Source organism: Manacus candei, unplaced genomic scaffold (genome assembly GCF_025592945.1).
Source record: "Manacus candei isolate 608988 ecotype Guabito, Panama unplaced genomic scaffold, ASM2559294v1 h1tg000095l, whole genome shotgun sequence".
NCBI lineage: Eukaryota > Metazoa > Chordata > Aves > Passeriformes > Pipridae > Manacus > Manacus candei.
Window position 1 is genome coordinate 4,495,782 of NW_026138143.1, and position 110,224 is coordinate 4,606,005.

The 110,224-nt window shown below is 38.7% G+C and overlaps 1 protein-coding gene across 1 annotated transcript; it reads right to left on the reverse strand.

Moving 5' to 3' along the window:
• Positions 1 to 9,664: 9,664 nt before the first annotated feature.
• SEPTIN7 (septin 7) lies at positions 9,665 to 72,865 on the reverse strand (the record flags this gene model as incomplete). The annotated part of the gene is made up of 14 exons (XM_051768537.1): positions 9,665 to 10,690; positions 11,240 to 11,379; positions 12,886 to 13,021; positions 15,777 to 15,797; positions 19,926 to 20,051; positions 20,865 to 20,916; positions 22,941 to 23,037; positions 24,222 to 24,314; positions 26,043 to 26,160; positions 29,163 to 29,297; positions 29,911 to 30,011; positions 36,012 to 36,118; positions 70,088 to 70,190; positions 72,839 to 72,865. Coding segments are annotated over 14 exons (1,296 nt in total), but the record flags the coding sequence as incomplete, so codon positions are not given.
• Between the last annotated feature and the right edge of the window lie 37,359 nt (positions 72,866 to 110,224).

Consider the following 110,224-nt stretch of genomic DNA (forward strand, 5'->3'; position numbering starts at 1 on the left):
AGAACCAAGGCATGTGCCCAAGAGCCGGCGTTCATCCCGGGCTGGAGCACAGCTGACACCGCAGGCAGGACTGCTGGCTGTGCATTCAGGTGCTGCTGCACCACACAGCCACAACAAGTGTCCAGGGACAAGGTGCCTGAAGCTGGGGTGATTACTCCTGTCTCCTGGATGCTGGGAGATGAAGCAGGAATGGCAGGCGCCAGACCCTTGATCCTGAATTAGGTCAGGGGAGTTGTAACATCTGGCCGCGTAGCTGCCTTTCTGTGGGAATTAGGCACAGGCGCCACTCAGACACTGTGATGTAAATATCCCAATATGCAGCTTGTGGATGCTGGGGGGGTCTGAACATCTGTGCTCTCCCTGCAGCCAAGGGTCTTGGGGGCTGCTCCAGTGGCCCACAGAGGACGCTCATCCCATAGTCCTATCTCAGCAACGGCCCCAGGCTCCCCAGAGGGCATTGTCCTCCCCAGGGCCAGCTGCTGGGTCGGTCATCTGTGAGCCATTGCAGCACCATGGGAGGAATTGCAGGAGCAAACATGAGCAAACATTCCCAGAGAACAGAGAAACCGCCAGTAAGGAGGCATTATGCAAAAAGGCTGAGTGAGAGCTACCCAGGAGCTCAGGAAACCCTGCTTAGTCATGGGACAAGGCCAAGGCCAAGGGGGACACCAGCTGCTGAGGGACATTCCTATTTACCATGCAAAACCAGGGCCAGCTTTTTATGTCCTGTATATAAAGACACAGTGTCTCTACAAAAACTCACATAAATACAGACATATACAACATTGCTCCTGTTTAGCATCTTAAGCAGTGTCAACATTCCTCATTTCTCAGTCACAAGATACCCAGTTTTGCTCTCAGGAGTCAGTCCTTCCCCCTTGCAGCACTTGACATTTGTCCTCACTGAACTGCATACAGTTCTTCTGAGTGTTTTTTGGAAGCCAGGTGTGATAATTGTCTTTTTGCATTTTCTGGAACCTCCAGAACAATCCAAAGGTGACAGACAGAGGTTTTGCAAAGATGGTGGCCAGCTCTCTCCATGCCCTCAGGTTACACTGTCTCCTGTAAGTCCAGACTCAATCCATCTCTTCCAGACTCTCACCAAATGGGACCACCACATCCACACTGGACTATGGATTACAAATTCTGGTGCAGGGAGAGCACATAGAAGAGGAATTGATATCATCAAGTAGGAAGGAGCAGTGTTAAGTTCTCGAGTTTAATGTTAATGAAAATTAAATTTCTAAGTAAATGGAAACATTTGCTTGCATGCTTTCTCCATGCAGCCACACTTCTCATGTGGCTGGGGATTGTCACTGTAGATGGAAAGGCAGGAAGACATGCAAACCTGGAATTTGGGAAGAACTATGATTAGAGCAGATTTTAAAAGGAAAAATTTGAGGCAAATGGAAAAGAGCAATATGAATCACATGCCAGAAATACAAACACAAGAGCAGAAGATGAAACAGAAAGTGGAAGCTTGCCTATTTCCAATGCACACAGCGATCCTCACTACTTACAATCGCTTTGTGACTTCATAAACTGGCCTCCTCATACATATCAAATGAAACTCCCTGGGCTTTCAGGCATCTACTGTTGACCATCTGTCTTTATGCACAGAAATATTTTAGTATCTCTTAAATCAGTGTCACATGTGTCTCTTCCACAATTTCCAGGAACTTCTGGGCTGCATTTACTGTCTGCACAGTTACAGAGTTACAGGCCTTCTGTTGTACTGTGATCTTGTGATCAGACTTAATTTTCTGGCTGCTTCTTTCTCCATAATAAACTCACTTAATTTGCTAGTTCTTCTGCCTTTAAAACAATATCTGACCTTACCTCTGGCCCTCAGGACTATCCTTCAATAAGAAGAGCTGGAGAGTAGAGACTGAGTATGCTTCAGAAAAACACAGATGTAAGGTGAAGGCGGCACACAGAAGAAATTACTGGTGTTCTCTTAGAAACCATACCATTAAACCACTCTGTATGGGCTCTGGGCCCTTTGCCTGTATCCTCCTATGCCAGGAGTATCATAATTTTAGGTCTCTTCAAGCAGCTCCCATTTAAAAATTAGCTATAGTCTTCCCCCCTTAGAGTTGAATCCCAAATGCCCTTCCCCATCCCACCAGTCCAAGATGGAGCAATGTGGTGGATGAAGCGCACAGAAACAAACAGTGAGGTGGGTCAGTGGGTCTACAGAAGGTTTTTCAGAAGCCGAGGTTCAAAGATGCCTGAGTTATCAGCTGTGGACCAGTTACGAGTTTGTGGTTCCAAGGACTGCAATAAAGCCAGAGAGAGCCTGGTGGAGCCAGTGTGTCTCAGGCCTAACCACTGGGATATCAATGGGGTGCCAGGATATTTCAAGTTAGAGCTTGAATTCATATTTAAAAGTGTTTTGCTTGCAGCTCACTAAGGCCCTCACAAGACTTCAGGAGGATGCTGAGATTTAGCAGCAGGAGCCAGAAAGAACAGCAGCAACAGTAACACCCTTTAAACAGGAGAAGTGATGCATCATTAAAGACAGCATGAATAAGCAGGAGAGATGCTTTAAAATGTCATTCAGGATGGATACCCAGCTTGTGATCTGATGCATCCAGAATGCATGGGACTACAGCTCTGCTACACCCCATCTCAGCATCAGGACACCTCTCCCTGCAGGCCAGAGCCAGTCTCAGACAGGACAGCTGAGTAGTCCCTGTGCCCAGCATCTGGAGAAAGAAGGTAGAGAGCTGGAGCACACAAGGAACAGCCATGAACAGGAGCTCAGGAGGGCCGAACTCTGCTTGCCCAGCACAGCAGTTCCTGAGTGGCTTTGCCTCATTATCCTCTTGCTCACTGGAGCAACAAAACCCTCAGTACAAGGAGCTGCTGCAGGCACAGTGAGGAGAGATGAGGTGAATGGTAGGAAGGAACAATGGGGGGGTGGAGGAGAAGGGTAGGATGGGTGGGGAGGAGGCTGCCCTGTGGGGTCTTTTTCCATAGACACATCAGCCATGGTAGGAACAGGAGAAGAAAAGGCCAGGACTGGAGGATCTGGGTATGGACATGGAGAAGGCAAGCAGGAGACTGGAGAAACAAGGGCAGGATAGTAAGGAGCAAAGTCCTGGGGGTCACCTAGCTGCCCTGTAGGGAAATTCTGGGAATGGGAAGACATTTTTCTCAACTGCCCATTAAAACACACACCTGTGCACATCCTTATGTTTAGGGAAAGCTTTTTTTCCTGCATCTTTCCCAAACCTACTAAAGCCACTGTATAGGGAAAGTGTTTGTAAGTATATGTGGAGGCATTCCTGCGTGCCCTTGCACACCACTGATTGACTTGAAGTTATGCTCAGTGAAAGTCATTTGACCAATCGGGTTAAAAAACCCCTTCTCTAAACAGGAACTGAAGTCAAGATGCTTCCCCAGTACGCTTCTGCAGACTTTCCTTTCGAGGTACTGCCAAGGTGCTCTTGAGAAAGGCAGAGGCTGCAAACAGTCTGAGGTTTTTCCTGCTCAAGAGAAAGAAAAGTAAACTCTTCATGAAACCCTAAGTTGAATTTCATCAGGCAGAGGATGTTGCCACCTGCTGCTTAAATAGGGGCAGACATCAGTTCCTCGTGGGTTGTGTCATTCCTGGGATTTGAACCTTTGTGCCCATTAAGTATGGTTTGGGGGAGTACTGCATGTTCCAGGGACTAATAGTTGACTTTTTTTTGTGCTTATAACTCAGGTGTCAGCAACTCCTCTTCCACTGTACTGCTGGCAAACACAATAGACCATTAAACACTCTCTTCTCTGCAGTTTCTTCACTGTAATCAGGTTTGCAAATCAGGTGGGCACCTACAGCAAGCAAATGTCACCCAAAAAGCCTTCAGAGTGGCCTGTGTGTGTACTCAGCTGCCACTTCTTCCCTGGTGCTTCTTACTATGAGGTGCAAACCTTCAGGAATAGACAAAACTTGGGTACCCAAAAGCAAATCCACGACAGAAGGGACTTTCAAAATTATTTCTAAAGACCTGCAAAGCATGCACAGCCTAAACACCCTAGGAACAGGTGTGGAACTGCTGCCCTTATTTGCAATTCAAAGAATTAGGTTGTAGTACTGAGGATTGGAGTATACACTCTTTGTGCAGGATTAAACAAAAAGGATCACATTTTTGTGAGACAGGAGCTTGGTAAACAGTGAGAAATGACGTAAAATGAGCCTGGGCTGCTCTGCAGTCAGACCTGATGAAACAGCAGCATTGGATTGCTATTCCCCCTGGTGAAATGCCTCTGGGGAAAGATCTACTAATTACAACCATCTGGAAGACGCAGCAGCTGTGATGCAGTCAGGATACTGGGGACAGGGCTGTGCAGCCAGACCAGGGGCTGTGGCTGGGAAGGTACAGCACATGGGCTCTATGCCACATCCAGCTGTGGGGACAGGGGAGAAACCCCACCAGGCTCTGGCACACAGGAGTGGAGACGTAAAGCCTTGGGAATAACGGCGACTTGGTCTGAACTTACTTTCTGTAAGGTTTCCAGACATAATGAAATTACTCTGCTCCTTTCTTATTTTCTTGGTTAGTTTTCTGGGAGTTCAATCCATTCCATGTGGACTCCACACCTGCTGAAATAGCAGCAGAGAGGGAAGGGAGCTCACATCATGCCAGGTGGCAGGACACTCAGTCACTGAAGCTGGCCAAATAATTTTCATTGATTTTGCCAAGACCCTTCCTCCTGCCTGCATCTCCTGCAAGAAAATAAAATTTTGCTTCTGCAGGGAGACAGGAATTAGTGTTTCCAGAGGGAAAAGTGAAGAAAACTACAATTTAGGTGACTTTCCAAAGTACTCAGAGGCCTTTAAAAGCCTGAATGCTGTCAGCACAATTCTCAGGCTTGGCACATATAAAGTAAAGCCTTTCTCTTAGCAAGGAACCATAGAACGGTTTGGGTTGGAAGGAACTTGAAAGATCCTCTAATTCCAATTCCTCTGCCATGGGCAGGGACACCTTTTACTAGACCAGGTTGCTCCGAGCTCTATCCAGCCTTGAACATTTCCAGAGATGGGGCACCCATCACTTCCCTGGGCAACCTGTTCCAGTGCCTCATCACCCTCACAGTAAAGAATTTCTTCCTAATATCCAATCTAAACCTGCTATCTGTCAGTTTAAAACCATTATTCCCCCTTGTCCTATCACTCCACACCCTTGTAAAAACTCCCTCTCCAGCTCTCTTGTAAGGCCCCTTTCAGTACCAGAAGACTGCTTTAAGGTCTCTATGGAGTCTTCTCTGGGCTGAACATCCCCAGTGATCTCAGCCTGTCTTCACAGGAGGTGCTCCAGCCCTCTGATCATCTGTATGGCCTCCTCTGGACTTGCTCCAACAGGTCTGTGTCCTTCCTATGTTGGGGGACCCAGAGCTGGATGCAGCACTCCAGGTGGGGTCTCACCAGAGTGGAGGGGCAGCATCCCCTCTCTTACCCTGCTGGACACCCTGTTTTTGATGCAGCCCAGGACATGACTGCCTTTCTGGGCTGCCAGTGCACTTTGCTGGCTCATGTCAAGCTTCTCATCCACCCACACACCCAAGTCCTTCTCCTTAGGGCTGCTCCTCCGCCCAGCCTGTATTTGTGCTTGGGATTGCCCCAACCCACATGCAGCACCTTGGATGAGTCAGCTCTGGGGAGAAGTGACTCAGCAGCTCCAGAAGGAGAGAAACAAGTTATTCGGAAGATTACCAAATGAGGAGGTCTTGAGAGCAGAAAAGGAAGTCCTCTTGCCTCTCAGTAATCTTGATAAACTACAAAAATCTGGTCATTGTGACAAGACTGCTTTTTCCATTTCCTTTCATTGTGAAGATTATTGCTAGCAGACCAAGGGCTGGGGGCATCAGAGAAGACAGAGGAATTATATTCCCTTAGTAAAGTGAAAGCACAAGTTTTATCTTGACCTATGTGGTCTAGCTGTCCCAGGGCAAGCTGAAATATGATCACCTTCATTAAAAAATTGCACTGCCTGCACAAAGCGTCTTGACTGCCTCAGAGACCTCTCCAGATGACAGTGCAGAGGTGACATATTACAGAAAGAGAGCCAGAGATGCCTTCCCAGTCATGAGGGGAATGGATCAAGATTTTGACTTGTTTTTCTATGCCAGTCAGCAGTTTATTCTCATGTTATTGCTCAAAGATCTGTTCCCATGGTCACCCACTTTTAATAGTGCAGAAAAAAACCAGGTTGCAGCAGGCAGGGATTATTTGCAGCTGCAGCCTCTGGAGCAGCATTACCTAGCATCCCAGCCCACTTGCAGGTCCCCAAGTGCTACTGCTGGGTCCCCACTCATAGTCTCAGATGCCTTTCTGCATCCCCTCCTGCTCATGCAAGGATGCCTCAGGCAGCTGTGGATACCTGCTGAACAGATCCAACTCTCCAGTCTCACTGCTGTATATCCTGGTGACCATATGAAGGAAAGGCCTCCTGTTCACTGTGCTTCCTCACTGCTGCCCATAGCCAAAGACAGCCAACAACCTCAAGAGGATGAGAACAGCATGTTTTTCAGCATCAGCAGGTGTTTAGATCCAGATGTGGAGGAGGAATCCCATTTGCACCCCCTGAAGAAGATCTCTGCCACTTTTACCAGGATGTTGTGCACATTTCTAACAATGAACATTTGTGACTAGTTAGAAGCAAGAGAAGCTGCCAAGAGCAACAGCTGAGTAGTTCCTGGGAGAATTAACCACGTGGCAACAGGAAGGTGGGGTGGGCAAACCCACAGCATAGAGCAAAGCTCCAGAAGTGCGCTCCATTCCTGAAGGTGCTGCTACAGGCAGCCCATTTCCAGGAAGAGCAGCACAGCAGATCATGGAGTCAGGGGCAGGCTATCCTGATGGCTGGCCACCAAATCCCCCAGCCACCTAGTAGAAGAAGATACTCAACAGAATGTGGAATGAGGTGGGCATGGGTTGTGGGAAAGGGAGTAATTGCCTTTGCTGAGCCTTAAACTGCATAAACGAAGATGTTGGCAGTGGAGAAATGTAAACTGCATTAAGAGAGGCTTGTAAATATTATGGGTTGGAAACTGTATGCAAAAGCAATCTCAGCAGCTAGTCCACAGGGAAAAGTATATATCCTTACCTTGGGCACTAACACATCCTACCTTCACTACCCAAATAAGCCTGACAAATGCTACACAAATAGGAAGATGAACCTTAATATACTGGTTTGCTCCACAAGTTCAACTACACTTTCTGCTTATTTACAAATCATGAACCAGTGATCCAGCCCAATTCTTGACTTCCATATATTGATTTATTTATATTGAAACCTTTAAAAGCATTATTTTAAGCCAATTATATTTAAATCAGATTGAAGGGTTTCCTGAATCAATGAAGACAAACCCAATGCTCAAACAATTAAGAATTTCTTTTATCCTTACTCTGTAAATAATGAAAAGGAAACGTTCATTTGCCTCATTCCCTGGGGCGCAAATTGAGGAATGGCTTTGGTTTCGGCAGCCTGGCCATGAGTACTCTGGTGATACAATGTCACTTGAACCAAAGAGGTCCAACATGTGGCTTTTCAAGGAGTCAGGGCATCAGCAGGTCGCTGTCTACCAAGTGGGAAAATTGCAGTGAAAGCCAAAAGAACTACATCACTCCTTCAAAACTTTGTATTTCTTGCTGGAAGCAGCAATATCCAGAGACTAAGGATGCTGAACCTCTGTTGTGGTTAGCCAGATAAGCTACTCGATACAGGAATGTATTTTACGTCAGAAGAAAGTCCCAAGTTTGCAGTCTTTACTCATTTTTTCATATATAAAAATATATTTTTCATACCTATTTCTATATAAAAGTACATCTACAACCCCATATAAATGTATGGGTAGCACAGTTGCACACTCAACAGGGATGTTTGCAGTGCCATGCTTGGCAGGACCAAGATTATTTTCTCTCCCTCCCTATGTCTTTCACAGAACACACTCTAAGTTGAATGGAGATCTTCATTTCCAGCCTCAGGACTGCCTAGAGACAGGACTATGTAGCAACTACTACTGCAGCAGATGCACAGAACTGCTCCATGAGACTAAGACCTCTTGTTCTGTGCCTCAGCAGAGCAGGTGAGGTTTTATGGTTTATTCAGTGAAAGAAAAAAAATCCAAACAACTTGGGCTGTATCACAGTACTTCTGTAGCTTATAAACTTTGTACTGGCTACACAGCTACTGTATTGCAAGCTGCACAGGTTCATACATCATTCTTAATTTTATTTTTTTAAATAAAAAAACCCTGGTGCAGTCCAAACTTACCATAAGAAGCCAAAGCACTTAAGAAACAAGTTAAGAGGTGACAGAAGTCTTCCCCAAAAGGGTACTGCTTCATTTCAGAAGAGAACTCTGAACACACGCTCTAAATTTTCATTCAAATACAAATGCAATACAATAAACTACCTATGTTGCCCAGAGAACTTGGGGATGCCCCAACCCTGGAAGTGTTCGAGGCCAGGTTGGATGGGCACTTGAGCAGCCTGCGCCAGTGGAAGATGTCCCTGTCTATGATGGGGGGGCTGAAACTAGATGATCTTTAAGAACCCTTCCAACCCACACCATTCCATGATTCTATGATGAATACAAAAGATCTAACAAGAGCTTACATAAGTTTCTGATCATCCTGAATGTGTGTGCATGCGAGGCTGGAGAATAGCAGTGGGGAGAATGAAGACAAGTATAGCGAAAACAAGTTTCCTGATAAATCTCTATTTCAGAGAACATGGGAATGCTAAAGCACTAGCATACCCACACAGTTCACCCTGAGTTTTGATGAGTCCAAACAGCAATTCAGAATCTCCAGCTTCTGTCCTAGACAGTAACTCTTGTCTGGGTATTACATTACTCAATTTACTGAATTAAACTGAAACCTAAGGGGCAGATGCAGGCAGTGTACATCCTCTGTGATGTAATAAAGATCAGATTTTGCAGTTCTGTTTACTTGAAAGGGAAAGTGATCTCCACCTACTGATAATCAGTAAGTGATAATCTCTGGCAAGAGATAGGCAGTACATATGAAATGAGTTATAAGGAGGCCTTTAAGCAGACGACTGAAAATGCCTTTGTTTCTTTGGGAAGCTAGATGAATAAATCACATTTCTGTAAGCATAACTCAGGTAAAATAAAAATGAGCAGAAACAAACTGACAGCAGGGATAACACAAGGGACATCTGAAAAAAATTAGACATTCTTCATTATTCCATAGGCAGAGACATAAGAAATCCCCGTCAACTTTTTAACAACTTACAGGGTGTATTTTAACTATCAACTTCCTAGCTATTGCATTTATCAGAATTGATACAGTTAACCCGAAGAGGCTGCAAATGTGTTGTTACACACCCACCTCACCAGATCCTCATAAATGCTTGCAGAAGCCGTAAAAGACAGTGTGAAAAGCAGGACTGCCAGAAGGGGAGCCGGTGGGACACAGCGCGGGGTTTGCCGACGCTTGGTGCCCTCTCCTGGGCATGACAGATACACGTGTTCTGCCAAGTCAGAGCATGGCCACGGAAACGGGGTTTTCTACACATTTAAGTAATTCCTCAGACGAATCAAAGACACGGGTCAGCCAAGTCCAGACAGAAGAGAGAAAGTTCAAACGTTTCCCAGGGAAGTATTCAGCTGTTCAAGTCCGTTAAAATTTCTGACGCAGCAGCATGTTACATCACAACATTGTTTATTATGTAACTTTTTACAATACAAACAAAAATACAGAAATGCAGTATATGAATACAGCTAAATGCAAAATGGTGATTTTTTTTCTCGAGGCCATTTTCCCATTTCTAGTAAAATAAAGAAAGACTGCACACAGGTAGAAACAGGTTGGTAGTTAACTCCACAATTTTGCCTAGAAATGACCTATAAATGCGTTTTCCTGCTACTTACCATAAAATGTAAAAAGGGAGTTAAAGGAAAGTTTTACTCACTGGTTCCTACCATATGAAAGAAGCTATATTCTATTTAGGAGGGCCAATATATGGAAAAATATCTAAATTAAATGTTATTACAAAAAATGAAGCAGTAATGAGATCCTTCTGGCTAAAGAAGTTACTAAATGAGAATAGCATATATTTAAAGAATCCAAAACATAAAAGGGTTGTTATAAAAAGCTTAGGTGCACTGTAAGCTTACAACTTCTGTTTTTCCATGTGTCCTTTTAAACAATGGAAGTGTCAAAAATAGGGTCAACTGTGTTAGACTAAATTACATTATTGTATATGCTGCACTGAATGGAATTCATGTATAATAATAATAATAGAGAAGCATTGTTTGCATCATATTATGGCAATTTATCCTCACTAAAAACCGTCTAGAGTCCTGCATTTTTTAATATCCTGTAAACCGTTAAACCACCAGAACATGATTGTACAACAGTAAAATGTTTTCTTTTGCATTAAAATGACACCTGTTGAAAAAAAAAAAAGTTAAAAAAGGTACTTAGAGCTGTTATTTTTCCAAGTACACAACACCCTAGACAATTCAAGGCATCTCATTCTCCATCAAAATTAACAAAAATTTGTCATGCTGTTAAATCCATTACTATGGATACAACTGGTGCAAAATTGGTCAAACGGATCCAACAAACACTGATGTCCAGGCTGGCATATTGGCAACTAATACATAACTGGTGGTCAAAATGATGCATTTAAAATATCTTCCCTTTCTTCTTATTCTTTTCCAAGGTTCTAAAATGACATTTAAAAAAAAAAAAGTTTATTAAATAATGCATGCATGTTCTGATTTTTTTAAAATTACTAATAGTCAACTTTTAAAACATGCATTTTATAAAGCTTAATTGGTTGCAACACAACGTGTGAACCTTGTTATGTACACAGTCCTTGCACTGTGTGAGTCAAGCAATGCAGTGATCACCAGATTTTCCCTCCCAAGGACTAGAGGAATTAAACATTTTAATTCTCAAAACTTTAATTCTGCATCCCTGAGAAGTCTGATGCAATGTAGCTTTCAAATATAGACTTTTTTTTTTTTACATAGATATAGTTGTGTGTGGATAACGTTTTTGCAGATTAAAATCTGCTTTAGAAGCTAAAAGTCTTCCCAATACTGCTGATATATGCTCCTTTGTAGCTAAAGCAGCTCATGATTTTTCTTGGCTTTTAAGTGACACTTCCGCAGTGGTCAATGGCCATGGACCATTATTATCTCAGAAACTGCCTTTTAGCAGAAAGCTACAGAACTTTTACTTTCAACTGCAGGACAAGACTCCAATTTACCTGGAAGAATTCTGTTGTTCCAAAATACGTTGTTGAGCTTCCCAGTTTGCTTTCTCGTCCTCAAACTGGCGACGCTTTTCCTCTAATTCTTTGTGTTGTGCCTCCAAATTCTTTTTCATTTGTTCATGGCGTCGCTGCAGCTATAGGAAGCAATGAACAGAGTCATTAGGTGCAGCAAACACTGCGACTTTTGGAGCTGCAATAACAAAGATCAGCAACTATATTTATAAATGCAAGAAAATGCAGTATATTTTTTCTTCAGAGAAAGTGACTCAGACTAAAAACTCTAAGGTCATAGGTACTGCCAATAACAGAAATCAAAAGAGTGTTAATCCCGTAGCTTCATTTTATAGTTAACAGAAAATACCCCAAAACATATTTCCTTTTCTACATTTTTTTTTACATGCTTTATACTCAGCAGTGTCTATTGCCTAATTTTCTACATTTAGATAAATACAACAGAAGTTTATGAAGCCATGAATAGTGAAGGAAAAAAAAAGGAATGAATTGCATGGACATTTAAAAATTGGTATCACAGGATACACTCAGTCAAAAAGTCATGAGATAGTACATGAAAACCAGAAATATTTTTGTTTGTTTTTCATATAACAAGGACAGTGTGGAGGCCAGAAGTATAAATAGGTTCAGAAAGATTTGAGACAGAAATTGAGGAAGGATAAATCCAGTTACTACAAAAACCATGACCCAGATAAAATATCTAGCTTTAAAATCCTTAAATTGCTGACTGGTGTATCTTAGCATTTATATCCTTATCTATTTAGTTCTCAAAAAAAAAAGGAGAAAAAAAAATTAGATTGATTTTTTTTCCCCTCTGATCCAGTATGCCTTGGCTCCTTACAGTACCTAGGCTGCCAAGCATTTCAACTACTCTTCCAAGTTTCCTCACTTTTCCTCAAATGTAGAGTCAAACTTTCTTTAGGAACTTCAGCAGTTCTGAACTTCTCTATTAGGATTCTTGTGAGAAGCTGCTTTCTCAAAAATTAGGAAATTAGTTTTACTTAAACTTCTACTTATAATAGTCCCTTGAAAAGATCTTTCAGGGTCCCTTGAAATCTGTAAAAAAAGCTTCACTGTGAGGACTTCACCTGAAGATGACAGAAATTAAATATCCATTAAATTTGTTCAAATGATAACCAGAACAGTAATAAAAACATAGCCCTGACTCTTCCTTAGCCTAGTAATTCTCATTTAAATAATGCCTTATAAATATCATATCCAATTCCTGAAATGCTTTTGCAATATGCACAGCAAGTGATCATTACTACATTAGCTTATGTAAGCCCTAAAAGTCTCAAGACTTTTTAAAATCACATGGAATAAAATAGTCCCAAAATATTTCAAAGAAAAGGGAGGAGAAGAAGAAGGTAAGAAAGTTAAAGAGTATTTTAACATACTATGACTGTGAAAATAAAAATAGAATGCATGTGAACATTAAAATTATATTTTAAGTTCAGGTTTACACCATTTCAGCAAAGATAACAAGCTGAGAAAGAAAAATTGTGTTGTTTGTCTTTACCCATAAAATCCAACTATGGAATGAATTATGTTGGAAAGTCTTGGTAAAACGTGCTATCTCTACACTTGTACAGCCTCACGCATATTGGGGTTTAAGACATTTTGATTACCTCAGCTTCAGAGTCCTTCAGTTTCTGAACTTTTTCTTTGACTTTCATCTCAAACACCTGCTCCATTTCCATTTCCATTTTTTTCATTTTGGCTACATGCTCCCTCCTTTCCTCCTCCATCTGTGCCAATGGGCTCCTGCCATAAATCCAGAAGAAGGAGTTAGTGAATAAGAACTTTTTTCCCTGTCTGTTACATTAGGGTATCTGGAAAAAGCAAGATAAAAATGCTGAAGCATTAACATAAATACGTCGGTGTAGGCACTGCTAGTTTAAATTCAATTTGCATTATTAACTGTTTAATTAAGCTTTACACAAAAAGACATCTCATACAGTATCCTTTCCTCCACCACATTTGATTCACATTACATCTAAGTTAATAGAAACTCTTGACTTTCTATCTGTAGAACCACCTGGTGATGGGAATAGAGGAAATCAATATTACAACAAGAACAACAAAAATTAGCATCTTCCAAGTGATCTTCAGGCGTCTTGTTCTTTCCCATTCAAATATATACAAAAATTAATGGACATAATAAAAAATTTAAGAGGACTGCAGACTAAAGTCCCATTTTCTCTCTAAATCTTCACTGTTCCAAGTGAGCCCAAGAGTAAGTTAACACTACAATTATGTTGAATACTGTGGTCATGGTTTTGAAGAGGTATCAGCTTCATGAAAAAGGTTTGGGCAACTGAACATCAGTATTTTACCCAAGTGTTAGTTGGAAGATTTTCCTTTAAAAAGCTACTAATAAACTTTATGCATAAAAATAATGTACATTATTTTTAATTTTTCCATACACTTTATGGTAACTACTTTCTGGATTCTACTGAATTTTGAAAGCTGTATAAGCCTGCTATCCATGTTATGGTGATATGGGTTTTAAATAGCAAGTTTCACATTAAGTACTGAATAAAACAGGATGATTATGATCTAGTGACGATTGCTACATAGAGTCTTGTAAGACTATGCTGTTCAACAAAGAGCAATCAAAACAAATCACTGGCCTCTTGTTTCAGTTTTGAGTATGTACAGCTTAAAATGGCAAAGTTTTAACTACTGTGTTGGTAAAAATGAAGAACTGAATATATTTAGAACTGTTACAATCAAACAGCAGACGATATCTACTGTAATGTATGCAAAAGTCAGTCAGACCAGCAAATTGTAAATGTAGGTGGCAAGCCTAAGCCCTATTAAAAATAAGATTTTTGTTTTCATTTCTTAAAAAAACCCAACAAACCAACAAAATAAACAAAAAAATCCCTGTTCTGATTCAAATCGTGGAGAAAAGGCATTTTAAAGGGAGAAAAGTTTTGACTAATTTCCAGTGAGGACTGAAACATAATTAGCAATATCTTTTTTGATTCAGAATTTGCGACTCATTCTTAAAGGAATGGAAGTTTCATATCAAGCATAGTCAAGATTTAGTTTGACTATTATTGGCTCATTTCATCCTTTCTGCTCACCCATTTTCACCAACTAGCCATACAGTGAAAGTAAGCAATGCCATATCAAGTCGAGCCCATACAATTTCTTTCTCAAACATCAGTATTTTAAAGTTAAAAATTGGTGGGGGTGAGGAGGACGAAAATGGCATTTCCATTAAAAAAATAAAATTAAACAGAATCTGAACTAATATTTGCGAAGCCTGGACTTATGAGTTAGATGCTGTACAATATACAGCACTGAATTAGTCTGATCCTCAGACTAATTTTTACTTTAGTCCTTCAAAAGGCCAGTGCTAGCAATCTTTTCCAGGAAAAAATTAATGGTTATACACAGGTGAAGTAGAATAATACAGAAAAATAATAAGGAAGTGAAGGAAGAGGTAAATAGCAGTACTTGTGGAAGCTAAGCAGCCGTCAAAACAAGACTATTTTCCTCTTGTTATCTTTTAGAAGTGTAAAGTTCTCAAATGTATCTGCTCTTCAAAAATTAATCTAGGAAGTAGACTGAATACTGAGGAATCATTGGTGCAGTCTGGACTTGAAAGGGGAGCAGAACTGTCCTTTGATTTACAACTTAATGTAATGGGGATGTCACACAAGTTGTATTTGAGAAGGCAGTAAAAAAAAAAATCAGTCTGCATAGAAAATTTGATGAACTAACAAGCAAGCATTTACAGCTGAGAGCTTTACAACACAGTCACAACTGTTTTTATTAGGTCCAATGTATGTGACATGGGTAGAAGCATATCACCCTGTATTTCAGGAAAAAAATTATACAAGGGACTTAAACAAAACAAACCAACACACAAACAAACAAAAACACCAAAAAAAAAAGAGCTGAAGCAAAAAAACCCAAACAAACCACTAAACAAAGATGTAAAACATTGAATTGATTTAGGACGATGTGTGCTAAAACAGCCCTCTAAGTTATTCTTCAAAAGATAAAAATTATTCTAGATATGCCCCAAGTGGAACCTCTGCAAGCCAGTAATAAGACAAAATCACAGTCAGAAAAGATTTAAGTTACTAAATTCCCAATTCAATAAAAAGTTGTAAATTTACAGATAAAGAAGAAAATTCCACTAATTCTATATAAAAATGATGGAACTATGGATAGAAACTGGTGGAATTACACAATTTATGCACTTCTACTGATTTTTGAAATTTGACCAAATTTGTCTTGAGTCTTAGCCAGAAAGTTTCTAAAGAGGATGGGTTTTTACAGAGATATTTGCCACTGAAAGTATTTATAAATTCCTAAAGTTTACAATAGCAGAGCTTTAGAAAAAAAAAAAACAAACCAACTGCTAGGGGAAAAAAAACAATGCCAAGAGCGGGATAACAGGAAACTGTTTTAAATTTGAAACATTAAACAGTTAAATCCTTTTTGTGTTTGTAGAATTTTTGTCTTTACGTTGTTTGGAAAAATTTAAATGACCACTTACATGCCTTCAACTGTGTCAAATCTAAAAAACAAAAAATACAGAGGCTTAGCTTAGCATGCTTAAATAAAACCACAAAAACAAAAAGCAATAATTAAAAAAGTAAATTCATTAATAATAGATTCCTAAAGCTAATTATGTGCTCCCCAGAAAGCAAATTTTTCATACTAAAAGGAAAGACTGTTAGTTAAAGCTTGCTACATTTATTTAAAGTTCAGTCAGTTAACCACTACACCATGTCAATATTAACACAGGTTTGATGTGCAGATGCTTTCAGAATTAGTTTCCTTAGAATATTTATGTTTTTAGAGTGATTTTAAATATTGTAGTGACATGAACAACCACTTGCTCTACACAAGTTTTCGGAAACCAATGCCATCTCGAGGCTTATCTCTTCATTTAGAATTTGTCAGCTAGCAGAGGCCACTGTATGAAGCCCCCGGGAATGTTCTGGTGCAGCAGGAAGAGCACTTGGATCGCACGGCCAGCAGAGGTCTCAGCGGCGGCTCGGGCCGGCTCGGCTGCAGAGTCACCTCCCCGGGGCACAGGGATGCTTCCCCAGCGTGCCTCGGCTCAGCGCAGCACTGATGCCACGGGAGGGGAAAAAAGGGCTGAAAAAACAAGCTCTGATATTAAGTCTCACCATCCTGTGAGATGGGCTTATAACATCGGAACCATTTCACTAAAAATACAGGTAAAAGGAGCTAGAAGCAGTCTGGGCTTAGCAGTCAGAAGGACCTGAGCATTGTGTATTTGTTACCCTGCATTGAACAGATGAGTAGATGGATAAGGCACATCTTTATGATGTACAAAATAAGACTTGACTTTTAAACCCACTGAAGATAGCAGCTTCATACAGCAAACGAAAAAGACTTCTCAAATTACAACTTTTAAATTTCAGACCAAATGCCATTTTCTCACATCACATAGTACGTGTGAAATGACAATTACAACAAAATTTAAAGAGACAAGTTATCCACATAGGTGAAGACTACCCCTGACATTTTATTTTATTTTTTTAATTGTTGGGATTATGTTGAAAATTTAAAAAAATCAGACCAAGCCTAAAATACAAAAACCCCTATATAAACATGGAAAATAAATGCTCTGGACTGCTCTTAGGTTAACAAGTTACTTACAGAACAGCAGAGTTTCACCAAACCAAAGGAGACAAATCAGAGATAAAATTATTAACTGTACAGAAAAAAACCTGTTTCAATTTATCTACACAGTATTATTAAAACTTGTAGCACATACTTCTATCTGTTTTCACGTGTGCATTTTTGTTCAAAGAAATATGTTAACAGCTGCATGAAAAACTAAGATCTATTAAGATCATAAAAATACAGCTGTTTTAAAGGTACAAAAGGTCAATTCAGAACAGCTGCCAGCAGGAGAAACCTTTGGAAAACTACAAGCACCACTGCATGTACATCTCCTCTTATGCCTACCCTCCCAGTTTCCAATAAACAGCTGCTTAGGAATTTCCAGAGCCAGAGGTTAGTTATATCTGTGTTTAACCATATGCTTGTAATACCACCAGACAGCATCAGAGCATGTCTCCATTCTCACACAGAGATACAGGATCTGTCTCCCATGAAACAATCAGATTCCCAGAAGACAAGTCAAATATTGCCCCATTTTGAGACACAGACACTTTCAAAAGGCAAGCAGGCAAGCGTAAAATTCCTGAGGGGAGGCACAGATAAACTGTTAATATCTGTTCATCCCCCTGAATTTTCAGGGGGTGCATGGTTAGTAGGAAAATTCCTTCTATTCAGCTTCAACTATTCTAGATTGAAATCCACAAAAAGCATTGAAGCCAAAAAAAGCATGTTAAAGCTTAAAAAAATTGCTGCAACTCAACATATGGATAATGTAACAAGACAAGAATAGCATCAGCTGGCTCATACCCAGTACATGCATTCAAGAATTTTATGTATTTACTTATTAAGTCATTCTATGTTTCAGGAAACAAACTCTAGAAAAAGGTTCAAAATATTCCTTACAGATTTAAAAGAGGTTTTATGATCTTTCAGATGGTTGAATCAAACAAACAGCAAAAACTCGCTTGGAAAAAACCCCAAACCCAAAAATTGATAGCAAAGAGCACCAGTTGTATTTATTCATCTCTGAGCTGCACTGCTGCAATGCTCTGAGCAACAAATTTCTAAAGGAGAAAATTGTTCCAGAAAGCATGGTCCCCTGGAAATACTCAGGTGGGACAGCACAGTGATCTGAGGTGGCAGGAGATGCAAGGTAAGCATGCTTCAGAAACACAGTAATTCTAGATCCTCTTTGTGCATATTCTGCCTCAAAAGGAAGTATCAGCAATGCTATCAGCAACTGACTGGGGCAGGGGGACTGAAGATTGCAAAAAGAGTTTTGCAACCTACTCGCAGATGGATTTTTGTATAAAATAACATCTTGCTATGTCTGCAATACAGGAATAAAAAATAATTTTAAAATTTTTAAGAATGCAGAATAACCAGTCCTTATTTCAGTGCCAGACTGAGTATGTAGATGCAGACTACACCAATCTAAGCAGGCACACAACAAAAAACGGTGAAAGTGTTGTCACCAAAATTCAGATTTTTAAAAGTCTAAGGAAAACAAAGATTTTGAAAGGTATATAAAACCCCCCCAGTATTAACACACACACACACAAAAATCTAAACAACTTCCTTTGATAACCCGAATGACAATAGGAAAAAAAAGGTTTCACTTTTCAGTACAGTAATAGCAAATCACAGTACAGTAAAAAGCATAGTAATAGCAAGTTAGAAGTCCTAAAGAAAATAGAGAATTTTCTATTCTGCACTACTGTTACTACGTTATCACCTGATATACTTGCTCTGTGTACTCAGAAGCCTTGAGATATGAGTGAGGGATAATAGGATGGCAAAAAACATGACCGTAAGAAGTAGTAACCACAGTGTTATGGATACACATATTTGCAAAGACTTGATAAACTTTACTAAATTCAAGTACACTTCTGAAGAGTTGATATAACTGACAGAAACTATTACATTTTTTGTCAGTGCTGAGCAGGGAAGTCTCGTGTAGGCTCACACTAGATGAAACTAAATCATGTTCACTTAAACCATTCCCTCACAGCCACGTTCAAAGCATTAAGATGGTGTAAAATAGACACTTTAGTGAAAAATGGCTTTGTAGCTGCCATATGAATGGAAATAGCAGATATTGCCATTTAATTTCAGGAATCTTCCTCAGGAAGAACAGCTGTAATTTTGCATAGCATTAGCTGAAAAGAATAGCACCCTATTTAAGTACAAATTTCTCAATCAAAATATATAGTACAAAAGGTAAGAATATCACTAATTATTAATTATTTAACAACTAATTACTTTGATGCAATTAGTGCATGCAGAGCAGGTAAAATACTTAAGAATGTAGCTGTTCTTAAACAGCAGTATGCAATGTAGAATACAGTAGATCCCACTTCTAAATCTTCCAATAACTTCATTAGGTTGGCAAATAACTTGCTGTCAGAGGTAATTAAAATGACAAGAGTTAAAAAAAAAAGCTCCAAAATGCTGCACTGTAACTCTTCTCACAAAAGATAATGCTGCTGCAATAATTTCCCTGACATGATAAGCAGCCATATAAGTAGCCAGAGCAGCATTTCAAAGATGACAGTAGCAGGTCTGGATTTTCAAAGTTTCCAAACAAATATTAACCCATTCTTCTCAAAGACATCCCTAACAAAGAGTATGGATAATTCATGCAAAAAACCCAATAATCCCAAATATAGCATATAAACCAAAATAGAAACACTAATGCACAAGAACTTTGCAGTAAGTACCAGTGAAATAAAACCGCAAGAGTAAATGTAAGGATTCTGTTCAGAACTGAATCTAACTAAAAGCCAGTATTTAACATGTTCAGTTAAACTAGCATAAACCTTAGTGAAATAGAAAAAAAAAAACCCGATTGTAAATAAACAAGAGGCCTACAGCGTTCACACACAGCACAGAAGCAACTGACTGGAGGCTATTTACAAACAAAACCACCACCACCTCTCCCCAAAAACCCCAAAACCAAAAATCACACCATGTGTTCACAAAAGCAAACAACCAAAAAAGCAGAGTAAAAATATTAAAGTGCAATACAACCTTAACAGGAACTTACTTTGTTAGCTGCCCTTTATTTTTGTTGTTGTCAACACCGTTGTATGTAACAGCTGCCAGTTTTCTGCTTCTGTAGTTCTCATAATGTACATTGTTAGTGACATCCTTCAGGTCCTGCATATGAGTTCTGTCAATAAGGGTAATTTATCAGATTAGTGCACTAATACAAAATACTATCTGAAAAATCAGTCCATGTTCATTTTGGAGATTGACTTAATTAAATTACATCCCTCCATTAAAGTCCCATTCCACACAATGTTGTCATTCCAACAATCAAATTAGAGCTGTCAGGACAGATGTGAAAACTGTGTATTACTACTGTAGTAGGTAAGAAAAAGCATGTCAGGCAAACGACAAGCCAAAACTTCCTAGTTGCTATCTTTAAAGTTTACAAAAGCTAAACGTAAAGTTAAAGACTGATTTACAAGCATGAGCTTCCTTTCATGATTTTCCATTGTCAGCCTGGAGAAAATAAAAACTTAATAATCAAACTCAGAGTTGTTGCAGCAGATGTCACCTAGTGAACTGGTGTGAGTATAGGACTTGGCACCTAACACAGTGAAGCACAGGCAGCCTTGCTGTAGACAACTGCAGCACTGCAAATATTTTGAAAAATGCCTACAAGTAAGTACACATCACTACAACTAAGCACACATCAGCACTAACAGACAACTCAGTTTCCTATAGCTTATCACAGTTTTCAAGAACAAGCAATCACGAAGTAAAGAGAACTATTACAAAAAAAAAAAAGTCCTTACCAACACTACTGCTTGCAAATATGTCGATAAACAAGGTATCATAAAGGGTAAGATACTGTTTACAATTAAAAACACGGGGATTAACATGAACTCACTATCTCAAATCCTTTTTTCTCCAATATATGACTTCCCAAGCTCTCAGACATACCAGACAGTGTTAATGTTACCTGTAAGTTACTTACCTTATCAACATGTTCCTCAGAATTGTGAAGTCACAGTGTTCACCATTTTCAACTGCAAAAGAAAGTAAATTTTTGTTGAGATGCCAACCAAAATATGTGCCTTATAGAGGTAAGATGTCATCCATCTACATTCATTCCAACAATAGATTACTTCCAGCCTTTCCTTACTGAAAAAACGTGTTAACAGTATTTTACTAGCAGAGTTCCTATGCTCCCCTGAGCCATACTGACAAACTGTACTCTGAGTCAGTACAGCAGAATAAGCTACCACAACAGAAACATAGTTTTGTCAGTTTAACTTTTTGATCCTTTGGAGGCCCTGCCAGCACAGTTGTGTAAGGATCAGACACTAACTGCAGACCCCAGTCTAGATCCAGCTATATCCAAAACCCTTTAAAAGACAGACTTAATGCAATCTATTTCCACCTTCCCCACTAAATGAGTTGTAGAAGTCTTCATTTTAATTTTTATGTGGATTTAGTTCTTCATTAACTAAGGAAAGGAAGGTTGTGTATTTAATTTGATGCACCTACATCAAGAGAGAATGGGCAGCTGTCATTAGATTCCACCTATTCCACTGTGCCTATCACCCTAGTAATGTAGAAGAGGCTGATTCTGAGTGGCATTTCCTTCATAGATAATGAAATGACAGTGGGGAAAAATGAGCACCCCCAGAACTCTCTGGTGTGCAGACAGAGAAGGCAACATAGAAAAGCGCACACAAAAGAAAGGCAGGTTTCCAACGTGTCCCTGAAGTAAAGACATACATTTTCGTGGGAAGGAAGGGAAAAAACAGGAAGAAGGAATTCAAATAGCCCAAGTAAGTTCAGTGAATCCCACAGAAAAGTGCAGAACATAGACTCTGTGTGTGTTTGTCTTGTATCTGCACTCCTGCATTATTTCATTCCATGGTTTTACAAACTGGTAAATTCCACTCAGATAGTAAATGAAGTCATACTTCCAAAAAAGCATCATTTCTGAGTATTCTGTCCTTGGCTAACAGACTGAAAGCCACTTAAAGAGGTTGCTTTTAGTTAGGCTAGCTCTTCCCGTCCCAAAGTTGTACAATCATGAACATGAAGCCTTTAACAGATTTGTTTTAAAATAAAGAAAAGCAGCACCATTTTGTACATCTCCAAATGCCAACGCAAGAGCTTTAAATAAAGCTTGATCCTCTCTGGTGCAGCTGGTTTTTACTTTCTGCCAAACCTCATTTCCTGCCAGACATGCACTTCAAAGTGTTACAGCATTTCTCTTTAAAGTATTGGTCCATACACTGCTTGTTGGTTGGGGCTTTTTTTGTCTATTTTACACTGCATCCAATTTATAGTCCATTGCCCTTGGAAGGCAGAAATAATGAGGAAAAGAAAAATATTCTCTTTATCCAACACATGCACATCACAAGGAAAAAATTCAATGATCATGGAGAAGCAGTTTAATAGTGACTGTCTCACTGCAGAGCATGGTGCAAGTCTTGCCATTTGAAATATGTGAACGGCATTAAAGCACAAGAAATGGTTACCAGAAGAACATGCAGTTATCTTCAAGTCTCTATAGCAATAGAAAGTAAGTTCTAAATAAAATAAAATAAAAAAAAGGTATTCTATTCATTACCAGGGACCTTCCCCAGCAATTAAGACTCAGATGTTTTAGGAAAAAAACAAATTCTTCCAGAAACTTTAAACTGAACTTATGAGAAAGGAGTTGGTCAAATTAATATTTATAATGTGTATCCTCTAGGAAGAAAAATCTAAGGAATACACATATTTTATATGAAAAAAATTAACACGAGAAAGCTAGAAAACAGTTGTAATTTAAGTCATATCATTACCTGCCCTAAGTCACTACAGGTTTTATAACTACTCACTGAGGCTTCAACAGGTATCTGCTTGCAAAGTTATGTATTGCTGAAACCTTTACTTTGTTCCAGTATTATCAGAATAACAAAATGGTATATTCAGTAAATTTCCAGATCAAATAACATTCAAATTAAGCATTTCAAACATTTCAAATATAGACTAATGGCTAATAAATTTTAAATGGATTAAAAAAAAAAAAATCACAAGAAAGCCTTACCTTCTGCAACACCCCATGGGTACTGCCTTCCTCTAACTCTCTTGCCATTGACTTCAATGATCGTATTACTACCTACCACAGCAAGAGGTAAACGGTCCTACAAGATAAAGTATGACTTTTACTGCCAAAAGATACTGAAAGCATGCCCATGTGTAAATTTGACATAAGCTAGCTTGGGGCTATAACACTGCTGTGCAGCTAACCCCAAGTGCAAGAATAGTGATGTTTACTGACCTCTGCCTAGTTTAATGACTTATATATACACACACACCCTTCTAAATTCCTTATACTGTTGTATTCTGTAAATCTAGTTAAGAAACAGACATTAATGTTACTTAGTAAGCTAAGCAACAGGCAAACCATTTCCTATTTACTTAATCGCACAGTTAATTATTTACCAATTCACATTCCCACTGGCTACAAGGACTGTTACTTTGGCTGGATCTTATATCCAGTTTTCAAAGGTTTGGCAAAGAACTACTTCAAGTTCTTGTTTTCAGTTGAACCGAGAATGCCTCCAGTGTATCAAGCAACAAAGGAGCCAAGAGCAGCTTCAAGTGGCTGAAAGGAACAGAGTACAAAGCTAAGTATTTCAGACTTTTGTCTTTGCTTTTATTCTGCTCTTCTCCTCTAGGCTTAGTCCCAGGGCATCTTCCATTTGTGATATTTGTGTTTAGCTATCCTAGGTGATTCCCACAGTAACAAAAAAACTTAAAAGCTCTTGCAGGCTGTTAAAGCTACTGAACAAACAGAAGCAAGGCTCAAGAAACATGTACAACATGGACTCCGACATAAAAGAACAAACCAAAAACATGAGTAAACTAAGAAGAAGCCTTTCAACAGCCTGACAGTCCTTTTGATTTTCTTTAGTCATTAATCTCCATTAAGGTTTCAGTATATCAATCAGACAACTATCAGCTGCAATGCACATACTCTATGCCACCGCACACCTCTGTCTGAAAGACAACCCTGGCCTCCTTCAAAGCTCAGAACCAAAAAAAAGTGGTAGGTAGATAAAAGTCAAATAGTCATGAAATTAAAAAAGTGATCTTTTAGAGTTCATTAAATGAACTCTCATTCTGAATTTTAGCCAAAGGACTTAGATGACTTAAGAGTGTCATTCATTGCTCCTGCCGAGGAACAGTGACACTTAGGACAGCTTTGCATTTGATTTCTATCTCCTACACATACTGGTGGGTTCTTCATTAATGACAGAATGCTTTTCACACTCAACCCCCCTTGCCACTCCATAAGCAGTTTTTCAAAAGAAAATTAATTTACCTTTATCTTTTTAACAATTTTGTTTTCTTCTTCATCATCTGTTTCTGGAAATTCATATATTTTAATTTTGTGTTCTTGGATTTCTTTCATTATCTAAAAAGAAAAGTGTTATCTGTTTGAGAAATTCATACTCTGTAGTAACTCAATGTTTCTTGCTGCAATCCGATTCTCCCTCCTTATGTCTGATATGTAAGATCCTTGTTAATTCATATTAAGATGACTAAGTTACATTACAAAACTTGCACATGTTTAACACCACCAGGTGACCCCAATGGGTTATTAGTATGACCATCTCTTCTTAAGCCAGGGGGAAGACAGGATCAGAGTCAGTGCCTCACAGCTAACAGAATATTATCCACCAATAAAAAGACAGCAAAAATTAATACTAGTTTTCTATGATGGGACAAACAACAGATTTACCCTAATGGAAATCCTACCTGAATGTGCAAAACTAATACAACCCTACTTAAGTTCTCAGACTAGTTTCGCAATTGAGTCCCTTCAAAATATAAAATATTTGAATAGATAACTGCAGGCATATTTCACCCCTTTAAGTTCCCACAATAGCTACTCCTGTCACTCCTTTCCTGTTTCTAACACACCTGAGCATCAGTTGCTTGAAGCAGGATCACCTGCCTATTTTAATAGAGCTTATGACTGATGGACTGACTCTAGCAGTTAGTTGTGTTGAAAAACATTTGCAAGCATTAACAAAAATTTAATAAAAACTGACAGCATCATCAAAAAAGTGACCATACTGTTTTGCTGCTTCATTTGTCTGAAGGGTATTTTTAAAAACAAGATGATTAGTTTTCCAGAATTTTAGAACGGAAAAACATCAGACCATTTAGTTGACAGCTGCACTGCAAAGCCCTGGGGAATATTTCTGGTTCATGAGTTTGCAGTCTTATAAGAACGTAAGTATCCAATTCATGCAAGGACTTATTTTCAAAGTTTGATTTGGGAAGTCTCCCCTATTTAACCTCAATTTATGATAAAACTGCTTACATATTTAGAAATATTCTGTGTTCCACCATTTTTTCCTTTCATTTTGTCCTCTGATTTTTAATCTTAAATCAAGAGTTTTGCACACAACACCTCTTAATGACATCTTTTCAGAACCTGTGTTCTAAACTGGGACTGGACAGAGTTCAATAAAACAAACTTCCTGTCTTGTCTTGTCCTGCTCTGGGTCCTCCTCATCCTCTTCATACAATACTAAAAAGCTTAAATCTACTTCTACTCTGATCATGTAGCTGAAAATAAAACATAAGCCACTTGCAGACACTGATGCCAAATACATTCTACAAATACAGAGACACTACATCAGTTGTATCAATGTTACAATTATCTCACCATCTTTAAAATGCATTACCACAGCCCAAGACTGAGTAGGTATACTGATTCTCATCTAATACCTGAGGTCTCTTTAATAAATACAGCGCATCAACATGAAAGTGAATACCACAACACAATCAATAATACTCTCATACTCTTAAATACATTTTTTTTAACACACAACTTCTGTTAGGTACCTAACTCTTGAAAGCTCCTTTCCTTCCTTACTGATTTTTATCTCAGCAGTGAATTATTTCACTTGCCAAGAAACATACTATACTTGAAACCTCTTGCCCTGAGGACAAAAACAAGATTATTTCACCAAGAATTATAATTAAATCTAGAGATATAAATTACTTGGCTTTGCTGTCTCAAGTCATTGCTTCAGGGTTTAAACTTTTCATGTAGGTTACATCTCACCATTTCCATAGGGATCAACTTAATAAATTATCCTGTGTTGTAAATATTAATTTTTCAACTCACCTGTTTTTTAAACTGTTGGCATTCCTCAGGTGTAAGTGTGTCTGCTTTGGCAATAAGTGGAATGATATTCACTTTTTCATGCAGGCGCTTCATAAACTCTATATCCAAAGGCTTAAGTCTGAAAAACAGCATTAGAGCTTTGCAATTTTTTATTAATTAAACAAGAATGTACAAATGATGAGATTTGTCCTGACAACTATTCTTGAAACACTGATTTATGAGTGACTGATGACTAAATGGAAGTCAAAAGGCTACCTGCAACTACTACAGGAAATCCCCTAAATTGTATCATACCAGAGGAATAAGTCATATGTTAATACTACTAGTAGTCACGAGACTTCTGCTAGCTGAAATTACACTCATTTAAGCAGGTGATAAGACCTCTCCTATGAAAGTAGTAAAGTTCATGTCATTAGCCAGAAAATAATCCCATTTAAAGCCTGACTGATAAGAGTTTACAGCTGTGAATTATGCTCTGAAAGTCATGTTTATTATGGTGTTTCCTCTTGAGAGTGGGCTGGGAGATTTATTTTTTTTTTTTTTAGACCTTAGATTGCTGAAGACAATAACTTCTGTGGCCTGTGCACAAATGAAGTAGAAATATCTCATCTCTAAATTGTTATGTAAAACAGAAAGACAATTATTAAGGTGGATGACAATAACATAAAAACTAAAACAACCATCGTATGGGTGTTGAGCAGGTGCGTGACAGTATGTTCACCATCCACGTGAATCAAAGTGGTCAATATTTCCTGCTTGCTGAAGTAAAACCAGAGTGTTTTTGACACATTAATACTTCAAAATTATAGCAAGTTTAGTCAGGCTTAAAGGATTCACTTAAAGGATTTAACAAGATTATTTCTCATATAAAATAAATTAGTATTAGGAACATTAAAACCATATTCATTTGGTACTCAAATTTAGCTGCTTCTCCAAACCATATAAAAATGAATAAAGAAAATGTTGAAGAATACATACTTAACTTCATTTTAACATTTTCTACCTGCCACTTAATTTCCCAAGTTCCCAATACATTTCCATTAAATAGTCAATGCTAATGGCATGTCTAGATTATGAGTGCTTTTTTGGTTATCCATTCCCCTTCATATGCTTTCCCACTACTTTCTTAAAAAAAAAAAAAAAAAACAAAAAAACAATCACAGAATATTCTGAGCTGGAAAAAGCTACCTAGGGCAGCAACACCAAGTTGAAGGGCAGCTGCCAAAGCAGAATCTTTCAAAACAAAAATGCTCACCTCAAGGACTTGAGTTTACAGTGGAGACTGAGCAGTAAGGCTTTACATAAAGACTCCAGAATTGCAGAAAGATGGTGCAATTCATTATCACCCCAGTCACTTACTTGGAACACTCCCCCTGCCCCTCCTCTCTCTTCTCCTGCTCCCACACAAACTAACTCATCAGTTCAGATGTTTATGGGGATACCAGCTAAAAACAGTGGGATGCATTAAATGGAAGGACTTAATCTGGTAATTTTTTAAATTTCTAAATTATAACAAGAGGGCTTTTACAAGTGTATTAAGTCATAAGGGTGAGTAGAAGTAAGTTCACCTACAAATGCTTTAATTTAGTGTAAATATAGTCATGCTTTAAGAGTGAAGAGGACACTACTTGACAGGCTACATGCGCTGCTGTCTGCACAGGAAACAGGAACAAAGACTGCATGACCACAAAAACCAGGTAGGAAGTGAGCTATGTCCTTTCAGAGAGGAGAATATCTTACAAGAGGAAATGAATGCTAACAGTAGCACCAATTTTCTCTATGACTTTTCTTACTTACATGACAATTCTAAGCATTTATTCCAGTAATTGAAAAACACTATGCAAACCTAGCACAACTTCACACTTTTTCCCCCTAAGAATAACATGAAATACCTGTGCAAGGAACATGCTTTTACAGCTTTTAGCCTCACAAATTTAATTACAAACCTTAGCTTATTGGAAACATTACCTTTCTTTTTCCTTAAGAATAATTTGTACCTCCCACTGATTTAGAAAACTCTAATGGATAAAGGGGGGTATGGGGTTAAGAGAATTGTTTGCAGAATCTGAAAGTTAGCTCAAAAATGACTGTCTAGCACAAGAAAAGGATCATCATCCCTTTATTTAAATTACATTTAAAATTGATGTGCATGTTGAGCAAAACTGACATTACAAACGTGCACGTTGAACAACAACAAAACATTTAATAAAGGCAAGTCTAAATAAGAAAAACTCCTCCAATATTTCTTTCAAAATTCGGAAGTCTCTGTCCAGTTCAAAATTATTAGACCCATATCAATGCTATCTACAGAAGCTAAGTGTAATAGTTAGCAATTTTTACTGCCTAAGGAATATGCTTCAAAATTCCTTCATCATTCCCTTCAACAAGTTTTACTACTTTTGACCTATACAATAGAATAGGTTACTTATCCTCTCCTTCTAGTTTTGAAGGTATAACTTAAGAGTCTCTGATCAATTTAATCAGTTATAATGCCACGATAAAATGCTAGGCAACTAATTTCAGATATAGTCAATCTGTACCTAATACACCCTAGAAATGCAGTTCTCCCCCTCTACCACTAGATAGAAGTCTGATCAAGTTAAAAACTAAGCAGGGGTGCAAGATCACACAATAATTGAAAGAAATCAGAATGCCTATACTGGAATTGTCACTAGACAAAATATTACGTGCCAGGTGAATTAAAGTATGCTTACAAGGATCCATGAAATTTCCCATCTTCAATTTATCATTCAAATTCAAAGGGAGGCAGGAAGAACAGAAAGGAAAAATCCCGTTGCTTGAACTGTGAATCAGTTTCTCCTTCTAATGTGATCAAAAGACATATAGATAACAAACAGACCTGGCACTTGTGAACATCTATGTATTTTTAGCTGTTAGAATTCTATTTTTCTTGCTGTGTAATTAATGTGCAATCGTGTTTTCTGGTGTTTAGCTTGCTAATGTTTGACCAGCCAAAGCAAGCTTATATTTGAAAATAAGCATGATTTGCAGGCTATTAAGAAAATCCTGTTTGGAACTTTACATAACTAAGACTGACAAATTTGTATATTTATCTGAGGTAAGAGACAGAAAGAAAACATAAAATACAGTAATACAAACCCATGTCCTGAAGGAGCAATGAAGTATAAACAACACTGCACTCTATTATCTGGCATCTGACGCCTGTTCACTCGAGATTCTGCATTCAGGTAGTCCTCAAACTTACTGTCAATGTAGTCGATAACTGGCTGCCAGCTGTAGAGGTTACATGAATAAAAACCTGTAAGTTACATTATTTATGTAAAAAAAAAAAAATCTGTCTTGACTAAGAAGTAGATGTTCACAATTTCCCCATGGGTTGGCTTTTTGTTGTTACTGTTTTGTTTTTTTTTTTAAATTAGGATACTTCAACACTGCACTTTATGAGACTAGTTCCTCAACACAAAACTGAGTTACAAAGCTCTGAAGCTGTAAAGTGTGAGTTCACTGAAAAATCCCTTCAAACACAAACCCTTTCATTGTAATAGCATTAAACAGAATACTTAAGAACAGTAGCCAAAGGAATATGCTTCACTGATCACATCTTGTGATGACACAGAAGTCAGTTCTGCACACTGCATGTGTGGATAAAGAGCCAAATGCATCACCCAGTTTAAAGGGAAAAGCTGACAGTATTTCAGTCAAGTTATAAAGGTACTTGGAATTATAGTAGTTAAAACTTTTCAGCTAACTGAAAGTTTAAAAGTGTTAATCTTTTAACTGAATGTTGAAGCCTGCATTTAAAAATATGTCACAACGTATTATATCTCACACATACACAAAATGCAATTCAGAATTATCGTGAGAGAACATACAAAGAATTTCTTACCAATTACTATTATCCACAGCATCTCCAAATCCTGGTGTGTCAACTATTGTGAGTAGTAACTGAACACCACCCTCTTTGATTAAAACTTTTGACTGTTCAACCTGTAAAATGAAAAAGGTAAGATTAAATTTTCAGCAATTTAGTCACCTATCTGAAACACTGGGAAAAGCATTCAATGAATAAGAAGTCTGGCAAAGAATTGCTGACTCTTCTGCTTCAGAGGCATACTGGGTCTGTGTTTTGCTTATAAAATCCCAATATTTTTATAATAATTATTTTTTAAAAGAAAAAGGTCATTATTTAAATGAAGTCAGTGAACCCTTTTAAGTATACAGGATATCTTAGTATCTTAATTCCTGATTAAATAGGAAAAACCTTAACCAGGCATTAAACATGATGAAATTGCCAAGTTTAGTCACTTCTAAGAAAATGACATTTTCAAAACTGATCCTCCCACCAAGCACCTTAGACACATTTCTAGTCCTGTTAATGTATTTTTAAGAATACATTTATTCTTCAGCTAGCATAATGCTTGGGAATGGAGCAATTTACAGTGATGGTTTCCTGTTACAAACAGATTGATATTGGAAAGTAATACAATCTAGCTGCAATCTGCTGAACTAGACCTCATGTGACCATAATGGATTGGGTTCCTGTGAGCCCAAGTCACCGATGGAAACCTGGCTCAGAAGTCAACTGCATCAGCACAAGGCTGATGCAAGATCTGGGTGTGGGAATTCATGCCTCCAGTTGTGACCACCCATTTGCAGCACAGCTCAGTCACCTTGCAGTAAGCACATCAAACAGATTAAGCATGTCATGACAGAAAAAATCTAGGCTAAACAGCACATGGACTGCTACCTGCTTCCTACTAATATCTCAGTAATTATTGATAATGCCAACGTCAGGTGTATCTGCCTGAGAAAGTGCTGTATCACTGTTGTAACAGCCAGTGATGCACAGCAGTAAGAAATTACAAACTCACGTTAGCATGTTGGCTTCTTTCCAATTGCTCACACATTTAGTCATTGTTTTTTTCCTTGATACTAAAGTAATTTCTATTATATCACTAGTGACACTGTTTTCTAGATATGGATTCAGGAAATCAACTGTGAGCCATCTGTCTAGAGCCACACATGAGTTGGCACGCAGCGACGCCGTCTTGGTGCTCATTGCTTAACGTTTTTTAAGTCTCCCAAACCTTAATGGGGAAGAGAAAAAAAAGTTCTATTTAACTGGATGAACACCTGCAAGAACATTCACTAAGGAACTTTCAGAGAGAGTGGCAACTTGGATAATAAATCCTATCTGGATGGTCTCTTGACCAGTCCAAGATTTGAGAGAGATCCTATCAATGCTGCTTTAGCTCTTGCACATCCCTCATTGTCATATAAGTGAAACAGACTCACAGCCACACCTGCATATTATTGCAAACACTCTGCAATCGCTGCTTATGTGATGCAATGTAAATCCACAAGATACAGTGACACCCTGCAGAAAGACAAACTAAATCCCTCTTGCCCAAGTAAAACACTGAGTCTAATTCAGAGGAGACTATACACAAACACAGAAAACAGTACCTAACTGCAAAGAAGGCTTCATATTTAACCTCTAAGTATGCAGGATGCTATTTTTAACTATTCATCAGTAGGGATCCTACCCAAGTCAGATCAATCCCTTTCACTGTTAGTGCTCAAAAAACTGACTCAGCTACACTATGGCTGCCTATAGCAACCAATCATCATGAGTTGGCTCCTCACATAACAAAAAGACAGGAAAAAAAACATCAGTAAGGCAGATTCATAAAACAAGTCCCCAACACTGGGCTTCCAGAATGTTAGTCACAGAAGAATCCAGGTTGGGCTGGACTTCAAGGCCACCCAATTCAAGCTCCTACCTGAGCAGGCCTTATTGCAGGTTAGGAAGGTGAAAAAAAACCGCAACCAAACAAACATAAAAAACTCCCATGCACACAGCAGCCTAAGACACCACCAAGTTACTCTTTCACAACTCTTATCCTTCTAAAAGCATACAGTTCAAAGCCATGAGAACCTAGGAATACATGCAGTGCTTTAGAAACTTATGTTTTAATCGTGGTGAGTGTATTTCCCCCCTCCTCAAGAGTTCTATAGAGAAATTTTATTGTACACAATCAATGCCAGAACTCAAGACAGTAATCCCCAGCCACAGTCAACTCAGCCAAGAGTTTACTACTCACAAGCTTTAGCACACAGGAGATTAACTTCTGATTCCTTGCATTCTTTTTGCTATCTTGTATATAGTAAACACATAGCCCTCCTATCACCAAGCTCTCTGAAAGTATAAGAAATCCAAAACACTTGTAAAATACTGGAGATGATAATGTTAAGAGATGTATTCTTGCCAAGCACTACAAAGTATCAACTTTATTCTCCAGCCCAAAAATTCCCAGCAAGAACCATTAAATTATTATGCACTCATGAAGGAATGCTTTTACAGAAGAAGCAATTAATAAAATATTATCTTGAACCTATGTTTATAAAAAAGTAAAACAAAGGTCAAGAGATCCTCAGAAATGCCACACCAAACATTTTCCCTGATTCTGTATGCTTGTAAAATATAAGTGTGGCTGAATTTGTGAAACCACCTTCTGAAATATGGTCTGCAGTAACTGAATCTCTGCAGGCAGTGCTAATACCTCACTGGGTGGGGAGGATTTACATTTTTTCTTACTTTTCATAAGTTCACGTAGGTATCTTGCTATCAGAGTAGGGTTTTAAAAAATCTATAGAACAAGAAGCATGAGCTGATCAAATGAAATGTCCTGTGCTCGTGTTGTGGACAATCAGACCAAACCCATCATATACTTTAAATGCTAAGTTCTGCTGGTAGGAGACAGTAGATGAAGAACCTGCCATAAAGCCTCTGCAAAGTTGCATTTTTCTAACCCAAATGAATGTGCCCATATATGGTCAAAGGCACAGAAGGCAGCAACATCTGGAAAAGATCCAAAAAATCACTGTAAACTAGTGTAATTCACAGTTAAAGTATCCAACTGCATCCTATCATCTGATTTACAAGTATTCCCAAGAGATTCATGGAAAACATTAGTTCAAGTTTTGGAATTTAAAACTTTTTAAGAAAAGTCTCCTCCAAACAGCCATTTTCCCATGCACTCTGGTCAAGTGGGTCACACGGGTCTCCTTGGCAGTTACTACACAGCATTCACGACCTGATGTTTCTTACAGTTCAACTGCTTTTTAGCATACTCCACTTAATACAGTCAAACAATGATCGGAGAAAACACATTTCATACCCCTTCACTTCTGAGTAAGTTTTCTTTGAATTCATTTGACTTCAAATTACTTACTTTTAATTGTTTTTCTGTGTTTTCCATGAAATCAATACGAAGGACCTGCCTCAGAAAACAACTTCAAACTGCAATTGGCTTTCCAGCCCAAACCACAGCTCATATTTATTAAGGAGAGAGCCTCATACCATTCCTGGTCAATAAGTTATTCCCACCATATAAGAGCAGATGATTATTGCAACGAAGGTTTGAGGATGCTCTGTTGGTCTGTCTCATCTATACTCTACAAAATCCTTTCAATCCTCAACTTAAAAAGGTTTTCACTGGCAAAGAGTTCAAATCCAATGGATCCAAACAGCAGCTCCAACTGTTTATTCTTTGATTTGACTGGAAACACCTCCATATCATACACATCGTTAGTAGCACACACAATTTTCAAGGTTGTAGGGGGAAACAATTTTATCCCCACTTAAACATTGACCCTGACATAAGATAGTTTCAGTTTCCTTCTTAAAATGCTACACTTAATGATTTTTCATTCATCCTAAATAACTGAAAGCAACGTAATGTTGCACTGCAAGTATACTTAAAAAAATACTTAATAGATAAAGTAACCAGTAGTTTCTAAAGGGGAAGATGGTCTTTAAGTGTACTTCATCCCAATCATATTATTTTCTAAGTTATATTAGACCCCAATTCACTACTGAAAATAGTTTTGGCTAGCTCTCAGCCACCCTCAAGCTTTAGCCCATACAGTGGAAGTATGAAAAAATGCAATGGCTTTTCAACCTGGTCTCTGTTCAAGTCCTTTTCTTTATCCCTCTCCAGTGCCAAAAAAAAAATCATTAAGTGAAGCTTCCTGAAAAGGATGGTTTTTTTATTCAACAAGTAAATTAATAAAAATCAACCCCCCTCTGAAGGTCAGAATGAACAGATCATCTAACACAACATGCCACCTAATATAAGAAAGTACTTAACTCAAATTCCAGAAACTCCACACAGAATTTTTTTTTTTTTTACATTGATGCACCTTTAACTAGCTGAGTTACCTTTGAAAGATGTCCTGGTTGCTTTTTTTTAGCTTCTACTAAATCAATGTGTAATCATCAGTAATGAAATCCGACTACATCTCTCTTTCAACAAAAAGTCACCCTTCCACTTAGTTTTCCAACAGTCACTGATTGTTTCAGTACTAATCATATTATACCAAAGCTTAACTATTTGCAAACCTCTTCCATCCCACTTAATATCTCTTTGAACCAAGTACATAAATTCAACCCTGCTAGTTCAAATAATGGTCTGATGCCCCTGCTAATAAGCTTTTAAGTCCATTTTGTCGCAGTGCTATGGTTATACATTAAACTGATAAAATAGCCTAACAGACATTACTAAAGCTTAGAAAGTATTAATACATTGTTAATAGAACTCAGAATGTTCAAAAGCTTCCCTCCAAATGAAAAAAATTGTATTCTGCAATGAATGCATTCAAGCTTTGATGTTGAGCTAACTGACAAGCAATACCATTTAAACTTCCTAATATGAGTATAACTAACTTTTTCCTGGTACTGTGGTAATTATTCTGTGTTCTGAGACTGGGTTAAAAAAAGTCTTACTCAAAACCCCAGGCAAAAAAAATCCCAGAGGTCCCACAAAACAGTAAGTTCAGTGGATCACAGCATTGGAGCACAGTTATTTGATTCCACTCAATTAAAAAGCACTCTATTTACAACATCTGTTTAGCGCCTTGCCTACCCTCCTAACCCAACACAGGGCTTAATCACTTTATGACAACTCTGTCATTGCCCAATCACTTCAGCTACAGCTGAGGTGGTCTAAGACTATAATTTTGCAGTTGGAAGAACTCTGTTGAACAACAGCAGCAATGGTGAGCATCCCCAGTCCTCATCTGTACAAAGTCAGATTGTCACAAGTTACCTTCACCAAAATCTTAAACAAGGGCACATCAAGAGATATAAGCAAAGCTCGCACATCCTTATTCAGCTGCTCAGCTGTGGAGGCAGAAAATACACCACTGAAATGCAATGATTTCCTAAACTACCCATAATATTATTATTTCTTAGTATGAGGTAATTGCTATTTTTAATAACCTTTTTATAATACAAAGAGCATGCTCCTTTTCTTGAGAGAAAATATAATTATCAGTAACAAGTTATCACACAAAATGAACGGATCAACTTCAGTTTTCCAGTCTTTGACTAAATATTTCAGTTGCATCACTCACTCCCAGGAACATCTTTGCCTATGTAAGTCTTGTCCTTAAGGTCAGACAGGTTCCCCTTCCCCCAGTTCTGATATGTTTCAGAATAACAACTTTTAACAGGTATATGAGGTATCACAAAGGATACGGTCTGTAGAAGGCTCATGGATACTTGGTCCATGAGGTCCTTGCACTTCAGTCAAATCCTTTAATACACACAGTCTCTAAAAGCCTGCCTTAAACAGTCAGGGATTTTAACGCACATCTATCTAATTCTACAGATTTACTCAATATTTTCATTGATAATAAACACTACATTTTCAAACAGGACTGCACATATGTGTTTTCTAATGTACAGGCAGCACACAAAGCCCTGCAGGACTCCTGCATTTCAACAGGCCACAAGTTTGAGAACCTGGAAATTTTGTTGCTAAGATGCACTGAGAGACACATTGAATATTTCTTAGTGGTTCACATCATATCTGGATGTATTTTGAAATATAGGTGCTTATGTAACAACTGTATCTCCTTACATTACTAGATTGCAAATCACATTGTTCAAGCTGTATCTTCCCCCCCCACCCCAAGACATACCTGTACAGTCTTTTTAATTCTGTGGGAAGGACCTGGATACTCTGGAGAATACAGTTCTGTTAAGAATAATGAGTTGATTAATGTTGATTTTCCCAGTCCAGATTCACCTAGAAGAAAACAGAACAGTTTCAGTAAAAACAGGAGTATCACATTAAGTATAAACATTTAGATCTACATTCCAAACACTCTCGAAACATAGTACCTGAAAACATGCACTGTACTCTAGGGCTTTGAGAATCTTTTCCAATTTCATCTTTTCCAATTTCAAGGAAAACCCTTTAAATCCAACTGTCCTATTCTACAGACATTAATTTTTCCGATCACATTAAGTACTGAATGCACTTAGCACTATGCTCCCACTACAACACAGAGAGATGATATTACATTAAATTTTGTAAACAAGATGATATGGCTTCTTACCATAATGCCAAAGCAGATTAAGTTATCTCCTTTATTTCAAATATTATTTGACGGTCTTATTGTCAGGGAGGGGAAAAAAGAAAGGGGAACAGTTAGGAGGTGGGGGGAGGGAGAAAGACTGAGATTAGTTTGGTCTAACTACTAAACCCACAAGAGATAAAATGAAATTTCAAACTATGTGGTTTGCCTGGGATTTTGAGTTTTGTTGGGGTATGGAAGGGAGAGCGGATTTTGGGTTTTTTCACAATTTGTTCATGAGCAACAATAAGTCACAGGCTTGCTAAAGAATCTGGAGACACTACTGTCATGAAAATCCAAGCAAATACAGTTACAATTCCCATAGCAAAGATTATCCTCCATTTACAGCTCTACAGAGACAAGGTCAGATCAACTACTTATTACAGTATTTTAAAAGACAAGTCTTTTGCTTAGTTTTTTACTGTAAAGAAACTACTTCAACACAACAATTCACACTAGTACAAGAACTAAGGAAAAAAAAAAGGTATAAAAACATTATGCTTTCTTTCTTTTTAAGTTTCATATGCAGTCTGTCAGTACATTGACCTAAATAGAAACTGTCAAACAGAACTTTGCTTTTAAACTAACGAATTTGGAGGCTAAGTCCATACTTTCACTGAGGGAGGAGGATGGGCTGCACTGCTCCCACACTTGAAAAAAAGAAATCTAACACACTAATCGCTCCATCCCCAACAAATATTGTGTTGATTTAGAGACTAAGAAAGCTTCAAAACTTGTCTTGAGGTAAATGCCCTGGGTTATGGCTAGAGAGTTACAAACCAGAAACCATTTACGAACCTCAGCAGAGAAGCCCCTGTCTCCACTGTAATAGCTGTCTCCAGTTCATACAGCAACTAGCTTATACACATCAAGCCATCTCGATTACAGCAGTGTGGCACAAAGTCTGTGCAGCACCGAACAGAGCAATCTGATTAACTATACTGTAAACGGATTAGCAGCTGATGAAACACTGCAACCAGAGCTCCTGCCGGCTGTCTACGCTATTAGCAGTGCTTGTTCTTGAAACCCCACCCTCTTCGACAGATGAACTAACCCACGCTGAGAGCAGGGGCTGGCTACAGCCAGGAAGATGGGCTGTAGCAGCCAAGGAAAAAGGAGATACTCCTGTTATGGTCTCAAATTAGCAATGCAGGGAACACTAACCCCAACAGGACGGCTTCATGTAAGCCAGAAGGGACATGCCTGCCGACAAGCATTTCATCACTACCCTACATATTTTGCCCTTTTCTGTGGTCAGATGCACACTCATGAATTATGCAGTAAACCCAGTGCCTCAAAGGGTCTGGTTGTAAAGGACACACCTTTTCTACTCTGCAAGACCTTTAAGGTCAGGGTCAGCTGCAGCCAAGAGGCTTCCCTAAGTTTGCAACAGAAAGAAGCTTCTGAAAAGCACAACTTTATAATCTTAAAGATGCAGCCATTTTGAAGCTTAACCTTCTCCATATCGCAACCTTGCTCAAGACGTACATATCATTCCAGTTAAACTGAAGGGTTTTATTCACCCTACTTAAGACCTCAAGAAGGTGGTTCTGACTTCACAAGGTACAATTCATATCGTTTCAGTGAACTTTGCTTTTTAAATTGACCATAATCTTGCAAAAGGTTGTCTACTACAATATTGAAGAAAGATCTGTGCATCAGATTCTACTTCAATATACAAAAATAATTGTCCCTTCTCCCTTCTATTAGGGTTATTGCTGATCTTAACATGCTAAAGAATTTAAAGTGGGAAAACGTTGAGAACTACTTCTCCTGAAAATCAGTGCTTGTCAAGTTGCTATTGAAATTCAACATATGGAAATAAGATTTTCAGCTTTGAAAGAATGTGATGGAAAATCAGTAGCTTGCCCTAGTTGGCTCCTGCAGCTGTGGCACTCCATACTAAGCAGTCCCTGAACTGCTGAACATTACACCCCAAGAGATTCAGGGTTTGCTCCCCTACTCACCCTTCACTACCCTGAGGGTTGCAAGGATGTGAAGACACTTTTGAGTTGAAATTAGTGAAAAGACAAGTACGCCATGGATATGTCTGCACCACTTTGTTCCCAAGGGTGCCCAGTCGCCTCCTAGACACTTCTGCCTATGCTAACTTTAATCAGCCGATGCAGATTATAACACTTTAAACTGCTTAACTGCTACGAGTAATTGAGGCATTAGATGTAAGAGTTTTCATCAATACACCAACCCTAGATGCAGTTGTGCCTTAGAACACATAAGGGTCAACACCTAAGATGGTAATAAAAGGCTATAAAATTAAATTAAACAATTACACTGAAATTGTAGGTAAAAAGCAGAACTGGAACATTCGGTATTATTACTATGGTGAGTAACGCTGCTTCCACTGTAATAAAACAGGAATTTCTCTGCTGACTACAGTGAAAGTAGAATTAAAGAAACCAAGTGTATCAATTCTAGCAGTGAACAATTCTAGCTGCCTTTTTGGGCATATTAAAATATTCTGAACTTTGCTAGAAATATGGTAAGAAGGAGAAAAAAAAAAATCACACCCAAAACAAATCAAAACAAACGATCACCAACACCCCCCCCCTAATTCCCAACCAAACAAACACAAACATGAAAAGAAAATCCCCAAACAAACCAAAAACCACAAACACAACCCTCTGTCCTCCCCACACACAACCTTGCTCAACCCAAATTCCCCTGAAAGGATTCCCTTCTGGAAAGGCTGAGAAATCACCTTCTAGGCTGTGAATATGATTAACAAAACCAGAAGGGAGAAGGGAAAATAAGTGAAATTTAATTTGCCTTAACACAAACAAAAAAATACATCCCAAATGAAACGCATCTCCCCACTTTCAGTAAACATTTCTGATGAGATTTTGCCCTTTGACCATGAACTGGCAAAAAGATGCAATGTAATAGAACCTCTTCAGCAGTAATAACTTCTAATCACTCAATGCATCATGTTGCACTTAGATCTAGCTGCCTAATTTAGAGTGAATGATTTTTAGAAATATCCTATGCTGTGTTTTAAAAAGAAAAAAAAGACAAACTTTTATTTTGCAGGGTAATCCTGAATCCAAAAGGTTAATTTTTTTTAGTATCCAGGTACTGCTTTTACCTTGCCCTTGATCTCCCACTTAATGTTTCACATAGGCTTCAAGTCCATCTGAATAAATAGTGTTCTTTTTCTTCATTATTTTGTGTCTCATGTTTATCAGCAACTTAAGTGTTTCAAAATGTTAACATTTTATCAAGTTGTTTTTATAGTCACATTCAAATACATGGAGTTGGCCACTCTTATTGGTAGAAATGAGCACGTACATTTACGAACATACTTCTGTCAGTCTTGGGAAGGAAAATCTTTTGTCAGCCCTTACAGGACTAGCAAAAGTTCCAACCCTTCTCAAGTCCATGGATTTCTAAATGGCTGTACAAATTCTGGAACTTTGCTTATACATTTAGGTTAACAATTACCTGTTGAGCATTAGCATCTTTATACAGATGGCCCACAGCACATCATTTAAAATTAACCCTGGATAGCAAGATTTCTTCTTCTGTGAACAAAACTCTTTTTTCCTACACAAATGAGACAAGCTTGCAACAGGAAAAGGGAGATCAAGGAAGGAAAAAAGTAACACCAACACATTCAGTTTTCTCCTTTATGTCTCAAGCATACTTCTGGGGATCAAAAGAGACCACTGGCAACCACTAAAATGGTTTGAAAACCATGGTAATAGTCTCCAGAATAATACTAAGGCAAGTACATATGGGGAATTAACAATTAAAAAATTGGAACAATGACATACAATCCATGTGAATGGAGGACAGCAGTGCTCAGGCAAAAAAAATAAATAACTAGCTCAGGTTCTTCTCAACTGAGCTACATAAATCTTTCACCTTCATTTCTAAATCACTCCCTGTAAATGAACTAGAAATCCTTATCTGTGAAAACCAGTTAGAAAATCTACTCACAGCTAACTTGGTTTGGTTTTTTCCAGTTCAACTTCTATTCTTATGACTTTAGAAGAAATTCGGACTGCCAGAATCTCCTCTGCATGATAAGAGAACTGAACTGTAATCCTTAATCTTAATGATGCTTTTTTCACTGTTCATTGCTGTGGCACATAGACAATGTAGCATATTTCAACCTCCTCCAACTGTTCATTTTCTGCCATTCATACTCAAATATTTCCCATGTAAGTGGACAGGAAGTCCAGTCCAACCCAGCTTACAGCTTTATGTATAACTTCTGTTGCTGCTATTTCCTGATTCATATATTACTTTTCTTGATAATGCATGACACTATGTCTTCTAGCTACCACATCATTCTGGAAATCCAGAATCAGTTTTCTTCTATATTTTTAGGATCTTGTTTTCTAAAATCCAAGCCCTGAAGCATGACTTACATTCTTAGATTTATGACTCCATGTGAGAGTTCATCAAACATATCAAATGATCAAGGTGACTAACCAGTATTGAACATTTGTCAGTGTGCTCTCTGCATGTTTTACTTCCTACTTCTTCACTATAAGTTACTCTTGAAGAAATCACCAGAAGTTTTTCTATTCTTCACCAACAATTACTTGTCTCTCTACCAGGGAAAGAGTATTTCACGCTTATGCCCTGTGAGACAACTGCACCACTGGGAACACGACCACTTGTGTTATCTGTACACAGGAATTTCAAGATGCTTTCCCGAGCTCCATGTGGGAGTACAAGACTGCCAAAGAACCACTCATCTGCAAGGAAAAGACTTCTGATGATCACAGAAACCAAGACTCCAGTTAAATGGCTCAAAGTGGTATGCTCCGTGTATTGTCACCAAGAAAAGGAACCAGACTTTGTCACTGTATCTATTAACTGGAAACTGTAGGAACTGCAGATTCAGAAGATGCTAACTCTCTTGAGAGAAGGTAACTCATCCTAGTGGGACTTGCAGCTTATTATAGACACAGGTTTTCTACAAATTGCACAATTTTTTGGAAAGTTTCCACTGCATTCTAAGTAGTAATCTGTATTTAGAGTTCCTTGGTACTGCAGTTGCTTCGCTTCTTTTTCAGAATGAAGACATCCAACAATATGTTTCTTCTGTGATGAAGTGCATTTGATAGCCCTGAAGAGTTATTACAAAAGGATCAAATTCAACTGAAAAATGCAGTACTTCCCCACAACCTACATATACAGAATGTTTACATCAAAGCATATTTTATTTTTAGCTAGAGAGTTAGGGTTTTTATTGACTTTTTCTATTTTATAAATTCTAATTATTGTGACAGTTGCTGCTTAAAATATAATTCCATTAGTTTGATGCTGATGACGCAAAGAGGGGTAAAAAGCTTGTCAAAAGACATAAAAAATAATGCATTTCAGCTTCTTTCATCCTTGTACAACTCACAGTTTATGTGCATGACAGCACCTGCAGCTTTATGCAAATGTGCAATGGCTTTGATGGTACTGCAACACACACTTTTTTGCTTTTATACAGAAGGGAAGCTACATAAATAATCAAAGAGCCTGAACTACACTGAATGGTATGAAGGAACCATCCTCTTGCCGAGGGGGAATGATTCTCTGCCATGTCATTATAGACAACCACAAAAACAGAGACTATAAGATGTTTTTAATTTTATGTCTGATTTTAGAAGCCTTTGTAAAGGCTAGTTCCTGTCTTCAGTGCTTTACTAAAAACAAGCCAACATTTCAATAAACATGTAAGAACATCCAAATGAAACCCATCAGGAGGAGGTAGGAGCAGGACCATGCTGCTCCCACATATCTAATCTTCCATGTAGGATGGTGTCATATGAAATCTTGCAAAAAGATCAACTTTGTATTTTCTAGACATCTATAAAGGGAAGAAAGCCAAAGCTCCACCATTTCACAACTTGAATCTAAAGCATAAATTATGGAAGCAACATATGTTAGAGCCACAAAGCTGCTCCTAGCAGAACAGAGTAACAGGGAAGTCTAGCAGCAATAAATTCACTTCTGCCTATCAGCAACTGCATCAACAAAATTTCTGCATTCAGGATACAGTAAGGCAATCAATTTTCTTACAGTGAAATTTAAAGTGCAATAACTGAGGACAGACTCTTGGCATATCATTCTTGTCATCGATGACATTTAAACAGTTCAGAAAAGCCATTAGCAGGGAAGGGAAGTATTCAGAAGAATACTGCAACAGATCATGCATAACATTTTCCAAGTACTATTGTTTCTCCTCAAAGCAGAAGCAAGACAGATCAAAACTGACAGATCAAAACAGCCATGAAACAATGACTTAACTTCACAGGTGAAATTTTGGCTACTGACAAGAGAAATGGTTCCCTACACCCAATCCAACTCTTGCACTAGAATTCATAATGCAGCACTGTGAGACACAAAGTGATCCAGCAATCTAGAGCTCTAGGGGCTTCAGGATGGGAAAATGAGGGAAAGACACCACCAGAGATGAGGAAAGTCAAATACTCTCCCTTCTCTTTGAAAAGCAGTGCAAGTGTAAAAACCTGCATTTAAAGCTAGACCTCTTCTCTGTCACAAAAGAATCACCAATAATTCATAAGTCAAAGAATTTGTGGCACTTATGACAAAAGTCACAATTTCTCTAATTGCATATACAGGCTTTGCTCTTGATAAACAGCATGTCTGCAAAGTAGCCACTTAAAATAGAACATGTTACCTAACTTAACATGAGGCAAATAAAGCAATTTTTCAGCATTTTAGAAATAAAGTTTTCTTCCAGTAAAACCAAGGAACCAAGCCCACTTTGTTTTTAGTTGTTAAACATTGCTACAGATGAAAAAAAAATCCCATGGCATTGGTCCACTCGCATCTAGTACCAAAACCAGCTGAAATGCAACAAGCTGGGCTTCAGTATCCAAGCTTGCATGGAATTACAAGCCCACAATTAGCAGCTGCGGTCCAGGCTTGCCAAAGCTTACCTTGCTTTGTTTTCTACGTTAGGTGAAATAAAACTCCTGTGTCTGATTAAGCTGTAGCCATACTGCAATGCAGTTTCAGAGACATTACAAATAACAAGAAGTTGTCAAAACTGACCTACATGGAAAATCTGAATGCACAAGCTCTCTGTGAAATAACTGGGTTAAAGAATTCAACTGGAAGTGACAGAAGCTACAGGGCTCCAGGACAACAGATCTTCTATGGTTAAACCTTGTAACCAGGATATACCTCGAATTTTTACAGGCTTTGACAAAGCCAGAACAGAGAGCCTTCACAAGAGAAGAAAAAAACCCACATGGCTTCAAAAATCAAAGCAAGAGGAACAAAAAACTGTTGTGAAAAATCCTAAAGAAGGACGTGCTGCTCAAGGCCAAGAAAGCAAACATCTGAGACCAACACTTGGAAGAATTATGCATCTAGGGAAAGCTGCAGAGCTGGACTTACTCTCTGGAGGCAAATACAGGGATAAATATAATTGATTAAATTCCCTGATTATATGAATTCTTAAGAAAAAAATTAAGAGAAAGATAGTAGGAAAACAAAACTTTTTATCTCTACATTACTGTTGACAACCAATTGTACAGCATTTCCAGTACATAATTTCTAACATTTGCTGACTAAAGAATGAAAGGTGTATTAATGAGCAGATCACAGATTAGTCACAGTAGGAGCTTTCACTACTTAGACAGAAACAAAACCCACACAGGGTTCTGAGATGCTAATGAGAAAATAAGAAAGAGTGATTGGGTTTACTTAAAGACTAAAATACTTGGTACAGATACAGAGTCAACATCTCTGAGACTGTATAGCTTGCCTTTTACTTAAGAACAAGAAGTACTACACATCAACTTGAGCAAAAGGAGAGAAAGGTGAAGTACTTTAGGCAGCATGTTACTCAAAACCCCACTCAACTGATACATCTGAGGCATGAATATCACAAAAAATTCCAAAAGCACAAAAAATAAAATTTTTATTTACATGGAACCTAATGACTCTCCACAGAAGAATACAAAGAGCACTTAGATATGATTTAATCAACACTGCATCAGCTCTTCTCTTGAAAATTAACACAGAAACAGAATAAAAACTACTGGAAATAACTGTTGAGTGTTCTCACAATATCCCAGGTGAGACATCCTGCTATTAAGCAAATCCACAAAAATTTGTCAGAGGACTGAACTTAAAGGATTTCTAGTGCTAGTCAAAATTTCTTTCAATACCTTATACCTTGCCTCTTGATGCCTTCTCTCCTTAATGTCCTTGGAAACACTTTTTCTTGCAGGGAGCACAAAGGAAACTATGTTATGACAGAACTCTTAACTGGTACAAGTGGCAAGAGAAAGATACAGATAAACTAGACAGAATTCTGCAACCCTACCTCAGTGATATGATTTTTGGGGTAATAAGGAATGAAAAGTTAGGGCAATGTTATTTGCAAGTTAGGATAATTCCGCTTCTTAATATTTGGTCTAGTGTTAGCCAAACAAGGAGGAAGAGCATTGCAGGGATGTGCTCTCCTGGATACACCGCTGCCAATTCTAAGCAACCTTGGCAAGATACACAAATCTGATTCCTCAATTACTTGGGGGTGGTTACATGGTTTTGTTTCCATAAGACAGCTTCCACTGGAGTCGTAAAAATGGGTATTTTCTCTCTAAAAAAGGTCGAGGTAGGTTGGAATAAGCTCATGTTGTCAAGTCTACACCCTTTTTAATATGGTAAGAACTGTTTTATTTAAATGCCAAGCCACTGCTTCCAAAACGCAGCCACCACTATTCAGTTTTCTAGTAATTGCTTAGAAGAAAACTGAGCTGCTTTTGTAGCCAACAACAGAAGCAGACATTCAGAAAGCTGAAAGGAAGTGGACAGGTCTGAAGATAAGGTGATATCCTAAGACCTGTTTAGCGTGCTTGCTATGTTGTGCAGCAGATGAGCCTGAAGGACAGACACAGGAGGTGGACCAGGACTCCTGGAATTCCTGCCAGCTACAGAGGACAGAGCACAGAGCCAAGAATTCAGAATCTGGTAAGTCATAGGCTTGTCCTTTACCAAAGGTGAGGATGATATGCATTGTGAGTTTAGTTAAAAGAAATGTAAAACAATTCTTAGAATATTTTTGCACATAAAATCTTAAATCATTCAGTCAAATGCAATTAAAAAAAACCAACAAACCAAACAACAAACAAACAACAAAAAAACCCCACACCACCAAAAACCCTGACTTGGTAAGCAAGTGAAAATCTGACATGCTCTTTTTTGTCTCAATGCCTGCTGAGTTGCAGCTTTTGGTTTCTGCTCTTCCTGGCACTGAGGTAGCAGAAAAGTGGTGAATAAATACTTGTCAACAGTCAGCTTCCTCTAAATAAGCAACTTTAAATAAATTCCACGCTTTTTCAGCAGTTATGTCTCCAAGACATAAAACAGAGAAATCTTGCAATTCTCCTCCACTGTAGTGTAATGGTGTCTCTTTAAATTAGCCTTTCTCACACAAAATATCACAAAATCTCACCTCATCTTCTATTTCAATATTTATGCTACTCTAAGGCTGAGTTTCACTGTGGACTTCAAAGTTTCTTGCTTTTATAGTTCTAGAAGCACATGAAACAGTCTAATTTCTACATTCCCCAAGTTCGAATACAAGGATACTACTTTTGCAGTACCATGGTTTTTCATTTTATCTGAACTTCAAAATCTGAATTGAAGAACTCTAATGTTGTTCTCCCACAGCAGAAATCTTCCCACTCCTTATGTGTCATCTTTAAAAATTCATCTTTAAAAATTACCATATTCCTATTCAAGTTTGTTGTTCAAAGTGATATATTATATACATGTTCCTCCTGAAATAGTAATTCTACTAATTAGACTATAAAGAAAAATTAAGGTTGGGTAATGCATGGAAGGCCAAGTAAGACACATCTGATTAACGTGTACTTAGTTATTCACAGTTCAGCATATGTGAAAACTCCCCATTTGATAAAAACTTTGGGAGTCGCTTGAAAACGCATACAAATAAGATTTCCATACCTCACGAATGTTTCATTTGGAAACACACATCCTGCTTTGGAAACACACAACTAATTTAAAGCCAAGACTGTGCTAAAGGATGTATCACTTACAAACATTTAAGTTGCACTTTTAAAACAAGGAACAAATACTTGCCTTCATCCTACACCACACTGGGTAGCAGCTGCAACAACCAGTGCTTTAAAAAGAGTGTCAACTCAAAAGCACATTGCCAAAGAGCTATGTATATGCACTAACATCACCTGATCTCATGCATGACTTCAGTTGATTAGTGCTGTGTGTTTTGTTCTTCCCCTGAGCTCTCAGAAATTTCAGATACATACAGAATTCACAAAATACAATATTTAAACATATATTTAGGAATATGTTTTAATTGTTTCCTATAAGACTGACTTGTGCATAGCCTCATTTAGTATTTTTAGTAGGAAGGTATCCAACTACAGTAGTCAAAATTCTTCAAGGAGAAGTATCTCAGACATAAACAGAGATCCTTTATTACAACCACAACATTATATAGTTAGTCAAGACCAAACATTAGGCCAACGCAACCAAGGCTCATTTTGACAACTTTCTGAAACAAATGCCTCACAACTGCTATATCCACCAGTACTGCTACTGAAAACAAAATTAAATCCCAGCCTACAAACCACCCCTTCCTTTGCAATGACACGAGATTTTCCTTTTGCTATGCTGCAAATGGACATAAGACTAACCTTCCTTGCAGCTCCCAGAAAATACTCCAGCTGGATTTGCACACTAATCCAATTTGGACCAAGAGCTATTATTCTTTCAGCAGCAGCAGCACAGACTTATACCAGGTTAAAATCTGAACTTCAGCCTGGAGGAACAGCTGCTACTGTTGGATCACAGTTTTTCCTAATTAAATCAGAAGGACACTTTATGAATGCCACTGAGGACATTTTGCTTTTTCAAGTACTTAAAAACCATGAAGAGTCATTTCCGTCCTCTTATGTCATGTACACCCCCTACATCAACCAAATTTTCCCATCCAAGCATCTTTAAAAATGGTTGTCCACTATATTAATAAACAGCGTGAAAAGAGAATTCTAGCATCTGTAAAAAACACAAAAGATTCAGGGGAAAAAAAAAGAAAAAGCTCTACAGAAAAACTAGTCAAAAAGGCTGACCACACATGGAATGCAGAGTTTAATTTTTTCCACTTTCACTTTGTTCTGCTTTTCATTAAACAAGAAAACCTTTAAAGTTTTTGGTTGGTTTTTTCGGGTTTTTGTTGTTGTTGTTTCAGGGTTTTTTGTTTGTTTAGGGGTCTTTTGGGGGTTTTTTTGTTTGCTTGGGGTTTGGTTTTGGGGTTTTTTGCAACAAAAAGTACTCATTTTCCTAAAAGTCACCATAACCTGCTCTGAGAAAAGCAGCCGAGAGGCACATGACACTGAAAAGAAAATACACAGTCAAGTTTTATTGTTTTTGAAGATGTGCAGTTATTGAAAATCTAGAAGAAAATGAGAGAAACTCCAACCTTGAAATAAACAAGTCTAACAGCTAACCCAATGCCACAATAAAAAAATTATTTTCTGCACAGTGTTTTATCCATTAACATCTGTGATGCTAATCATCCTTGCCATGTTCTGATGAGAAGCCTCTCAAAGGAACCAGTCCTCTTGGAGACAGCAGCTCTGGCTGTTTTCCAGTGGTAACTTTATGCTAGTCACATTACAGATCTACCAACACTAAAATGATCTAAGGATACCTAGAAAAAGACAGTTTGCCACATCAGATCGGTTGGTGGAAAAAAGAGCCACGTCAAAGAAATCCACCGGTATTGATATGGAAAAAAAAAAAGGCAGCCAGATGACGTAAAGAGCTCCAAAACAGAGTCATATCTAAGGCTGTGACTGGAATTCCCATTGATTCTAATACTTTTGAAAAGGAAGATGCAAGTCTGGATTTTTCCTAGCCATTTCCAAACTGTACAGGTAGTAGTACAATAGCCTTGTAAAAAGAGAGGCAGTAGGGGATTTTTCCCATTTCAGCAACAGCAGCTATTGTTCAAACCTACTATGATTAAAACAACAGGCTGGTTTTTGTAGCTGAATACCTACAGTGTTATCAGGAACTCTGTTCTCAAATGTACAGACAGGACAACAGTCAAGATCACAAAAATGAAGACATAATTAAGCAGCCTAAACGGTAGGGAATTAAAAGAATGAAGACAACAGATTCAGTAGTTGTGTGGCATTGTAAGGCATCTCCAAAATCAATGCCCATCAGAAGGTAAACCAGCATGCAAGTACACACCAGGATCAACAGAAAACCTGGAGTTGGGTGGAGGGGAACTGGGAGAAGAGAAAGTCGGAAAGTCTTCAAAAAGTACAAGTAAGTTCGAATAAAACTGAAAAATATACTCCTAACTAGATCTGAAAATAGCACCTGTACATAGGTAGCCCAAATCTACGCTGCTTCTGAACAAGGCTTCTTAACAGTGAGGCACTTAAGTTACGTAGACTAATCAGAGAGAAAGCAAGGACAGAGTCCTAAATTGAGTATGATACTGAGAGAGCTGCACTAGTCACCCCAGCATCCAATTATGCTGCAGTGAATAGTCCTGCAGAAAAATCAATTGGAAAGCTGTGGAAAATGGTTTTAGGCAAGATTCAAACTTCAGCAAAAATCTGCTGCACTGAGCTGTGTTACACTGTAACATCAATAAGCCCTCTGCTCTCCCAAGAACATTCCTTCCAAAAATAAACTCACCATAAACAACTACAACAAATTTCCTCTTTACATCATGTGTTTCAGGTTAACTACTTTTTACAGTTTGATCTAAATTCTTCTATACTGTAAAATAAAGATCAAGGCACTGTCACCCTTGAAAAATACAATCTTTTCTTCCAAATTTCCATTAAGATGCATTTTTCCCTCCCCACTCATCTCTAATAATGCTTCATTTCAATTATATGCCTAAATTGCTTCATGACCAACAGACTTACTTGTAATTGGTCCTAACTTGCTACTTGTGCACCAGAGTTACTACATTTCATAAACCCTCAATCGGAGAATGCAGGGCTGCAATCCCTATCAGCCATATGTTTCTTTCATCCATATGAGTAAATTCAAAAAGAAAAAAAAAATCCTTCTCTTTAGCTAACTGCTCAATTATTGAAAAAGGAGCATCCAGGGGGCCTTTAGCCCCTGTAAAAACAATGAGATGTGTACTCCTGTTTCTTCCTAGATTTAAGGACTTCCCCATCATAAGCATAAGCTGTGCCTTTTCTGCTGCTTAAAACAATCCTGAAGGACTGGACATAAAGTTTGCATATTTTCTGGGTCAAAATTTTTCCTAAGACATCCCTAGCTATGATTCTGAAAGGAGCCATCTAAAAACATATGCAATAAAGATTTAAACCGAAACATTTCTTGAAAAATAAAGTACTACAACTAGCCACTCCTGAAAGTCCTTGTACCAGGCATCCTGAGGGTACTCCAACAAAAAGCAAATACCCTGGTTGGTGTTTTTGGTTTTGTTTGTTTTTTGGGGGGAGAGGCCCCCAGCATGTTTTAATTTGAAACTCCTTATTGCAATGATTAAAAGGGAAAATTTCCATGACTGGGGGAGGCCACAAAGTGACCTGGATGGCTTCTCTCAGTCCCAAAGAATATATTTTTTAAAATTCTTATTTAAGTATAAATAGCCTACAAAGAGATACTTTAAAGTGATCGGACAACAGTAACGTCAGCAGTACAGGAAGAAACAGAAAAGCCATTTTCAGTTATAGTGCCTCTGATAACAGATACAAGATACTCTTAAGAATTAAATTTGTCATTTCAAATCAGGTCAGATTTGCTCCAAGCTACACTGATTTCACAGCATCTGTAAAGTAGCACAAAAAAACTGCTCACATCTTTAATACCAACTAGAATTTCAAAATTATTTTACACTGGTTTCTTTTTGCTGTTAGAATCAATTTCCTAAACTTAAAGATCATGATGACTATAGGCCTTTACTCAGCAAATATTTGAAAGTTCCTCAAGTCTACTACAGATGTTCCTGCAAGCTTCCTCATGCTTATTTGATCATCTTGAAATGTCAGAAACGGGAACAGACTGTAGTGGGGGAATCATTACAATCCCACCATCCATCAAAGAGGAAAAAGAACTATCTGCTAATTTCCTCATTAGGAAAAGCAAATGCAGCAAACCCACTGCAAATCCTCAAGAGCTACCTGTTTATGCTAAGTGCCTTGACATTTATGGAGTTAAGATGAACAAGCCTGAAGCTTTTACCACCAAGAAGTTTCAACACTTGACAAGTTAATCTATCAGTAAAGAGCAATCGGAACTGTTCTAGTTCAATTTAACTTGAAATGTTTAAGTTACAGTGTACAGCCTGCATGTTGAATATGTCATGTGCTCTTATGGATTCTCAGAGTTTCTACACACAAAAAACCCCCAGACTTCTAAAGTTTGCTACTAGACACCTTGGTTCTTTATATCCTTTAAAAAAAGAATCACAGTCGCTTCACAGAAAACAGAAACTACTTCCTACATCCAATGCAAAATTTGCATTAAAAAGTTGTACTACAAGAACTAAGACCTGACTACACGTAAGGCCACACTTACACTTCTACTGGAAACAGCTATGCTCAGAAAAATTGCCTTCATTTGTAAACAGCTAATGTGGGCTTTATTGCAAGTACAGACTTACAAAAAAGTTTATAAATTCTATTATTGTACACGCTGTTCCTCAACTAGAAGAATCAAGTTTGGTTTTCTGGACACCAGTGGCACTTCCTACCAAACTGTTAGCACAGGTTCCTCTTTCAGCCCTCTTGACTCTCTCTCTTCCTGAGAAATGTCCTCAACAAAAGCCTCAATGCAGATGGACTGAATGCTAATCAGCAAATGAACCCTATTAGCTGTATTCCTTGACAGAATCTTCTGATTTAGTATTTTTCCTGAAAGAAAACGAGTTCACATGCTGCTGGATTGCCCCATGATGTGAAGGAAAACCCAGTAAGCAGGAACAACTGGGAGATCCACTTCAGAAATGAAATTTCGATCAGAGCTAAAACTGAACAGCTCACTGTTTTGCCAGACCAGAAACACAAGTGAGACTTGCTAGCCAGTAACAGTTGTGCTAACTGATCAGCCAACTAACCTACTGTAGAACAGAAAAAGCTTATTTATTTTGTCCTTCAGGGAGGAAAAAGTCCAACAATCCTATGAGAATTTTGCAAAGTGTCTATACAATTACATGACATTTCTAGTCTTCAGCACCTTTTGAAATTCTTCAAGAAGTCCCAGTGTCATCTAGCAAGGCAGTGGACTAAGAGGGATCTGACAACAGGCAGCTTGATTACTGTCTTTTATCCACAAGGAAGGACAAGTGTTCCAGTGCCCAACAAAAGGTATGGGGGAAAAAGCAGCACTGATAGTTAACACAGACATCTACAATCCTGAGTTAGGCTATAAAAGCACTAATTTTAAAACCTGAATGCAGAATACTTCCCTAGTCTCAAGGGGCTCTTTTCCATGATCACTGCTGTTTGCCTCAGTTATCTAAAAGTTTTTTCCTAGATAAACTATCTAATTATAGGGGTATAATTTATATTCAATCCCAAAAGGAAACAAACCTCCCTTCTCCCCTTTTCCTCAAAACTTTAGGGTTTGTCTTCCCACACCCAATGATGGGAGTGAGGAAGTAAGCTTTATTCAACCAAATAGGAACACACCCAAAACAGTTTTTTCCTTATATTATATTTAATATACATCTGTACTAATGCTTCTGGACTCCAGCTTCCTTACACAGAGCCTTGCTGTTGCTGTTTACTCCTTTTCCCCTCAGGAGCAGAAAGAAGCATTGTTTCATCTACAGCAGAACAGTACTTTCTAGTCCTCATCTCCTCATACTAAAGGACCACCAGCAAGTCAAGAGACACTTCACTGACCCCACCAAAAAGATGGTGGTGGTTTGCCAACCAAGACAGCAGGATTCCTGTAAAATAGTAGAGATTCTCCCCCTCCCAGAGCCAAAGATGAGAACTGTAATAATTTTGGTGCCTTGGAATATAATTACTGGGAACAACCCCTTAACTCCACTATTAGAGAGGGACTAGAAATTAGTTCTATTCGTTTCTATTCATGAATCCCGCTCAAAAAAAAAAAAAATCAAACCTAAAAGAGCCTACATAAAACCACGTGATTTTTGCAACCACACTTCTACTCTCAAGAGATTTCACAGCCCACTGAATATATTTTATTTACAATTCTAACATTAGTCCATTGACCCAGGCAGCAATAAGCTGCAGAACATGGTTAGGCTATTTTGAATAGTATTTTGGCAAGTATATATGAATGAATGTCTTAAAAGAAATTGAATTAAGTGCCTTTGGTTCCTAAAAGAGGAAACTTAAAGCAATCTCTATTCCCACAGTTCTGAAAATGAAAGATAGCATAGTATACAGTAAAGATACTCCTACCAGGAATGTGTAGATCAGATGTATCAGATCTCATGAGACTTCACAAAAAACAATATATTTGAGCACCTCTTCACATACAAGCTTTATATAAAAGTAAACAGATTAGTACTACTGAAAAGACAAAACAGAAAAATCCCACAACAATGCAGCTTTAAAGTCATCCTTATCTTTTTTTACTGGCTTCTTTCCAAAACCACTACTGGACCCAAAGCATAGATAAACCACTATTTTAGAACTTGGGTGCATTTAAGTGAGAAGGATCAACACTAGACAACTACTACATTTCATATATCCTCAACAAAAAGCACCAGAAAAACACGCCTGAAACAAGGCAGAAAGCTTTTTCAATTAATCCTGTTCAGAGCATACACAATGATTTATGACCAATGCTGACTACTAATTAGCAGGCTTAGAACTAAGACATTAAGAAGCCTGTTCTGAAAGGCAAGCTAGGGTAGTTTCGACAAGCTTGAGTAGATAAATTATCAACATAGTACAAGTCAAAGTCATCATGCATAAACTCAAACATGGCCAAGAGCAAATACAGACATGATCAAAAAAACCAACCAACAAAAAAAACCAAAAACCAACAAAATCCCCATGACACCATTCAAAAACAGTATTACACAACAACTTATATAAGAAAATTAAAAAGGTAATATTTTAATAAATTTAATATTTTACTGCATTTTAGCAAAACTTATACTTTATATTAAAAAAATGTTCCCAACAAAGTATTCAATGTTTTCTTTGCTACTTTGTAAGACTCTTAAAAAAAAACAGCCAAAACACAGAACCATAATTTTCATATCCATGCTTTGTTTATTAGAAAGAACACGAAATTCATATCCTATATTCAAGGCCTCTATAACCAGATTAGAGAGAGAGATTACATGTCTCAAAAGAGCTGAAGAAGGCAAAGAGCTTTGGAATAACTTCCATATATTCCTTTGCATTTTTTAAGCCATACTGCACTCTGGACCAACAGTATCCTCTGCTGTTCTGGATGCAGCTGATTTATCATGACCTACATTTTTAGATGGAGACCTCAGATTAAAGTGTTATGGCTAGCACCTTTTGAAACCAGTAAACTTCCCAACAAGCTACAAGGCAAAAAGCAAGAAAACCTTGGCAGTCAATAGATTCACAGCATGATTCAGACAAAGGGCAAATGGATCGCCACATCTGTGCAGGAACCAATTCTGCACTTAACCTTTACAGTGCCAGTCTTTGTTAGACATGAATCATATAAACCAGAGTAAGTGATACCAAGAGGACTACTGGATTTGTTTAGTGATATTTTGACAACAGAAAGGGCAAGACTAAAATACATTTAAGAGGAAACACCCAATGAGCTCACTCCCATTAACAAAAAAAAAGGAAAAAAAGCTTCTGATGAAAGAGGTAGAGAATTTATGCTTTCAAAAATTCCCCACGATACAATTTTTAGACCAATTACAAAAGCTATCTTCTAAAGAAGATAGGCAATTGCATTCATTCTAAGCAGTGTCTATGCATAGTGTCCAGGGCACACATGACTCAAGCAGACAGGCAATGAGCCTCCCTTGACAAAAAGAAATCCCCTTAGTAACAAACTGTTGGCAACTCATTTATCCTAATCTTTTAGGGAAACACGGTATATCACCTCTATTTCACTCAACTGCACTATTCCAGTGTAACCTCACCTCAAGGAAAGATCAGAAAAAGCTGTATTCAGCAGATTTGAGATAACAGAAATCCTTGTGGGTCATGGGTCTGACAACCTCTTGTGGCATACTGCAAGAGGCTCAACAGAAATTCACCTTAGTTAGCAGATCCAAGCAAGGAAGGTTCTCCATGAGCCACAGCTCTCTGCTGTCCCTGCCTACCTTATCACCAGCCAGCCACATGGTTTCCACTTGTGTAGCAGCATCCAGCACTAAATCTGAATTGTGGAATTCAAACCAAGATGGCAGCACACAGCAGGAATATCTGTCCCAGTCACATTTTTCCACCTTTTTATCCATGGAAATTCAATTACTAATTATTTTTGCAAATCAAAATTTACATCTCGAGACTGAGAAGCAATACAAGATGTTTCCTTTGTCTCTTGTTTTCACCTTCCCCTTCGGTACTTTCCCACCTTCACACCCAGTATGTCAAGTCCTCACTTTTTCCCAGAATAGCTCCAAGAACCACAGCTTTTGCTTGCTGCTAGAAGCAGATAACTCTGAAGCTATCCATATGTTTTGACATATGCAGTCACTTTGTCAGAATACGTGGAAAGAGCTAAAACTGTTTTTTGAACAGTAAGTAATAAAAAGCCTTCCGGAAAGAGTCCAAAGTACATCAACAAAAAAGCCGCAGCCGGAAACATCAGAAACAAGATCTGTACAATTTAGTGGACATGAAAGGATGCCAAATATACTCAATGATACTGCTATGACACAGCAGCTTGAAAAAAACAGGTAGAAAGGCATGCAATATATGGCCCTTGATCTTCCATTCTCAGAAGCATAAATGTAATCAAGGTACAATAAAAAAAATGACATGTGAACATCCACAGAAACAAAGATAGTCACTCCTTTTAGTTATCTTAGCTTTCTTAGCTGGGAAACAAAAAATTCTCAGTTGCTCACTTTTTCTTTTAAATTTTATTTTTATTTATTTTACGGACACCTCATTTAATAGCCTCTCACTGTATCAAGAAACCCAAGATGAGTTTGTTACAAAATCTACCATAAAACTTCATCTATGAAGAGGCTTTATATAAAACCCAAAAAGGGGGGGAAACAGCAAATTGACACTGCAGTTCATTACAAATAAGAGAAGCTGCACATTTTTGCCTCTTCATAATATATAGGTAATATTTATTGAGTTGTCCTATATTTATTGAGTTGTCAGATAATACTATCAGTACTAGTATATGTGCCAGCAATATCTTACATGAAAAATCAGGTATTTTAACATGATAGATTACGGGGAGAATTCTCAGGAGAGGAAATATATAGCAATTACTGCCAAACTAAATTGGGCACATACACTTACCTCTCTAAGACACAAAAATCCGCAATATTTCTAACTGTGTCAAAGTTGATCTTTTATCTTTTCTGTAGAGATAAAAGTGCTGAGACACACTCATATTATTAACTAAGAAGAGCCAGCTCCAAGCTTCATCTGAAGTACTAACAGTGTGTCTACACAGACAAAAACAGCTTAAGATGTGATGCTTTTCTAGAAAGTACTGACTCTTTTAGTATACCTGCAAAGGTGTAGTTCTCAGTAGCAGGACAATTAGCAAGCAGCTTTCTTCTCCTTATTAAAAAATTACAAATAATAACAAGACAAAAAGCAAAGCAAAAATAATCCCACCACTCTTAGTGATTGGATAGGGAAGATGGTTCTGGAGAATTAAAAGTTATGCAGCCAAGGACAGGGATGAAAATGCAAATTAAACCTTTAACCACTTTACTGGGGAGAGAGGGCATCTTGTCAAAAGGGAGCATTCCATAAAGCACAAATATGAACAGCACATAGAGAAAGTTATGAAAAGACTCCCCAAACCCACTAAATGCAGTCAGAAAAGTATCCTAACCTTAGTGTTTATTTTTGCATTCGCAAGTCAAAGATAACCTAAGTTATACATATAACACCTGAGTGTTATATACCTACATTAAGCCACTTAGAAACATGAAAACAAGTAGAAAACACATCAGCTATAGAGAAGCATGTTTGCTTTTTTTATATTATTATTATTTCATTGTAATAAACTACTTATTTAAATATTAATTATATTCCACATGCATTAAATTGATTTTACTTTTATTTTTTAAGATGATAGCAGCAGTCATTTAAGGAAACTGGTAAATACATAATATTGACAACCAATCTTATTTGAATAAGCAGTAAAAGTTCATAATCTGCCAGCAGTTCATATTACCAGTAACAGGGAAGCCTTTCTTGCCCTGCTTTTTAGTAGCACAGAAAAAAAAGATGCAATAACATATCAATTTTAAAAATGCTAGAGGAATACAATAATTGACTAGGGGGGTTACTCATTAATTGCATTGTCTTTTCTGTACCAGTTTATTAAAAAGACAAACATCGACAAAGGTCCTCACACTCTGCATATTCAAATTAAAACTGTCGTTACATGCAGTTTAATCAAATTCTAGTCTCTGTCCATTTCTATCTATTTCGAGGTAACCCTATTTAATCTTTGGCTAAAAAAAAAAAAAAAATCCACTTTTCAGAAAAATATTTTCGTTTTCTCACTAATATTGTGAGTGCCCTAACTTCACCTAATTAGCAACAGCAAAGCGCATCAGGACACAAATTTAAGGACAGACAAATTCTAAAGGGTATTAGCTTCACAAGGATTCCAGAGTCCTATCAAACTATCTACAACCATCTTCCCGAGCTCTACTTCTGGTAGAAATGGTATAAAAGTATTTTTGTAATTCAGCCTTTTTTGAGGCAAAATGAAACCCCCTCAATGGAAAAATGAGAAAGCTGAATGGCAACGACTACTGTGCAGCATCTCATCATACGATGATGAATCTCTAGATGATAATACTATCTCCGTGAAGGCTTGGACTATCAAGTTATCTGGTTTGACAAAACTCATTTGACAGAAACATTTGCCAAGTAATTTTAATAACCAGACTGGAGAGCCTGTGTTTCATCAGAAGTTCAAGAATGCAACCAATACCAGACCATTGTCATCAACTGTGACTCCAAAATAGGATCTTGCTTATTTTATGTAATCCAATATCCTCCTCCTGAGAGGAGACAAAAGCAGATGCTTAAGAAAAAGTACATGAAAGTGTTTTGAATAAGGGCTGGACCAGATGACTTTTGAGATTCCATGCAACCAGAACTACTCTACAATTCTGTAGAAAGGCATCCAAGCAAGCAGTGATACTTCCTTGAAATATCACTTATCTCCCAAAGCTCATGGTGTCAATTGACAGATTTTTACTTTGATCTCTTGACAACATGTGTCTTTGAAAAGTTACAAATAGTAAATAATAAAACAGTCACCATCAACAGTTAGGACCAGATGCTATTAAACTCAAAATTTACTTCTCAAAAACCAAAGTCACAGACTTCAGCTAGTCACAAACTTCAAGCAAGAATGCTGCTTAACATTTATTAGCAGGAGAGCTGTTCAGAAGCGTTTAAAAGAGCTCTATACAAGCAGAGTCAAGAAACTGCAGGAGGCACGCAACTGGAGACCTCTTCATCCATCTTTACAGATACCTGTTTTCTCCAAATTAGTACCATGTCATGATTTCAGCTACTGCCATAATGATGATCCTCCTCCTGATTTTCTGTATTTTCTACTTATCCTGCTGTCTGTATCCTTGCCTGGTCTCAATCAGCCACTCAACACCATTTAATAGGCATTAGAAAATACAATTAGAGCACTCTTCACTGTGCCCCAAAAGCAAATAACTTTAAGAAATTAAGTTTATTTTTAGGAGAAAAAAAAAAAAGGGACCAGACAGTATACTTTAGAAGAGTGCCAAAACTGGGGGATAAGAAGATATACATATACTGCCTAGAAGTTTGTCTGTGGATTACACAGTACAGTTGTCTTGAACTTGCAGGTCTTAGCTTCTGTCTAATTAGACAGGTATATGAAAATGTTTTTCAATTAGTTATAGAATAAATGTGTTTATTGTAAAAGCAGAAACTGTTGAGTAGAACCTCAAACAGTCCAAGTATCCGCAAAGTTCATAAAATACTTCCTCTGAGTCAGCTTTATTTAATTCAGCTATCTGAATGCTTGCCATTTGACATAAATCAACCAAAGCAGATAAATTTACAGTCAAATAAAAACTTGGACACTGTCCTCAGTTCAAACGACAGACTAACAGTGTATAAAAATCATATCCTTTTACTTATTACATAGACTGAAATAGCTGTGATTATTCCAGCCAAATTGTTTCAACTCAAGGAATACTTAAAGATAAAATCTGGCCTGATCATCCAGGTCTCAACTCATTTCTCTGCATTCAGTCACTAAAAAATGTTTGATCATAGAGTGACTGCATTACTGAACAGTTCAGCAACTGCAGGTAAAAGGATCAAAATGTACAGAGTAAGGACTATATTTCAGAAACACAGTGTTTTTCTTCTTCAGAAAGTACATGGATTTAGTTTTTCAACCACCAAGCTGTGTTAGTCTATTAAGTGAATTAATAAATAGATGTGCATTGTTGGATTAAGCTCTACCTGTATGGTAGTAGAAGTAGGTATTGATTTTGCAAAACCACTGTTAGAAGATATTGCCTTGCAGTGTTAATTGGTTTAGTTTTTTAGCTTCAGTTACTCAGGAAGTAGGAGACAATATATAACCCTGAAACAATAATTCAAATAAAAATTGCATGTACTGTAAGTATCCCAGACCATAACCAAATAAAAATGGAAAAATTCCAGCATTTTATGTGGAATATTTTATTTTACTGTATCAATATTTTATTGATACAGTAACCTAGATAGGGGAGGGGATTTGGCGTAGCAAGCAAGCTCATCCTCTTCAAGGTCTGACTTTGCTAGAGTTTCAGGTAATCAACAGGCCACACATGGTGGTCCCGTGGAAAACAGCTGGGGTGTGGGACAAGAAGCTTCACTTTTCCTGCTCAGAATAACTTCTGTGTTAGTTCCCTCCCAGAGGCTTCAGAATACACGGAAACAAGGTGGCTGTGATTTTGTTTAAGGCTACTTCTTCCTGGATTGGAAGACTCATAGTAACAAGGTTACCTTTGGCTTCTTCAGAGCAGGGAGTGTTATACACTTAACACATATAAACAGATTATATGATTTCTCATCATAACTTAAGTTCCATTGCTGAGAGCACAGACAAATAGGCAGCTGCAAACACGGGCAACCATCTCAAAGGTTTCTACCTTCCCCAGGTCTTTTGCCAGAAGTCTGGAGATACAAGTTTAAAATCTGGTGACCAAAATGTACTAAGTTCAGAAGGGAAATACCCTTAAACATAAACTTGAACACTACTTTATGTCGCTGACCTCTCAACACATCACGCTTCATCCAAGACCCAAGAAAACTCTTGTACAGAGTCAAGTTTGTCTTCAGGTCCTTTAAAAAGCCCCTTCTGTTACTTATTCTTGCAGTCCTACGTAAAGACAGGATATTTTTAATGCAGGGTATTACATGAGTTGCTCAAAGGCCTCTTTGACAGGCAGTGCCACTTGTCATGTAAAGCATTTTCTGGGGTGACAAAAAGAAAACAAACCAAACCATCTTCATCAATGGCAGATAAAAATAGCTATTAAGGAAGACAGTGGAACAAAAAATAACCGGAAACTGACATTAAAACTGTCTCATACATTAAACCAAGGAAGAACAGATGGTAAAAGAGAATTGCTGACTTTCAAGACAAAGAAGTTAACTCACAGAAAACCCCCTGTAGCATGAGACAGAAACTTTAACAATATCTCCTCATCAGAAGAATCGTGCAGATGTGAAGGCAAATTAATGAATCACAGCTTACAGATTCAAAGTAAATGTTTTACAGATTTACATCACAGGGTTACAGGAGATATTTATAAATGAAAGCTAAACTAGCTCCTCACCAGAATGTTATATCATGGGTAAATCATTCAGATATTTCATGAGACAAACTCAGAATACTCCTGAGATTCCCTCACTAGTAACAAAAAACAGATTATTCCAAAAGAATACAAATCCAACTACATTTGGCGCAACAGTTCAAAACCCTTTAGTTCAGTGAACCATTGGTCTGACTGGTGACAACTAGAGCCTTGAAAATGAGCATTTCCATCCCAGTAGAACAACATAACATTTTGTTATATCTCTGGCAAGTAACATTTAAGGTCAAAAAATACAGGTCTTAAATGACAATAGATCAAGGACAGCAAGTTCTAAAACACCGGAACAAACTGAAAATTTATGTCACTCACTTCTAAAACATGTGGTTCCCTACCATGCTTTTGAACACAACACACAGTATTTCTGTCTCGGAAGACAGATGACATAGACAATGTGGATCCAGGCAATAACAACTGATGCATGTGTGCAATGAATCCCCTTTGTTGCTCTTTGCCGTTCGAGTTTATCTAGTGTCACCTTCTGCTTATCTGATTATTATAGACTTCAGCAGTGGTTTGTTTCATATTTCTTCAGTTTAACACAATGCTCATTATCCTGTACTGTAAGTGCTCCACAGACATCGAACAGCTGCTTTCACTGCCTTAGAAACAGAAAGTGAACCCAAGATTCTGCATTAGCCCATAAATTCAAAACTTAACATATAATGACTTCAGACTGCAAAACTGCTATTTCAAATGGCAGTGCTGTTTGCAGTTTCAGATGTCACCTGGGAATGCTTCAGATTCTTCTCCAAAAGGCAAGCTGTCACCTTACATAGAAAGCAGCACCACTCCCAAGCAGTAAAACACCATGGCCAGATGCTGTTAGAACTAACACTTGATGCCTTTAGCTGGCCCACATTTATCCGTGTCCTTCCACTGCATTGCTTTTCACTCTTAAGGGAATTAAGCCCTTGGCCTTCTGCAATCACAGACCATTTCTGCGATTCTGAGGAAGCATCTGCCTCATGAAACAGTCGTTTAGCCTTCAAAGCAGAAGTTTCATGAACAGAAGGACCAGAATGATGCACTTTGCATTAACTTCGACACACGTGTGGCTCCAGTTATAAGACGTCAGCATAATTTCTGGCTTAAGGTTCCATCAATGACTGAAGTCAAAATCTCAGTGATATAAAGCTAGAACTTCTTGTGAAATTAGGAAGCTAGGACCCTCAAAAAAAGCTTTCACTTCAAGCTTAACAGAGGGAAGGAACTGCATTGAATGCCATCATTACACACTCAACACAGTTTAAATCAGCACTGATGGAAACTTAGCACCATTCCAAGATAGCGTGCAAGAGTTCTTACATTTGTGCTTCTGGAAAACTACCTACAGTGAAAAACCAGGATGAAAGTAAAGGCTGACAAGAACTCAAACAGAAAAAGATATTTTGATGAAACCTCCAACCACTGGTGAAGTCTAGATATTCTGCCTTAAGTACTGTATTATGGTAAATGACTAGAAAAACCATCAGACTACAATACCCAAATAGAAGTGAGAATTAAAATTATTATTATATGTTCATTCTCTTCAATAAAAGTAATTCTAGACAAGAGTATGGCATAAACTCTAACTTATCAGTAAATGTGCTCAGAAGCTCAAAAGAAAAACACCCAAAACCCAAAATAAAAGTTGCATGCACTAATCGTACTACATACAGAAAAACAACAGAAAAAGAAAATTTAACAGTTTCAAATGGATTCTGACTAGCAAAATCAGAGGGAAAACAATCATAGTGAATCACACTTAATGGGTCACAGTGGCTTTACAACAATTGGATATTTAAATCAGAAATACTCTATCCACAAATATCACTTTGGTTAGAGTATGAACCTATTCCTTCATGAAATTGTCAACTGTTCTTGATACAGCAGGCAAGCCTAACATACTCAGTCAACAAGAAAGAGTCAGTTTTAAACTAATACAGCATATTTATCTGTACAAAAAACTGGCTTCTACTTTGAATCATGCTCTAGGCTTGTATGGCAAAGATGGACCCAAAACCAGTCCTGGAGTAAAGTGGCACCTTATTATCCAGGGCTAAGGAACTGAAAACAGCAGTAGTGTAACTTCTAACAGGTCATTGCTTACTAGATGTGCAACATTTAGCTCACACACTACCAGTGCACCATGACAGCTCAGGACAATCTGCTGAGTAGCATCAAAACAAGTGTTGGACACCTGATAACCAATTTAAGAAATAAAATATATCCATTAGTTTGGTATCTTCTCTAAGACATGTTCGAGTTCACACATTAAATGCCACTACAGTTGAGCATCTACAAAAGCATAGCTAGAACATCATGCAGTGACTAACTATCCTTATTCTAATATCAAAAAGCCAGATCCGTTCATTTCAGTTAAATTGTGACCTACAAACCTCTCATCAATGGGAACAAGAATCAGGTTCAAATGCTGATCTCATCATAATGAACAATGGTACTGCAATAAATTAAATATCAACAAAGTAACCGTGTGCTCGTGTGCATGTGTGTGCACGTTCGGATGGATAAAATCAGCATGGACATTTTTATTTGGAAATAAAATGAAAAACTGGTAAGCTAGGATAAGAAAAATGACCTGGAGCAAAAGTATTTATGTAGTTAGAAACACAGCAAAAGTTACAACTGGGCTGAAAGCAGTTAACACCGTGACAGGATTAATTATATCGGTAACTACCAAAAAACTTCACAAAGCTTAAAAAAGTGAAGATGACACCTACACAATGCAGAACACAGTATCACATTAGAAAATACTGTGAAATTTCTAATGAAATTTCCTGAATTCATCTATTAGAGACCCAGTAAAAGAACTAATATAATTTTTTATGAGACTGACAAGGTAATGACATCGAAAAAAGAAAATGTTTCCAACAGAATCATCACTTTTTAAAAGAAATAAAAGTCAATTAGGTTACAGGCAGATTTTTGAGAAATTACGGGTTCACATCCACACATTTAGAAGTAAAAGTCTCTTCCCATGAAAACCTTTACCAGGAAACAAAGAATTTTAACAGAGAAATTAGGCTCTGACCAAAATGCCGCTGCACAGGAGATCAGTTTTGTCTATATTCAAAAATCTAAGCCTTACAAAATCTTACCTTAATTTTACAATGTAATATTTTAATAATACTAATACTTGGTATTTAATGTTAGTTGTCAGAATTTGAGTCATGTAACTGCAAGTATCCAGTAAGAGGCACCTTACTGGAATTGGCTTTCATATAATCTCCTCAAGAAGCTTTGCATCCAAACACTTAATAAGAAAAAAAAAATCCAAAGGCTCTTTAGAAGTTATCCACTAAGCACCACAATTCCAGCTAATGTCGTAATTGCAAACAATTAAAAAATGAGAATTGAAGATCAATCCTTTTAAATACCAACTTCAGTTCTGGTCATTAGAATCTTTAGGCTACTGTACAGAGAGGAAAATGTTTAAAATGAGCCTAACAAAAAATGAAGATGATTTTTTTTCCCCATATTGAGTGATTAAAAGCCAGTACATTAGCAGAAACTTGTGAGAGTCTTTCAAGAGCTATAGTTTCTAGATAAGGTCAAATAGGTAGATTAACTGAATTTGCCTGACAATAAACTTCCAACAATAACACACTGTAAAAAGTTTCTCTTCCTCCATCAGGTTTTAGACTTCGTGCAGGTTTCTTTCCAACACTAAAAAAAGAGGCAAGAAGAGCAAGCATGTTGTAAACTGTAGTTCACTGCATTACAAAAGGAAGAGGGAGAAAAAAAAAAAAAAAAAGAGAAAATCCACCCATAAACCAACAAAAAAGTATGAGAGAAAATTTTCTAATTGAAGCCAAGTACTCACATGAATATGCTCTCATCTGAAAGTAACTCAGGGGAAAATCATGCACTGCAGGCCAGTAAACTCACTGCTAGGTTACTGATCTTTCCCATCTTGAACAGACACTCACTTCTTCACAGAATGATCTTCAGAGTTCATCTATTCTGTCTTTTCAAAAAATTTTTATCAACTTCTTTCCACAAAAAGGAGTGATGGGCTAGTGGCGAAGTATTACTCCAACAGAGATTACTCTAGAGGAACATGTCATCTCTAAGCATGCACTGCCTCCATTTTGAGTTCCATCAGTTTTCAATTTCCTTAGTTTTTATCTGGAGTAGTTTTATCTACTCCATTCAAACCTATTTTGCTTTGGCATCTCCATCAGGTACATGTAAGTATTAAGCCATCAATTTTAATACTTTGTAGACACCATGACCGGAACACAAATTCCTTCTTTGGAAAATTTTGTAACCTTAAAAACAACTCTGTATTTCATGGAAACATCATAATTCTGTCAACAGAATATCTGCAGCTTAATTTTTTTTTTTTATTTAGTTTCCTAAGGGAGCTATATCCACCACACCACAACAGCTGAACCCAGACTTTGACTTTTCTTTATGGAAAAGGTACCCTGAGAAGTGAAAGAGTGCTGTCTAACCTGGCCCTAGCCCATTGGCACAGTAGTACTGGCCAGACAGGCAGGCAGTCACCAAGCAAGTAGCTCAAGATGAGCTGCAGCCAAAGATGTAGCAGGGGTAGGAGACAGAAGCAATTAAGGTATTGTGAGAAGTCACAGGGAAAAAGAAGGCAGAACACATGCAAGAAACTTTGCCAGTTCTTTTCCATAATATGCTTTTTCTTTGCAAGAGCTGTATACCAGTGTACTCTCCTGACTGTAAACACAAGGAAAAGCTCCAGTGCAACAACGTAACATGGGAAAGCTAAGAACTTACTTGAAAGGTCAAAACTCACTTTTTTTTCCCCTTCAGTAAGTTTAAAAGAAAGTTAAGCTACAATTGTGTGGTAGTAGAGCTTAGAGGCCTCTAGAATAATGTCAAGGTTAGGCAATGAACACCCAGCAATGATAGTTCCCTGATCCCAAGAAACCAGGTAATGAAGGTCACGCCAAAGGCCAAGCACCTACTCAGATATGGTGGTACCAGGGACACCACTAAAACCTTAATTAACAAGATTTCAAATCACAGCAGATCAACATGAACTGGGAACATCCCACAGCTATTTCTACTAAACTGTACTGCCCATCCACAGATTATTTTTCATTTATTTATTATTCCTAACCTACCACATGCTTAATGAGAGTGGTAATTCTAATCAGAAGATGATCCATCACCAGAAGACACCAGTATTAAACCAGCCCAAGTTTTCTTCAGTGAACAATAAAAGCATTTTAAAATCAATGTGCTGCTACTTTAACATAACTTCAAGTCTTGCAAAATACAGTCCTTTTCTTTGCATCCATGCCAAAAAAACATGTTTAAACCAAAACACTTGAGTGTGCATATAATTACAAACTAAGCACCATGACAATATTGCGTGACATCTTCCTTTAAGTTGTAATCCACAGGTGATCTACAAGGCTAAAGCAACAATTTGGAAACAAAACAGACAATTTACTATAGGACAGGTTTCAGAACAGCTTTCAAAGTCAAAGCTACCAAACAGTTGCGCAAGAATTACGAACTTCATAGAAAGGTCCTCTGAAAAGTCACTTGACTCTAAGTGTTCTGCACATTGCAAATCAGATGATTTTAAATAAAATAAAATTTGAAAGTCCAGTCTCTAATAAGACTCATGAAGCCTGAACAGTTTAAAGTATATAGCTCTAGGAAAAGTCACCACAAATAATTATTATTGAGTACATAAAGCACAGGAGAAAAGAATTTTTTAAAATTATGACTCTGCATCTACTTGGGTGTTGGTTCAAATCACGTTACCAGCGACATTTCAATACAAGAACAACAAAAGAGGGATTTCCTGACTCCGTGTTTAGAAGGAAGAAATACTGAAAAGTAACTATTTCTTCCACACCTCATTACACTAAACCAAAAACATACGCCCACTATTTAAGCAAGTGTAATTATATTAATAAACAGACAACTATAATTCGACAATTAAGATTTTCTTTAACTGTGAAATCTTCCTTCCTTAAGCATCTGACTTAGGCATGTACTGTCCTCCAAAAAAACCCATACAGCAGAGAAATGCAGAGAATACACTTTGGATTTCAAACAGACTAAATATTTATGTCGGGTTCTCAAGTGTTTCAACAACTATCTTATACTTGAAGAGGTTATACAAGATTATGAAGGAAGCAGCCTACTAAGGCAAGCCTGATATTTTTTCTACTGTTGAGCTTTAATATTTCAGATGTGGAACCACTACTTAAATGTCTTACTTTGAAAGTATCAAGAATGAAGCTCAGTTTAATGCATATTTCTGCCTAATTTATATCTTACTCTCAGAGGAGGTGCCTGTTAGTTTTTATTCAATAAACCAAGTCATTTCAGAAGCAGTGCAACAAAAACTACTGCTTAGCCTTTGAGAATATAACTGAGAGTGACAACTGATTAATAAGGAAAACAAAGAGATATTTCAGTCTTCAGTTTCTTAGGAAAAGTTCATAAACACTAACAGAAGAAACAATATGACTTAGAGAAAACAGAGTTTAATGAGACAAATGCTGAGCTTATTATGGGTAAATATTATAAAGTAACACCACTTCTGTTACGATTAACTTTTCAAAGATTCTTAAAACATTAAATATAAAAAGAGTATTTAAACATCCACTTTTTATACATATGAGTGCAGTTCATAACCACTTCACCCTTTGGTTATACTTAATGTTAACACCAGAACACCTCAAAATTAGCAACCATACTTACAGAAAAGACCTCACTAGCATCACAAGCCTCAAATAAATTAATCTTAATGAGTCCTGGCTCAAAGAGTAAGTTACAGGACAGAACACTGGCCACATGGCTGAAGTGCGGTCACTTTGAAAGCAGTGCCCCCAACCAGCTTAGATCAGTCCAGATATGGAGCAGATAACCTGGTCTAGAAACCATGCTATAAGTTATTTAACAATCGCTCAGCCATATGCACCCCCAAATTTGAAAGTCCACTCTCCAACTTCACTGGCAGAACAGAAGTGCAGAAAGCCACCAAATGCTGCTATGGGCAGGCCCATCATCTCCAGGGCAATAACTGGGAAAATACACATTTTATAGAGTACATTCACACTTTAAGCACCAGAAAGGTTCTGCAAAACTGAACAATATCCCTGCAAAAATTCCAACTGGGAGTAACATCTGATCTGTTTGATGCTGTACTTAATACTCGCTCGGTCCCAAATATCTTACACTGTTAAACTGACCACTGAATTGTTTCTGCAATAGCAGAAACACACACAGTAGTACAACCATACCAACAAATCCCCCCAGAACACTGCTCCGGTGACTTTTCATCCTACACATTCCAAGACAAAAGCCAGACATCGTGCTATGCACATCTATGAAGTTTAACTGATAATTCCAGACTAAACTGACAACTAGAAAAGAGATTCTGTGCAAATGCATTAGCTGCAATATCAAGCCTCACAGACACCCGAAAATAGCTGGACACAGAGATCACAGACCTTGATTATGATTTGTTTTCTTCCTTGTACCCATTTAGCAACCACAAGCATTGTTTTTCTCATTTTTCGTTTCAGAACAAACAGGTAACATACTGACACCCAAGTACCAACAAATAAAGCAGATAGCCAGCAGATTAGTAATTGTGCAATCTACAGCAAAAGGTAGCCATGCACACATGTCTCTTGGCAGTAGAAAGAACAGGAGAATATTTTAGATTATCTCCAAGAGATAATACGTTCAGTATTGTTATTATTCCAGCGCTGACCATACACAGATAAGCACTACATTTAAGTTTTAACAAATAGACTACAGGTAATTCCATTTACTGTACAGAACTGTACCATTATGTCAGCTAAAGACCTCAAACCAAGTCAGAGAACACTATCTCAAAGGATGAATGCAGCAATAAATAATTACAATTCTAAAAATCCAACTGCAGATTACACTGCAACGTTTACCAACACAAGTGACCAGTAATACACAAACTGTTGCATCCTCATATTTAAAACAGACATTTTTTCAGGGCACGTAACTTTGAAACAGAATCATTTCTCTACCCCACCCCTCTCCAGATGTTAGGGTATTAAAAGATTAGCCATCATTTTGTTTAAATGCTCACTTTCAAGCATCTGATTTCTATACTTAAGGGTTAAAAGAAGAGAGTTAGATGCATTTTTAATTCAGGAAACTTCCAGACAATGGCTAAAATTTCCATGAAAATGAATGAAATCTTAGTAGTAAGCACAAAAATAGTAAAACTAGGAACAAAATTTTCTGACCAACATCTCATTTTCAATCTAACTTTGCACCCATTTTTCTTCTTGACAGTCATAATCTTCTACAGTTCTCCTAAGTGCAACTGCTTTTACCTTAGCTACAGGCAAACGTAAGAACACCAAGGTAATTTTACAGACTTTCTCCCGTTCTAACACATCACTACATCTACCACTTATGAAGATAGTTTCGTCCCTTCCTCTTCTTTTTTTTTCATGCAGATAGCAGAAACACAAATTTTATCTAAGACTAAAGAGTTTTGTACCAAATATTGAATTATGCACTTGGATGCCAGACTACAAAGGAACCTGTAATCAAGTTCCAAAGGAAAAAGAAACGCTCAAATTTTAAAATTCTAACTCACCTCCAGAATCAAAAGAAAATTTTAAATTATCTACATCAAGTTTTCACTGATTGAACTACGAGTTTTCACCAATTTGACCCTTATTTCTAACTCTGTCAACAGTACTATTATGTTATGTGCTACATGTACACAATGTCTGCACAAGATATCCATTGTCTCGATGACAAAACATCGAAGCATTATCAAGCTGGCCAATTTACAAAAGAGAAAGCTAGAAACCAACAAAGCAACAGTTGGTTATTACAAAACACTTCTAAAATTATTATTATTTTGATCATTACCACGTCAAAAATGGGTCACATATCCAGTAGTATCAGTTACATGCAAGTGTACCTAACCTTACTAACAGTCTACTATCATAAAAGCACTCAAAAGAATGAGGAAAAAAATAAATCAGATGTCCTTGCAAGAAATCTGACAATTTGGGTCATCGTTGAAGCCTAAATGAACTGTTCTGGTTGGTATTATTCATTCATTCTAACTGTAGTTTCCCATTTTCTGTAGTCCATAGGGAACAAACTATTTACATTTGGTTTTCTTTGCAACCATACAAACTAGAAAGGTTTGTTTAAATTAAAGCTTTGATTTTGTAGCACAGTTTTGTGGCCACAGAAGTGCAGGATATACAGGATCCTATTGCCTGGTTATGTACAAGGTCTGCCATGTTGCACTCAATCATAAAAAAAGGTCATTTTTTTTTATTCAAATGAAAATCCAAGTTCAAATTACTTGTCATACTTGCAAGCCACATTTTAGACTAGATCCACACCAAATGTTTTTCTTAAGACAGTATGAACTATACAGTTCTCATTATTTATTCTTCTCCTCATCAACTTGCATATCAGATAACATGTTCTTTTTAACCACTCTAGTCTAGCAGGGGAAGATCCATGTTTTCTCATGAGATCATGCAAAACACAATTACATTATCATCACAGATTTTAAGAACTACAACAAAATACTACCAATGATCACTACTCAAAGAAAGAAACTTACCTACTACCATGAGTGTGAATTCAAATCCTCTCTTCACAGACTTCCGGTAAACTTGATTTGGAAGGTTTGCAAACCCCACATATCCTTCAAGGTTCTTCTGTTGCTAAAGCAAGAAATATTTAGAAAAAAAAAAGTTAAAAGAAAAGCATGTGAATTCTTAGTTGGTTTGGTTTGTTTTGTTTTTTTTAGTTATTTAAACATTAACTTCATTTTCACATTTGTAGAAAAGTGCTGTCTACCCAACCTCTCAACAAGCTAAGCCGCCTACATTCAAGACAGTGCAATGAACTGCAGCAATAAATCAGGAAAACTGATTTTTTTTGACTGGATAGCCAAAAAACTGGGACAGCAGTTCTAACAGTATTTTGAGCAAGTACAGTTGTGACATTAGAACTGTGCAAGCACAAGAGTGTGAACGTGCAAACAAATTAAAGTATAATCAACTTTGTACCAATGCCCATTTGAAACACAGGCATGTACTATGAATAAAGCTTTCCTAGTCACGGTGGTACTGCCCCAGTATAATGGGGCCCTGACACCCCCTGCTTCTGGGTCACACAAGCAGATGCCTTCAGGCTTAACCCAGAACTCCACCAACGCAGCAGGCCCTGCAACAAACTTCAGTTGCCTTGTACTGTGAAGAAGTTACTCAAAACACTGCCTCTGCTATGAAACAGGAGGAGAATTCTGGATGTTAGCTGCTACTTCTTCTCACCACGTTAATGAAAATGCTGAAAGTGCTTAAAATGCCTCTTCCTCACTGTACTAGAGCCAGCGATCTTCCAAAGATCAACTGTGCTACCTTTAAATCACTCTTCCAGCAGAATCCTAGAAATGTGTTTGTTATCACAGCAGGTCTCAGGATTGTCTTATGAGACAAGACAGTTAGTTATTTTACAGAGATACCTTCTGAGACAACTGTCTACTTAAAGCAACACAAGGCACTGCCTCTCATGGAGCAGTGATTTCAGCCTTCAGGCTTTATGCCCAGACAAAGTTGAGAGGATGTGATGTGATGGTGCTACTGCCTCAGTTTCAGAGTTTAAGAGAGTTATATACATTCACACAGCTAAAGTGCTGTCTTCAAGTTTAAATTCCACCCCTTAAGATTATCTTCAAGAGGATGGAGGAATTCTAAAAAATAACTTTTAACAAATTCTTCTACTGTATGCAGTAGAGCATGGTTAATTCAAGTCTGGTATGTGGTTGACTCATGCTTATTTCAATGGGTTTTTTCCTAAAACTGACAGAACAAACTTAATGCAGTAATAACTCATAGTTTTTAAATTAAAAAAATATAATTTTTTTTTAATTAAAGCAAACCTTCCTTGCATGCATATAAATCCACTATCCCCTTTAAAGCATTGAATGCAAAAACAACTAGTTTCTTTGCAATCCAACAGTCAATCAATGGACTCTCTGCTTAAAGTCACATAACTGATTTCTCCATTTGGCAAACAAACTATTATTCTCAAGCAAAGCTACACCACTACAAAGACTAAGTTATAGTTTCAAGTTCAAATACACACAATGCAACAAACATTATTTCTCTAAATGTAGGAATCTTTGCCTGGTGTCATCAAGAAACTCTTTTTCAAATATGTTTTTTGTTTCAATATAGCCTTTGGTGAAGCAACAGTCTCATCTGAAAGGTTTCAAAACGTTAAAAAAAAAAATCAGCCAGGAATTTAAAATCCAAATATTTGTTTTAATTTTCCAATCTATTACTACAACTACATGTGAGGAATGGAATCTATCACAATCTAAAACTCTGAGCAGCCAATGCTTCAGATATTACATGACATGCAGGTCAGTGCTTTTTAAGATTAAAGAGCTCCTTAACGATGCAGGTCCTTAATAACTATTAAGGATATGGAACTGCTATTCATCCTACCAGATGTAAAATATCTAATCACAGTCAGACACTCCTTATGGTTCTACTTGTCAACCATCTGCATTTTTTAACATCTACATACCTTTTAATGTGTGTCATGCTTACCAGAAACAGCTCACCCCCTCATTAACTCTAGCTAATGCTTCTTTCACTTAAAAGAATCAATTTACATGTAATTCTTGTTCTGAATTATTATTTCTCTTCCCTTCTCCTTCATGTACAGCTCCACATTTAGGACAGTTTTACTCCTAAGAACTTTTGGATCGAGTATAAAATGCTACAAGAGAATAGATGGCAACTTTTGGGTTGTTTGCTCTGTTAAGTGGGTCTACAGCAATTACAGCCACAATTTTAGATAATGAAATATAAATGTTACTAATCAGAAAGATGAAGATGAATGAAGCATTACACTGGGCATTAATGCTGTATTTAATGGAAGTATTTATACTCCACAGGAAAGAGCCTTTCGAAACACTGAAGTTGGACGTCAGATTCGTATTTCTGGTACACCAATTAACACTGAAGCTTTCAACATACTGTTTTTTAAATAGTTGCATATTTTCATAACTTGCTACTTCTAAACAGACCAGAACAAACTAGGAATTGAGTTTCTTCAATTCCTGCAACAGCTTTTAGAAGAACTTAGTACTTTTTTTTTGTTAAATAATTGACTTCCGCTGTATTGTCAAGTGAGATCTCATGTTTTGAATATTACAGCAGCTACCTCTTAACTTTTATCCCTTTCTGATTTGCAAGTAGCTGCCAATTAAACTCAATTTTAGTTCACCTACTAAAAACCTAATGCTGCTTCTATTTCCACAATAGCTAGAAAACACCTGTATCAAAGTAATACTTACAGCTACTTTGTAAACAACACGTTTCCATCATTTCCAGTATGGAAGGTATCAATAGAACACATCCAGAAGTAGTCCAGTAAAACGATGAATTTGAACCATCACAGCAACAAGTCCATTCAGGTGCAGCCGCGATCCAGAAAGAGAAACAGGAGTGGGGTGAGAAAGAAAAGAAAAGTTACTTACATTTGACCAAAGTAACCCACAATACTTCCCACCTACTGTGCTCAGGACACAGTATTTTAAGCAGAATCATAGAATGGTTTGGGTTGGAAGCAACCTTGAAGGTCCTCTACTTCCATCCCCCCGCCACAGGCAGGGACACCTTTCACTAGACCAGGTTGCTCAAAGCCCAAACCAACCTGGCCTTTAACACTTCCAGGGACAGGACATCCACAATTTCTCTGGGTAACCTGTTTCAGTGCCTCACTACTCTCACAGTAAATAACTTCTTCCTAATATCCAATGAAAACCTACCCTCTGTCAGTTTAAGGCCATTTCCCCTTGTCCTCTCAATCCACGTCCTTGTAAAAAGTCCCTCTACAGCTCTCTTGTAGGGCCCCGAATTTACTTTGTTAGTAACATTAATTTAGTTTGTTCTATACATAAGACAGCTTAATTTCATGGTAATATACTACATGACCTCTATACCATTTAATGATTAAGACAGGTAATTATTCAATAGTTCTTTTTACTCCAATTATTCAGCATGCTTTTTCTTTGCTATATGCTACCTGAATCTGTAATGGGTTCAAGGGTATTTATTTCCTTCACAGGTGCTCACCAGAACATGGAATCTCATTTCACCACAGTACTGCATAATATTTTTATTTTAGAGTGGAAAAGGTACAGAGACCAAATCCATCATCTCAGCAAAGAACAGCCACATGGGCCACACCAAAGTTCCTGTCTTCATCAGTGGCCAAAACCATATATCTAAGGTAGTACATACAGCAGAATAAACTGAGAGTTATATTTCTCGAAACACCTCCATAGTAACCAAAAATCTACCTCTCTAGCATTTAAGATTGGGGAATTTTTGCATTTCAATATCATTTGACCAATTCCTCTTCCATGCACACTCTTCTTAGCATCATAAAAACTGAGCATCCACAAAAGTCCCTGTAGCAAGTACTCCCTCTGTACATTGTCAAAGGGAGGACTTAATAATTTCAAAATTACCTCCTGCTAGCTTTATTGCTGCACAGTAGTATCTGCGGTGAAAACAGCCTTAATAATGTAGCATACTTCATTCAAAAGAAGCCATTTCGTGTCTCTGACTGCTTCTGCTGCTCTTACATAACACTGCTCTAGCGCTGTACTCTTCTGGAGAGGCCATGGTGAGAGCTGCATGCAGTATCCAAGAGGCAAAACACTCACAGATCCACAGAATGATCATCTGGTATCTCTTACTCTGATCCTTTCTTACTGATCCCCAACATGTAACTTATTTGACTCCTGCCAAGTACTGAGCTGATCATACTGGGAATGGTACACAGGCCTAAGACCTTGCTCCTGAGCTTTAAAAAATGCTCACAGCTTATCACGGAGCATACAGCACGACAGCAGTCCATGTGAACCACTTTATTTAATAATATCAGGTGTATTCACTACACTGCATTTCAAGTATAATTTTGTATCAAGTCTTCCAACATCTATTGGTTCTCGTAGTTGTCCATCATCTCTGCTTTAACTTAGCACAAATGAAAGCAAGCCGTACAAATAATCACAAATTTGGCCTTAGCTGACCTTCGATGCATCCATTCTGTGCACTCCAAGTTATTTTAATGTAGATCTCCCTCAAGCAAAATGTCACAGCCCACACAAACCAGTTGTAGAGCTGGTGGTTTTAGACCCATCATTTGAATCAATGGAAAAATAGCCAGCAGCAAGCTGCTCTAACTATGCAAATGAGAGAAAGGAGCCAACATCAGTGGCTTTCCAAGGAGTTCTAAGGGAGAATATTGATTTAAAAAAAATTTAAAAAAAAAAAAATCTTCTTTTCTTTTTTTTTCTTTCTCTCAAGCCTGTCTATCATCTTTGTTCTTGCCCCGAGACCATAATTTACATTTCTCCTTTATTCTGGCATGACTGTGTCCAGGAATGATAAATCTAAAGTCATTCTTCAAGTATTACCATCTGGGCCAAAAGATGACAGTCTCTGGCATAATATCCACTGCCTGACATCAGATCCCTCTGATCAAGAGGAGATGGAAGTCTAAGGTGAGCTAAAGACATTTTTTACCTCTACAAAGTGCAACCTGAGAGCTCAGCTCACACTCAACACGGGTAAGTGCAGCTGCTGTGCACTGGTAGCAACCAGCAGCCTGTAACATGATGTTATGAAAATTCTTCAAGGATTTCTGACATAGCCAAACCAGCAGCAAATATTAATGAAGACAGTTGGAGAGAAAAAAAGACCAAACAGAAAAGCAGTGTGACATCAGGGAGTCACTGTCCTTTCCAATCAAAGTTGGCTTTAGTGCTTCTCAGTCAAGCTTACTCTAAGAGAAAGAAACACAACACCTTTTTTTTCCCTAGTTACCTTCAAGGAAACACTATTTTTAAAAATATCCAGAAGCATCATAGAATGCAAAAATTGTTGAAATCTGACCCCAACATAAAGCAATATTAGAAAGGGCACAGATACTCATTGCATTAGGCATAGTATAGCAATGTTTCTTGTCATCAACAATGAAAATAAAAGGTGGTCATTTTTACCTTATTTCACACAGCTGGAACTGGGATTTTATTTATATATGCTAGAATTTACATATGCTATGGAGTCAATTTGATCTGGTAAGATACATAGACATAGGGCAAGTTTTCTTTATACATAGTTTACCTTGAAAAGATGTCAGTGCTGCCAAAATATAAGAATTTGCACCTGATCTAACAATGATTTCAATCATTAAAACCATCTTTTTGGAACTTTTAGCTAAATTTCTGCAAACACTCCAGCCACAGTACTTCTATGCAATGTCTTATCATTATGCCTGAGTAAGACATAAGTTGGATACAGTTTGTAGCTTTACATAGAAAGACTAGTCTATAAACACTGTACTTGTATTTCCTGCACTATACCTAACACGGTACCTTTTTAATGTCTTCTAACAGTGCTAGTTGTTTAAAGTCTCCACATCAGTACATAGAAGCCTCCAGAACTTGCCAAGAAGGCCTTCCCAACATCTTCAAAACCCCTTAAAGCTTGCTATAGTTTAAAAAACTCTGCATTTTTTCAGTTGTCAATATCGAGGCAATACCTAAAACAAACAGCTTATGCATATCCCCATCTTGTCCTCCCATATCCCAGAGGTAGACAGCAACTGCATGTCTTACAACTGACAGCTTTTGTTACTGCATTCTTCAAATAGTGGCTTTGGGTAGCAGTATTTAGTGTAGTCAAGCTTCTACTACAAGCCATAAGCACTTGTTAATATAATACATAGTATCTTAACTTCGTTTCTTTCCTCCACCAAAACAAAAAAAAAAAATTAGGATATACACAATCTATATTTTAAAACAAAACCAAACAAACAAACCTGAAAACAAACAAACAAAACTCCACTCAACTTTGCATTTAAAAGGTATGGAAATACCGATATAAAGGTGAAACTCTCCAGACCTACTCGTAAAGTTAAACTTACGCTGAACATCTGTGAACATGTTTGTCCTTTCACAATTCAAAGTACAATCAGAATATCTGCTGAGTCAATAACATCTGCTATAATCTGCACGGTAGAAGTCTAGCACTGATGGAAAGGAAATGAGCACTTCTATTCCCTCAAACAGGCATCAGCTGCAGCCTGCTTTTATAAAATAATCTGGCTTCCAAGCGTGAACCTAGGGCCTGGCCTACATTAGAAAAAAATAAAAATATTTTTCAGAAAAGATAGAAAAAAAAAGAAAATCCTTTCAATGCATAACCACAATTAAGAAATGGGGATCTCTTTCAGTCTCTAGTACCAAGGTGATTAAGTCAATAACCAATAATTTCAAGCAGTGATCCAGTGAATGGACTTTAAATTTAACCATTCCTCAAAATCTCACTACACATAGTGAGTATAGGTGAAGAGTGAGCTTTAGGCTCTCTTTTCCCATGCCAGACACTATCATCTAGTTTATTAAAGATAGTGCTGAAACATGAGTGACATCTAAGAGCAACAGGATTCTGCAAGAAGGATTCTGCACTGCAAGGACCAGAAAGAGTAGAAGCATAATCCACCTGTTGAGCTACAGGCAGCGTGTCCAGGAGGAAAGCAGAAAACTCTGAAGAAAAACAAAGAGGATATAGCAGGCAAACTAGTAAACCTTGTCTGTTAAAGAGATCTGACAGCCTTCAGAGACAGTGTACAGTAACTGTGCACAGACCACTGCAGTTACAGCAGCCAAAAGTGCAAGAAAGCAGACTACAGGAAAAAGAAGTCAGTTAACTATTTAGAAAAACAAAACTAATTATAGACAGATGGGAGGAGGAAGGGGGTAGGGAGGGGGGAAGGTTGTTGAACTATAAAAGCAGGCCTGCATAACTAAAACATACAATATCAAAAGTTCCACCCATGATGACTCCACAAAATATTCAGGTCAGCCACATATATCAACAATTTTTTTTGTCATAGTTCAACCTCCACTAGAATTAGTTAGGCAATTCCTTGAAAATGAAGTAAACCTTTTTTGTGCATTTTAAATAAAATCTATAAGTACAGGAATACAATTTTAAAGCTTGGCTTTTTTGTGCATTTTCCCCTTTATTCTGGCTTGCAAAAAAAGCCTCAGTCTGCCTGCAGAAAGCAGCACACAAACCCATCATCACAAAGCAACCTGCGTATAACTCAAAATCACATTTGACAGTAAAGTGACCGATTATCTTCCACTCTATAAAGTAGGGGTCGAAATGAAATGGCAGCTGGGACCTCGTGTCAGGAACAGAACAGATCACACATCAGCCACACATCACTTGGTGTGTCTGTCAAGACTGTTAATCTTCCTTCCTAACTCCTCCTCCTCAGTTTTGCCATCCCTGAATGTTTATTCCAATACAAACACTGAACCAAGGGTTGAAGATGACAGACAGAAAAGAAAAAAAAAAATTAAAAGACACTGTGAAAGATTCCTGGGTACAAAGCCTCCAAGGAAAAAAAACAAAAACCCACTACAAAATAAAAACAAACAAACAAAAAACTCCAACAGAAATTAAAATGAAGTATCTGTATTCCACTTCATATTTAACACATCTCTTGCCTATTTAGTTTGTGGATGTTTCCCAAAAGACATGTAAATAAAAGATTCTAAAATAATAAAATTAAAAAAAATTACCAATCAAAACCAAAATGGTGGGATCTTTCAGACAGTTTTATCTCACACTATTTTCACCTCCTATGAAACCAACTAAACCATGGGTTTGAAAAAAAAATTTTTAAGGAAATGGAAATTCTTCCCCAAGCAGGTCAGTGCCTCTACATGGAGACCATTTTCAAGAGTCTCACTTAGCACTGGAAACATAGTAGAAAAAAAGCAACAAGGCACAGTAAGTATTAAGAAACAGTGTATCATTTAGTTCCTTCGCCATATCCTGTTGAACATTTTCGGTTCCTTCAGGCTCACCTTAACATTGCATTTTTTTCAGAATTTGCAGATTGATCAGTTAACTCAAAGAGTCAGCTGGTGGTGATCAAAAAAAAAAAAAAAACAAACCAACAAAAAATCCCAAAAAACCACCACAAAAGCAAACCAACTGACTCCCCCTCCAGTCTCTAGGTGAAGCAGCAGTAACAGGGCATCTTATATATGCCGAAGCACAGGAGTGAATTTTTCAGGAAGAGTAATTGGTCCTGCAATCCAACTGGCAGTATTTCAACCAAGGGACTCCAAAAAAGGCATTTGCAGGTGTGCATGCTGCATTTCCTTCTGTTTGATGCCTTGAATACCAACAGAAGTGAACTCCCTAGTAGCATATCCCATTCTCCTTCCTCATCAAGCAGCTGTAAGGATGGCAGCACAAGAAATAGCATTATTACATTTCTAGCCTAAAGGGCTACTATCAGATCTAGTAAAATTTCTTTAACATGTAGGTGCAGAAATGCTAATGAAAGGTGAATCACTCATGCAAAATTACTAAAGAACGTTTGACGTTGTCAAAGTGAAGCGTGTTCCCCTTAAAGAGAAAAATTGCAGTATTTCATCACTGGTGCTTCTGTTAACATGGGCAGTTTTCAATTGACATAACTAGGCTTCTACTATACATTTCTGTGTGGTGGATGCAACTCCTTCCAATGCAGAAGTCATCTGTTTTACCGTATATTCTTATTTTCCTATACTAGTTTCTATGCTCAACACCTCACTCTCCAACTTACAGAAACCTTCAGATGTCCTGCAGGTTTCACCAAGACAGATATTTTAAGCTAAAATTTTAAGACACGTGTCCCTGTCTTGTCTTTTGAAGTTTATTGTACTTCTGTGCTGCAGTAAACTAGTACCCCAGAACAGTGAAACGCAAGTACTTCTGAAAACACCAAGTCTTTTGTATCAAACCAGCAATTTCTTTGGACAAAATTAAAATAACTCTTGAGACTATCTCATATTAACAAGGTGTCACCAATGAATCAGTTAAAACACCTTTTTTCATAAAAAGAAGCAGAGTGGTAGCTCAAAGTTAAGTTACCGTATTTATTATAAGTCGAAGCAAAGTAGGTGTTTTTCCACAGCATCCATTTTCCCCCATGAGAGCATATTTTAATGACACCAAGAGACATAATTTAGGTTTTTTAATTATAAACTGAATTTTCATGATATGCTGAAATTATGTTTATTTTTATGTTTCAATACTTCTACTACAAGGTTCATCAAACCTTGAGAGACCTCCTTAGGGATATTACTAAATTGCTAATTCTTTTTAACTATTTCCACAACGAGTTCTGTATTTAGAATATAAAGAATTCTAATGAGACCAAGAAGATTAAAAAAAGACACAGGTGCTATTATAAAAGAATTATGCCAAGTATTAGAAAGCTCTCCATATGTTAAACTTATATGTTTTGAACCACAGCTGGCTGGCTGCATTGTTTTTAATTACCTTTATTTTTAAGCTAGAGAGATTCCACAGAAAGATAGCTTCCATTCTAATTACTATGTAAGGAAGATAGTAAGTAAAACTTAAGATTGTTTTCCTGCAGGTTGCAATGGCAACTGATACAGAGAACAGTCCATACTGAAAATAAAATCTATCAACCAGGTTTAATATTAAGACTATTACAATACAGAATTGGTATAAGTACCATTCATCTGTAGTACATGTTGGCAGTTAGAAACCCTAAGGTTTTATTTAATTTATTCGATGTCAAAGATTTCATTTTTAACTTGGTGTTACTGCATACATTTCTCAAAGAGGAAGGTAACCCAAAAGCATCCAGAACACCAGCAGTCTAATTGCCTTGGATGACAAAACTAAGGAGTGCGAGGAGCGAAACCACAGCTGGATAGCAAACCATCCCAGTGATTAACAGCACCAAAGCTGTTGGCTTCCCAACTTCCCAAGTACGTTTGTTTTTGGCATTGGTGAGGAAGCTGGCTGTGAAGAGCATGCATTACATGGTCAAATATGTATACCAGCAGAGCAGCTATACTGCGCGATTAGCACCACTGTATTTTACAGGGGGAATTAAATCGTCTGCATACCTAGCTGCCACACCAGGGTACTCAGTGGCCAAGATTCACAACCAGAAACACAATTCAAAGCAAGAAGAAAACCAGATTGTTGCTGCTGCCCACAGCAACAAAGAACTGAATGCGCCAAAAAAGGAGTCACCTTTACCTAAGGGGACAGTGGATGCCTTGCAGGAATACTGCCAGGCAAGAAGCCAAAGACAAAGCCAGGGCCAAGTGAAAATCATTCAGCAATCATGTTAGAGGCCATCCTTGAACATTTCTTTGCAGAAGCTGTGTCTTCATCACTTTAAAAGTCTTCTCCAAATAACTCTTGCAGATGTTTGGACAAACAAGATGTCAGTGTCCCTTCCTAAGGTATTAACACTCAAATAACTTAACTTGGTCTGCATAAAATACCTAGCACTGATACAATTTTGAACTCACCAGCTGAAAATTTCAACTGTTCCAGGATTCAGAACACAACAAATTTCAAAGACCTTCTACAGAGTCCCAGTTAAAAACATGAAAAGGAACATCACCACCCAGCTCAAAGATTAACCTCCTAAATTTGAAACTGCTGGTAAAGAAAAACTCCCTGCTGAAATTCCCAGCTTTCCTGGCCATAGGATGGGGACTCATTACCTCACCTTCTCCTCCTTTCAAGCATCTAGTCTTCAGCACTGCTTTGAACTTGGAACATTTGAACATTTTTCCCTTAACTGATTGAAAAGGAGATTCCTTTTATTCACAATCCACAATTGTACAATGAACAACCACATACTCTAGTTTTTGCCCCTGTCTCTCTAGGGTCTTTTTCCTCATTGCTTCGGTCACTCACTTAGAAACTGCAAGTTCTTTCCATCACTCTGAAAACTTACAGGTTTGCAGATGCTCCCAGAATTGCAAATAAGAGTACTGAAGGTCAGTATTTGGTACAGCTGAACAGTAGGAGGTGACTGTGAACTTCAGTACCATACTGCAGCAGTTTTCAGACTATTCTCCTCCAAGTTCTCCCTCAACTAAGTGCTAAAAAAATAACACAGAAGGTAACAGGATGGCTCCCCTTTACCTATCATCAAGGGATTACTCAGATCTTGATTTTGAACCATCTGGCAAAGCCTCCCAAGAAGAAACTAATATAATCTTGAATCTCTTAGTTTGTTAGCACACCTTTACTAACTACAATTAGGAAGTGTTTGTTTCCATAAACTGGGGAGGGTGAGAAATAAGAAGATGGATTTCTTGGTATCATTTCTACTCTGGAAATTTTCACTATCCCAAACTTGAAGACATTAAATTACCTTTAAGCTGGTATCCAGAACTGATTTTGAGTCATATATTCTGAGTTCTACATTCTTGTTTTAAAAAACTACAGTGAGTATTGGTAAGATAACACAGCCAGAAAAATCTCTGTCATCAGAAAGCTTCCAGAAAATTACCTTTCTCCAGCAACAGTTTTTAAGGCCTCACAACTGCCTTTTTTTTTAATGACAGAAAGTTAGCTAAAACTGGTATCTCAACTTACTTAAGATTTCTTAACAGTTAGGATCTGGTCAAGACTAAAAGACCCTCTGCACTGCTAGATTTCTACAGCCATCACTAGTCAGTGCTTTAGTTTTGCAAATCACTCTGGAAAGTCCCAATGCTAATATCAGCATTACCATAAACGACACAGGCAACGATGCAACAGCAGATAAAAACCAAGTCACCTCAGCCATTCAGTGCTCGAAGAGTCACAGCTGCTGAAACAAGAGCCATTAAACTTTGCCCATCTGTGTTTATCCTTAGATAAGTCACCAGCTCAGCACCAAGATGAGAGTACTGCATTCTTAACCACTAGCACTAATTCCTGCAACAGGACACAGTTTTCCTCCTTCTCTATCTTAGCCATTGGTAGAGTGGAAATAAACAAGTTGTACAACCAGATCAACTACCCCGTATCTCTGCTGCCTTAGGCACACAAACAAAAGCTTCCAGCCTACGTTAAGATTCAGTGTCTGGGTGGGAACAGCAGTGCCATGTTACACCATCTAAAGCAGACACTAAACCCAGACTGTGTGGATGTGCCTAATGCCCAAATGGTCAGCTGAAGTTCCATCTCTTGCCTAGAGCCCACTTGTATTTCTTTTTCCATGCCAACACTTCTGTGATCACATGATACGAAAGGTTCAGGGAGCTCAACTAATAGGAAGAAAAATAATCTTGAGGAAGAAAAAGCCGGCAGTTGCCATGAGTTGAGCTCTATGAACTGACTCACTACTGGGTTGAAGAGGCACCGCCATGAGGGTGGGGAGAGCAGCAGAGTTGCCTCCTCTCAAGCAGCTGGCCAACAGACTCACATAGCAACTGGACCATCGGGGTGAGGTCAGGCTTCCCTCATACCATTTCTGAAAACTGTACATCAAACAAGTGAGATTAGCTCACATGTCCAGCTGAAAACTACCATAAGGTTAACTTTCCATTACATCAGCAAGCTCATCTAATCACATCAGTATAGGAACACCAGAGGTTTTTCTATACTGCGTGTAGAAAAAACACACAATCAAGACAGGATTTTTCAACTGCAATCCAGTTATACCACTGCAAGCTATGAAATTGCATGATAAGGTTCTTAAGAAAGAACAAAAAGGAAAGCAGAGGATACTGCCGGGCACACTAAAATTTCCTGCACACTGTGAAAAAATTACACATAGATGAGATTAAAAAAGGTTTGATTTAAACTTTATGTTAATGTTAACTTATGCATTCTTGGCAACTTTGACCACCTTACTAGGTCAAGTTTCATTTTATTACAAGTTCAACATGAATCATTAAATGAATGGTCTTTTAATGTATAAAATATAAAAATAGGTAACATTTCATGCATTATTCTTCTAATAATCTACCTGCTCATAACACAGTGACAATCTTACATCATGCCATCTTACATTTTTGTCAGCATCAACTGCAATGACCTACAATGCTTTCTCAGACAAATGTCACTCCAGAAATCCTGCCATCAATTACTTCAGCTGCCTTTCTGAAAGGTCTCTTTTTAATAACATCACTGTATGACAGAGTGATTTCTACATATAATAAGATTGTTTTGATTGGAATTTGATAAAGTACTACTTCGTAGCTCAACCCTCACCAACACTGTTAAAGAGCACACCTTATATACCTAGTTTGTATTTCTTTCTTTCAGGTCATTGTTCCTGTCATGCTTTACCCCACAGCACTGAAAAAAAGCTTCACATGGGTTATTCTCTAAGAGCACACTTCTAAGACCACTGTCACCTTTAGATCTTTTCTGTGGTCAAATAAAAGACCAGTCTAAAGTAAATTTTTTTCTTTCCTCAGGTCTCACATATTTTGTGAGTATGATGCAATCTTTCCATTTAAAAAGCTCTATTTTAAAAATGTCACACCAAAGCCTGATGCTGTATCTTAATATTGATCCCTCTAAAGCTACAGGGGGTCAAAGGAGAAAGAAATCTCTAACATTTTAATCAGTTCTCCTCGTGGTTTTATGTCAACACCTTTATTATTCAGATTTTAAAAACAATCAAATAAAAAGCACACTACTATTAAGTGTAAAGAGAGGAAAAAAAGAGCTATAAAAAAGAGTACTATCTTGAGATGTTATTTCCAATCTTGACAAAAAAAAATTCTAAATCTTCTGTGCTTCTAAGAAATAATTCAATTCTATTTTAGTTGCTTAAATGCTTCTGAATGTAACACCCATAGTGATATTGTTCTGCAACACTGCTTCCAAAATTATTTGCAAACGCATACTGAACTATCACTGCGTTAAATGACAGAAATCTGGCATGAAAACGGCACACAAAGAGCTGTTTGAAAATATGATACAGAACTATTCTCTTCCCCCTAAGTGGCTTTAAGAAGGGCTGCCAGGCAGTGCACTGCTCGGAGCAGCAGCCCTACCAGCCCAACACTGAAGTCGGCATGCGACTGGCAGGTTCCGTAAGGCACATTTAGAAGCGTGGAAAGGCACTGATGCACAAAAAGCACAAGATTAAGTGGCTTCTGCGGGAAGGAAGCCCAGGATGTACATCAGAACGAGGTTTAGTCAGGTGTGTGTTTTACATTGCTCTAGCTCAAACTCTATCAAAAGAAAAAGGGGATACATATCGTCTTCAGAAATTCTCATGAGCCTACTGGCTGCTTTTCGATTTTTAATGTGAAGTAAGGATGCCATAACTTATAGTAGTTTCACAGCGATGTTCACGCAATGCAGCAAATACCTGGTTTTACAGGGTAGCTGCATTAAGCTACAGCAGAAGGCAAAACTACAAGTTATGTAAGTAAATGCTGTTTCGATTCTTTCCTGTTAAAAACCCCCACAAAATGGAAAACAGGTACCTGATGACACTACAGAGCTATCAGTATGCAACCACTAAACCTGGGCTGCAAAGAAAGCCCAATTTGACTCATCCCTGACATACGTGAAACTCACTCTGGCAAGGTGAACAGGAAATCATTGGTTTCTGTGAACCCAGTTCCTGGCCCTAGCAGTTGAGAAACGTCTTTACCTCACTTATGCCACCATCCCCACCTCTGCAAGACATCTATTCCATAAACATCAGTTCAAGACGTTGAAACCCTCCTAGGGAATAGTTTGTGACCGCCTACAGTTTAACACTACCCCAAATTTGAATTACTAATTTAAACGAGGCTTAACTAAACTACTTAAATGGTGACTAAATGCCATTCTAATTACAGAGAACACATTTGCAATTAACTAGCTTATTTCAGGAGCTGGAGCACCAACTTACAGAAAATAGAATGTCGCTCATACATACGCATCTCTGGTCTAGACAGGTTAAGTGAATAGTCTGGCAATAAATTAAAGCTAAAAATGTATGTCACAGTACAGTTCTGAGGAGAAATCTCTTTCCTACACCTTCTCCGAGGCAAATTTTTCTTCACTGACTTTGTGTTTAAAATGAGGTTTTGAATCTGCAGCCATTGTATTTTATAACTATTTGTTGTCTTAATGGGTATTTTAAGGTAGTATTAAAAACAGCACCGCAGCATCACTGAGCTACTAGAAGTTAAGAAAATAAAGTACAAGAAGCATGAGCCTGCCCCATGAAAGAGACTAAGTACCACTAAGCTAAAAGCCAGATAAAGAAAAAATGAAGAGTTCTAGTGAGCATGTTTGGACATCTGAAGTAAAAAAAAGCAAGTCTATTGTATCTTAGCTTATAAAGCAGACAAAACTGATCTTTTATTTCTGCATAAGATAAGCAATTAAGTTTTTGTCCATATATACAGAAACACACATTTGTGTGTTGCATTGACGTTTGAGGCACAGTTTTAACTGAGACGAGTTGCTTGTCCTTATGGGTAAGCAGAAGGAAAAGCCGTGAGTTACTGTCAGTGCATGGACTGATAGCACAGATCTTGATACATCTGTGATAATTTCAAAATGACTAAGTACACAGTAGCAAACACGGAAGAGGTGATGTTCTTGCATTCCAATTCAGGTTTCAACATAGACAAGGCAGTAATTGACCTTTAATGCAATGGCTGCTTGAAACCTTCTCTCCTAAGTAAAATTTCTGTTTATTGGTTTTTGTTATTCATGAGTCAGCTCAAAAAAATGAATGCAGTCATCCAAAGCCAGGATCAATTACTGCTCCTGTGTTCACAACTCAACAGCCAAAGATGCGAGTAATCCCACAAACTAAGCAGGTATCAAGTGAAAGATGTTCAGCATTACACAAAAATACATCTCCTATTTCCTAACATTTCAGCACGCAAAAACTTTAAAATATAAGGAGACAGAATTATAAAGGAGAAATACTCCACAATCATATCAGCTTGGTATCTCAGTAAAGTTCTAGTTAGAAATTATCATTTAGTACTGAAAAGCTACTACTACAACAAAACCCCCACTTTTTAATGGAGATACAGCAGTGACCCTTCTCACTTTGATGGGAGCTGAGCCTGCATATTCACACGGACCAAACCCATTTTTTGGTCCCGATATAAATACAGACCATAGGTATATCTGTATATGGAAGCCTTGCTTTCACTGAACATAACCTAAAGCCACTGTCAGTCAGAGGGAGAGTCCAGTGGCCAAAAAAAACATTCAGTGAATGGGTAGTTCTGACAGTCTTCTGTTCACCGATATTCCATCTGCAGGAGGCGACACAAACTGCATGCAGAAGATTCCTGAACGCTGTCTTTCACGAAATTACATTTACACATAACTTGTTCAGCGTGAAGCCAACAACTTCATGCTAAAATAGTTTAGCCGCTTTCCCTTAAGTCGCCCGTTTAAAAAAAAAAAAAATCTTCCTGCATAAAGGCCCTTTTTTCCCAGTCATCCTCCTGAAACACTAAGAACACTAAGCACCCCTCCAATTTATTCTGCAAGACCGGTTCGCTAAGCGAGGGGATCGCACAGAAACCGCTTAAAAAGGCACTTCATACAGACTCCCAGGGCAGCTATTCATAAACTGTAATTTTTACTTTTTGTTTGGCTTTAAAAACGACCGTTCGAGGCCCCCCCGGGCTCCAAGGGCAGGGGCTGGGCCGGCGGGGCAGCGTGGGCGACCGCCCCGCGCAGGCGGCCACCAGCCAATAAAAGCCAGACCCGAGCGGCATAAAGCCCTCCAAAAACGCCCTAGGGGGAGGGAAAGAAAAAAAAAAAGGCAAAGAAAAAGAAAAAAAAAAAGGGGGAGGGGGGGGCACGGGAGAAGCAGCAGGAGAGCCCAGGAGCGATGAGGGCAGGCGGCCGGCGGGCTCCCGCTGCCACACACGCTCCCACCCGCGCACGGGCGCCCCCTTCCTTCCTCCCCCTCCTCCCGCGATTCCAGTCCCACCCGCTCCTCTCTCGCATATTTGAAGGCTGCTTTAATTCCTGCAGCAGCAAATTCCTCCCTCCCAAATTTGGGCGCAAAAGGAGAAAAAGGGGAGGAGGGACGGGGATTGGGGGGGGGGGGGGGGGAGAAGGGGGGAAGGGGAGAAAAGAAGGGAAGAAGAAATATCTCCGGCATTCTCGCCACCCGGCTCCCCAAGCCCCGCGCAGGCATTATACAATTTTGGCGAGGCAGGAAGTGACTGCTGGGATGGTCGGGAGAGGCGGCGGGGAGGGGGGCAGGAGCCGCATCTGAGGCGGAGGAGATGAGGAAGGCGGGGGGCGGCCAGAGGGACGGGGGGCCCCGCGGCGGGGCCGCCGGGATGGGAGGCTCGGCGGTGCCCGCTGTATCCCCCCCACGCCGCCTCTCAGCCCACCCATCGCGGAGACCCCACAGCCGCGGGCTCGGGCTGTCACGGCCCCCCCGCCGCGCCTCGGCCCCGGGCTGGAGACTCACCCATGGCGCTGGCCGGCGGCGGTGCGGCTGCCGCTGCTGACGCTGGGCTCCGGCTGGCTGCTCGTCCTCCCGCCCTGCCTCCCTCAGCCGCGGCGGCACCGAGCGGGCCGCCCCCTCCTCCCCGAGCGCCTCCCGCCGGCCAACCCGCCGGCGATTCTCCAACGCCCCCTACGCCGATTCCGCCGAGGGGCCGCGGCCCTTCCGCACACGGCGCCTACGCGCGCCCGCTCCGGCGGCCGGACGGACTTAGCGGCTCCACTCCCGCCACCGCCTCCGCCTGCTCCACCTCCTTCTCCCTCGCCGCCTCCGCCCCGCTCCTCGCACGCTCCCCGCCCGCCTCCCCGAGCACGCAGCGGCTTCCGGCTCGGCCCCTCCGCCCAGCGCGGTGCCCGCGTCTCTCCCCCGCCCCTCCCAGCCCGGGGTCGGTCTCGCTCTTATTTCCTCGCACTCCGTGTCGGAGAAAAAAGGCATCGCTCGGAGGCCATTTTGAAAGCGGGCGCACGCTGAGGCAGCGCGAAAGCCCCGCGGCGGCCGGGCCGGGCTTTGCCCGGAACAAAGATGTCGGCCGGGTTTGACGCGCTGGGCGAGGCGGTTCCACCGCCCCCGCCTTGCGCCGGGGCGATTCTCGGAGCGTCGCTGCTCCGTGCGCGCCGTGCGGGCCCCATTGAGCGCTGCGGCGCCTTGCGCTGCCCGCGCCCGCCCGCTCACGCAGTTGGCGTAGGGAGAGGCCGGCGGGAGAGGGGTTCGCGGCGATGGGGAGAGGAACCGAGGCCCCTGAGGCCCCCACAGCCGCCCTATTCCTCGGGGAGCGCTCGGGCTGCGGCACTGCGGGGCACAGGCAGGCGCTCGTCCCTCTGCTCCCCCTCATAAAGTCACCATTGGGTGCCCAAGTTCCTCGCAATGAATGAGAACTCATTTAAAAAAATATAAAAATAAAATACCATTTGAACGCAGCTGTTGGCAGGCAGTAGGTAAAATCCTTCTAGGAGGCCAAAGGGATGTTCACGGCGCCCTGGGAGTCACACTGACAAGCCCTACCGCCTGGGCTGGTCTAGCACGTCCCTGAGACCGTGAATGGGCTCCTCTGAAATGCTTCTGCAAGCCAGGATAAACGCCCGCTGCAGTAAAGAAATGACCCTGGAAAACATGGACTCCGAAAGAGGCAGAAAAATGCCTTTTGGCTTTTCCAATACAGCTCTCAGTGCTGTATTTCCTTTTTATATTTGGGACAGGTATCTTTGGAGCCTTTAAACTCTGGGATGTTTTATGTCCAAACTGAAATACTGGAGACCTGTATTTATGATGTGTGATTTGAAACTTAACATACTTTCTTTTGTGCTAGGGATTTTCGAGTATGGTCTTTTCCTTGCCTTTTCTTTCACAAGAGGCACGGTGCATTTCTCTAATAAGCAAAGATATTTGGCAAAAAGAGAAAAATGCATTAATTTATTGTTTATTATATAATTTGTTGCTGACATTATTAAAAGTACATCTTAACAGCGTGCCCTGGTTCTAGGAGGGCGAAAAAAGCAATTTTCATTTCAGCAGCAAAAGGACAATTTTCAATAACGCAATATTTCTGTAGGTAGAGTCATAGCCAGGCTGAGAGAAGCAACAATGAAGACACTAAGTTTGCCTTCATTTCTCATAGATTTCCATCCATCTGATTCTTTCCTGTCTAATGTCCAACTTTTTTGGGGGGGGAGGACATTTGATAAATACTTTTTATGACAACAAGGAAAATGCATAAACTTTTCGGAAAGGTATGCAGTCCTGCACAATGTGGTTCAGCACTGTTTCAGAACTGGAACTGTTACAATACACTGTGGTTCTTGGGTGCCCAAGGGAAAGAGATTTTTGTTATGGTTGGTCACAGGACTGCCAAATGTTATCTCATAAATCTGAGTCTTTCACAATGGATGAGGTAAGAAATAACCTTTTTTTTTTCATTCTGATTGGTTTAGGTGGTAATGTCCATGGCAATGAGATACAGCTACATAGCTTTCGTGGTTATTTGAATACCAAAAAGAGACATTTTACACCACAGAAGTTGTTCACTGAATACAAAATATGATCCCCACAGCTCTCCCATAAAAATACATTGTGGGAAAACAAACAATATGAATAATACTTGTTTTCTCTATTGTACTAAGGGCTTCAAATTGCTCAAAAACATTTACCTTGGTTTTCAGATATGTAATGTTGAGAAAAGTATGTAACTGATGGGGATACCTTCAAAAAAGGAGTGATGCTTTTGGGGAAATTCCCTTTTAAGTAAAACATTACTCTGTGGATTGATCACTGGAAAAACAAAAGTGAGCTTGCACCTTTGAAATCTACTGCAAAACTGGCACAGGCTTAATAAGGAAACAAGATGCAAACCAGTGGGTTTTATGTGAGGTTAATGTCCCATTTTTCTGTGTTGTGAATAGCAGTGTATGTGGGGGGGTATCTCTTTTCATACAGTAATTCACAGGGTTTGGATGATTCTGCAAAATCGTGTTCATTTTGAGAAATAAAGCAAATGCAAATGGGTCCCTGAGGTTTGAAGAGTACTGCATTCTGTGTATACAATACAATAAATCCAAACTTCTTCCATTGCTGTAGCCATGTGCTGTTCTTCCTTCAAAAGCAAAAGACTTCACAAAGTATGTCACTGAACTTTAAAAAACCGAACTCAAAAAGTAAATTTCAGGACTCTTTAGATTCTATTTAATTGACTCAAAGATGGAAGATACAATTTTGGGCCTGCTTTTTGTGAAATTAATAAAAAGCTTTGCAAACTCAAATGTAGGATGCTACCTGCCATAAGTCAACCCCATCTGTGTCCCTCTTGTCTTCAAATACAGAAACAAAACCCACTCACCTTATTTAGAAAATCTCCTAACTAGGGTTGTGGCCAGGTTGGTTCCCAACCAGCCTAGCCAGTTTCAGCCTCTTCTTGCCAGTGAGACATAGGAATACTATTTTGTTTTTGTATTTTCTTTTACTGCAAGCAGTCATGACTCACTAGGTGAATTTGCACATATCATTAGCTTCAGCATGGGATGTGATGGAATTATTGCGCTTGTAGCCCGCTGACTTGCTCCTTCAAGGCAACTCCAATACCTCCTGGGTTTGTAGGGCACGTGATACATCTGCAGACTGAATCATGCTGGCTCAGTGAGTCCAATGCACGCAGCGTCCTTTTGAGCTGCTGTGCAAGTGTAGCAGATCTCTGCGTACCAAGCAATGTCTTGCTGAAACAACCAGTTTCATTACACCAACTGGGTGAAGTCCTAAATTCTCACTCCTGTAAACAGTGTAGTTCTTGCAAGATAGGGGGCTGAGGATGCTCAGCAGTGAATAATGAGCACAGCATCTTCCTTCAAATCCACCCTTAAATCTCAGATTTGCAATAATGGCTACCACCGTCTTGACCACTCTTTGACCACTGCTTGTCATGCTGACCAGAAATGTCTTTAGTCCTTGTACTGTGTTGCCTCTTGGACATCTGTTACTCCTTACATTGGATGATTTTTTTGTAAATGCTGCCTTTTTACTTTGTTCACTAGCACAAGAAACTGCCTAACAAAATGGTAATACACATGATAACAGTAGTATGAGGCATCTAGTGTCACATTGAATTGGGCCCCAATATCTTGTCCAACCCTTTCCTATTTGGAGACGTACCAAGTCAGTGGGCCACTTGTTTGCATGAAGGTTTCCAGAGTCAGGCCTGTATTTGTGGGGCTTTTCTGTATTCAGAGGGCTGTCACGAAACAGAAAACCCTTGCAAACTCACAAGCAGCACACCAACCAACTAGAGGGATGGAGCACCTCTCCTAGGAGGAAAGGCTAAGAGAACTGGGTTTGTTCACCCTATAAAAGAGAAGGCTAAGGGGTGACCTGACTGCAGCTTTCCGGGACCTGAAGGGAACCTACAAGGAAGATGGAGAAGGGCTTTTTACAAGAGCATGTTACAGGACAAGGCTTCAACTGAAAGATGGTAGGTGTAGATTAGATATCAGGAAGAAAATTTACCGTGAGGGTGCTGAGGCACAGGAACAGGTTTGCCAGAGAAGTTGCGAATGTCTTATCCCTGAAAGTCTTCAAAGCCAGGTTCAATGGAGTTCTGAGCCACCCTGTCCAGTGGAAGGTGTCCCTGCCCACAGCATGGGTGTCGGAACTAGATGATCTTTAAAGATCCTTTCCAACCCAGGTCATTCTATGATTCTACCCTAACTATTGTTGTTACTGCTATTGTGGCTGTCTTCTTTGGCTGCCACCTACAAGATTATTCTACAGATATGCAAATGAAGCAACATAAAATGTTGGCCCCCTTTTAAGTTTTGCCACTTGCTCTTTAAAAAAAGTGCTCTGCAACAATAAGAAAGAGACGCATTCATCAGCAAATGCTTATAAAACGCTGTAAAACTTATGAACACAGGCTTCTATTGAACAATTGCTACGGGAAAAATACAGCATCTCTTGTTTTGTAGTGTGTTTACTGTATCGTCCTGGTATACATCCATTACTTCAATTATCTAAAGAAAGAGGCTTTGATAGATTACAACCCAATGATGTGATCCTTGTGAGAGGCACACACATGCACTTATTGTTTAAGGTAGAAAATGGTTGCTTTGTGCAGTTATAGTGGTGTAGCAGGGAATATGGATCAGTAGAAGCAGGAAGGCAGCCTAACCCTTAGCCATTCACTCACACCAATAACAGTTACCTCCTTAAGTGAGGTGAGATACAACCTTTATGGCAGTTTCCTTCATCCCATGCGAGACTCATGGGTCGGGAAACACAGTAGGCTTCCAATAGTGTTAAACTATTTGAAAAATGCACTATCTAATAACGTTGTTTGTACAACAGTCACAGATGCAAGACGGTGAGCTGACAGATCGAAAAATGTACTTCCTACCCCGGGGAGTCGGAGCCTTAAGCAAAGGCCCCTCTCGCCCTTCCGGCCCTCTGCTTGCAGGCGGTAGCGGCGACTGATGGGATGGCCAGGAGCAAAGCGATAGTGTGTGGCACGCGTCCTGTAATTCCAGTTCTCCGTTTGTTTATTTGTTAATAAGTAAACCCCACTGGGGTTGGGCAGGTCTCAGTAAATCCTTAAGAGGCTTTCCATATTCCCAGATGCATAATCATTAATAAGCAGTGCTGCAGATGAGCATACACTGATGAACGGTTGTGTCTGAGCAGAGCTTGACGGGCATGAAGGGTCTGCTCACACTGCCACCGCTGCGAGAGCGAGGCCTTTGAGGAGCTGGGCTTACTGCCTATTTATATTAGCAAGTGCTTCCTAGTGTAGAATAAGGTACTGCTGTCATACTTTGCATATTAGATTGGGAAAAAAAAATACTTAGACATGTAATGCAATGTGACATTTTATTAGTTTTGGTTTTTTTTTTTTTTTTCCAGGAAAGGAGCTATGCTTTCCAAAAGAAAAATAGCTTTTCTTAAAATGAATTAATGAGCTTAAAATTAATTTCCTGCATAAATGATAGACAAAGGGGTTTTTTTAATTCCAGATGTAAAATATTACAGAATAAATCAAACATTACAGAATAAATAATAGTAAAATACTACAGAATGAATGGAAACATCAATTCTCTATGTACGGTAGTCAGCTCTTTATTCTCTTCACTCATATCAGCACATTGTTTCTATAAAAAGTAAAGTCAATGAAAGGTTCTGATGGCAAAGAAGTACTGTGTACCCTGTGCCACTGTGGTCCCAGCACTCTGGCTTTGCATATTCCAGTTGTCCTTTTTCAATTAAAGGACATCTACCTCACCCTAGGAACATTGAACTGGGCTTTGTCCTTGCAAATACTAAAGCAACAGTACATCTAGTACTTGACATTAGGCTTGAGGTAGCAGTATGCCACATCAAGGCCTTGGGTACAAATGCTGAACAACTGAAGCCAAGTGTTGTAGATTGTGCCACTTACTGGCATTTTAATCACTTTGTCACTTTGTTCTCTTTCCTTTACCTATGAAAATGTGACTCTAGCTTCTGATATGGTTACTGCGATACCGACAGTCTGGAGTCCTCTCCAAATTCATTCCAAAGCAACAAGTCTCTCCCTTTGTGTTGCAAGTCGGACCAGCCTGGACCCTGCTCCCTCTGGGTAGGCAGGTCCCGAGACCAGCACTGCACTTACCCTTCTGACCGGCATGTGACTTGGCTCCCAGATCCACACTTTGAGACTGCACCTGGCACTTAAATGAATTGCTTGTCACAACCATTAGGAGCAAAGGATTTCACAGAGAGAAGGACTTGTACCACCACTCCTTTCTAATCTACCACACAAACACATATAATTTGTCCAAAGTAACTAGATCATTCTTCTAGGTTTTTTTCTGAGCAGCTGCTCTGTATAAACAAAATTATTGGTGCCTTGGCACCAGATCACCAATCCTATGCCTCCTGAAAGTAACTTTGGATATTCAATCACACTTTTCCATTTCAGATATTCCTTGTGCATTTGACCTTTAGGTTCAAGCCTAAAGCCAGTTGCTGAACCCTAGCCTTTGCTAGAACCAATGAATACAATCTTTTATAATTCGCTGGTTGATTTTATCTCCTGCATTTGTTGGAGGATGACTTATTTGTACCTGTCATTTGGGCTGTGGTGATAATTTATCTAGTGTCAGCCTTTAAGCTGAACACACCTGTGCATATAGCTCCAGTTAATCCAGTAGAGCTACTCACTTGTCCTTTGCAACAAAAGGTGATATAAAATACTTATCAATAAGTAAAATGCAAACTCTTTTTTGTTTTTTTTAAACCATGTGTGAGGTTGGCATCTGTTTACACAGATGGGACTAGCTGAAGGCTACTGCCACTGATGACGGTGGAAATTTTGCAATTGGTTTAAAGCATTATACAGTCTCGAACAGACATCTCTCTGTTAACAGAAAAGATCTCAAAACTATGTTTTGTAAGAAAACCACAAAGAGCTAAAATATGAGTGTAACAGTATAGAAATACTCAAAATACATTATAGTTCAATCCAGTTAAATTATTGGTGCATAATGCGGTAAAAAAACCCCTGAAAACATAAATCAAGGAAAATGCTGAAAATTAATTCAGATTACTTCTTTGTATTTGTATTCTGAATTGCATCATTTTGAACTTCTATTTTACAAAAGGAGTAAAATACTTAGTGATTTTGCTATGATGACCAAGCAATACGAGAAAGGGAGCCCAGTTCTGAAAGAATCAGTTATGTAGACATTTGGGATTCATAATGGAAGATAATGGTCTTTTTGATGATGAATCCACTATATAAACCAAGAATATTTCAAGAGCTTGTTTCAAAGTAGATCCATTAGCATAACCCAAGACATATCCTTGGTCTTCTAGACAAGGAAAGTTCTTGTATTGCTGTAATAACAGAAAGGTAAAATATTAGAGAGTTTTTGAAGATATTATGTGCTTGTTACAGAGCCAAATTTCAGACACACTCCTTACAGTGTATAAATTTTAATGCAAATACATAATCTGCATTAGTGTGGAAAAATTAAGGTTGGGGTTATTTTTATAGTATCATAGATATGTTTTTTGAAACAATTTCTGGGTCATGAGGTCATGAAGAGTCCTTGGATTAACTGGCAGCATGGAGTCTTCCTAGACGGAGTGTTTCTAAACTCCTTGTCAACACATTTTCTTTTCCCCTAACAGTCCAATGGAATGCCTAATGTTCTGTAAGAAAACATGGTTAAAAACTGTGGTCAAATATATGGGAAGCATATACTGTTTGGTTATACCCTGATAGCAGTTTTTGATAGTTAATCTTGTGCTCTGTGGAGTGCATGGGAACACCTCTGTTTTATAATAGACTAAATAAAACCATTTCATATATATGTGTGTGTGTATATATATATATGTGTGTAGATAGCTATACCTGGAATGCCTAATTGCATTTTACGAATATACTACTATTTCTAATGCCCATGCCTGTTTTCAGATATTACTCATCTTCACCAAAGACACTGTGATAGAAATAGTCTATTGGACATGATACTTACATGCTAGTTGCTGGGTGTTCTTTATTTCCTTGAATACCTAGCTGGAGAACTGAATGTTATCAAAAGAGGGTTCAGTTTTGTAGGAAGCAAATACTTGCCAACATTCCCCTTCTTTAAAAAGTGTTTTGACTAATTTATTGCAAAAAGAATACCTGTAGCATATTATTAAGCAGCTTTTGGAGTTACTGTTGTGTTGGCTAACTGGTCCAAAAATTCAGTGTATTGAATTCCGATTTGCAAGCCAGCGATCTCCCATTTTATATCAATTTATTTCTTAGTGTTTTTCTAGTTTATTGTATTTATCTCAACTATTTAAAATGTCTGCAAATATCCCCATGGTAATGGAATTCATTTGGCAACCCTATATAGTTATATGAATCATTACTAGACAGTAAATAAATGGTTTAAGGCATAACTAAATACCAAATGGAAGTTGATATGTTTGGTAACACCAGAAGGAGTTTTATTGTGAAGATACCTCAACATCATTAACATTCTTTCCTGGAAAACCCTACTTCTTGAAAAAGTTGGTTTGGACAGACTTGATAGTTTGGTCCTGATGTTTTGGGGGATGTCCCCCAAAAGAAACCCTTTCCTGCAGATGGGTGGATCTCCCCATAACTCTCGTATGCCTAAGTCCAGAGAGCAAAGGCAGCTGTTGGAATCCTATATGAAAGAGTTGGAGATCGTTGAGGTTTTATGATTATGTATCTATTAGTGCTATGGGCTGTCCAGAGTGGATAAGTGGAGAAGTCATCCTTTAGAAAGGTTCTTAGCTTGAGCCTGTGCCTTCAACAGAAAGCAGGCTAAAGCAGTATTTAGAGACTTTCAAAAGAGGTAGTGTATATGCATAAACTTCCAATGAATGAACAATTCACTGGTTTTTGTAATGGCTTGTAATTGAATAAGATGGCTGAATACTTGCAGAGCATTTTCTACAAGAGAATAGTATTCAATTTTCTTGGGCTACAACCAGCAAAGCAGCCCTTTTCAGAGTATTCATAATTACCACAGCTATGAAGAAATTGTCCGTTCAACTCAATGTCTTAGATGGACCCATTAGCTACTGTTGTCTTGTTGCATAAATGCAGTTGCAAAAGTGACAGGGTTTTAATGTAGGTTGTCTTAATCCATTGCGATAGCTACATGGCTTCTTCTTCAAATATGAAGGAAGACTGTGCAGTCAAGCATGTTTTAATTCCATATCTAAAGTTCAGCAAATGGAAGAGAGAGCATTGAAAGACTTAAATAAACCACAATGTGATAAATCATAACAAAGTACAAAATGAAAATATTCAGTTTATTTAAAGAATGTTCTCAAAGGATGGAATACATCAGTCTTGAACCAAAGCATACATTTATCCAGACTGTTGTTAATTCAGAGTTTATTTATAAAATGATTCCATTTTTGATAACATCTGTATATGGCAAGGTGCCTAACCTCTGGGGCACAATGGGGAGAAGTTATTAAGTTAGCATCCTCCTTCCTCTGTATCTACAAGCAAAGAAGCTGGAAGGAATTGCAGGTTTACTCTGCTGACTGAACTCAGGCAGCAGCAGCTGGTGGGTCTTAGTAACTTCCACTCATTGGAGAAAAGACAGAGCTCCTTTAAAATGGAGGCAACAGGAAATCTTGCTAGGAGGTTTTCAGAATGGCCAACTGAGGCAAGCTAGGTACAAAGCTGTAGACTTGTTGTGGTACAGAGTCAACACTGACTGCAGTCATGGAGTAAACCAAACAAAATCACACAAGGTGACAAAATTAAATCAGAAATTACATAAATCCAGCTGTTTACACAAGGAACAAAACTCATGCCTATCATAATTCTGCTTTTCTCTCTGGCAACTTGATTGGGAAACTGCTAAAACACAATTTCTATTTGTCCAAATATTCGAAAGAGCAGTGAGTACTTTTGAATTATGCACCTATAAGGTAAAGTACTGATCTGGACTGAAAGAAACCTCTTAAAATACATTTTAGTGTACAAAAATTCCCTTTGCTGTACATCACTGAAAAATTTAGTATGGCAGAAAAAAAATAAATCTGATTGGCCATAAAATGTTTTTTCTGTAATAGTTATGACTTAAAATGTATTTTTTGATATTGGAAAAAATAACACGTTGTTCATTTTGTCTGATGGATTTTACCACTTCCTGCCTTACTGTTGAGGAATTCGGAATGCATTTTGGCCAACGAAAAGTATGTCCACACTAGGGAATTTCTTGCTTTCCATTCAGGAAACACAGCTGCATTACTGCTATTAACGCAGGCTTTCTCACCACCATTTATCTAATGCTGTCTGGCCTCCCTCATTTTTCTAGATCCCTCTTATCTGCTCCACAGCAGGCCTCTATGCTGCCATTAATTCCACTTGCTACAGAGGTTGGCAGTGCTCACTGTGAGGTCACAGCCTTTAAGATACCTGTATGTAAACACCAAGGAGATTGCAGTACCTGTGCTGGCAAATACCAAGCCAGAAGCTTTCTTGTGTTTGTGTGGAAATAGTGATTGAACTCCTTCAGATGCAGTTACACAAACTGATCATTCACCCTTCAGCATGTGAGCCCTTGTGGCAGGGACCAGACACTCCCAGGGCAATGGGGGCCCCATTCTGGCTGGGACAAGTAATTAGAAAAAGAAGATGAGACCTGGCTGACCTACTTTCCATTACTTGCTGCTGTCTTCTCACTTGTTTGTGTTTTGTTTTTTTTTTTTTAATAAAGCTTAAATTTTCGAAAACATAACAATTCTATTTAATAAGAAAAACACATTAGCAAATGTTCAAGACTCTTCTGCTCAGCAAACTGGCTTTCACTAAGAATTACATGTGTCTCTGGTAAATAAAGTAGAAGATAAATAGCATTAAACTCATAAAACAATTGCTGTATTTTCCTGATGGTTGGCATCTCTGCAGTACAGCTGCTTCTCCCGGCCTCCTGGGAGCAGAAAAAGGGACAATAGCTAGCTATGCAGTGTGACTGACATCTCTTCTACCCCACCAACCTAAAGACACACACACATATTTACCAATATTCACCATCAGGAGGTCACACAGGATGGTCTTTGGGCCATGCAATCCATCGCGGATCAGACAATCTCTTTGTATCCCTCAGAACACATCTCCTTTCTCAGCATCCAGTCTAGCAGGTGCAGCTCTGCATGTAAACTGCCCAAAACAACCAGCTGTGCTTGCAGTGAAACATTACAATCTGTGACCATCAGAGAGGAGTCCTCACCCAAGGCTGTAAATAAAAGGAGAAGAATGTAGTGGCTTTGGGCCTTCTGCCCAAAGAGATAAACCTTGACTGCTGTGAAGCCTTTGCTTTTTTAAGAAGCTCCAAGCACTGTTTCTGATCAGAGAAGAAAGAGGCCCTCTGTCATGACCCTCGTCAGGGTCAGCTGTTCCAAACTGGAGTTCACACCAAAGGCCAGCACAGCCAGGACTGAACCCACAGCATTGTTCCCTTCCATGTGCAACCCCTCACTCTGCCTTCCACGAGTCCTCTGATTTTTCATACTCTGCTTCCCAGTGCCTGTGTCCTTTGAGGAATCCTCTGCAATAAAGTAGGTATTGAAAAGGCACAAGGTAACAGGAAGGTAATAAGTGACTGGGTGATGGGTAATTTAATTAGTCTTCCAGGGGCTAAGAGACAAGAAATCTTACTCTAAGGAGAAGTCACTCCTCAGGAAATCCTTATGGATCATTGTTTCTATGGAGCAGGAAAACAAGCCTCTCACAATAGAAAATATCTTGCCATCAGCAGCACTAGAAAATGATAAAGCAACCAAACTGTGGTAGAGTGAGTCACCACTCAGCAATTTTTCTTCAGCGCTTTCCCACTGATTACTAGCAAAGGTCATGGGTTACTAAGCCAGTGTCTAGAGGTTTTCAGATAGGAAGGGCCATCAGGAAGCCCTGATGCTGACAAAGATGCTTACTTTTAAATTTCAGTCAAGCTCAGAATTAGAGAATCGGGGGAAGATCTATCTTCCTTGATCTAAATTAAAGACTTGCATTTTAGCAAATCTGAGGGAAGTGTTGTGGTTGCTATGGATAAGATATATGTAGGGCCCAAAACTCAGAATTCACTGTTTTAGTAGACAGAGAGCAAAGAAGAAAGGAGAAGTTGAAATGTGATGCTGTCACATCCCCTGGTGAGACATCCAGTTCAGGGTTAGCTCCAGATTATGACACAGAAAATAGCTTTGACTGTAGTGTTCCCCTGCCTGTTGTGATAGAAGTGATGAGCCTCTGGAAGGTCTTCCAGCCATCATTCAGCTCCTTCTCCATTCCCTATTTGAACTGTCCAAGTAACTAATTTACCGCCTGTAAATCTGTAATAGGAGGATAAATTGCATTCAAAAAAAGGAAAATCACTGCTTTCTGCTTCATTTATCTTAAAACTAAATCCGTACTGAGGTGTCACATTCCCTTCCTTCCTGCAGATCTAGGCTTCTCTAAAAGAACCACCCTCCCCTGATATTCAGTTATCTCTGGAGTAGCACCATTGCCTGTAGCAACACGGAGAACAATTAAGATAAGACATCAGTGTTTTATCACTGTTTCGTCTAACCCTACTTAAAGTAAGTCTGGCTAATGGAATAATAATAAAAATACCAACACCTAACAAGACCTGTCCTGCCCTAAAGCTCATATTCCTATCAACAATCCAGCCACAGGAGAAGTCCCAACAATGGAAGACATGGAGGAACGTCTAGGGCAGACCCAGGTTTTGGAGTTACACTGGGGCAGCAGGTATAAGGAGAGGAAAAAAACCTGGAGCTAGATTTCATGTTCATAATATTCTTGTCTTTCTGCAATATCCCTGTGAAAAATTATAGAAAAGTGCTTCAGTAGTGTTAATCAACCATTAGTTACCTCCTGAGCTCTAAGGGAATTTATGGCTTTCATAGAGGTCTCTGGCTCTTTTTTTACGAGGTTGCAGGGATACTGGTTAATTTTTGTATTTCATGGTGGTTTGGTTCACTGTGATTTCCCCCTGCAAGGCTAAAGTGACAGGCTGTGCTTGGGTAGATCTATCCTGAGAGTGTCCAGACGTGTCCCATTCCCCTAATGAGATTATTTTTACTCTGTCTTAAGGGTATTTTAGGTCTTTACAGAAACTAGGTTTTAGCTGCATATATATATATATAAAGCAGGCATATATATATAAAGACTGATGTTGGCTGCATACAGTACTGCTCAAAGTATGTCAGAAATATGTAATGTATGATAAACAGAAAGATGTGCTTGGGGTTTCAATCATCTTTCTTCTTAGTGAGGTATTTCAGGACTTCAATGAAATGCACATGTCTTACATTAGGGAAGTTTAACAGGCTTAGAATATGTATATCCCCATTTCCCTTCAGCCTGTGAAGCTACCAAAGCTGAGTAAAGTATCCTTATGGAGTCAGTGTAAACAGTTCCTATTCAGCTCGCAGTCCTGCAATCACATACTGGGTGGTTTTTGTTGGTTTTCTTTTTTTTTTTTTCCCTGCAGCTTTTTTCTTTTTCGGAAATAAGAACTTTCTCATGCCTGTTGATTTCATCATACAGGAATTTAATTCAGCAGTCACCTTAAAAGGCCATTCATTTAGATTTAGGGAGGAGCGCATTCGCTTCCTTTGCAAAATGTGATGTCAAGGCTTATATTTTTTCCCCCCTCAATTCATCTTAAAATAGGAAATGAAAAAAGAGGAGGGTCCATATTAGAACACAGCACACATTTATATGGTCACCTAAATGAACAGAGCTGAAAAGACTCATAAGCAATACCTTTTTTACTGAATGTGAGTACCACAGGTATGGAATAAGGCACAACATATTTTGGCAGAGTGCTGATTCAAGCTTCTTAATTACCCAGCTAAGAGATCAAAGAGCAAAAAGAAGTCAGATGAAAGCTAGGTGCTGGTGTGGCTGCAATTCCTCTTCTAACTATCTGTTTCCCAGATTACAATGATGTCAGGCTGTACCTGTCACAATTAACATGGGGAGGACTAGGATAAAACAAAAACCTGTTTACTGTAGGCTGTACCAAAACAGTTTTTGTATAGATTTTTCCAAATGAAATCAGTTATTGTAGGTGAGGCTGGTGACTCCAGGTATTATTAAAGTTGTCTGCACACCTCACAAAGCCTTATTTACAACCAGTTATAACTTCTGAATTCAGCTGCTCAGAGCTGTCTGGCTCTATTAGGTACACCTACATATGCATGGCTGTACTTTTCGGATACAGGATGAAAGTGTATGCACAAATGTCTATCTTGTTCAGGTCAAAGGAGTTTGGAATGAGGATTTGGCCTTTGCAGTCAGGAGGGGTGGGTGGAGGAGGGAGAAGTGGTCTTGCTGAAAGGGCTCTCTCTTTTACATTCCTTCAGCAAACCAGCCACAGATCGCTCAGGCAGAGGGAGGCCCTTGAATGTTTGTCATTCACAAATGTTCAACAGAAGCATTCACAATTTTAGCAGCTAACCTCCCTGATGATTTGTCTTTCTTGAGCACACTCCAGTCCAAATTTAAAATAACTTTTTCCCCCATACAGATTTTACAAGGCTCTGTGGCAGGTCACGTTTAATATTGAGATCTGAATTGAGAGGGAGGCACAGCTTGGTTTCCAACCAGCATCCCCTGACTGGCACTATGGAGGGAAGGGGAAGCTGCTGCAAAGCAGGAGCCTCAGAACAGTGGAAACTGGTCCTGGAGGTGGCAAGAGGAGGGACAAAAAGTTTAAACCAGCATCAGAGATAGTAGGAGAACACTGGTGATGAAGTAAACTGCAAGGCAGAAGCTGGAATGGAGCATCAGAGCTGGGGGGGACCTTGTGGGCAGTACCCGCAAGGAGAACTTGGGGCTGTACCTGGCTGAGATGGCATGGGAGAAAGGCAGTGGGGACAGTGATGCTGAGACACGGAGAGAGGTAACAGTGCTGGTCCAAGCAACAAGCTGTACACGAGGATGATGTCTGTGGTCCATTTATCTTGGATTTGCTAGGGCCTAGGATTTGCTGTGCAAAAAGATAATGACTGAGTGGGAAGTTTACTTGAGTGGAGGTGAGGACTGGATAAATCAGAGGTACAGGACTTAAAGCTGAGAGCAAGGAGAAGTGGTGCAGATAAATGGCCCCAGGGTTTAAATGCTGCCTTGGACTCTGTCCCACTGCTCCAGAACTCTTTGCATACCAAGCAAACTTTGTATATGTTTACCTGGAAGCTCCTAATTTCCCTGGTGATCAGTGTGATTCCTGATGTGAGCAAGTGGTGTGTTTGGAGCTATAACTAAAGTCAGTGGGGGCTATGTTTTCTGTATATACAAAAAAACCCCCAAACATCAAGTGCTTAAAAGGTTCATGTTTTAATATCTCACATATTAAATTAGTTTATATTTTCTCCCATTTTTTTGTCCACTCACTTCAGAGGTTGTTTTTTTAAAAAAATTGTGAAATCCTCAGATTTTATAATGTTAAATGCCAATAAATAAATACCTTTGGAACAAACAATTCTTCCTTCAGAGCAAAAGAATACAGCACAGTAAAGTCTGAAGCCCCATTAAACAACCAGGAGAACACAAATCATTGAACAGTTGCTCATTACATAACCAGGTCTTGTTCTGTGTACTGGCTGAAGCAAAGATACTCCGAAAATATAATTATGTCTCATGCCAGTGGAAGCTGAGTCATCCATGGAAGTACTAATTGGAAAAGTATCCATTTCTTTTCATATAATAGTAATAGTATAAATGCAGTCGTTTAGAGTTTTCTTCACCTGTAGATTCCTATAAACTTTGCCAGAGGGAAGCAGATCCTTGGATAGGGTCTAGACAGCAGGTTGTTCTTTAGTTACCTCTGCTGCAGCCCTTGGAAGTCATTTGTGGAACCCTGGGAGTTTGCAGACCACATGTTGTAAACCACTGTCTCTATATAGCTCACAAAGGCAAAAAAAAATGTATTAAATCAAGAACAATTTTCTCAGTCTTTCCATTAACACGCTCTGTGTTATAAGAAAGTGTATGAAACATTCAACACCCTTGCAAGCAGTCATCTTGAAAGAAGAGAACAAGTTTGTTTTGATTTTACCATATCAGATGTTCTGCCTAAGACTTGTTTCCTTGTTTTCTTTGTTTTCTCTCTGTCCATTGCCACTGCCATATCTTGCATTTCTCTAGTTGACCACCATTATCATACTCCAGTCTGAGTTAAGATCCCAGCACACTAACTCACCTCTGCCAATGTAGTCCAGCTCCTAACATGCACCATGTAGGGCTGCAATCTGGTTTAAAGGCTTACATACTCAAATGTTTCCATTCCACTCCAAATTGAAAATGTTATTTGATTCTGCAAAAACAAACATTATGAAGGTGTTTCCCCTTGGAGTTTGGGAACTTCTGTCACCGATGTGCAAGGATCTGTAATTACAGCAGTGTTCCCTTCCATCCACCACAGCTGTCTCCAGCAATGTTCCCCCTCATTAGGAAACTATCCTATAATTTAAGATTAGAGCTGGAACATAAGGCAGTAATCGCCCATTTCTGTTTGAGGCCTTGCAGAATTTATGTTGTCAAGCTGAGGCGTCTGTTGTGCTTAAACCTTTCCACCCCATGGCAACAGGTCTTTACTTGAACTTCATTTAGCTTTGCCTCGTTTGCATCAGCACTTCCCCTAGTGCAAATGCTGTGAGAGCTGTTTGTAGATAGCACTGGCTTCAGGGAAGCGCAAGCCTCTGATACACTTCGTAATGTTACAGCCACTGAGGATTTCACCTCATCATCTGACATTCAGCTTTATACTACATTGGTGACCTGTGTCACTTTCCCATTAAGTTATTCTGGCTGTGAAAATTCTGGTATAAGAATTGAAAATGATGTGAAATGATAGGTTTATTCAGTTCCCTATTCTGAAAATCTGCTCATTTCTGGACCATGGAACAAGGCACATTTATCTTTTTTCGTTACCCTTTAAAATGACACATCTTTTTAAATTTTTTTAGTTCCATCTGTGTGATGTATGAGATCTTCCTGAGCTCATAATATGTCACCACTGCCTCTGGATGACAATATTAGTAATAGATGTTGGGCTGGTGGCAAAGGATGTAGCTCCCTGCTCCCTTATTTCTGCTTTTTCTTCTTTTAAGGCCTGAGCCCTGGCTATCCTCCTCTGAGAAACTCTGTGTTTGCTAGCAGAATTATAACATCACATAGATAAAAGAAATTTGCCAGCAAGCTCCTTTTAGCTATTTATTTTTATTTCAATTTGCAAAACATAAAAAAGTATGTAGTCTGGGCTGCGAGAACATTTAACAAAAGATTAAAAAAGCAGACCAACTCCTAAAAGCTTTAGCAAACCACTAGCTTTTTCCCACATGCCAGGGCTCTGTCACATTTTTCAAGACTAGCAAAGTGAACAAAAAGGGCTCATTGTGGGTGGGCTTGGGACAGAGGTCTAACATGTGTGAACATGGGTTCAGTGCACTTAGGCTGTTTGCTCCTTCAGTCTTTCTGCCTCTATCCTCAGTGCCTGCATGGCAGAGGTGTGCATGCACATGCACGTGGGCATACATGTGCACATCTTGCTCCAGGTGCATGTGTAGCATCCACGTATTAGAAATTATGCTGTGAGTAGCTATTCACTGCATTAGCTGTTCCTGATGTTTCCTGTTCCAGCTTTCCTCCTGAACTGCCAACATTAACTAACTTTTGCTTGACTGCCAGAACATGACACAATAAAAAAGATAAATTTCAAAGTTCCACAGATAATTTATAATGATTCCTTTCCAGTTACCCCCAGTTAGTGTGGATAAACATTTCCCCAGAAGACAAAACACTAAACCACATTCTGGTATTCATCTTGACTTTTTAGAGAGATGGACTTTTACAAAGCGATCTGCTGCTTCACGGGAAGAAGAAAATTCCATTTCTGAAAATCAAGCCTTTGTTTGCAGAGAAACCCATACAGCTTGCATTTGCTGACTCTCTTCATGTGCTGCCAATGTGTGGGGATGGCCCAAGCCTGACTTTTCCTTCCATATTATACTTGGTGCATGTTTGCTTCCCTCGTGGGCTGTGTTTTGAATGTGTTTGTTTCTCACTGTCTGCCATACTGGCTTCTTTATTCTTTTCCTTCTTGGTTTGATGCATATTTTATTTCTGTCTTGCATCTGCACTTTGCTTTGCTTTGCTCAGCTGCATTTAGCATCCTGATTGTATGAGGATGTGCCTTCTTTGTCTTTTTAACCTCTTCAGCATTAGTGCTCTGTTGGAGAGACTGCAGAAGGGAAGTCCAAAAAATTAAACCCCTAAAATAAAGTCCTACTGACAGCAAGAAGAAAATTTAAAAGCCAAAAAAAGAGTCTGCAGAAAGCTAAAATTAATAAAACAGGCATGAGATTTTAAAAGCTGCATAATTTCTTCCCAAGCATAATCCAGATGTTACTCAATAAAAGAATCACATTTAAATATAAAAGAATAATATTTATTGCATTGTATAATAACTGTATTTTTTAAGTGCAAGAAAAATATGAAAATACCAGATTCAGTAATTCACAGTTTCCACAGGAATACAAACTTTTCTTAGCATGGTTTATGGCCATTGTGCAATATGGTCCTCTTAATCTCTGGTAGAAGTCTGCAAGGTTTATCATCAGCTCCCACCATAGATGAACTCAAGATCTGGCTGCTTTTTTACAGAAGCTATCTGGGATCAGTGGGGTCATGCTAAAGATGAAAACGATCTGCACTGCCTGCAGAAATATCTGAGCGGGTCATGCTGGTTATCTTCCTTGCTTCACATCCCTTGTGGAAAACTAGTTGTCAATATTTGCGTCAATGGGATGTCACTTGATGAGATACCTCAGATTTCTAAAGTGAACAGTTATACATACCTCATAATCTGTAACTGAACATAACAATAACCCAACTATAGCCAAGCCTGTGAATAGTGAATGTCAGAAGGAGAAAAGAAGCTAACTCAAAATAAGTTTGAAGAAAAGATTAGTAGAGCTGACAGATGGTACAGCACTTCAAGGAAATCACGACTTTCCCCTCCTTCCATCAGTTGCTAAGGAGAGACTATATATAAGAGAGTATCAAGAATATCAGCATTCAGGTAATGCTTAATTCTGATCAGTGTTTGAACCCATGAAGCCATGTATGGATGTAAGATGGAAGGAACATCTTCCATCTTAATTCAACCTGCTTCTTGGGACTGCAACATCCATCCCCGTGACTATTTCTAAGACGGAGTATGGGAAGATTCTATCTTTTAAACTCTCCAGAGAACTGTTCAGGAGCATTAACCAGTTCACCATGCAGCTATGTAACTCTTGATTTCTGCAAAGCCAAATGGGAACATCTGAGAACATACTTCCTTGCAGCTTAGTGATTCCACATTCAGTAGCTGCTTTAAGCCAGACTAATGATCTTTCTCTTTTCGGCTTTCCACAGGATAGGGTTCTACCCCATCAATGACTGTATTTCCCTCCCTAACACTCCAGTGATACTTGGCTGAGAGGGGATGATGTAATTGTCATGACTGAAATGAAATTCAGATCAGTTGAGGAGACAGAGTGTGAAGAACACACATTTGCAATAGAAATTCATCTGGCAAAGAAAAAAAAACCTTGCTTTTTTTAAAAAAGGTTGCAAGATGCATATTGTTTACTCAAGCTTTAACTGACTGAAGGGGAGAATTGAAAGGGTTGTTGGGGATCAGGCTACATCTAGATGGAGACCAGCCACCAGCAGTGTTCCTGAGGCCTCAGTCCTGGAGATAGATCTGTTCAATATATTTATCAGTGATCTGGATGCAGGAATTGAATGCACCATTAGCAAGTTTGCTGATGATACTGAACTGGGAGGTGTCATTGACTGTCTTGAAGGACAAGAGGCCTTGAAGAGGGATATGGGTAGATTGGAGCATTGGGTAATGAGTCACGGGATGAAATTTAACCACCTGAAATGCCAGATTCTGCACCTAGTACAGAGTAATGCCAGGTACAAGTATAAACTAGAAGAGGAGTGGCTGGAGAGCAGCCCCCTAGAAAGGGGCCTGGGGGTGCTGTTTGACAGGAGGCTCAAGAGGAGTCAGCAGTGTGTGCCCTGACAGCCAAGAGGGCAAAACTCATTCTGAGATGCATCACATGCAGCACAACCACGTGGCCAAAATGGGTGATTATCTTACTGTGTTTAGAGCTGGTGTAACCTCATTTTGAGCATTGTGTGCAGTTCTGGGCCCCAAATGTGCTTCCAGAGGAGGGCACCAAAGGTGGTGAAAGGGCAGGAAGGCATATCCTTTGAGTTGCTGATCTCTTCTCCCTGGGATCCAGTGATAGGATTTGTGGGAATGGTTGAAAACTATAGCAGGGAAGGTTTAAACTGGACATTAGGAAGCACTTCTTTACCAAGAGGATGGTCAAACAGTGGAACAGGCTTCCTATAGAGATGGTTGATGCCCCACACCTGTCAGTGTTGAAGAGGTATTTATTTGGACAAAGCCTTTAACACCATGTTCAGTTTGGTCAGCCCTGAAGTGGTCAGGCAGTTGGACTAGATGATCATTTTAGGTCTTATCCAGCTGAACTATTTTATTTTACATTTTATATTCTTTATTCTATATTCTATATTCTATATTCTATATTCTATATTCTATATTCTATATTCTATATTCTCTTCTAATCCTTCCTTCAACAGAAGCACTGATATATTGCCTGCTAAATTATCTCCTTTGTCTCTTACTTTAATTATATTATATCTACTAATTTCTCAAAAGACAAGAACTATTGGAGAGACATTCCAGCTGAGGAATAACCAACACAATCCTCAGATTTAGGTGAAGCCATGTTAACAACATTTTCCTCTTAAACAACATGCAGCACCCTAAAAAATGGCCACTTTTTTTAGTAAAGTGATGCAAAAAAATTTATTTGGTGGCCATACACAATAATGACAATTATGATGGGAATACGTATGAGTTAATGAGGAGCACTCTTACTTGAGAACTGAAATGCACTAACAGAACAGGACCTTCAGGTGTACAGGATGGAGTCACTCACCATCTCACAGAAGGATGCAGTTACATGTTGCAAAGTCCTATTTCATGAAAGGGCTTCAGGGGAGGGAAAAGGATCAGGCTTGTACATTTTTGCAACGGAAAGCACCAAAGAGAGCCTAAAGCACCCTTAAGTGTTACTGGGATAATCCCCTAGGCTATAGTGTAGGTGAGGTTTAGGTGACTGTCAGCAAAATGTGCTGCAGATTAACTGCACGTGATGATGACACACAGAATGGAAGGCATAGAAAAAACAAGAGACTGGTAGGGCTAGTAGGAGGACAAGGCTAGTGGTGGTAGCTGGGGGATATTCATAAATTTTATGGCTAGAAAGGAAGACAATAAGAAGCAAAGGCTGTAAAAGTGACTAATATGATTTAAGGCCAGCAGGAGAGGGAGCAGAGGTAAATGGATTAAGCAGTCACTGGAGGCAAGTGTTTTGGGTCAGAGCACAACAGTGGGGGTGAGGATAGACAAACATCACTCAGGCTCATTTCCCAGACCTTCCTCAGTATGCACTGCCTCTCTTATTCCACATAACAAAGACTTAAGAACCTCCTCAAGATTCCTCTTTTTTGGCTTGACTGTGACTTGACTTCAATGAACTAGCTTCCATACTGGTGCTGTTCAGCATTGATCTTTCCTCTGTTTTTTGCTGTGTGGTCTGTAACTATCTCAGGCAGACCACAAGTGCCATAGTAAATCATTATAGAGGTAAAGTATAAATAACAGAGAAATGAAGCACCTAAACTGTACCTGAATTACACCTATGGTGTTTTATGAATAATAATCTACCCAGTTATACAAATGAATGGCAGAAATAGATAATGAAAGGGTAAGATGTAGAACTTGAACCACATGTGCCGCAGCTCTGGTCAAATTAAGATGCCGTCAAGAATTTGAAACATTATGCCACAAAGGTTTTCTAAAGCATTTAGTAGCACACAGAAAACCTGTTCACTTGGGGAGAAGCTGTGACATATTTCTAACCCAAGAAATATTACAGACCAAGTTGTCATCAGTGAAAAACAAGTTGGACTGAAGTGAAAGAAATGGTAAAAAAATGACAATAGGAAGCCATTATGGGACACTGGGGGAGGATGAGAAAGCAGAACAGGAAATGTTTATGTAGATAAAGGAAGCCTGCAAAATAGCTACAACAGGAATCATAGAAATTTCAATCATCCTATCACTGAGGGGAATGGCAATTAGGAAGTATCAAATAAATGCGAAAAGCTGAGGACTTCACATAGCCCTGAATTGTCTTTAGTTTATGAACATGCAGCTCTAGATAGAGAAGCAACATCCTCAGAAAGATCACATCCTGGCTTTTATCTCCAAATCCAAAATAG